The 144,179-nt window shown below is 37.3% G+C and overlaps 1 protein-coding gene across 2 annotated transcripts; it reads left to right on the top strand.

The window, feature by feature from the left end:
• Positions 1-27,984: 27,984 nt before the first annotated feature.
• On the top strand, positions 27,985-104,846 carry SLC13A1 (solute carrier family 13 member 1). 2 transcript variants are annotated; one of them, XM_046670094.1, is made up of 15 exons: positions 27,985-28,099; positions 42,230-42,358; positions 50,598-50,734; positions 52,975-53,162; positions 54,025-54,082; positions 54,164-54,206; positions 75,987-76,144; positions 85,168-85,287; positions 89,580-89,678; positions 90,082-90,183; positions 93,004-93,110; positions 95,723-95,832; positions 100,485-100,646; positions 102,163-102,300; positions 104,198-104,846. In XM_046670094.1, exons 1-15 carry the CDS (start codon positions 28,001-28,003, stop codon positions 104,333-104,335), a joined length of 1,788 nt encoding a protein of 595 aa, XP_046526050.1. In that variant the 5' UTR covers positions 27,985-28,000; the 3' UTR covers positions 104,336-104,846. The 2 variants fall into 2 exon arrangements, with proteins under 2 accessions (XP_046526050.1, XP_046526048.1); XM_046670092.1 differs by having other exon boundaries at positions 54,164-54,212; positions 75,993-76,144.
• The last annotated feature ends 39,333 nt before the right edge of the window (positions 104,847-144,179 follow it).

Genomic DNA, 144,179 nt, shown 5'->3' with positions numbered 1-144,179 from the left:
AGGCTGTCCTTGTTTGGACTCAAAGTCTGTCAGATAGATCTGAATGGATAGTCAGCATAACCTATAGGAGGATTTGAGATTCTCCTCCTCATTCAGGTCTCCCACTAAATGAAGGGGACTATTTTCCTGAGAACCTTGGATTTTCTTCATCAGGCTTTCACCTGGGGAATCATAATGATAACCAACCTTTATTGTGATTATGTGCCAGCGTTGTCTAAAGTGCCCAGCACTCTGGATAGAGTCTTTTTTCATTATGTTCTATACTAGAAGCCTTCTGGATCTAGACTGAAGAGCAGAGCAGATCTGGGACTTAAATGCATCTCTGAGCATGCCTGTAATATAGTAAACAGTTATTCTATTAAATTAATAAAAATTAATAAATTATAGGTGTTTTCATAAGTCATATAACATTCAGCCTAATATATGCTGGGTGCTATGCTAAGTGCTTTAACTCACTTGGTTCTCATAATGAACCTACGAGTTAAGAACTACTATTATCTTCAGTTTTTAGAATGAGAGTAAGTCTCCGTCCTGGTCACAGAAGTCATAAGTGGAGGGACTAGAACGCAAACCCAAGAAACTTAAATTAAGGACCTAAATGTTCTGATCATCCAATTCTAATGTTTGTGGGAGTTTGGAGAGGGTTTCCACCACCACTAAGCACCACACCAAGCTGGGTAATTCACCCTGAGAGAATATCAGATTCTACAGTTTAAGGGCTCAGTCCACAAGACTGCCCTCGACTTTTGATGCCACTCTCAAGCCCAGGTTGTTACCTGTGCTTCTGACTGACTGGCTACTGACTGGAGATTCCCATGATCCCTCCTTAGATTCAATTAATTTGTTAGAGTGGCTCACAGAACTGACAGAAACATGCAACTCACTAGATTGCTTGTTTATTGCAAAGAGATATAACTCAAGAACAGCCAGGTGGAAGTGATACATAAGGCAAGGTATGGGGAAAGGGTATGGAGCTTCCATGCTCTCTCCCCAAATCTCTACATGTTCACCAATCCAGGAGCTCTCTGAACCCCATCCTTTTTAAGGAAGCTTCATTACATAGTCCGGATTGATTAAATCATTGGCCATCAGCAAATGAATTCAACCTTCCCCCCCTCACCCCTCCCCAAAGTTGGGAGGTGGGACTGAAGGTTCTGACCCTCTAACCACATGGTTGGTTCCCCTGGCAACCAGTCCTCATCCTTAGGTATGGCCAAAAGTCCATCATTAACATAACAAAAGATACATTGGGCACTCTCATCACTCAGGAAATTCTAAGAGTTGTAGGAGCTCTGTGTCAGAAACCAAATATATATATTTCTTACCATAAATATGTATGTAAATATATATAAATATATTTCTTACCTAAATCACAATACTGCAGGACCTCTGCTCACCACTACAATACACTGTAGTAATTCTTTGCAAGTGTGATACCCTCGCCTTCTGCACCGTGGGTTATACAGCTGTGAATACTTACTGCATGCAAGAGCCAAAGTTAGAAACAATGGTAATGGAAAACAGAGAAGGAATTCCATGGGGCAAAGTAAGCAGGAAGTGAGACTTGGCTCCAGAGTCTGGCAAGTGAGCAGGCAGAGAGGCAGAGGAGGCATAAGGTGTGAATTCTTTCTCGTCACTGGCAGGTGAGGAGACATGCAAAGGCAAGTAGTGAGAACAAAGACCAGATTGTTGGGGGTTTGGGACAGGTGGGTGGTGGGTGGTTGATAAGTAAGTAGAAATTCAGGAAAAAGAGTAAAAAATGATACTGGCTCAATACAAGGTTGACATCAGGGAAGACATATTGCAGAAAAGAAACCATATTGTAACTTTGAATGACCTCTGATTAAATAACCCAGACATGCTCTGTACATTTTATGGTGCCTCCCAACTGCTATAAGTTGATAACTTTCTTCTTTTGAGTTTCTTAAGTGATGACACCTGGGAAGACAGTCTATGATAGCCATCACCAATGACAACTGAAACATCAGGGTGAAGGGTGTTGATCCAGTCTCTGATGCATATCCAATAAAACAAAAGACTATCAGGAACTAAGACCAGAGGTCTGCCCCTACCTGGAGATCAGATGGAGGCCCCACTGAGATTAGGTCTATTTTTCAGGGACTGTTCAAATTTGGGTTGGCTACACTTCTTATTCTTCTGGTTGGATACTTGATTATAAAACGTACCTTTAGATGTTGTTCCAAAACTGTTGAGCAAAGTACAAAAATTCTAACAATGCAAAATGTCAACCTGAAACTGGGAACAAGAGAATATTTCCAAATGAGTGCCAAACAGTTTCATTCCTTTAACCCAGATCTATGCCCCAATTCAGCAGGAAGTAGCTAGATTTGTCATTGCCCCAAATCCCTCAAGAATGAGGAATGACCAAAGAATAGAGGGGGATTGAAACCAGCAAACAGTTAGCCACTGATGATTAAGTAGCTAGTAACTAAAGTTTTTTTTCCTTTTTGCAATTACTGATTATAGTTGTTAGTTGTTCCCCTGCCTATCGTTAACTATGCTTTTTAGGCAATATGCTATCTGACTCCCAGTAGGTTCCTATGGATAACATCTCCCTGGAGTCTGGGTCACCATGGTAATGGATGTTTGAGCTGTTTTCAGGAATTAAATCCCCTTGTCCACTTCAGGCTGTTTGAGATCACCAGCCCATCAATTGGGCCCACACGGTTATCTGAAAAGTGACCTTTTAACATCAAGAGGCTAAAAACTCCACCCTTAGATCACGCCAACACTGCCATTTTGTGAGCATGCATCCTATGAAGAGCCATGAAGTCTGAATATGCTTGCACAGATCATCAATCACCTCACCTTTCCTCACTTCCAATCATCTATCTCCACATTTCAGACCACCTTGCCCCCCTACCCCAAAAATATCCCTGAGTCCTCATTTTTGGGGAAGCAGATTTGAGACTCATTCTCTCACTTCCTCACCTTCCTGCCTTGTGATTAAATCCTTTCTCCACTACAATCTCATCATCTTGGTGTTTGGCTTTCCAGGCAGTGGGCAGAAATAAATCTGGTTTGGTAACAAAGATACTCTTTTGAAAAGTTTAGAGAGAAAGGATTAAGAACAGTAGATTGTTGATTTTAAAGGTTAGCTTAAGGTTTGGGGGACACAGCAGTGAATAAAATATATATGTATCTAGAGAGAGATTAGAAATGCTGGAAAGAGGGTGTAGGGGAAAAGGGAGAATTCCCCCTCCTTTTCCCCTTCTGGTTCTTTGGCTGGTCGAATAATTAAAATGACATAAGGCAGGTCAGCAGAAGAAAATCAAACAAGGTTTAATACATATACATGGGGAATTCATATAAGCATGAAGAATTCCAAAGACACTCAGGCAAAATGAGGTATATATGTCTTTCTGGACTAAGGAAAAGAAGGTAGAGTTCTGAGACTTCAAAGTGGGAGATGGCAATATACAGGAAGATGAAGAGTTAATATTTGGTAAACAAAAGTTTGCTGGGCCATTTACAGACAGAGAGAGAACTTTGGATAAAATGGCCTTTGCTAGATGACTTCCCGTCTTCCACACCTAGAGTCATCTATGGTGATAGTTCCTTCCTGGGACATGCCCTTCTATCTTAAATTCTTTTAGGCAATTTGGGGGAAGCTCAAATGCTCCTGAGCCTTCTGAGCTCAAAATAATCTGCATGCAAGAGTGGAACATCTTGGGGCACCCTACCCTGAACCCCATCAAAGGCATAAAACCTGTGAGACTAAGACCAGTGGTGCAAGTGTTTGCTTTAGAAAGGACAACATGGGGGCCAGCCCGATGGCACAGCTGTTAAGTGCACACATTCTCCTTCTCAGTGGCCCAGGATTCGCCGGTTGGGATCCCAGGTGCAGACATGGCACAGCTTGGCAAAAGCCATGCTGTGGTAGGCGTCCCACGTATAAAGTAGAGGAAGATGGGCCTGGATGTTAGCTCAGGGCCAGTCTTCCTCAGCAAAAAGAAGAGCATGGGCAGTAGTTAGCTCAGGGCTAATCTTCCTCAAAAAAATAAAAAAGGAGAACATATATGTCTCCCACTAGCATTAAAGGGGAGGAGCGTAGAGGTAAGGATACAGAGATATTTTTGAGGTGAATAATAAGGAATCTTTATTTTCTCAATATAAGCTTAATATTGATTTCCTGGACCTATGCTTTATGGAGACAGCACTTTGTTATATATAACTCTACTAAGATGAATAAACAGCTCATCTTCAAAGAGACTATACAATTAAATACAAACAAAACACCAAAAATAGACTTTTTTCTCATGTTGAGATCAAATTTGTTCCATCAAATATCCTTTCTTGCTTCCAAAATGTTCTTCTTCATTGCATCCTTTCCTTCAGCATATATAGGTCTTTCTGTCCAAATAATAAGTAACCTGAAGCCCTGTGCCTCCCTCTTTCCTTCTTTGCAGAGATTGCCATCTCATTGGCTCCACTGGCTCATTTCACACTCACCCTTCAACCTACTGCAGTCTGACTTGTATCTTCGCAACCCCTGGAAAGTGCTGTCATGTGATGTCAGCCATGACTTCCATCCAAGACCACATCTAAGGACTAAACCTTTTGTAGCTCATGCTGTCTTTGACCCTCTGTTGGTCTCTATGGTTCTTCTCCTATCTCTCTGATGGATCTATCTCCTTTTTCACAAGTTCTTATCCTATCTGCCCATCAAAAACCAGTGTTCCTTGGGGTCTTGTTGTAGGCCACAATCTGAAACATTATGCGTATATGATGAGCATAATCCAAAAGAAGCAAGCTTGAAGAAGAGACTAAATAAGTTGTCAGGAAATAAATGCTGATGAAGATATGAAGACGAAGAGGAGAATGTTGGGATGATGAATATTCTGGGACGTTTAAATTAAATAAAGTAAATTTAAACTGAATGGATACTAAAAACTGTAAAATAAAGACAGGAAAGGATGATAATCCTCAAGGTCACTGTGTGGCTGAACTGGAGAGTGTGGACAAGGTTGTAGAGTTTCAGGTCTGCTTTGGTTGGGTCAGAAGACCTCATCAGGTTTCCTGGCCCACACTGGGCTTTTGCCAAAGTGGTCAGTAGTGGCCCCAAACTCCCTCTGGTGGCGACCTTTTTTGGATGCTGGACTCTTGAGAATTTGAAGAAAGTTATATTCTATTTTCCTAGGAAAAAGTGTACATGCCCATAGATATGCATTCAAGAAGTTCATGGGCTCCTACTCTAAAATATAGAAAGCTCTAAGTCTTGCAGGCAAGTAGAATGCCCCACATATTAACCTATTTATTTGTACTTTGACCAGAAGCCCCCTGATTAAATGAGTGTAGTTCTTGGCAATTGAATTTTGGAAAAACTGAACTTCCTTCCTTTTTTTTCCTCCAAACACTATCCTGTTCAGCTGCTCTAGATTTAGTGCTAAAAAGAAAACACAAGGATTCTTCTACTAGCATGCTTTAGCCTTTTGTGTATACACAGAACTTGAACATGTGTCAGCTTCAATTCACAATAGTTCTCAATCCAGTTTCTCTCTCACAACCAAATACTTTTGGAAAGCTTTCTATATGACTTGAAATACTGTTGTACTGTCCAAGAGTGAAAAAAGCATCTGGAATTTTGTCAACAACAGGTTATGATAGATTTTTCTCACTCAGTAGAGAATACCTTGGTGTAATACTTAGAAATAATTGTCTTAGTTAACATTTTCCCTTTTCAACACATATCTGACGTAAAAGTGTTGACATGTACGTATTTCTCTTTCTATGATATACATTCATCTAACCATTCATTCAAAAACATATTTTGAGTACTCACAGAAATACTCAATTCTATCCTAGATCCAGAGAATAGGCCAATGAACAAGACAAAGTCTTAGTTCAAAGTCTTATTTCAAAGGTCTGAGCCTCCTGGAAGAGATAGACACGTCAACAGATGATAAGGATACAGTATAGTAATTAGTGGCTCACAAAATGGCTTGATGATAGAATGACCGGAGAGACCTTTCAAGAAATTATGATCCTGGACTCTCATTGAGAGATACTATTTTAAATGGTCTGCGGTAATGCCTGGACAACAGTACTTTTTAACAACATCCAGGTAAATCTAGAGTGCTTTCTATATTCCAGGCACTCTCCAAAGACCTAAGAGCTAGTTCTCAGTAACCAGACAGAAATCATCCCTGCTTTTATAGAAATTACAGTGTAGTGGTAAATACTGACATTATCTCATTAATTGCAGAAACAACTGCTAAATTACAGTTCTGAGAAATACTATAAAGCAGAAGCCCAGGAACTATTAGTATCTAGTCAGGATAGACCCAGCTCACTTTGGGGGACCAGGAAGGTTTATAGAAGAACAGATATTTAGGGCTGACACTTGAAAGATGGGCAGGAAGTGGTCAGCAGAAGCAGGAATGGAATGCAGAGAATTGCTGGCTGAGAGAAGCACTGTGAAAAGCCCTGACATGAAATGCATGGTCAGTGGGTGGCTGAAGAACGGTGAGTTAGGGGAGATGATGGAGGGTGAAAGAGGAAAGTGTTTCCTCAGTCTGGCCAGATTATCCAAGACCTTGTATGCTAAACTGGGTCCTGTGTACATCATATCCATTCTGTTCGTGGGCTGCGTCAGCGACATTTCTGTTTGTGCATCTCTCACGGGTTAACAAAATATTATCACATATGTCTCAATGTCCTTGAGACAGTCCTGTCTCTTACATAATGTTCAAAGATGCTAGTTGACTTGCCCAAGTTCACATAGCTTGAACTCAATCTGCAGAACCAAGATTAGAACCTGAAGCTAATGACTCCAACCCTGAGCCTCTTTCCATTACATCACAGCTAATATTTTCTTTATTAGATTATATATATTGTATTCAGCCAAGTAAAGATTATTCTGATAAATCTACAATCACTTGTTTTATGACAGTACAAAGTTTTATGATGGTACAAAGATGTCAGGAGTACTTTGTGATTTGTTGTTTGTTTTTATAAGAACAACGAAATCAAAAGATGAAAGGCAGATTTTTCAGGCCATATTGCAGTAGCTAGGCAGAACTATCTGAATGAAAGGAATGTATGAAGATAGATCTTTGTTCAGAGCTGGAGGGACGCTATTTACTTAGCAACTGCTTCCGAGGGAAATAAATGCTTACATGCCCTAAACCCAAATGTAAAAACAGAGAAGCTTCTCACTGCCTGAATTCCACTGATGAAAAGGAAAGAGCTTTGGTTTGTTGAACAAAGGTCCCAAGGAACCTGTGGGAGCTCTGAGGATGCAGTCAATGTCTAGAAAGGTCTTTGTACTGCTACAGGGCCTCATTCTTTCCATGTATCTGGCCAGGAGGAAAACTGTGCCTGCCAAGGTTGCCTCCATATGGCCCAGGAGCATGTTCACTGGCTGCCATTTTGCTGGTGGGGCCAGATCAGAGCCACTGCCTCCCCACAGTGACGTGTCCAAGAAATTCACAGAGTGCTTACTCAAGTGGAAAAGATTCATGGGAGACGTGGAACAAACAGTAATTCTTCTTTCTTGTCACTTTTCCTCATAGTTCAGATTGGTAAGATTATAGTAGCTATCACCACAAATTGTTTTGGAGAGAAATGTTCTCTATAGATATTAAATTGGGACACAAGCTATGTATTTAAATAGGTAAACCACTAACTAGATAGAACTAAATGCCAGGAAAAGTAACATCTGATGACTTGCCGAAAATGTCAGCTTTTTAATGTTTCTCTCTATCTGTCTCTTAAATTTGCAAAAATATAATACATTTATATTCCAGAGAAGTCAAATAGTTTTGGGTTTGAGTGAGCATCTCAATTCTTTGAACACAATCAAGGGTTTTAAAAATACATGAGCATCTCGTTTGGTCAGTACTGTTCAAAAATGAAATATCCAAAAAGTGAATTTCTAGATCACTAAAAGCAAACTCTTTAAATGTCAAAATATATATTCCCCTATTTTCACATTTACCATCCTTTAACATAATTTAATATAATTGCCCTTCTTTTTTCCCAATGCTGGTTAAAATTAGCATTTTCCCTGTCCCTCAAGGCCGGTTCCCCAAGGCCCTTTATTTCTCAGATCCCTTATCCAATCTGTCTTCTGGTTTAATAGATTCCACCTCCTAAAAGTTCACATATTTAGTTTTGATTTCTCTTTTCCATTCCCACTATTGGCATCAGAGTTCATGGATCACCTGAACTATTACAAAATATTTTGAACTCTTCTCAAGATTGTCTGCTTCCAACTTGTCATTGACTCTACTGCCAAATGAGGTGTCCATCTGCCATGACAACCCAGCACCTTGGGGCCAGGCTTCTTATGCTTGGTGAATTTCCAACAACATGGAATCTGCCTTCTTAAGGTAGAACCCAGAATCTACCTTCTCTGGCTGCTTGGTGGCAAGGCCATAGGCCTGAGGCCTAGGCTCTATAATGAGGCTCTCCCGTGCAATACTTGGATTCTGGAGTGAGTAAATGGAGGAAGGGGGATTCCATTTTGCTGGTAAGATTCCATTTTGCTAGTAAGATTTGTGGCAGTAAGTCTGGTTTTGACAACAGAGTCACTGTAGCATCCAGAGGCAGCAGTGTCTCAGATGGTCATCTCCTATAGAGCCAGCTCTGAACGTGATTTGGGGTGTCATTCTTCAAAGTAACTTTGAACCTGGTTCCTCAGCTCTCCCAGGGACTTCATGAATCACCCAATATCCTTTCAGTAAAGTCAGCTTCTTTTTCTTGGCTCCAATAACCTCAGAGTAATCCTTCCAAAAGATAAACCTGATAATTTCACTCCCCTATTTAAACTTCTTCACATGAACAAAGTCCAGATTCTTTAACCTGGCATTCAAGGTCCATCACCATTTAGGTTCCATCAACTTTTCCAGCCTCTTGCTCTCCCATCCTTCCTGCACAGATATTATGATCCAGCTGCACCAAAGAACATGCAAGACCCTCTATGTGCCATTGTTTTTAGTGCTATATTCCTTGCTTGGAATGCCCCTAATTCCACTTCTGTCTGTCTAGTAAATACCATTCCTCCTTCATGTCTTAACGCACCCTCACCTTTATTCCCCACAACCTCCCTTGGCAGAGTTATGCGTTTTCCTCTCTGTTTCCCCACAATTGTCTTGCATACTATGTTTTAATACTTGTCTTGTTGCAGAAATTACTTATTTAGACATTGGCCTCACCTATCCAGGTTGTATGCTCTGGGATCAAAAATAATTTTCCCAAGATTATGGACCTGGCAGGTCAGACACTGGTTGTAAACTGTTTTCCCAATTTTATAGAAGTCTCTCCATCAATGTTTATTTATGATATGAGTTATCTTAATTGCACCACTGTGGGTGGAGGAATATGGAAACAGAAAACTGTGGTTTGCTAGGGAGCTGGGAAGAACAAAGTGGCCATCTTGGGTTTCCCATACACCCTGTTGTTCATTGAATTTACAGCCATTATTTGCCCATCTTAATTTCTCTGATTCAGGAGCAGACTGTTGCCATGTTGCAAGGATATGAGGTGGCAAAAGTCTGGCAACAAGGAGTCTTTTTTTTGCCAAAGCAGATGGATTTCATTCACATGTGCCACAACCTTTATTGATTCTGTTACTGCTGCCTTTGCTTGAGAATCAACCAGGGTATTTGCCTGATACTCAGATTCAGTCTTTTCAGTGTGGGCCTCAATTTTGATAATGACAATTTCAGAAGGTAACACAATAGTGGTAAGAAGCTTGTTTATTTCTTGTCCATTTTTGATTGGGATTCCAGTGGATTTAAGAAAACCCCTTTGCTTCCATAACACCTCCAAATCAAGGATGATCCCAAAAGCATACTGGCTATCAGTATAAATTTTAACAATTTGTCCTTTTGATAACTGGCATGCTCTGGTAGGGCCTGGAGCTCTGCTTTTGGGGCTGATTTAGCTTATGGGTAGTTTCTCCTCTCAAGTAGTTCATATTGGGCAGTAACATCATAGCCAGCTTGGAAATTTCCTCTTTCATTTTTACAGTATAACCCATCAGCAAACGAAATTAGATTAGGATTAGTCAAAGAGGCGTCTCATAAATCAGGATGCCATGTCACAAAATGGGACCCTATTACTTTGCTGTCATGGGGCTTGCCTATGTCAGGCAGGGGCAGTAAGGTAGCAGGATTAAGAACCTTGCAACATTTAAGATGCGGATTAGGCGGTGAAAGCAGAAGGATCTCACAGGAGGTTAGTCTACTGGCAGAGAAATGTTGAGTCAATTCAGCATTAAGAAGACTTTGCACAGTGTGTGGAGTTTGTAAATAAATGTCATTTGCCAGAATTAAATCCACTGAGGCTTCTACTAACTTTGCAGCTGAAGCTATAAGCTTACAGCAACTGAATCAATTGTATGCTGTAATAGGCAGTAGGCCTATGTTTATTGCCATTTTCTTGAGTGCGCATTCCCAGAGCTCGGTTATCTCTTTCACGCACAAATAAGGTAAAAGATTTTGAATAGTTAGGTAGCCCTAGGGCAGGCAGTTCTTGCAGTGCTTGTTTTTGTCTTATAAAGGATTGCTCATATTTATCTTCCCATGGAAGGAGTTCAGGAACTGAAATTTTACTAAGTTCATAGAGTAAGGAGGCCAATAGAGAAAAATTAGGAATCCATAGTCAGCAATAGCCAGCCAGGCCTAGGAATCCACAAAGCTGTCGCTTAGTTATGGGTTTAAGGAATTCTTGGATTAGCTTAATTTGTGTTGGTGATAGCTGAATTCCTTTAGCACTTAGTTTATGACCTAGATAATGAACAGTGTCTAGAGATCATTGTAATTTTTCCTTAGAGACTTTACGTCCTTTTCCAACCAACTGTTACAGCGAATAAATGGAATCCTTTATGGACACCTGTTTGGTAACTGAACATAGCAAGAGCTCATCTACATACTGTAGAGAGGGCAATTTCCCAGGGAACTGGAGAGTACTTAAATCTTGGTGGGGCACTTGGGAGAAACGAGGAACGACCTCAGTGAACTCTTTAGGCATGACTGTCCCAGTATATTACTGATTGTTCTACAGAATGGCAAAGAGATATTGGCTCTTGGGATCTAAACAGGGATGTTAAAGGCTGAATATAGGTCCACAACAGTGAATTCTTTTGTGTCTGGTGGAATTTGTGATGAAAGAGAGTTCAGGATTGGAACAACGGGGAAATGGGGAATTGCTATCTTGTTAATAACTCTCAAGTCCCGGACAAATCGCTATCCCTGTCTGTTAGGTTTCTGGACTGGCAAGATCAGCAGGTTACGGGGACTGGTACAGGAAATGATTAGCCCCTGGGCGATTAGGTCTTCTACTATTGATGAGAGACCTTGTATGGTTTCAGGCTTTAATCTATACTGAGGCCATTTAAGAAGAGGTTTAGTTATATCTTTCTGAATTTCTACAGGTTCTGTACTTTTTATTTTCTCAATACCAGTGTTAGAAGTAGCCCACAGAGTTTTGGGCACCTTAGTTTAATTAGGGATCTTTTGCTGGAATTCTTCTTTTTGTATATCAAGGACAGATTGTAAGGAACATAAAAGATCAGGTTCAGGACAGTCAGGAAATTGTGACGCGAGGTCTCCATTGGAGGCACAAATAATAGTTCTTTTAATTTAGAAAGGAGATCTCAACTTAATTGATTGACTGGGGATGTGCCACATAGGAAAAAGGATGTTTTTCAGTAAAAGGTCCCATAGTCATTTGCACTGATTGAAATGACTATGGGACCTTTTACTAGATAACCCCACTATGGAAACTTTTTTTTCGCTCTAAGGGATTTATTGTCCTATGAGAGTGGGGTTTAAAGCAGAGAGTGTAGCTCCAGTATCTACCAGAATTTGGCAAGATTTTCCATTGATTTTAATTTTCATTTCCCCTTGACTGTTTAAGGGGGTTACTGGTAGCAGTTTACTGGAAGATCCCTTGGACTACCGTCAGTTCTGGGAGGGACCGATATGGGGGCATTTGAGTTGATGTTGAATGTTTTGTACAAGGCCTTTGAGGACAATCTTTTTACCAGTGCCCCAGTCGATTACAAATAACACATGGACCTTTGGTCCAGTGTTTTGATGAGGGACTCCCAGCTGTAATGTGGGAGGCCGAGGTGTTATTTTAGGTGCCTGGCCTTGGAGCTGTTGTAGCTGTAAGGCTAATAGGTTAAAGGCAGACTTTTGTTTATAGTCTTGTCCCAAAGTCCTTTCAAAGTGCTTAGCTATTGTCACAAGTTCATTCAGACTGGTGGCCTCCCATTCTATGTTCTGTCTTTTTATCAATCCACTAATCTCGAGAGATAATACATTTACAAATAGGACAGTTAGAGTAGATTGGGCGACATCACTTATTGTATGGAACCCAGACTGCTGTAGGAAGAGAGTTTCCAGATGGACTATAAAGTCTGCCACAGAGTAATATTTTTTTGTTTGCCTGTTTGAATAATAGACCAATCAGTATAGGACGGGAAGACTATAGGAATAGCTTTTTAAAAGATCAGTTGCGATTTTGCAAGCTTTTTCTTGTCCATAGCGGCCTGTGTTGAAGATCAAGAATCTCAAATATCATCCTTGGGGTGGCATCATTCTACTTCCTATATCCATTTTGGGGCTTCACCAGGTCCTACCAACATGTGCGCAAGCTGATAGAGATCTGGCACCCCTGGGTCATAGGTCTTGATAAGGACTCTAAATTCTTTAGAAAACCTTTGGGGATCCTCCCTGGGTTTAAGGAATTCTTTAACTAATTTGGTCTTTGACCAAGGAATGAAGGATACCTGAAGAGGATCACCTATGGCCTCAAGTGGTCTTATTTTAAAAGGTAAAGGCTTGACGATCTCTTCAGCATGGAAAGGCAGGGCAATTAGAGAATTAGTAGAATGTGAGAATGTAGGTAAAGGAGGATAGAGGAGAGCAGTAGGAGTCATGTTGGTCTTATTGTCTTTTGTTTTACATATGTCTTGTGTCTTTAATTTTTCACTAGCCTTTTGCAATGAATTTTTCAATGAAGCTATTTTGGAATCTTGAAGGCTTTTGGAAGCTTCTGCATACCAATTAAAGTAGGTGTCCCACTCTGTTTATGTGATTTGGGAACCCTTGCTTTCAAGTGTACTTCCTAAATGAATAATCTTGTCTAATTGGAACATTCTCCATAATGGTCATTGTAATTCTAAGTAGTTTATAGTAATATTTTGCCATTTTTATATATAGCTACAGCTTCTGGGACTATAGTTCTTAGCTATAAGATAAACAGGTGTGCCAGAAGGTGGCACGCTCGACTCTTTGGAATTTAAGAATCTCATGTCTTTTGCTGACTTTGAGTTTTGGGGTCTTTTTGAGTCAAACTGATACCTAAGATGGATATGCCACTGGGTTGGGGATTGTGTGGTGTTTTACAGGGTACCTCACTGCATGGAAATGTTCTTGAGGTTGGCAGGTGACCTAGTGTCAACTAACCTGTTCCATGATCAACTTCTCCTAACGCAGGAGTCTTAGAGTTATGTGGCAAACACTGTAACAGCTTTTAAGTGCTTCACCCATGCCCAGAAATTTTGTGGCCTTTTGGCTTCCAAGATTCTCATTAGCAATACCTTTTACCTACACAAAACCATGTGCACTTTAACTATGTCAGCAGTAACCAAAGAGATGTTACTACAAGTTGGCAAGAAAAAAAAAAGAGGCCTTGGGTGCCCACCACCAATAGAACTACCAACTGAACTGGCAGACCCCACCAGTGGGGACTGCAGACGAACCAAGTTTCCAAGTGAGACCATCTGCCAGCTCAAGGTGAGCTGGTAAACCCTGGACTGGAAAGTCAATTAGATCCAGAGTCTGATGAAAAGAGAGTGGGTCTCATAACAAAGGGGAACTTACCCATGGCCCTCAGAAATGGTGAGAAAGACAGAGAACTCAAAACGTTCACGCGTACCAATGCCTGTGTTTCTTGTTGTTCCTGAAGCTGTCAGAAGTTTCCTTTGGATCCCACTGCTGCCACCAAATATGTAAAAAACAAAATTCAACTGAGTAAATTTTAAAGATCTTATTGGCTTTATTCAATGATTCATGAATCAGGCAGAATTCCATCTAGCAGACAGAAAGGAGCTCCTAAGAGTTGTGTAAAATGAAAGACTTTTGTAGGCAGACAGAGGCAGGGCAAGTAAGTTATTTTAGCAAAGAGCTGATTGTTTCAGGCAAGGTCACCTTCCTTTGGGGGACAGCAGGGATCTATCAGGGGATTACCTCACTAGTGTTAACCAGGTAATTCCAGAATGAGTGGGGTTTTTTTTTTTTTTTAAAGATTGGCACCTGAGCTAAAACTGTTGCCAATCTTTTTTTTTTTTTCTTTTTTTTTTTTTCTTTTCCTCCCCAAATCCCTCCAGTACATAATTGTATATTCTAGTTGTGGGTCCTTCTAGTCGTGGCATGTTGGACGCTGCGTCAGCATGGTCTGACAAGCATTGCCATGTCCCACCCAGGATCCGAACCAGTGAAACCCTGGGCCTGCGAAGCAGAGCACGGGAACTTAACCACTCAGCCATGGGGCCAGCCTCCCAGAATGACTGGTTTAAGTTGAAACTGCAATTAGGTTGGTTATTTAATCTCAGTTTGGTGACATGGGGCTTAGCACAAACGACTCCATTTTGGATCTGTCGTCTCTTTTTTAAACAATTCTCAGTAAAATTCTTAGTTAATCTTCAGATTCTGTGAGCTCTCAGGATTTCTAAAAGTCTTCTATACCATGAACTAATCCACTCAGGTCAGCCTCCATTCTTTTCACCATGTAATTCCCTCCAACCAGAACTCTCTCCCAAGACCTGCCAAGTATCCAAAATCTCTATTTTTAGTCTCAGCTTAACTCAGTTTCTGTCCTGGCTAAGGGGGCCACATGATGCAATTTATTTGGGACAATCCCTGGGTAATTATTAACAACATCTCTTTTATTCTCCAAAGTGTCCAGGTTTGAACAAAAAACATATGGTTATTCTACCCCCCTGGCTACCTCAATCTGTAGTGATATCTGTGATTATCATAACACAGAGCAGTCTGTGTTCTAGAATTTAGCAATTATAATTTTCTTATTTAATAGCAGTCTTTGAGTATGAAGATTTCTTTTTATTAACATCAAATTTAATGGACACTGCTGACTCCCTCATAAGACCTCATAAGAATCCCTATCCTTCCTGATAACATACCGTATCTCATATTTGTTTAGTTCAGTGCATCCCAAAATGTGGTTCGGGGACCTCTATGGGTCCCTAAGACTCTTTCAGAGGGTCTGTAAGGTCAAAAATATTTTCATAATAAGACAAAGACATTATTTGCTTTTTCCTCTCTCATTCTCTTACAAGTATACAGTAGAGTTTTCCAGAAGCAGCATGATATATGTCGTGGTCATAGATTAGATGTAGAATCCAACTGCTTTCAGTCTCTGAAGATATTGGTAAAAAATGTAAAACAATACCATTATTCTCACAAATTTTTTTGAAAAGTGAATTTGTTTCTTAAAATATGCTGTTTATGTTAGCATATAATGGGATTATTATTTTTGGTTAAAACAAATTGGTAAAAATTTCAAATTTTTCTCAGTTTTATTTTCTAATAGGGTAGGAGAAAATAAATTTTGTGTAAGAGTACTGAGACTAAAAGTTTGAAACCTGCTGATAAAGTGTTTTGTACTTTTCGAATAATTTCACATTTATTTTGTAATCTTGAGTAGTTTTACCTTTTCTTAAATTTAGATGATTCATGTGCTATAATGTTCACTCAACGTATACAATACAGTGATTTGTATATTCACAAAGTTGTGCAACGATCGCCACTAATTCCAGAATATTTTCATAACTAAAAAAGAAATCTTATACCCATTAGCAGTAACCCTCCATCCCCCCCTTTCCCCCAACCCCTGGCAACCATTAATCTACTTTCTGTTTCTATGGATTTGCCTATCTTGGGCATTCCACGTATGTGTCGTCATTCAATATGTGGCCTTTTATGTCTGGCTTCTTTTACTTAGCATAATGTTTTCAAGGTTTATCCATGTTGTAGCATGTACCAGAATTTCATTCCTTTTTATGGCTAAATAACATTCCATCACATGGACATACCACACTTTGTTTATCCATTCATCATCTAATGGACATTTGGGCTATTGCCACTTTTTGAACATATTATGAAAAATGTTGCTGTGAACATTCATGTGTAAGTTTTTGCATGCAGACATGTCTTCACTTCTCTTAGGTACATACCTAAATGTAGAATTGCTGGGTCATATAGCTCTGTGTTTAAGTTCTTGAGGACCTTCCAAACTGTTTTCCAAAGCAGCTGCATAATTTTACGTTCCATGTATAGCGTTCGACTTCTCTACACGATTGTCAACATTTGTTATTGTCTGTCTTTTTTTATTACAGCCATCCTAGTAGGTATGAAGTGATATTCTATTATGGTTTTGATTTGCATTTCTTTGGTGGCCCATGATCTTGAGCATCTTTTTGTATGCATATTGGTCATTTTTGTATTTTCTTACAGAAATGTCTCTTCAAATTGTTTGCTCATTTTTTAAAAAATTGCTATTTGTCTTTTTATTGTTGAATTGTAATAGTTTGTATGTATTCTAGAGAGTAGAAACTTATCAGATATGTGATTTACAAACATTTTCTCTCATTCTGTGAGATGTCTTTTCGCTTTCTTGATAGTATTGTTGGAGCACAAAAATTTTTAATTTCGATGAAGTTCAATTTGTCTAGTTTTTCTTTGGTCTCTTGAGTTTTTCGTATCATATCTTAAAAAACCCATGCCAGTGATGTAGGGGGTGGACAAAATGGGTGAAAGTGGTCAAAAAGAACAAACTTCCAGTTATAAGTCATAAGGACATAATGTACAGCATGGTGACTAGAGTTAGTAATATTGTATTGTATATTTGAAAGTTGCTAAGACAGTAATCTTAAAACTTCTCATCACAAGAAAAAAATTTGTAATTATGTGTGATGATGGATGTTAACTAGGTTTATTATGCTGACCGTTTCTCAGTACATAGAAATATTGAACCATTATGTTGCACACCTGAAATTAATATAATGTTATGCCAATTATATCTCAATTAAAAAAACTAGATTAAAACCAACAAACAAACAATTTAAAAAATGGCAAATCCAAGATCACCAAGATTTAAACATATGTTTCCTCTAAGAGTTTTATAGTTTTAGCTTTTACTTTTAGTTCTTTGATTCATTTTGAGTTAATTTTTGTATACGGTGTGAGGTGGGGGTCAAAATTCCTCTTTTTTGCATGTGGATATCCTCTTGACCCAATACTATTTATTGAAAAGACTCTTCTTTCCCCGTTGGATTGTCCTGGCATCCTCATCAGGGCATTTGTACTTTTGCCTCAATTTTCCTTGCTTCCAAGCTAGTCTCGACTAGTGGTGACTTTCACCCAAGTTCAAAGTGCACATTCTCAGAAGTACTGGCCACCAGACAATTAGTGAAAACATGCGGCAATGAAGCCAGTTCTGAGAAACAGTTTATTCAATGTCTATGAAAATATCTTCCAGGAAGAGTGATCACCTCAAGCTCCTGGGTCTGTGAGAAGATGAGTGATTCTGTGTAGAATCATCTTACAGTTTCCTTTATACTATGTAGACTGGATTTCTTGAGGCTCTCCATGGCAGTAGGTTGTGTTAAAAACTGTTTTAGGTAGAAATCTCTAGACTGCTTATTTGGATGACTTAGGACAACTTCTTTTATATTTTTAATAGTATTTTTTTCATTTTTATGATAAACATTGCCTCAAAGGTTAGAAATCTCTAGGTTTTTCTAGAAATTTTTGAGAAGTCCATATCTTTTTAAAGGAACATTTTAATATATGTATTGAAAAGAAGTTCTTTGAATATAAGTCAGTCCTGGAAACATAGAATGTAAGAGCCAAAAGAGATGTGAGATAGTATAATATAAATCCTTGATTTTTAAAGGGAGAATAATGAAGCCTACAAAAGTACATTTATTTACCTGTAGGATGCCCACAGAGAAGTAATCAGGCAATGAGGAAAGATGATAGGAGGTTATAGCTAAGGTCTTGAAAGAGTTGAAGAGTGAAAGGAACTTTCAAACTGGTAGTAACTATCCAGGTACATTACATATTTTGAGAACCTATCTACTTAGTAAACAACTGGAGTGCTTCTCCCAATGTGAAAAAGTTAACCTATTGGCTATCATAATGATACATTAACTAGGCCAACAGGAATTAGCCAGAAAAGTTAAGATGAAAAGAGTTACCATGAGGCTGTCAGACCGAGGGAGTGTCACAATAAAAGATGAAAATCAAGCAATAATCTTTTATGAAAGTGGGGGATGGGGAAATAGCAGAGACCTGCCTTGAATGTTTTAGATATGGAGAGAATCTTGAAGTTGAGAGAGATTAAATTGACCATTGAAAGACAAATTTTGTACATGGTCAAAGCTTAGAATAATGCCCAAGTAGAATGAAAATCAGATGCTGAGTCTTGGAGGTATAAAAGAGTTTTTATCAGGGGGAGACTGTAGATAATTTGTTGGGGAACTGCTTTATAAAAAAGCATCAAATGTGAAGCAAGGAAGTGTAGAAAGATAAGGCTGAAAATATAGATTGGCATTATATTCTGTAGGGCCCTTGAAATTATGTATGGATATTGGACATTCTTTTTTGCAGAGTGGAGAGCCATTGATATGTCTGAACAGAAGCATAGTGTGGTCAGATTCATTTTGGGAGCGCCCTCTGGTGGCATTGTGGAGGACACATCACTGTGGAAGGTGTCAGGAATGGAGACAGAGACCAAATAGGAAGCCAGTAATAAAAAGGTGGTGAGAGTCTGAACAAAGAGCAGTGCTCATGGAGATGAGGGAGACAAGAGAGATTTGAGAGCATTGTGAAAGGTAAAATGAAGAGGCCTCAGTGATGGATGGAATGAGGGGTGGGAATGAGAGGACAGAGTCAATATAGTGTTCAGATCTCTGGGTGAACAGGGACTAGGAGCCTTCTTGATGTCGCAACAGAGTGACCATGCATTCTAGTTTCCCAGGGAGTCTCCTAATTTTAGCACTGAAAGTCCCAAGTCCCTCAATCCTGGGAAAACTGGTACAATTTGTCACCCTAGACATAAGCCTGATATGCTGGCCCTTCAGGTCACCACCAGGCACCTTCATGGACACTAAGCTGCCACTACCCCACCCCCTCCCAAATCTCTGCCAAGTTTTCTAAATTAAAGCATTTACACCCCACTCACTGTTCCTAATTCAAGAACAAATTACCTGGGCCGGACAGCTGCCTTGACCCAAGTGCAATTGGCCAGGGTGTTATGTAGACCCCTTCTCCCAGTGGCTGCACCCTGTCTGCCACATTCTCTCCAGAAATAGCAAACAAGAGAGGCTACTCAGATGTGACTCTAGCCTCTCTGTCTTTAGCTATTGTCACTTTTGGAGAATTGTGCTCTGTGCTTTCCTCACTAGTTGGCACCCAATTACGGTGTCCATATGAAGCTAGAACTAGTAGTGAGCTGGAGGGAGACAGTACCAGCTTTGAAATCAGAGAGATCTGGATCTGGACTGCATTTGAGTGACCTCAAGCAAGCTACTTAACCTCTTAGAGCCTCATCTGGAAAAATGAGATTGTGGTTGGAAATCAGTGATATGACAAATACAAAATACCAGCCATCAGTAATTTGATTCTTTTTTCCTTGGGTCTTTATAATTTCAGGTGATGCCTCCTTTCCCTGAGTGGAAAGTCTGAGGTCCTTTCACTCTCTCAGTCTTGGTATTTCCCAGTCCAGGTTCTCTATTTCCCCAGCAGCCTCTGCCAAGATCCCTGAGTGGCTGATGCTGAGTCTGCCCAATACATAATATCCCTACAGGAGAAAAGAGAGGAAAGAGTGGCCATGAGGAGCTATGCTAGTGATTTTCACTACTACTAGGTTTACATGAATTCCACATGTGGTTTCCAGGGTGTCTGTTTACAGAATTATATGTACGCATTCACACATATACTGATAACATTTCTTTTCTAGAAAATATGAACATTTCTAATTTTTGGATAATTATTGATAGATAATCCTTCTTTCTTTGGAGAAATAAATGATACAATAAGTATAATTACTAACACTTCTTATTCAGGCAAATGCATATTTCACATTACAGAGGAAGAATTGACTAGTGAAGTTGAAAGTAACTTATGCCTTAGAAAAAACTGTTAATGTCCTTTTTGGCATTTACACTAGCCAAGGGGAGTAGAAGGGTAGACATAACCAGATGTGTAATCTAAATTTCTGGGACCGTAGATTTCAAAAATGTTATAGGAGATATGGATTTGTGCTCAAAGACAAGAGACAGGAAAATACCATCCTGATTGTCAAAAAGACAAAAGTCATTGCTATTAACTGTACATCAGTGAGTGAGATGTCAATCCCGATTTTAGAATGACTACTAAAAGGACACGATTCAGTGGACCAGAGTTACTGATAGTATCCAAAAGCTGCTTTCAGTGCAAGAGTGTCAACTTGAAGGAAGGTATCTGGAGAAGGGAACCTGTTGAATGTATTATCAATGGTTTTTGGATAAAAATATGGAGGACACTATCATTAAATATGTGTATAGCATGTATGTGATGAATGAAGAAGTCATGGCAATTTAAAGCATGTGTGAGAATCTAACAAGATGGAAATTAATAGGAAAACTTTGCCATATTTATCAGGACGACAAGATAGAGATTACCTAACTATAGCACATAGAAAAATATTTTCAATGTTTATTGGATAGTAAGCTCAAAATGTTTCAGCCACTTAGTGGGATAATGCAGCCTTCATTACTACAAGAACCACATCAAGAACCAGGCTGGTGATGGTCCCATCCTGTTTCTCTCTGCCAAACAGCATGTGCAATAGAGCTTTGAACTCAGGAACTAGGTTAGGGGTATAGAAAAAATTTATTCATGTTCCTAATATGAGGTGAGTGCCCAGGAGAGTGAAGAGACTTAAAATTTGAGTATGTGAGGAATAGTTGAAGCAAAAGGATAAGAGGAGTCTTCAAATACATAAAGGCTGTCACGTGGAAGAACAGCTTGATTTTTTTCCCCTGAAGATTCCAGAAATCAGAATTAAAACAGTAGATGGAAGCTATAGGAAGACAAATTTTGGCTCAATGTCAGGGGAAAAAAAATCTAACAGAGAGGAGAGGGGATGTTTAAATATGGAATGAGGGATGAGTCATCCATCATTAGAGGCATATAAGAATGGAGTGAGAAAGAATGGGCCTTTGAGCACCAACATTTCATGGGGCCTAGAACAATTTTCCAAATCAGAGATATTGTGATTCTCCAAAAGTAGAGAAAACCACATGAGGTCAAGACTCTTGCCACAAGGATTTATAGTTCGTTATTTTAGGGACTATGAAAATGAAGATTGCTATGAAAAATAACAGAAGAGTCAGAATTAATTGCCCTCCCATAGCACTTGTCTTTTGCCCTACTAAGCCACTAGGAGTTCTTTGCTATGTGCACACTGTCTTCCCCATTCGATGACAATGGCAAACTCCATTGTGAAGGCACAGTATGTTATTCACTCACTAGAAGGATTTTTATTTGGGTCCATTTTATTAGCCTCAGTTCTTTTAAAACCTCCCAGAGTTCAAAGTACTCCTCACCTCTATTTTATATCATGTTTATCCAGGTGAAAGTACAATTAAACCATGTCCTAATGATCTGTCAATTAATACGGTTTAATTATACAGTCATATAAACTGAGAAGAAAATATTGTTCTGAAAATATATTTCTGTGAATCTGTGGTAAAGAACATGGGGGGCCAGCTGGTGGCACCACGGTTAAGTGCCCACGTTCCGCTTCTCGGCGGCCCTGGGTTAGCCGGTTTGGATTCCAGGTGCGGACATGGCACTGCTTGGCACGCCATGCTGTGGTAGGCATCCCACATATAAAGTAGAGGAAGATGGGCGTGGATGTTAGCTCAGGGCCAGTCTTTCTCAGCGAAAAGAGGAGAATGGGCAGCAGTTAGCTCAGGGCTAATCTTCCTCAAAAAAAAAAGAAAAAGAAAAAAGAAAATGGGAAAAAATGTAAGCATAACTAACTTGTCTGAATAAATGTTGGTGTGTTTCTTCATGAGATCATACGTAGTCACAAGGTACACATTTCTTTCTTTAAACAATGCATTCACTCTATAAGCAACCATTTTGAACCAAAAACCGCCAAACTCAAATAATAAAAGAAGCCAAGTGGTTAAAAAGCAGTGAATGCTGTAGCTATGCCAACAGAAAATTACTGCTGGGGGTAGTCTGGCTAACTTCCTGTATTCATGTTAATGACATATTGTGAAATATTCTATACTTAGGTAAAAAATCACTTCCAAAGAAGATGGGTCAGGTTGACAGTAAGCTGGATTGTGTCAATGCCACTTAGTAGACTTAAAATGAAAACACCATTAGGAACTATGTTAGCACTTTATCTTTTTATTGTCATCTAAGACAGGAGATGTTCCAAGCTCAAAGGGACAATATTTTTGCTGGGAAAAATATCATTTGTTTTTTTTCTGAGAGAGGAAAATGGACACATTTGGCTGTGAGCAACAGTGAATTCACAGCAGAACTCAGATTACCAAAGGAAAATTTTCACCTCACTGGGTTTTTTTTAATTTGTCTCTCTAGCTACACGCAAAAGCAGTTTCTGACTGCCTGATTTGAACTAGATGAAATCCTTCTGACTTTATAAGACAAGTGAACCCTTGGACCAGCAGGGATCATATGGTAGTTCTATATGATCTATTTCTGTGGATCCTTGGCTTCCATTTCTAAGAGTCCTGGAGTCATATCCATCCTCTCAGAGTACCTTGAACTCTGGTCTGCTTTCTCATCCAGGAGCTGACAATAAAGGCTACATCCAGGAGTCCCGGATTCACCTCTGAATACCCAGAAACTTCTCACGAGGATTATAATACTGTGTCATGTGTGAAGACTGCTGGAATATGAATATTACATAAAGTGCCTGGGCAGGGGAGTGAGCGACAAGCAGGGAGCAGTAGTAAACAGAGTTCTAGGCGTGTTCGGGTAGCTTTATTCAACGTCCTTTTCTAACGGTATGCTAAGTATTCCAAAATGCTCTTTCTCTCCTTCCTTTCTTCCCAACATCCCTACTTGCTTCTTCTACCCCTGAATTTTCCCCTTTCATCTCCCAGAAAGTCCAAAATGAAGACATGGTCAAGCTCGATCAAGAGAAAAGCTGTCCTCCCGTCCTGGTTGAGGGTGTGGCTGGGTCTTCTGCAGCTGCTGTTTTTGCCAGAAGGAGGTCCTGCTCGTTTGCTTCTCAGTTCTTGCTTTGCTTCTCAGCTCACAGGAGTTTAGGTCCTTACCTTGTGGGGCACAGTTCAATCTTATTCTGTTCAGTCAGTCATTTACTTTACGGCATTGGAGGAATGATTATTGAAGTTGTGGTTAATAAATGATACCAATTTAGGTGTTTAGGGACTTGTGCATGAATCTGGAGTCTCTGGGATAGAGTATCCTACCCTAGCCCGTGACTTTATCCCTTATATTAGGAAATGAAAATAAAAACTGATAGAGGTATTGATGTGGACCCGGAAATTTCACCATATGCATTATTTATATATTTTGCTTTCATCAGGAGTATTCATTATCCTAAAGGAATACAAAAGTGAACATGAAGAAATTGAAAAAAGTGCCAAGGTAAATGACTGTTAGATGCCAGTTAGGAGGGAAAAAGTGATCTTAGTTTTCATAGTATCTAAAAAGCTTTGGCGGCACAGCTTACATGTGGCACTTAGAGAGTAAACCCTTGACAGTGCAGTGTCTGGAAGTTATGGTATTTATGAAGGTAGCCAGAATATATAAATGGGAAGGCACCATGAGTGAGTTTCAGAATTAGGGACTAATCAAGACTTAGAAACAAATGACTGTCAGAAGAAAATCTGACTTGCATTCCTTGAGTCTGATAGTCTCAACAATAGCAATCGACTAAAACTGGCATGCACTTTGAATTCTAAGAATTCAAAGTATGAAAATAGGAACACATAACTGAAGCAAATGCAGTGTCTTTTCTTTTTTTTGAGGAAGAGTAGCCCTGAGTTAACTGCTACGAATCCTGCTCTTTTTGCTGAGGAAGACTGGCCCTGAGCTAACATCCGTGCCCATCTTCCTCTACTTTATATGTGGGACTCCTACCAAAGCAAGGCCTTCGCCAAGCAGGGCCGTGTCCGCACCTGGGATCCGAACCAGCGAACCCGGGGCCGCCGAGAAGCAGAATGTGCGAACTTTACCGCTGCGCCACCAGGCCGGCCCCATGCGGTGTCTTTTTATATACAAATGTGCTTGGCTGCTTTCATCAACAGTAAAAGCATTTTGACTTTTGTTTCCCTAGTTAAAGTATATACTGAGTCTATACACTTTCTCATCTAAGTCTTTATGGGTATATTTGCAATGGAACAGATACCCCCCCATCGAACAAGCCATATCTCTTTGCAAGCCTAAATACTCCATTGAGTAACTGCTCTTGTAAACCATCCTATATAAGCAATGAGGCTAATTGGTTCTCATTTATTTATATTTATAGGTAAATTTAGAGAAACCTCCTGAGTATTCATTTTTGTCTAACGCTTTGCTAGGGACATAAGGGAAGTAAATTAATGTCGCCTGTACTCAAAGAGTTAGCAATCTTATTGAGGATTTAAGATTTACATTCACTATTAAAATAGTGATTAATTTAAGTCAGTTTACTCCGGGCCAAAATGTATCTTACAGATACTAAGTCAAAGATTCGCAAATGTTAGTGCATATAAAAACTTGTAGGGAGACAACTATGCATGATGTCACATTTTGCCCCCACAGGGCAGGGAGTCCGCACTTTTGTCCTGTGCTCCAGATTATTAGGATGCAGTTGAACCAAGGAGCCTCCAGAACTGGGTGCATGGAAAGTCAGGAATTGTCAGGATAGATTTATAGAAAGCAGCGGATTTGAGATGACTCCACAAGGTCAATCTTCAAGGATGGGTGGGATTTAAACACAGAGAAGGGAAGCATCTTCCTGGAAGAGGGAAAGGCTGAAGAAAAGCACACATTAGGGAGTGAATGTGGCATAAGAGCAAGACAGGCAGAAAACAAGCCTGAGAGAAGCAAGTGGGAAGGCCACTTAAAAGCTCGTTGCCATTCCCCTCATGTTGATTTTCTACACAGTTTAAGCATCCTGGACAATCTAGGTTCTTAATGAAGGTAACCAGAATATGCAAAGAAGGAACCTTTTTACCCTTTATGCCTGAACCTGAGTTTCACATAGGTTATGTCCAATCATAAGGCTCAATGGACATAGTCCCTGAGCCAACCAAACCATGTGTCTGTATACAAATGTGAGATTTGATGATTTAGTGCTTAGCGTCAGAGTAATAGTCATTATGGTAGACACATGGCATAGAATAAAAAAAAGCATTGCCTTAGGAGTCAGAAAGAACTGGATTTAAATCGTTGTTATACCACTTAGGACCTGGGACATTTTACTTGGCCTCTTTGAATTTTAGTTTCCAAATCTATAACAGAGCAATAATTATAACAGTGCATACATTACCAATACCTTGTATTGGGTTTTGAAGATTAAATGAGGTGGTGAGTAAATGCTCCCTGGCACTTAGTAGGTAACTGACTGAATGAAGAATATTTGCAATATTTTTATATTTATAAAGAACAAGTTTTAAAGGAACTAATCTGTGATTACACAATGGTGTGATTCATTTTAGGGTGGATAGATAAAACGTAGCACAATCATGATTAAGAGAGATTTCTGTTTTTCCGTACAAAGAAGAGGTGAAATCTGACAATAATGGAATGAGTTAATAATGTGATGTGATTTGAAGGACACCCTAAAATACATTTCCAAGGGGTCCAAAGTCTCTTGTTATGTTTTATTTCCTGGTGACTCTTGCCAAGGTATGCAGCTCATATCAGTCATTCATGTTTAGTGTGAATAATTTTGTCAGACCTTTTCTCTCTCTGACAGTGGAGAGAAAACTGCTGAAGAATAGAAGATTGACTGGACTTACAGAAAAAGTGGAACTGTTTTGTAAAAAGGGGCACCCACAGAAGACGAGCTGGCTAGAGCCCCAGGCCCTAACAGGAGGGCCCTGCAAACCTTCATTGGGCAAGAAGTGGGTACCGGAAGAGAGAAAATAAGGCACAGGAACGAGGCCCTGACAAACGTCAAGTGCTTTTTCCTTTAGCCCGTGTCCAGTTTGAGAGCCATCGTTCCCTGCGTGTCGAGGCCTTCATTTCCATTAAATGTCATACAAATGCCTTTTCATTTTTGGTGTCACCTCACAGAGTAAATCCTCTCAGATGGTGGGAAAGTGAGACTCAAATGGTCTCAGCAGGTGGCGTAGGGAAATCTGAGAACAGAAGTAATTTCTTTAAAAAATAGGAAAAAAAGAAAGCATGCAATGAACTGCTATATAGAAATAAATAAGTATTGAAACTGCTTTAAGTAACTCAGCTCCTTTTATGTGTGATAAAATGACAAAAATCATTATTTATTATTGAGGCCTACTAATTATTGCTCACTATTACTATTACTTATAATTATCTTCTCTTTCTTTCATCTGAGAAATTCAAGATACAATACACCTTTCTGATTTGGAGACTATTCCTTCTGTTTATTATTCTGATTTTCTAGAATCACTATATGTGATATATCTTTAGAAATTTAGATTTTTAGAGGAAAAAAATGATTTCTCATTTACATTAAAAACACAGCGAGTGTTGGATAAAGAATTAATTTCCTTGATGGGTATTAGAAATAAAGTCTAAATGCTAACAATAGATTACATGAAAGTAAAGTTATTTGTGCCCAGAGAAATTGACTATACATTTTACAGGGGAAAGTATTTTCTTTAGAGTTAGGCCTCGGTGCATAGTAGGTGCTTAGTTGAGGTTTTTGGATGATTAATTTACAACACAATGAAAACAAACTAAATAGTCCCCAGCCCTGAGGAGTTAGAACAGTTCCCATCTTCACACATGCATGTGCACACACACACGCGCACACACCCCCCTTGGATGGCCTTAATGACTCATCTTTATGAAGATTCCCTTGTAAATACCTAGTCAGTATCAGAACAATAGTATCAACTCAATCTGAAAAAAGTCTTAAAGGGGAGGGCTTATGTAAGACTTTATGGTAACTTTCAATTTCCTATCAAAAAAGGCAAGAGGGACCAAGAAATACACAGAACTTTGCTTTCAAACAGTGAAGAAATCATTGTGCAATTGAGTGCGGTACTGGAGAGAAAACTGCTACTCAATTCAAAAGCAGTGTTACTTATCTTTTGAATGAGGGCAGAGGATTTCCGAACGGGAGCGGTCAGAGGCTCTTCACTGAGCCAAACTTCACATAGGCAGTCTAGAAGCCTGCCTCAATCTGTTATTTGACAAGCCCCCCAAAAAATCCCTCTGTACCAAAAACCTTCCCTTTCACACTGCCATACACTGAAATTGGAGTTACTAGTTTAATTCCAACGCTGAAAATTTGGCTTCCTTAGAAAAGACACCGGAGGCACCGGATAGAAACTTGCTCAAGCTACCAAGCAAGTGTAGTAACTATTCCAGTTAGGGAGCCTGAAGTCAAAGGACATCAAATGAAGTAGAAAGGCCTCATTGTGGGCAAATTCAACCAACCTCAACATTTTCCCTTCTCTTAAACTTGGGCAGTCTAAATTCCAGTTAATGTGAACTAAGAACATAAGGAAAGAACAGTTTCATCTTTCAAAAGCCGTGCAAGCAAATAGTCTTTGATTTCTGGAAAGCACTCTTGGACTTATCTCTCCATGTTAATTGTGATAGTAAAACAATAAAGATGGAGATTTAATTTTAACTCATGTTGGTCAGTCTAGGGCAGTGAATGAGGATCATGAGCTGGAGAAATATTAATCCAGGTTGGTTATTTAACATCTGCCTTATTTTGAGAAGACTATTGAAGCCACCTGCTCAGGACAATGAAACTCTTCAGCTATATTTTGGTTTATCGCAAGTTTCTCCTCATAGCTTTCACTCTGTTGGTTTTACTGCCCCTGCCTATCATCCTCCGCACCAAGGTGAGTGAGCCTGGAGAACAGGCTGATGGATTTCCTAATGTACTTATCTTTTATTGCTGCTGTGTAATTGTGTGGTTCAGAGCTAAATAGGTGGTGATGCTTTGGGCTTGAAGTCAGGATGGTTAGACATTGTGTTTGGTCCATTTTTCTCCTTTTTAATGGTTAGTGTTGGTTGATTCTCAGTATAATTAACTAAAATAATTAAATAGTATATGCAATCAGAATTGTTCTTTACCCGTCAACTAGATGAGAGGAAGGACAAAAGATGCACAACTGTTGAGATCTTGTCATTCAAGTTATCAATCCCTTCCCCTGAGACTACGTGACACTGGAGGAAAGAGCTAGAAGAACAATGGGGAGTTCCAGGGTTGAGCACAGACTAATTTACTTGTCAGCTATACAACTTGGTATGGGTCACAGAACCTCCTGGAAATTTAGTTTCCTCATGGGATAAGAAGACATTGAAACAATAAAGTAATTTTCCTTGGTTAATCATAAAATCTAATAAGTTATTGTACCATGTTCTGATGATTCCAGATTTTATTTGTTTTTGGTGCACGTGTAAGCATTTTTCCGTTTGCTTTTAAGTGTAGTCAGTCTATTAAGTCAGAATGATAGACTCAATGCGTTTTTAATCCCTTGGTAAATTGTTTAAATCAGCAAACATTTAGTGAGCACCGTCTCTGTGCCAGGCATGGTGAGTGTCACTTGCTGGTAAGAGGACAAGCACCGGAGCCAGGCTCTCTGGTTTAGGTCCCAGACTTACCACTTACAATCTATGGGACCTGGGCAAGTCACTTACCCTTTCTGTACTTCTGTTTTCTGTTGTGTAAGATTGGGATAGTAACGGGCTTGTTGCGAGGATTAAGTGAGTAAGCGCCCCTCAGGCTCTGACTTGGAGCAGTGGCTGGCATATTGTAAGTGAGGCAGTGTGAGTTTCCCCAACTGTGTTGACTCTATAGCTGGTACAATTCTCCCCACCCCATGATACCTTGTCTCTGAATAGAAGAAAACTTTTCTGATTTTCTTCTCTAACAAGTATTAATCAAGGTTACACCATCTGGGTTGAAATAGAACCCCAGTAATTATGAAACGGTGGGTCCTCCAGCCTCCCTCAGAAGTCAGAACCTGATGTGGGAATCTCTGAGGCAAATTCAGGTGAGCTAATTTAAAGGCCTTTTTGACTCTGCTAAGGTCTCCTCTTCCTGCAAAGCTGATGAGGGGACTGGCCTCTGCTGCCCGCAGCTGTGGGTTGTATCCTGCCTGGGGCCACTACCCAGCTACAGCCTCCAGGGCTGTGCCTCTCCTTGCATTGAGGCCTCATTGAACTCCATGGAGGGAGGGAAGGCCTCCCCACCCCTTTTGATCAAACATTGTTCCGAGCCCCCAAAGTCTTGCAGAATTTCTAGTGAAAACAGCAGTCTGTTGTTTTTGGGTTGGTTGGTTTTGTTTTGCAAATTCTGTGTGACTAATCCTCCCCTCTCCTCTCTGCCTTTCCCACTCCAGCTACTTCTGAGCACTCCTTTAGGAGTCTCTGGCAACCACTAGACGACAAATTTGAGCCACAGACACAGGGTTCTAATCTGAATGCCCACCCCCAGCCCCCTTTGAAGACTTGTTGCTCCATCTAGCATGCATGATGACCTTCTCTTTCCAACTCCCCTTGTCCTTCAAGTCCCTTAGACTTAGCTGAATTGTACCATAAGCACTTCCTGGTTCATACCTGCACATCTGCCATGTTTCAATATTTCTGGGTTAGTCTCTGCATAAGTCCTTACTTACGTCAGCGTAAATAAGAAATTAGTCAAGACAAACTTAGGCCATGATTGCATATCCTCTGTGCTGCTTCTTCAACATAAATGCATGGTACTCTGACTATCTTCTGTAATTTTCAGATAAACTGAATATAATAAACCCTTTGAAAGAGGAAACGAGTAAATAAATAAAAAGCAACGGGTTCACTGCATGATTCATTAACCAGAAGCTGTATTCTTGCTAAGAAATACAGTCATTAATTTTTTTCCAAGGTGCCACAACAAGGGTACATTAGGTCTGTGGGGAAACCAGGGACCTGGCATCAGGTTGCATTTGATGGACTGTGTTCCTCTTTCCTTTCCCTGTAATCAATTCATTTGTTAAAACTCAATTAACGGTAATAGGAAGATTTTTTTCCTAGTACAATAACGTGATTTCATTTTTTGGGTTACTTTAAATGCATATTCAATCATTCAATCAACAGCTAATTAAACTCAAAGAATATTATTTTAACTGCTCTTTACAATGACAGCAGAACTTTTTTTCATAGAATATGGGCCTTTGGAGGGCATAAAATTTGAGTAGAGGCTTACTTTGACATGGATGCAAATCAATTTATTGTAAGTTTCAGTTTACCAAACTGGAGAGCCCTATGCTTCTAAACACACAGTAATAGAATAACTAAAGAATTGAAGCAAAAGAAAAAGTCAATTTTGCTTTATAAAAACAGAATAAATCTATGTGATACAGAACCAGCAAACAATGAATTATTGACTGTTTTTTTTTCATTTTTCGACTGGTTTTTGAGTTATTTCTATATACTTAACCCTTATACTTAAGACCTTATACTAAGGCCTTAATCCTTGGCTTAATTCTATCTTGAGTCAAAAATGTGGCATCAAAGATGAGAGACCTTAAGTGATTTTTCAATGTAATATTCAAGGGGAAGGAAAAGAAATTCACCTTGCAGAGCATGCTTCTGTTCCAGACATTCTGCCAGCTTCTTTACCCAAATTATCTTATTTAACCTTCATTACAAACTAATAAGACAATCACATAAGTGCTATCACTCTTGTTTTACATTTGAGGAAACTGATTCTCAGAGTCGTGTGACTCAAGAAAGGACATATAGAAGCTATGGAAGCTAGATTTGAACTTGGGTTCTCTTAACTCAGAATTCATGCTTTAGCAGCAGTTTTGTTATCGTCTTTTCTATATTTTGTATTTTTGAAGATTTATCCTCTATTTTGAAGAGTTACATAAAGTGTGCCTTGGTAATCATTTATCAACATCTCAAGCAGTTTTCTCTGTGATAATGCTTTACATAGGTTAAACTATGGAAGAGGTGTACCTTAGCCCATTGCCTCAATTGACCTCATGCTACTCAATGCCTTTAAAGTAGAAAGTTGCAGTTATTCTAACCACTGGAGATGGGCCTATGAGAACTGAATTAGCAATATTTTTTTATGTGTGTCATTTGCTGAATGTCCTAGAGTCCCAGTTGTACGGGCTGGTCATGTCAGCTTGTCAGGGTATGGTACCCATTCTCTTCATATCTGTACCCAAATGCTCACTAAGTTGTGGTATCATGGTGGCATCTTAATATCTTCTAGTTGAAAGAGACCTTAGGTCTCTGTTTTTCAATGTTTTCATGGAAATTATATTTTATAATAAAGGAGAATATACCTCACCCCAGAAACTCATGAGCATAAGTCAAACAAAAGCTCAAATTTAGTCCTTATGAGTTAGGTATTATTTTTAGTCCAATTTTACTGATTAGAGATAGAGACAGAAACAAGTAGATAGCTTGCCAAAATGTGGCAATACAGATGTTTCCAATCAACATCTGTCTGACTCTAGAGCCAGTGATCTCAACCACAACTGAATATCTGTCTTTATAGCTTCCACAGTGGTAGTAAATATATTCCTAATACATTGACATAAATGCCACTTTGCCAGTGAAATCCTGTTTTCTTATTGACTTATACTGAATCATCAGAAATGTTGCCTTTTTAGTTGTCACATAGACATAAAGATAGTCTTAGTCCTTCCCCAGTTAGTAGTTAGTGATCAGTAAAACAACCCTGTAATGTAATTGCTATTTACATAAATATTTGAATGAAATTAATCATTGCACTGAATTTGTCTCATTTTGGAGAGGAAATGTCTTACATATTCCCAGATAAAAACTTGTTAAAATTGTCCCCGGCTACATGCCATAGTTCCGGGGATATTCTCTGTGCAACATTATTCTTTTATGACTATTTATAGCATCTTGTTAATTTTTTACTCTTCTCAATATGTTCTATTTCCTTTCTTACTTTTCCAGTTCTTGGCTTTTCTTTGTATTTCCATTAATGAAACAAAAAGATAAAAAGAAGGCCAAGTTTGTTTGAGGAGCAGTAAGAGGAGAAAATTGAACAGTAATATTTCCTGTTTATGAGTGCATTTCTTCGAGATATGTCTCCCTCCATCTAGTTTATCCATTAATTAGGACCACTTTTTGAGCAAAAGAGACAGAGAACCAGCCACACAGATATTGAGCAGTAGTTCCTAGTTGATTGATTGTAAAACCAAGACCAGATTTCAATTTTCTCTCAGCTACTTCTGGATTTCTCCGGAAAATATTTTACACCAAGAAAGATTTGAAAAGAGAAGAGACTGGGAATCAACACAGCAGAGCATCAGTGCACGAGAACAGCACGGATTATGGAGGGGGGAAATATGGCTTTCAGCGCCAGCTCTATTTCTGCAGCTGTCATGTGCTGCCTATGTCTCCTTCGCAATATATTCATTTTATACATCATGAATTTCAAAGTCAGGATAGAAATTTTAATAAATAAAAGAAATTATACATAATGAAAGACTTATGGTTCTAAATCTAAATAAACTAAATAGATGGAAGAAATACAATGTTTGAGAAGAAATGTAAACTTTAGACGAATAGAGGATTTACTGGAAGGACGAAAGGGGTAGGTTGGAAAGTCTGGAAAACAAAATTAAAATGAATGGGAGAGAATTTAAGAAGACTACTGTGAAAAAAGAAGAAGGGGAGATATTCCAAGAAAACATAAAGAATTTTCAAATAACTAAACATATTAATAGAAACAATTGACATTGTTTTAAATGCTGGTTTAAAATATTGTAGGGATTTAAGATAAGGGGGAAATGCTATAAACTCCAAGAAAGTGAACATTTTAGACAGAAAAGAGCATCAAAATGATGGAGGGCAAGAAAAAGAAAAGAATAAAGAGAAATCATGCTAACAGTAATGTGGTAGATAAGCAAAACCAGGGAATCCCAATTTGATATATCTTTATTTCATGAAAATGGTATGAGAACTTGGTAAGCCCAAAGTGTTGTGCCAAGTGAACTGTGGGATATCAGGAGAAGTTTAAATTAATGTTTCTGCTTTCAAGTAGCTGCACAATTGCTGAAAAGTCAATACATACTATGGCAAACATTAATCACAAAATAAGGTTGTATATAAATACATGCCAAATGATTTAAACAAATCGTTTGTGTTATAGACATGGAATTAAAAGGTGGATAAACCTCTAGGGATTCATCATCCTCCAGCCCCTCCCTTCCCCCACCACACTGCCCCACTTGTTCAGGACCTGCTGCTCCATCTATTTTATCTCAGAGAATCTGCCACCCTTCACTCTGTTTCCAAGCCTGCAACCTGCATGTCATCTCAGATGCTTGGATATTCCTAAGCTCCCACCATTCAGTCTATGTTGCTTTATCTCCTACATTTGCCTCCCCCCAAACCCCCACCCCGCCATCTGCTTCCCCCTCTCCATTCCTACTGGCACTGCTTTCCTTGAGGCTGTCTTCGTCTCTTTCTTTCATTTTTTTCCCTCACACATTTTTTCTTTTTTCCCCACTCTTTCCCTTAAAGTCTCCTGCCAGAGTACTATTTTAAAAATGCCAACCTGGTCCTATTATACCCCTGGTCAAACTTCTTCAGTGGCTCCCTTTTGCCTACAGGGGAAAAAATATCTAAACCACGCATGTATACACTGCTGGATATTTAAGGTCTTTAAGATTTTGCCATTTATTTGTCCTAACAACCTACCCCAAAGCCACCAATACCTATCTCCCACGTTCACATTTTCCACATCAGCAATATTTCACTATTTGCAGTCCCTAGAATAACGGTGACTATTCTTGCCTCTCTGACTTTGCATATGCTGTCTCCTCTTTCTGGAATGCCCTCTCCCCTTGCCCTGTCCTTCTTGGGAAAGGCAGCTCTGGCTATGATACAAACTGAGAATATCCTCAGTGTTCTTATTGCATCATGGATACATTGGCCCCCATTAGAGTACGTTTTCCATTTCGCTTTTATCTTTGCCTCCCCCTCTAGACTGTAAGTAATTCAAGAACCTGGAACATATTGTTTAATTTCTGTTTCCTCAGCATCAAACACAGTGCCAGTCACGTAGCAGATAGTTGATAACTATGCTGAATGGACGGATTGATGATCTCTCATGGCAGAAGGATGAGAGACAAGCCAGATCTTGTAGAAAGGATAGGATGCAGGAGAAAAACGGTGAGGAAAGGATGGAATTTAAAATAGAGTGAAAAGAGTGACTACAGGACAGAACAAGAATGTTGGTGTAACAGGAGGGTATTTCTTCCACAAAGAAATTCTTTTCCCTCCATGATAGGTTTTTAAACCTTGTTTGATAGCAATAATAAATGCAAATGTCCTCTATAAGCCTCAAAACAATCATTAGAAACAGTCAATACTATGCCCATTTTACAGATGAGCAAACAAGACTCAGAGAGGTTAAGCAATTGACCCAGAGTCACACAGTCTATCAGAGTGTGGGAGGACTCAAATACAAGCCTGTCTAACTCGCAAGCCCGTTGACAACATTGCTTCTTTAACGGTATTTACAGAGCATCTTTGAAAGCTTGTGCACAGTTTGCCTTACTCCACCACTCCTGCATTTGTGATGACAAAAGTGCATGTTGAGATGAGGTCTCACTCTGCCTAGATTGCAGAGTCACCGCAACCCGTGATGGACAAATAGTGTGAGCAAAAATTAAATTTGGGTTGTTTTAAGCTCCTGAGATTTAGGGAGTTCTGCCACTGCATAGCTTTGTCTGTCTTGACTTATCTAGCGTCTTCTGAAAAGCTTCACAAGTAATTTTGTCAATCTCCCCACTGGTCCATTTCCTCATCTGCAAAATGAACAAGACTCTTAAAAGAGTTTTAAATGTTATCTGTGGATCGGCTGCTCCAGATTCATGTGAGGTACTTGCATAAAATCACAACCTCTGGATGTGAAGTCCAGGATGCACGCTTAACAAACTCGTCAGGATCCTAAAGAAGCCAATCCATGGACTGCATTCTGATCACACTCTAACGCATAGTCAAGTTGGAGAGCTAAATGACCTCTGTGGCTATTTCCAGTTCCACTGTGAGCGTGAGGTGTGAACACAGTACATCTCCATTGCTAATTATTTGCAAAGGTTAAATGAAAAGAAGGAGTTAAAAATTCCCCAGTAATTGGCATAGTGGAGCCACCAATTGACTTTCCTTGCTATCCATTTGGCCTAAAAACTAACAACAAATGTTATTTATTTTTCCTTGACTTTATAGTTGAGCTCTTTCTTACTCTCCATGTTCCAAGATGAGGATATTTTGAGTCATTTTAAGCTTTGCAATTAATATGGATTGAGTCTTGAGAAATCACTGCAGCGGGAGGGGAAGGTATATGACGAACCATTCGAAGCCCTTTACAGGCTCTGTCAAGTAATAATAGTGTTTTGCTTGTAGCACACAGATTTAGAATGCATCATTTTTCTCCTTTCTTAATTGCTTTGTGTTCTCTTTAGAAAATCAATTGCAGTGAGTGCAGCCTGTGATTGGTCCCACTTTTCTCAAGCTGAGCTGAGAGATCGTACCCACATATGTACTAATTCATCAGCCAAATTATTCCCTAATATCAGTCAGTGTGTCTTTAAAAAAGGGGGAGAAGGGGTGAAAAAAACTGTATTTTAAAGCCTAATTTATATTTCAATTCCATCTAGAGCTATAATTTAAAAGAGAACAAAGGTGATTTTTAAACATAATCAGCCACATTTTCTGAGATAATTTGACAGTCAGAACTTTGGGCGGGGGGAACCATTATCCAAACTGCTTAGTCATAGCGTCTTTTGCCGTTTCTACCTCTGCAACAAGGGCCCTGGCTGCACTTAGGCAAGGTGGTTAAGACAAGATATGATATGATGACATCGTTAAATGGGGCCTTGGGAAGTGGGAGAATGTCACTATTGGGAAGTAGCCTGTGCAGATAAAACTTTTAGTTCTGATTCTGGCTTGTTAGCAAGAGAGAGAAGAGCTCAGGGGAAAATGTGGAGATGTTCACCCACTGGGGAGAGGGTCCAGAGATCCAGTGCCAGGCAAGTAGGAGGGAAAACAGAAAAGAGAGCTGGGCAAAGAAAAGAGATTCCTATACTAAAGAATTTTATGCCTAGGATAGTGATGGAGTGTTTTATATAGGCATCAAGATACATGAATAAAAATAATTGTAGAAAGAACACAGAAAAGAAAAACTTCGTTCATTCAGCAAATATTACTGAGTGCTTATTTTCTGCAGGTACTGTTTTAAGTGCTGAGGGTAGAGCAGTAAAGGAAATAAGATATGCTCTCATGGAGTTTATACTTGGAATGAATCCCAACTCTACCGCACACTAGCAGTGTCATTATTGATCCTTTGTTCAACATGGAACTGCGAGACGTGCCTCATAGAATTCTGATGGGGACTAAATAAGATAAGTCATGTAGAACACCAAGTATTGTATCTGGCATGTAGTAGGCATTCATAAATGTTATTTTTCTATCCTCTTACTTAGTTATAAGTCAGAAAAACAGATTTGCTTGACTTGGCACATATCTTCACCTTTTAAATAAGTTTTTCTATCCATAACGCCTATGATCAGCAGTTTAAATGAAGTTTATGAAAGTAGGACCACCCACACCTTCACCCTCTTCTCCACTCTACACACAAAGCAAATGATTATTTCTGTAGACCAGATGCGCCAGAGAAGCAAACAAGTGGAGCAATGGTGAGAACTGTGATCTAAAGTGCTCCCACATTGTTCTGGGGTTAGGATCAAGTTCAGTGCCACACTCTATGGGCTGGAGAGTGGTTTTCTTGAAGCTATGAAAAAAGCTAGACTGACCACTGTCTGTGATGGTATTCACAGGAAGCAGACACTGCCCAGCCTTTCAGCCAGGACCTGACCCAAGCTACCTCATCCAGCTAGATGATTAGATTTGCATTGTCCTGCATTTGGTGAATTCTACCAAATATTTAAAGATGAATCAACCCCAGTCCTTTTCAAACTCTTCCAAAAAGCTGAAGATGAGGGAACACTTCCAAACTGGTTTTATGAGGCCAACATTACCCTATAGCAAAGCCAGACCAAGGCACTATTACAAAAAAAATTATAGGCCCATAGCCCTGATGAACATACACATAAAAATCCTCGAGAAAATTCTATTAGACTGAATTCATTTTCACATTAATAAGATCATACGGCATGTTCAAGTGGGATTTGTCCCTGGGATGCAAGGATTATTCAGTTTGCACAAATCAGTTTTAATGTGTGCACCACATTAACAAAACGAAGGATGAAAAAGCCACATTATTATCTCAATAGACGCAGACAAACCATTTGACAAAATTCAACACCGCTTCATGACAAAAGCTCTCAGCCAATTAGGTATAGAAGGAATGAACTGCAATGTAATAAAGGATGTATATGACAAGCCCACAGCTAACATCATACTCAAGGTGAAAAACTGAAAGCTTTTCCTCTAAGACCAAGAATAAGACAAGGATGCCCACTCTCACCACTTCTATTCACCAGAGTATTGGAAGACCTAGCCAGAGAAATTAGTCAGGAAAAAGAAATAAAAAGCATCATATTGGAAAGGAAGGAGTAAAATTATCTCTGTGTGTATATAACATCATCTCATATGTAGAAAATCCTAAATACTACCTTTTAGGATACTACCACATAAAACTGTTAGAACTAATAAATAAATTTAGTAAAGTTGCAGGATACAAAGTCAATGTCAAAAATCAGTTGTTTCTATACGCTAACAACTAATTAGCCAAAAAGAAAATTAAGAAAACAATCCCATTTACAATAGCATCAAAGAGAAGAAAATACTTAGGAACAAACTTAACCATGGAGTTCCCCCTTCTACACTGAAAACTTTAAAATAATAAAACATTGATGAAAGAAATTAAAGAGATACAAATAAATGGAACGATATCCAAAGTTCGTGGATTGGAAGACTTAACATTGCTAAAATGTCCATGCTACCAAAGCGATCTACAGATTCAGTGCTACCACCATCAAAATCTCAATGGCATTTTTTTTTTTTTTTGAGGAAGTTTAGCCCTGAGTTAGCCGCTGCCAATCCTCCTCTTTTTGCTGAGGAAGACTGGCCCTGAGCTAACATCCATGCCCATCTTCCTCTACTTTATATGTGGGATGCCTACCACAGCATGGCTTGCCGAGCAGTGCCATGTCTGCACCCGGGATCCGAGCTGGCACAGCCCCGGCTGCCAAAGCAGAATGTGGGCACTTAACTGCTGCGCCACCGGGCCGGCCCCACCCAATGGCATTTTGTACAGAAATAGATAAAACAATCCTAAAATTCACGTGGAACTACAAAAGACCCTGAATAACCAAAGGAATTTGAGCAAAGAGAACAAAGCTTGAGGCATGACGCTTCCTGATCTCAAAATACATTACAAAGCTACAATAATTAAAACAGTACTGTATTGGCATAAAGACATATAGACCAATGGAACAGAATGGAGAGCTTAGAAATAAACCCATGCATATATGGTCAACTCATCTTCAATAGGGGTGCCAAGAATACTCAATAGGCAAAGGACTTGAATGGACATTTCTCCAAAGATGACATGCAAATGACCAACAGGTATATGAAAAGGTGTTCAACATCACTAATCATCAGGGAAACATAAATCAAAGCCACAAAGTGCTATCACCTCACACCTATTAAGATGGCTTTTATAAAAAAAAAAAAGACAAAAAGTGATGGCAATGATGTGGAGAAATTGGAACCCTTGTATATTGTTAGTGAGAAGGTAAAATGGTACAGTCACTATAGAAAACAGTATGGAGGTTCCTCAAAATACTAAAAATAGAACTTATAAAAATTAAAATAATATATGATCTGGCAATCCCACTTATGCGTATGTCTCCAAAAGAATTGAAATCAGGATCTTGAAGAAGTATTTGTACTCCCATGATCATTGCAGCATTATTCACAATAGTCAAAATATGGAACCAATCTAAATGTCCAATGATGGATGGATGCATAAAGAAAATGTGAGATATATATATATTTATAATATATGTATATATACAAGAGCAACATGAATTAGTAGGAAAAAGATGAACTATCCAATACAAAAAGCTAGGACATTTTGACTATCCATTTAGGAAGAATTAAGTATCTGATTCCTATAAAAATAAATTAAGCCCCTACACTTGAAAATTATTAAACTTTAGAAAAAAATACAGGAATATAAAATATAGGAAGAACTTCTCATACAAGGTAGAAAAAGCACAAAATGTAATAAAGAATTTTAAAATAACTGCATTAAAATTAAAATCCTCTTGTCAACCAAAAATACAATAAAGCATATTTCATAGACGAGGCAGAGATGAAGAAAAATATTTGCAAATATATAACTTATAAAGAAATATTATTAAAAATCAACAAATAACTCCACAAATTCATGAAGAAAAGAAGCAAACAACACAACAGAAAAATGGAAAAAGACTATAAATAAGGTAATTTGCGGGAGAGAAACAATTATGTTCAATAACCATGAAAAAATACTTCAATGGTATTCAACCAAATGCAAATTAAATTAAGAAGAACTTTTCATACCATCAGGTTGTCAAATAAATAAATTAGTCCTATATACAAACTGCTGGTGAAGTGAACTTTCTCACACAGCTGGTGGCAATATAAACTGATACAACTATTTTAAATAGCAATTGGGCAATGCTCAGTCAAGTTCAAATGCATAGTAACTCCAACACTATGGCAGGGGTTATGTGTGGTAAACAGAATTAACTGGCACCATATATTCTTTTTTTTTTTTTTTTTGGTGTTTTAGCAGTCCCTTATAGATTGGTGCTCCATATAATCGTCAGGGTGGCTGGTCCCTTAATCTGACTGTATGCAAAGGAGTGACAAAATCAAAGTGGATTCTTGGAAGACGATCTGTTTTGGTAACAGCCTTGTCTGTACCGCAAGAAGTAGGGTGGAGGCGGAGGGGCAGATTGGAAAGGTAAAGTCACAGGAGGAGAGGGAGGCCCCAGAGAGCATCGGTTGTAGCTAAAGAGCAAGATAGTGAAAGGGTCCATTTTATCTTTGAAATCTAGGTTCTTGCAAGTATGATAGAAAACACAAAGTCATAAGGAGGAGCTTTTGGGCTACCCATGTGTTCTAACTAAGAGAAAATGCAGGCCTGGTCTTTCTCCTGCACTGGCATTTTAAATTAAGCTAGTATTCACAAATTCTCTCCAGACTAAGTGAGGAAGATTCAGTTAAGGCTCAGCTCTGTCTCACTGTTTTACTGTTTGTCAGGATTATTGAGGCAGACTTTCTATAAAACTGTCAACATTAGAATACCTTGATTCTTTCTCCTTTAAAAAGATGACACAATAAAGATATGACATAATCCTAGCTTGTTAAGGATTTCTCAGAAACCCACTGAAAGTTCAAGGATGCTGGGTGAGTGCATCCCACCCTGAGGACTCCCCCTGAGGTGGGTGATTCAGAGGGCAGGAGAGCCAGAAATTTTATTGCCCTGAGAAAACATTAAGTAAAAGACCTCATTAGGGGCCTGCCCACTGGTGTAGTGGTCAAGTTCGTGAGCTCTGCTTTGTTGGCCCAGGATCCCAGGCATAGACCTAGCACTGCTTGTCAAGCCATGCTGTGGCAGCATCCCACATAAAATAGAGGAAGATGGGCACAAATGTTAGCTCAGTGACAATCTCCCTCAGGCAAAAAAGAGGAAGATTGGCAACAGATGTTGGCTCAGGGCCAATCTTCCTCACAAAAAATAAATAAATAAAATAAAAGACTTCATTACACTCAGCAGTTTTGTACATTTCTCAAATGCTGCTTGGAATTTGCAGAAATTAAACAATGTGAGGCCAAAACCAAACCATATAATAGATACTAACCTTTGTTGATAACATAGTACATTCCAAGTGACTTCATATCAAAATTATGTATCTAAGGGGCCTATCTGGTGGCTCAGTGGTTAAGTTCGCAAGTCCCACTTTGGTGGCCCCCGGTTTGCAGGTTTGGATCCCAGGTGTGGACATGGCACCGCTTGTCAAGCCATGCTGTGGTAGGTGTCCCACATATAAAGTAGACGGAGATGGACGTGGATGTTAGCTCAGTGCCAATCTTCCTCAGCGAAAAAAAAGAGGAGGATTGGTGGCAGATGTTCTAGGGCTAAAAAAATTAATTAAAAATTAATTTGAAAAATTATTTATATAAGCCAAATATAATGATAAATTTCAACTCTTTCTTTACAATGCCATAAAACAGAAACCCATAAAACAGAAACCATTTGTACCTAGCAAAGCAACAGATTCTGTTAAGAGTCTCAGTCCTGTTGAGTCTCCCTGTGTCCCCCCAGGAGCTCAGCTGTCTTTCCAAAAAATAAGGCAAAGGCTCTTCATCTCCAGATCCATGTCATTTAGGAGCTACTTCACTCTCCTCCATGCCACATAACTTGGACACTGTCCTTCATTCTCTGAAACAAAGTACAGCAAAAATTTTCTTCTCGGTTGATTTCCCCTTTTTAGTAGAAGGAGAGGAAGGCCGGTGTGCATAGGTCCCACCCAACCAGGCACCAAGGAATACAGTTAAAAACCAGGTGTGGCCTGCCCCAGGGGGAAGGCAGAAATGGCTATTTCTGTATTTCCAGCAGAACTGGGAGTGCATTTTATAAGCCAAAGGAAGGTGAGCACAAATATCCGTATACACCGATATGAGCACAGAAAGTTGACTATCCGCAATTACCTCTTTCACAAGAAATGTAAAGGAAACTTAGTGGATGAAGGTATTTTTATGTCTTCGTTTTTTTCATGTGTATTAAATTTTGGCTCTTAGAATCCCTAACACGTGATTATTTACAGCCCAACTCAAAGGTGCAGAGGCCTTCAGAGTTTCTGCTTGCTTTCCCTGTGACAAAACTCCATGCAGCAAATGTGGTTGTGATTTGAACGATGACTTCCCAGCCTCATTATTTCACGTTGTGCTTTTGCCTTTGTTCTTTCCAGGAAGCAGAATGTGCCTACGTACTCTTTGTTGTTGCCATATTTTGGCTTACAGAAGCTTTGCCTCTCTCCGTCACAGCCTTGCTACCTGGGTTAATGTTCCCATTGTTTGGGATCATCCCTTCTAAGATGGTAAGCTCTCTTGCAAATGTTTGTTGTAATTAGACGACATTTTGTGTTGATATTTTCACTGAGAAAAGTTATATTTAAAGGGGGGCAATAATCTTGTTGATAAGGCTTCTACATAAGTTCCAAACTTCCAGTTGTTTCTCTTCTCTACAATTCTGCATGTGTAACAAAAACAGGACACAGACTGTGGCTTCTTGAGTCATGCGCGTCAGCAGGAGAAATGCGTGTCCAATCTTCCCAGGCTGACGTTTATGCCTGGTGCCTCCCTCTCAGCAAAAAGGCCTACTCTTTCACATCCTTCACAAGCTTTTTCTATTCAGCAGAATTAGGTCTCACACAGTGTTGGGAAAGCAATTTATGTTCTTAATGAAGAAAAGGCTTCCCTGTTTTCTTTTCCAGAAACATGCCATTTCAAAAGATAAAGCCAAATTAACTTCCACATGTATTTCTATTTTGTTCTTGCTGAGAGGAGCTTATTCATGCTGAGAGGTCTTTCTTACCTTCATACAATCTAAAGGTACCCAACTGAAGAAAATGGATTCAATTTCCCATTAAAAGCATGAAATGCATTGAAACCAGAATGTCGATCTCCATGCAGCCTCCAGCCACCCGGCACACAACTGCCTAAACCACAGCTGAAACATTCTCAGGAAAGATGTCAAGTATATGATGCCAGTCCATGCAATTTATCCCCTTTGGACGGCTATCTTCTGCCAAGGTCCAATATTGCTATCATGGGGTTCATCTGTCTTGTAATGTGGGTAGAGATTTTTTTTCTGCGAGAGAAGCTACTCCCTTTCTTATTTTCATGCCATTCTTCCCCATTTTGGAGTTCAAGTCCATCTTTTTGCATTTCAGATCCTCTCTGCTCCTCTTACTACATTTTCCCCTCCGTCATAACCTTGACTCTTTTCTTTCTAAGCACCATTGATTTGGAAAAGAGTGTAGCCAGGGCTGTACTTTAGTTCCTTTCATTCCCAGGCTGAAGATTTGTTGTCCCAGAGAATCTGGAGTCTAAAATTCAAGAACTTTCTCGAATGCTGCAACATGCTAGAAGGCTCTCAATAGAGGAAATATTCAAAGAAGGGGTTGGCAATTTCTCCAAAATAGGATGTCAATGTATTGACTCCTGTCCTGCTGGCTTGGGTGGTCCTACCTCCAGAGATGATTAAGTTTAACACTCACATCTTTGTCTCTTCTGATTTAATAGTAGTCAAACTGCCTGAATTGACTTTTATAGAGGCTGAGCTAGAAACAAGATTAACTGGAGTCATGGGGCATTTCTGTAGCAAAGGGGTTAGAGGGAGACAGGAGGAATATGGTGCCTAGGTAAGCCTGGCTTTGTGGAAGCTGCCAAAGAAACATCTCTGCCTCTTTTCAGGATGCGAAGTCTTGACTAGAGGCAATAAGGTTCTCAGTACCAATGGCAGTCGTCTTACTCAGGCTGCTGATACCTATTCAAGAGTCCTTTATCCTCCAAGGTGTCAGCCTCAGACTAATTTAACAGTCATAAAATGTTAGACTAGGAAGGGAGTTCTTCTGGGTCATTTCATCCTGGGAAGGGATTTCCTTCCACAATGTCTCTTACAGATCAGATCACTCAGGAAGTATCTAAGGCTTCCTGTGTGTGGGCCTAGAATATCCCACAAGGAAATCCATGCCATTTTTGAATAACTTCACCACTTAAGCAATTCAGCTTTATTGAGCCCAAGTCTGAAATTAAGTCACTTTGATTCTTTAAACTTTTCTCTAATATTTAAGATTCCACAAATAAACTTCATTTTTCTTCCCCATTATGGTGTTGCTTGGATTTGAAAATAAACATCATTGCTTCCTTAAGTCTTCCCACCTTCAGTCTCTGTGGTTTCCAGACCTCAGCTCCTTTCTTCAACCCTGTCACCCCTACCTCCTTCACCACCACCACCTTCTTTTCTCTTCCTGGAAATACCTCTAGTTTGTCAATGAGACTTTGGAATTAAATTGTTAATAAATGTAACTAATGTCTGTCCCATAGTAAGCACTCATTCTATGTTCATTAATATGATTATTAGTTGCACATTGACAAAAGAGAATAGATCACTCTAGAAACATTCTGACTGTTGCAAAGCTAAATGAGTCTATGCTCTCCCCTCTGCTATTTCAGCCTAAATTTGTTTTAAACTTGATGTGACTTTCTTCACCTATTAAACTTAATGAGATCTCACAACAAATCAAAGTCCTTAGGACTTTTAGTGGAGAGAACTGTTTTTCAGTCTTGTGATCCTATTTTGAGACAAAGTAACTGACCTTTTACTTGGAAATAGCTGACCAAAGCTGCAGAGAAAGGGCTGGAGAAGCTCAGACGACGTGAGCTTAAACCCTGATATTCACCACTAACTACTTTAATGATCCTGATCATGAACCTTAATAAACCTTTCTTTGTCTTCCTTAGAGAATGATAATGCAACACAATTCAAGGGTTGTCATAACAATCAAATCAAATAATATGTATGAAACAGAGATACATACTAAGTGTCAAATATTCTTATGAGTTTTTATATAATGTTTGTTTGACAGTGTTAAACTATCATTCCAGCCTACCGCAGCATCTTGCAATCTCAGCTCTGTCATTGAGGAGAATATGGTGTCATTAGAATCCTCATCTAAGTTCGTTGCCCTACACATCTTTCTCTTTGGCCATCATAGTTTTAGCTTCACTAATTATTTGTTAAGCCAATGCTCAATACCTACATCTTACTGAGCACATTGTTGTATTGAAGAATATCAACAAATATTGAATTTCTCTCCTATCTTTTGAATAAAATCTGAAATACTAAATAGTGTGCCCAATTGGATATTCCAAAGCAGGTATTATTATTATTATTATTGAAAATATATTTACATGTAAATTTTACATATATAAAGTGAAGATACACATGCACACATATTTATGTTATACTACATATTTACTCAGCCATTCAATAAATATTTATGTGCTAAGACTCTGCCAGGCACTTGGGAATACATCAGTGAATAAAAATGGACAAAATGGGGGCCACCTGATGGCATAGTGGTTAAGTTCACATGCTCCAATTCGATGGCATGGTGTTCACAGGTTCAGGATCCCAGGCACAGATCTAGCACAACTGGTCAAGCCATGCTGTGGTGGCATCCCACATAAAATGGAGGAAGATTGGCAACAGATGTTAGCTCAGGGCCAATCTTGCTCACACACACAAAAAAAAAAACCAGACAAAGTGTCTTCCTAGGAGAAAAGAGACAATAAACAATATACCTCAATGAACAGATAAATTGTATAGTGAGATAGAAGGAGATTAGTGCTATGGAAAAAATGCAACAGGATAATGAGGACCAGGAGAGAGTTGCAGTTTTAACTAAGATGATCCGAATAGACCTCAATGAAGTGTCAATACCTGTAAAAACATTTACAGGAGCTGAGGGAGTTAGTCATTTGGGTATCTGGGGAACAATCATTGCCGAAGGGGAAATACCCAGTGCAAAGACCTTAAAGCAGGTATATGTCTGCAGTGTCACTGGAGCAGAGAAGCCAAGGGGTGAATGATAGAAAATGATGTCAGAGACAATGTGAAGAGAGACTGGACCATCTAGGGCCAAAGTAGGTCATTGTAAGGTTTTAACTCTGAAAGAAGTGAGACCTCCTAGAAAGTTTTGAGTAGAAGAGTGACATGATTGATTTACCTTTTATTTTAAAAGGATAACTTGGGTCATTGGGTTGAGAAACAAGGTAGAAAGGAGGGAATAGATGGTAGGTTATTGCAGTAATTCAGCTGAGAGACCAGGGTAATTCAGACCAGGCATAGTGAATATATTCTTGATATATTGTTAAGGTAAAACCAACAAAATTTCCTGAATAATTTGATATGGCATATGTGATAGAAAGGAGTCAAGGATGCCTCACAGCTTTTTGACCTGCCAACTGGAAAAATGGCACTGCCATCAACTGAAATGGGGACGACTATGGGCAGAGTAGGAGAAAGGCTGAGACCTGGAGTTCAGTATTGAACATTAAGTTTGAAATACCTATTTGATATTTAAGTGAACATGTTAAGTGGGCAGTTAGATACAAATGAATCCAGCATGCATGAGAGAGAGCTGAGCTAGAAATACAGATTTGAGAATCATCAACATATAGATGGTGCTTAAAGCCCTAAGACTTGTTGGGATCATTTAGGGAGTGAGTGAAGATGGAAAAGCCAAAGAGGACAAAGAGCTGAGTTCTGGAGAACTACAACATTAAGAGATTGGCAAGAAGAGAAAGTACTATCAGAGAAGACTGAGAAGAATAGGTTCTTGATGTAGGAGGAAGGCCAGGAGAGTGTGGGGTCTTGGAATCCAAGTGAAGCAAATGTTTTAAAGATGAAGCAATGATTAAATGTGTCAAATTTGTTAATACGTCAACTAATATGAACACTGGAAATTGACCATTGGATTTAGCAATATAACATAAGTAAAGATTTAAAAAAAATAACGAAATATAAGGAAAAAATAAAATCTTTAAAAAAAAAAAAAAAGGGGGCTGGCCCCGTGGCCGAGTGGCTAAGTTCGCGCGCTCCGCTGCAGGCGGCCCAGTGTTTCGTTGGTTCGAATCCTGGGCGCGGACATGGCACTGCTCATCAGACCACGCTGAGGCAGCATCCCACACGCCACAACTAGAAGAACCCACAACGAAGAATACACAACTATGTACCGGGGGGGGGGCTTTGGGGAGAAAAAGGAAAAAATAAAATCTTTAAAAAAAAAAAAAAAAACGAAATATAGGCTTTATAATCATATACATCATAACTGACAAAACGCTTTTTTAAAAATCTCATTTAACTCACAAATTTGATGCGAAGTATTATTTAACTTTTATAGATAAGTATATTGACTTGTAGAAAGGCTGTTGAGCTGGTAAATTACATGGCTAAGAGAGAACTCAGGTGTTCTGATTACAAAAGTTGGAGTTTTTATCATGTTTTTTGATGAAAAGCCATTTTGAGACAGAAATATAACTACCTTGATCTTGACAATAGATTTCAAATTTCATTAGAAATTTTACTTGACATATCAAGTTTGCCTTGAAAATAGTTTTATTTATTAGCATAATTTTACAAACCAATAGCACCTTCTCTTATTACCTCCTATACAAGTAGGCTATAAACAAACACATCTGCTTGCGTTCTTTTACAAATACGTTAACTGATGAAAACCAAAGAATGGGTAATACAATGGAAAACAGGGAATGTGAAAATTCCTCCCTAGGTTTAACAACTAATTTTATTTAGACAATTGGGCTGCAAGCCATAGTTTGTTTGCATAGTCTATTAAGGGATTTGCAAACTGTGAGTCTGAGGGCCAAATCCAGTCTACTATGAAATTTTTCAAATAGAGTTTTATTGGAAACACACACAGTCATGCTCTTTCATTTACATATTGTCTTTGGCTACTTTTGTGCTACAAAGACAAGCTGAGTAGCTGTGATAGAAACCATAAGGCTCACAAAGTCTAAAATATTTGCTGACCCTTTCTGACCCTTTCAAAGTCTGCCAACTGCTGGTATAATCTAGAGAGATTATAACAGGACTATTTTGGGGTCCTGAAGTTCTTTCTGTATTTAATCTTTTACTCATAATGGCTTGCTTCTATGTGTTCCTTTGTATTTTTAAAGTAATTCTGCATTTATTCTCTCATTTAATTCTCAGACTATTGGTGAAATAGGGTCATTGAGGCTTATTTCCATGAACAAAATTGCAAAAGAGATAAGGACAGAGGAAAATTCACATGTCTATTCACCTTTCAATACCAACTCGAGTATTGAGTCCTATAAGCAGACTTTCCCAATTCCTCTAGGAAAAAAGTGGTCACTTAACCCTTTGAACTTCAACTCTACTGAAGAGGTGGCTCTCATGCACCTATGATATGTTATTGCGCTTTTTGTTTACTTGTTTTTCCTCATCTAATAACTTATAAGCTCCTTGAGTCTAGGGATTTATTAATTCAACATATATTGTGTGCCAAAACATGCCAAGTGTGTACTAAGCCTATAAATACAATGATAAATAAGACACATCTGTGGCTTCAAAACGTGTGTAGTCAAATGAAGGGTACAGTTAAGTAAAGAAATAATCACTATATAGGTTAAGAGGTGCTATAACAAAAGAAAGTACCATCCAACCAAGCTTACAGTGGTCAGGGAAGGCATCTTGGAAGAATTGACATTTGAATTCATCTATGAAGGAAGATTAGAGAGTAGCCAAGGTGAGAGAAGAGGATCATTCCAGGTTAAATGACAAGCAGGTGCTAAAGCATTTCTTTGTTTGGGGGACTACACATATAAGGGGAAATTGGTAGAGCACTGAAAGTCTAAGCTGGAGAGGTGAGATGGGACCAAATGATGAAGAGTCTTGTAAGACATGTTGAGAAGACTGGATTTGGTCTCAAAAGACATGGGGTCCATGGAAGGAGGATAGGAGGGACAATGATGTGATCAGATTTACATTTTAGAAAAATAACTATGATAATGGTAAGAGGTGGATTAGAAAAAGACAGATCACACAGTAACCAGGTGAGAAACAATGAGGAGCTTAATAAAGGCACTAATATGTGAAGAGAGAAAAGTAGACACATTTAAAAGATATAAAGGAATAGAAATAATAGGACTTGGCGGCCAATACACATACATTGGAAGTGAAAAACAAATCATGGCTGACCCTCAGGTTTCTGGCATGGGCAATTGAATAGATGGAAGTGTCATTCATCACAAAAGGGGCTACAAGAGGAAGACTATGTTTGAAGGATGCAGAGTGAGTAGATAAATGTTAGTTTGGACATGTTGAGTTTTTAGATATTTGTGGGAAATTCAAATAGAAATGTCCAATTGGATACACCAGTCTGGAACTCAGAAGACCTATCTGTCTAGATGTAAAGATTTTGGTGTCTTCAACATTCATTCAACAAATATATATTGAATACTTACTGTGTGCCAGATATTATTTTAGACACATAGAGGTAGAGATTGAACCCATAAGATTCAACAATCATGTAGACTTTTAAAAGCATAATAAATTAACTTTTCATAAAACATAAAGATGTCCACTCGTTCGCTTTTAATTCCAAAGGTAATTTTCGATTTTTACCTTTTGGAAATGAAGCCAAGCTTAGTTAAGTTATATTAAAAATACATATATAATTAAAAAGAGCAAAATCATCACCAAAATTGATTTTCCTATTCCTTCCTGGTTTCATAACATTAGAATGGTTTTGTTCCAACTCTTCCATTTCTTTTGCTGGACATTATTTGATTTTTTAAAGGAATATTTCCTCTTATAATCCTCTCCTTTCAGCACAGCATTGTGATTTAGTTTAGCCAATCATTTCATAAAGTTATAGCTATTGAATATCAGTCCCATGAGGTACTCCACCTAAAAATTAAATAAGGCTTCTATGATTAAATAAGTTTGAAAAATATGTAGTATATGGAATCCAACTCTTTGAGAGTGGCAGTATATGTTGGTATTTAAAGGTTTTGAGGAGGCTTACAGGAAAGAAAAGTCTAGTATTTCAAAACTCTAGATTTTCTAAATTCATTTGACTACAAAGTCTTTTTTTTTTTTTTTTTTGAGAAAAGGATGATGTAGCTAATATACTTCAGAGCATTCTTTGGTAAATGTTGGTGCAAATGGTTGCCCAAATTTTCTGTACCCTCTATTAATCTCTGAATGGCATTAGCTAAAATTGATTTAAAGTATTGGCCCCTATTCAAGGGTATTTATTTTGTAGTAAGTAAATCTTGAAGGTAAACCATTCAAAATATGAAGGAGTGACTCTGTAGTTATGGCGTAATGGGTGGTAATGAAGATACTGGTAAGTTGGAGGCTTGACTCAGGACTTTCCCAAACCACAGTCATTGCTATTCTACCATAGGAATATAAACCAATTAATCCCATTTTACAGATGGAGAAATTAAGGCATGGAAGGCACTTGGCTGATGTTACTCAGCTATTGAAAAATTCAGTACCCTGGGCCCTTTTTTTTCTGTGTATTTTTCCTTAACACTACTATTTCTGGGTAAGAGTGAAGAACATATTTAAATTTGTATTCAAACACAAGTACATTCCTCTCAACAAAATATAAAGATTATGTAGTTGAAGGTCAAAGTTAAGAGCGGCAAAATAATGTCTTTCTTGTGCAACGTTATTTTTCCCCACCAACATAAAAAACATGGATTTAATTGTAATTTCAGGTGGCATCTTCTTATTTCAAAGATTTTCACCTACTGCTAATTGGAGTCATCTGTTTAGCAACATCAATAGAAAAATGGAATTTGCACAGAAGGATTGCTCTGAGAATGGTGATGATGGTGGGTGTGAACCCAGCATGGTAAGTACCACATTTACTGTTCCAGGTTTACATTCTGAACAGACCATATTTTTGTACAGAGCAAACAACCAAATAAGTAATGCACATCCAGGCAATCATTTGTAGCTCAGTACAATTCATGACTTTTTTTTCTCTGCAAACGTGAAAGCGATATAAAGTGTACTTGAGTTGCAGGAGGAAAAACAACAACTTTCCTTTCACTGTGGGTCTAACTACAGGGAGATTGGAAAAAGTGCACACAACTCTCTCACCTTTATGCACCATAGGAGTCAAAGCTGAGAGAAGCCTTTAACCTCAACAGACAAGATTGATAGACTTCAGAGTAGATTTCAGTTCTATCTTGTTTATTTGGCTGATTACACATTCAAGACTTGTTCGAGAGCATCCTTGATCATCAGGGAGGATGTTAAGAACCAAAGACAAAGACATTACTGACAAAATACAAATGTGTGCAGAAAAATTCCAAGGTGAACATTTTTCTTTTTAAATGAACTGTTACAAAGTGAAAGGATCTATTAAGAAGTTTCATCTATAGAATGTGAAATCACTCATTTGACTGATTTTCCCCCACTGAAATGAATGTTTTTTTCCCATTAAATTAATTGGCTATTTTAGCTTTAATTCCAGCTCTGGTTAAGAACATAGATATGAACTTAAAAATTTCCAGTGTCACAATTATTTGCATAATGGTATTATGTTTTAAAGTCTGAGAAGGTTGAAAATAAGAAAATTTTCTTTGAAAATAAGAAAATTGTACTGAATTCGGTTTCCTAATTCATCCTAGGGTGTAACCACATCTGTGATTATCATTTACAGAGCAAATCATTTTGTTAAATACAAAAGAAATTGTCAGATGAGACAAAATTTTTAAAATTTTTTACTACTTAAAAATTTTATGACATGTATGTATTAAGGGCATTTTGCTCTTAAACTAAAGTGGTGTTCTGTGCCTCTTGGGGTGCTATAGAAATGTGTGTCTTTTCCTTGACCATCTGCTCACTGACCCCAGGAGATGGGGTAGTGCATGGCACAGTGGAACAAGAATCCTGCCCATTATATCGCTAAGTGGATTTTTCAATTTAAGGCATTTTCACCATGCGGAAACTTTACCTGATCCCAAGGGGGTTTTTTACTGGAAGATTTTACATCTTGCCAGTGCTTTAAGTTAAAAGTGTTCCTCGTTTTTTATCATTATTATTTATTATTTATTATTATTAATTGTTTATTATTTATTATTTATTATTATTAATTGTTATTATTTATTATTTATTATTTATTATTATTAATTGTTTCTTAAACAGATTTCTAAAAAGTTTTGTTTTACACATAGAAAACACCCATCTCATCTGAAACTGAAACGTATAGTGTGGAATTTTTCTTGTGATCGATTTTAAAAGGGAGTCAGAGAATTTCATAAATGACTCCATATGGAAAGATATGCTCCTGAATGATTTTGTGGGGCCTCCTACTCAAAATAGATCATGTTGTCTCCCAAGCAATTAGGAAAGTTTATAGACATAGCTTAAAATCCAATAGTCTTAGGTATGTTATTTTTCAGGGAGAAGAACTACTCTATTTATAAGAAAAGACAATGCAATATATCCAGTTCTCGACAACAGCCAGGAATGTCAGATTCAGGAGAGCCTAAATAATAGAATCTACAGAAAATTCTGGAACCTCATGGTAGCTAGCAATTTTAACCATTTCCTCCACCCACGATCTACTGAACCAGAGTAGTGAACAAGTAAAAAGCAGATTTATAAATTTTAATCTCTCTCCTTGCCCTGTGAATTCTTGGCATACATAGTAATAAACAGAGATATGACCAAAAGATTGAAGAAAGAAAAAGGGATCCTAAATTCAAAAGTGGTTTCCACCTCGTCTTTGTAGTATTTTAAGGTAAATGTCATCATAAGGGCATTCAAATATTGCTGTAATATTATAAGCTGTTATACCATCTCCCAACTTGCAGTGTGGTTATGTTTAATCATTTTTCTGTTTGAAGAGACGAGATTCTTGTGGTTTCTGGGAGACAAATCTCATAAGAACTCCACTCTTACATGTGTCACTTTGATTTCTACCTGGCTATGACTATCCTCAGAGCTGGTAATCTAGGAGGAAACTTAACGTTCTATGTTTTGAAAAAATGAGTTCCCACTCCTTTACTCCTTTACAGATAGCTACTAGAGAGCTAGTTAAACTAGAGAGCACAGCTCGTACTAAAGGCCTTCTCATTTCAGGCTGACATTGGGGTTCATGAGCAGTACCGCCTTCCTATCTATGTGGCTTAGCAACACCTCAACTGCTGCCATGGTGATGCCCATCGCAGAGGCTGTGTCACAGCAGATCATGAGTGCTGAAGCAGAGGTCGAGGCCACTCAGATGACTTATTTCAATGGATCAACCAACAATGGCCTGGAAATTGATGGTATCACATGTTGATATGGCTGCAGTGGGGTTTAGTTATGTGGGCAACAGACATAAAATCAAGAATTCTGCATTATACATATTTTTTCTTTTTTTGTGTGAGGAAGATTGGCCTTGAGCTAACATCTGTTGCCAACCTTCCCCTTTTTGCTTGAGGAAGATTGTTGCTGAGCCAGCATCTGTCCCAATCTTCCTCTATTTTATGTGGGATGCCACCACAGCATGGCTTGACAAGCAGTGCTAGGTCCAAACCTGCGAACCCTGGACCTTCAAAGCAGAGTGTGTGAACTTAACCATTTTGCCACCCAGCCAGGCCCAAGAATTCTGGGTTATATTTTGAATTAACTGTCCATATGTGCATGATGTGAGTTAACATTTTTCTTTCTATATTTCCCAACATTTATACAAGGGAATTACATTAATCAAATATTTTACCTTAAATTAATGGTTGAATTTACATTATCTGGCAAAAGGGAAAAAAATGCCCTTTCTATCCTCCAGCCAGTCTGGTGGAACTCTCTATTTGTCTCATGTCTTTATCAGTAGACCCCCAGATTACTCTTTCATGCTGAAATGACTTTCCTGCATAATATTGGGAATCTTTAATTCCTACATTCTATTTAGAAATAGCATCACATTTTACTGTGGTTATTTCTGGCTCTGATACAGTGAAAAAATGTGGGGGAGATGTTTATGTTTATGAAATACTTTATTAAGATGAATGTTATGTCAATACAGGTGAATTTATTTATTTTCAGTTTCTAGTAATGCTTCCTTCCTCACATACAAACACACACACACACATACATACACACTGATAACCTTTTATTTAAGTTATTTTTCTTTTATTTAATGTTTTGCAGAAAGTGTTAATGGAGAGGAAACAAATGAGAGCAAAGAGAAAACAAAACCAGTTCCAGGGTAAAGAATATTGACATTTTGATTAAGATTTTCCAAATTACATTTTAATAAAATTATAAACTGGGTCAATTTATTTTTCAGACACAGTAATGATACAGAAAAAAATTCAAGCAAGATGGAGGTGGAACAGGTACATTAAATTTGATTCTTTCTAAATAATTATACATGAAATTATATTAGATCTGCAGTTAGACACGAATACATTTTAAAATCTGTTACTTGCTTCCTTGTCTATAAATTACTTTGCTTGCCTAAGTCAAAGCGTGGTGTAACGGTTTGATAAGCCTTCATGGATAGACTGAAATCAACATCCCAATAGGAAACATTTCAGGCTTGGAAAATTAGCATCATTTTCTTTTACTAGGTTCATAGTGATGGCAGTTAACATATGTAGTTTAAAGAAATGTAATTCTAGTCTCAGAATACTGTTTCATTTTCTTATTAAAATCCTGCTGCCTTTGCATTAGGGCTTCCTCATTTATTCCAGGTTATGAACTTAAAGCAACTCCTATTCACGCAATTACAGTTATCTTTATTGTCCCCATTGCCACTAAAAAATTCAATGCAGTTCATGAGTTGCTACTGTCAAGTACAAACGGAGGAGTTGTAGCCAATCGAGCTATTAAAGGAAGGAAGGAGACTTTTGTAAACTATCCCATAGAATTCATTTCCACAGAATAAATCAATATAAAAATACTATACTAGATTGTGTTGGGAGCAATAGATCTCAAGACCGCTGGAAAATAATCCTGCATAGAAATAGTTTTACAGTAACCATGGCATTAGGAATAGGAGAGTGGGGCATATGTTCCTTCCTCAGGCTACGCGGCATTAGTATACAACTCAGTAGGGAAAAGAAAACCCTCTTGTTATTTACAGAAGTCTTCAAGGAAAGAGTGATTTCTGTGTAAAGAGAAAATGAATACAAAGATAAGTTTTGAGCCATTAGCTATGGTATATATTAAGAGTTTTAAAGATGACAATCAAATATTTATTTATAACATTATCATCTTTAGAGATAGAAGTAATTCTTTTAAAACCTAGAAAATTAATGGTATGCCAGGTATATTACAGAAGAATACATTAGAAACAGCCTTTAAAAACTGTTATGAAAATTGACAAGCCTAAACAGAATATACTTGTACTCAGTAACTTTCTTGCAATCATCTTTAGAAACCCAGTTTTCTGGCATGTGCCTAAATTTGGGGTCAAGGTCCTTCAAATTAATTTAACATCCAACACTGTCCTAGGTATTATGGGAAAGTCTATTGATGAAAAGACCCGCTCCTTACTGTAAGCAGCTCAGAGTCTAGTGAGGAAATGAACTTTAAAAATGTGTGACGAAACCACAATAAAGGCACACACGGAAGCCCAGTCCTTCAGAAGCGGAGCAACTAGCTCAATCTGGGCATTTTGCCGGGGAGGAGTATGAGGTAAAGGAGAGTTGAGTCTGAAAGGAAGATGGCATGTGCAATCAGAAGAGTGCAGACTCCGTGCAAGCAGGGACCATGTCTCCTTTGTCCTTTGTCCACCATGTAATCCCCCAGCACATTCCATTGCTCTGGCACAGGGTAGATATTCAATAGATATTTACCATATTAATTAATGAGTGAGTGAAAAAGGAAGAGATATTCCAATCAGAGAATGCCGTGAATTCAAAGACCCAAATATATAGAGATCAGTGGTTTTGACAGGAAACATCTCCAGTGCAGGTCCTAAGGCTGAGTCGTGAAAAGTGAAACGTTTGGATAGGTTGCGCCAGGTTAAAAATAGCTGTCCATGACATGCAGAGGAGTTTAGAGCTTTTCTTAGGGGAAATAGAATTTCTAAGTCAGAGGGCAGCATGGTCAATTCAGCTCATTGAGGAGCTTACTGTAGCGACAAAGCAAGGGGTGGAGGGTATGGACCTACCTGGACTTTTTGATTAATCAGACTTTAGGGATGAGAGAGAAGAGTGTAGAAGATGCCTCTGCTACAGTGACCTAGGTAAATGTAGATTGTGATGCCACTGATTGAGATGGGGAACACAGAGACAAGAGTAAGTTTTCACTGGGGAAAAGTAAGATAATTTGGGGACATTTTAGGAAATGAAGATGGAGATCTGAGTTTGGGAGAAGAGAGAAAGTCCTTTGAACAATGAATCTATGGTCTTCCTAGGACTCAAAGCATAAAAATTCAGCTTTATGTAAAAGAAAAATTAATGGATAACTTTTTGCCCTACAAAGGTGTTCTTTATAAGAAGAGACAGCATGACAGTATTTTACACATTGTAGATTCAAGGTCTGTTTTGATTTTTAACATTTATAAATCTCTCCTCAGTAATAAACATATTGTATAGTTTGTGTTATAATAAATTGTACCTGTTCTTTGACAGGTTTAAACTAGATAATTTAACATTAATTGTGTGGAAGAATCTATACCTACTTAATCTAGCAATAAAATGGAAGGACTATTTATATTCCTAAATATAAATTTTTGGTCTTCTGCTTTCTTCTTAAAATAAATCCTGCATGGTTTGACTTTGAATTTGAACTACTAGTCAAAAAAGATCCAAATAGTACTGCCTTCGAGGGCCAATAGTTTAGAATAAATTTCAAAGAAGAGGAAAAAGAAAGGGCTTAGATTTTTTTTGTAATTTGTACCATTTTGCCATGTTCCTACTAAACAAATAAATTTGATTTCTAGTGAAATTACTAAAATTTTATACATTTGAATCACCATTTGTTTAGTAAAAAATTAAGAATTTTTCCTAAATTTAATTAAAATCTCTTTGCTAATACAATTAAATCAGTCCAAAATGATCAATGTTTACTTCATTTTTTAGAATTATGTATTTCTCTCTAAAAGCAATAACGTACATACTGATAAAGTTTAGCATATAGTAAGCAAAAAGTTCCCAATGAGTAGAAGAAAATTACAAATTACCACCAAGTAAATTCTAAATTTAGCAATCACAGTAATATTGATTAAGAAATATACATTTAACATTTACTAAATATTGCTTTCTCCCTGACCACCTTTTTCCACTGCAACTAATATATCCCTCTTCTTAATCTCCCTTGAACGTGCTCTTTTTTTTTCCCAAAGCATGTGTTACCTTCTCACAAACTATATAATTTAATTCATTTTTATTTGTTTTGTTTATTCTCTGTTTTCTCCACTAAAATCTAAAATTCACAGAGGCTGGAATTTTTTGTCCATTTGTTTATCTGTATCTCAAATATCTAGAATAGTGACTGCCATAGAGTAAGCATTTTTGTCAATGTTTGCTGAGTGAATGAATAAATTCAGTAATGTTTTTCTCAAATAATGATAATTAGATTAAGATAACTCATTCTGTACATAAACTATAACAAGAAAAGAAGCAAACTGAAAAGTTTGCAAGATAAAGATATGGATCAGATTAATTTCATTTTTTCAGCTTTATTGAGATATAATTGACACACAGCATATTGATTCAACACAGATATATTGCAAAATGATTACTACCATGTCATTAGCCAACACCTCCATCATGTTACATAATTACCATTTCATTTTGTGGTGAGAACATTTAAAATCCACTCTCTTAGCAACTTTTAAGTATATAGAAGTAGTATTAATTATAATCACCATGCTGTACATTAGATCCCAGAACTTATTCTATAATGGGATGTTTCTAGCCTCTGATCAATAACTTCTCATTTCTCCTGCCCACAGTCCCTAGTAGCCACCACTCTACTCTGTGTCTGTGAGTTTGCCTCCTTTAGATTTCACATATAAATGATACTATTCAGTATTTGTCTTTCTCCGTCTGGCTTGCGTCACTTAGCATAATGCATTTATAATGATAATCATTCTAACAGGTCTGAGGTGATAACTCATTGTGGTTTGATTTGCATTTCCCTCATGATTAGTGATGTTGAACACCCTTTCATGTAACTGTTGACCATTTGTAGGTCTCCTTTGGAAAAATATTTCTTCAATTCCTCTGCCCATTTTTAAATTGGATTATTTTTGCTGTTGAGTTGTATGAGTTCTTTATATATTTTGGATATTAACCCCTTATCAAATAAATGACTTGCAAATATTTTCTCCCATTCCATAGGCTGCCTTGTCATTTTTCTGATTGTTTCTTTTGCTGTGCAGACACTTTTCAGTTTGATGTAATATCACTTATTTAATTTTTTGTTTTGTGTTTTTGGCCTCATATCTAAAATAATTATTGCCAAGATCAATGTCAAGGAGCTTTTTCTGTATGTTTTTTTCTAAGAGTTTTATGGTTTCAGTTCTTATCTTTGCCTGTAATCTACTTCAAGTTAATTTTTGTGAGTGATGTAAGATAGGGGTCCAGCTTTACTCTTCTGCATGTGGTTATCCAGCTTTCCCAACACCATTTATTGAAGAGATTATTTTTCTCCATTGAGTATTCTTGGCTTCTTGTCAAATATTAGTTGACCATATATATGAGAGTTTATTTCTAGGCTCTTGATTCTGTTTCATCGGTCTATGTGTCTGCTTTTATGCCAGTATCATACTGCCATCATAACTTTATAATATAGTTTGAAATCAGGGAAAGTGATACCTCTAGCTGTGTTCTTCTTTCTCGGGATTGTTTTCTCATTTCATTTTTGGTGTAAAATAAGAGTTTGGAACTAAAATTTATCAGCCCTAAAATTCTTATTAGTAGAACTATGAAGTTCTGATATAGATAATAATCAAGATAATTTTGCCATTGCTCCTGCTGCTGATGATAATGGTGATGATTGTATGTTGGTTTTGAAGATGATGGATATTTAGTAGTCATTCAGATTCCAGGAACTAATCAAGGAGTACTCATATCTAAGAGTCATATTCCTATGTTGCATACCTAAAAAAGAGATGTTTTCCGTGACTCACCGAGTTCCCTTCTCACCATAGTCCACAGCCCAGACATTAGCAGAGCTCCCTGCTTGTGCCTAGAATAAAAATGATGGGTAGGTTCTTAGCCCATAAACCCTGCAAAACTCCAAAAGTAGCTGAAATACTTTTAGAGAAGAAAAGGAATAAGAAGAAAGGAAGACCCAAAATGGACACTGACGGGGGTCGGAGGGGGGGATATGTTTGTCAATTCTAGTGGGGCAATTGAGAGACAAATCACCTCTCATATTATTTCCATGAGAGATGAGTTCCAGGTATCCAAAGATCAATTCTTAGATACCAAAAGAAGAATCAAGTTGCTAGATTTTTCCCTTCCTTACAAGCACTAGTATTATTCAAAGAGATACCCCAGATTTTTATCCTAGCTCAATTTCTAATCCTCTAGGCATCTTAAATGAAAGGAATTGGAAAATCAGTAAGCTTTTAATGAAAGATCTGAGATAATTGTTTTCCACTTATTTTACATAATTTGTAGTTCACCAAAGGGAAAAGTTCAAATGAAAACTTCCTTGAACAAATTGAATCTTGCTTTCAATTAGGTGTTGTTTAGTTTGGGGGCAAAAATCCTTATAATTCAAAATCAAATTCTATAAGACAACACTGTTTAATGTTCTCCAAGAATTCAAAGAACCATAAAACAGTAATAAGCAGGGTTCATAATGTCAGGGACTAGGGGCATTAATTATGCCAAGTAAGGAGATACCATTTCTAGACTATCTCATCCCTAGATCGAATACAAAAAAAGATATTTTAGATTAGATCAGATAGATGCTACAAACAAAAGCTCATTCTCCTTGATTACTCTTCTCTTCTCCTAGAAATTGGGTGGGAAAGCCAATTGTTAGTGCTGCTCAGTCCTCACCTGACACAACTAGGTGTCTCCTTTCACTCGTCCAGCTAAACCCTGTCGTTTATAGAAGGGTGATCAGAGAAAGAGAGGTTACCACACACCCTTTAGGACTCACAGCAGCACCAAAAAGACCAGAGATAACAAGTGTTGGTGAGGATGTGGAGAAAAGGGAACCCTCGTACACTGTTGGTGGGAATGTAAACGGTAGAGCCACTATGGAAAACAATATGGAGATTCCTCAAAAAATTAAAAATAGAAGTACCATAGGATCCAGCAATTCCACTTCAGAGTATATATCTGAAGGAAATGAAAATAGGATCTCAAAGAGGTATCTGCACATCATGTTCATTGCAGCATCATTCACAATAGCCAAGATATGGAAACAACTTAAGCGTTCGTCAGTGGATGAACGGATAAAGAAGATGTGTCATACATGTATACAATGGAATAGTATTCAGCTACGAGAAAGAAGGAAATCTTGCCATTTGAGATAATATGAATGAGCATTGTGGGCATTATGCTAAGTGACTTAAGCCAGATAGAGAAAGACAAATATTGCATGGTATCATTTATATATGAAATCTAAGAAAAGGAAAATGGAAAACTCATAGAAACAAAGAATAGAAAAGTGGTTGCCAGAGGCTGAGGGGCGGGGTAAATAGGGAGAGGTTGGTAAAAGAGTACAAGCTTGTGGCTATGACATGAGTAAATCCTGAGGATCGGATGTAAAACTTGGCGACTACAGTTGATAATACTGTTGGATGGTTGAGATCAGTTATGGAAGTGGGACTTGAATGTCTCCCCAAGAAGAAAGAAGTAGATGTGTGAGGTGATGGATGTGTTAACTGGCTGGGTGGGGGTAATCTTTTTGTAATGCATAATTTGTTGGATCACTACAATGTACGCTTTAAATGTCTTACAGTTTTGTCAATTATACCTCCATAAATGTGAGTCCTAGTCTCGGCAAATGTCAGTTACGCGGTGCAGTGTTGTCAGCTGTCATTACCATGTTTGCATTGGATCCTCAGACCTTATTTACTTTATAGCTGAAAATTTGTACCCTTTACTTGGTCCTTTTTCACTTGACTGTTTCCTGGGCCTCTGGGAACACAAGATGAAGTTGAACTTTTAAAAGAAATCATAACTATTCTGCTCACTGTCCTATTTATGAGAACTCATTCCATTCAACTGAGGATTTGCAAGCCTCATTACCAATGGTATCATAGCAGAACGAAAGGTGAAATTTCTGCTATGTAATGAGCACCCAATATTCCCCACAAATAGTCTAGATCAGAGTGAAGGTAAATGCCTGGCAATAGACAAGCAGGTAGAAACCTAATCCGTCTGAAATTCTGCCAGGAATATTTTCTGATAGAAGAAAGAAGTCGATAACAACAGTTGGTGAGGTAAACTCACTTCTGAATAAAGAATTTATTTAACATTTTTTTTAAAAAAAGGAATCACAGCATCAACCTGTGAACATGACCTCACTCCACATTTCAATCTTTTTTTTTTTTCCTGAAAAAGATTCGTGCTGAGCTAACATCTGTGCCAATTTTCCTCTATTTTGTATATGGGTTGCCAGCACAGCACGGCCACTGGCAAGTGGTGTAGGTCCACACCCAGGAACCAAACCTGGGCCACTGAAGCAGAGCGTGCTGAATTTAACCACTAGGCCACAAGGCCAGCCCCTAGATTTCAATCTTTATTGCAGTCAAAGCCCTCGCTCCATTCATGGCTATACTTAGCTGTGTTTCCACAAAATATTTTGTGGTTAAGAAAATGATTGACTGTTGATATCTTTTCTCCCACATATCTTTCATTTTTGAATCACCGAAATGTAATTTTTCATGTTATATTATTGAAATGTTATCTAGCAGATAACATAAGTTCAGCCATGTTAGAAGCATCTGTACTTTCCTCTAACTGTACAGTAAGCCTCCCACGCTATATAATTTATTCTTGTATTTTGTGTCTTCAATTCCTCAGCAGTGTTCTTCTATGCAGCTTCCAATCGTATTTCCTAAAAAAGGGATACATTTCTCCTGTTTCAAATTATTTTTAATATATTTTGGTTATGAAATATTTTATGCATATATATGCATAAAATGTAACTGAAAAGCTTAAAGAGTAATAAAATGAATAATATGGTACATACCACATCCCAGCTTAAGAAATAGAGCATAATTTTTAGAACTCTCTGTGAACTCTTCTGATTCCACCTCCTTTCCTCTTGCAATCACCTCCACCCCCTTATCCAATTAGCTACAGCCCAAAATTTTGCCTTAACCATCTTCTTATTTTCTTTTCAGTGTGACTGCTTATATTCAGTAAGGTATGGGTTTGTTCATAACAACAAAGACCCGAAATAGCAACAATTTCAGCAAAATAGAAATAGGCTGGTATGGTGGCTCCACAACCATGACAACCCTGACTCTTTCTATCTTTGTTCTGCCATCCTCCACACTTGACTGCCGCCTATGGTTCAAGATGGCTGCTTCATCTCTGTCTATACATTCTTAACTCCAGCTAGCAGGAAAAGGAAAGGAGAAAGCCAAAGGCATATATACTTAGAAATTATTCCATTATTTTCCTGGCTTTAAGATTATTCAAAAAAATTTTTTTTCCTGAGGAAGATTAGCCCTGAGCTAACTACTGCCAATCCTCCTCTTTTTGCTGAGGAAGACTGGTCCTGAGCTAACATCCATGCCCATCTTCCTCTACTTTATGTGTGGGATGCCTACCCAAGCATGGCTTTTGCCAAGCGGTGCCGTGTCCGCAACTGGGATCCCAACGGGAAAAACCCAGGCCGCCCAGAAGTAAAACATGAAAAATTAGCTGCTGGGCCACTGGGCCGGCCCCAAGATTATTCAAATTTTTTATTTTTCCTCGAGTTAGTTACATTTTTCTAGGAATTGATGCATTCTATCTAAAATTTACTAGCATGTGGTTGTTTATAATATCCACTTATTACCTATTGAATTTCTACAGTACTTATAATAATATCTCTAGTATCTACAGTTACATCTCTTTTCATTCCTCACTTGTGCTTTTAAACTTTCTTTGAATAATCTTTCCAAAAATATGTTTATTTTGTAAGTCATGTTAAAAAACAACTTTCGGCTCTTTGATTCTCTTTATTTCATGTGTACTCTGCTTTATTAATTTCCTCTCTTTATTGCTTTGTTCCACTTTATCTTTGCATTTATTCTGCTGCTCTTTTGCTAACTTTCTAAATTAGATATATATCTCACTAATTTTGAGCTTTTCTTCTCTTCCAAAGCAAGGATATAAGGAGATGAATTTTCTTCCATTACTATAGCTGTATCCCATATTTTTCAGCTCTCTGTGTTTCCTCATTTCCATTATGTTAGATTCTTTCATCCATGAGCTGCTTAGAAGTATGTTTTAAAATTTGAAATAAATCAGGTTTTTGTAGCTATTTTTTATTTTGTTTTTTATTTCTAACTTAATTTTACCATGGTCAGAATCTGGCCTGTATGACGCCAGTTTTTCAACGATGCTTGAGGCTGATTTATGGGCTAGCACATATAAACATTTCATTGTGCTTAAAAAGGACTGTATATTCTCAGCTTATTGGGTGCAATATTTTCCAAAAGTCTGTTAAATCAAGTTTGCTGCTTGTGCTTTTCAAATCTTCTGTGATCTAACCAAGTTTTTGTCTGCTTAACCTAGCAATTAAGGAAACTTTTGTTAAAATCTCCTTTTATCATATGGATATGTCTATTTCTCCTGATAGTTCTGTCACTTTTGATTTCTATGTATTTTTAGATTATTTAGATTATGTTATTATTTCCCTACCAGTTTAGAATGTTTATATATTCCTGGTTATTTCATGCTTTTACCACTTTGCAGTGCCCCTTTCATCTAGAGAGATGGTTTTTGGTCTTAGTATTTATTTGTCTGATGACACTGCAGCAACACAAGATTCCTTTAGGCTAGCATTTACCTGGCATTTCTTCTATCCTTTCCCTTTCAATACTTCTATGTCCTTATATTTTACATGTGGCTCTTGTAAAAAGCGTATTGCTGGCTTTTGTATTCTTATCCAGGTTGAAAATTTTTGCCTGACAAGTTTGATGTGCTTGAACTTTTTGTGATTTAATAAGTTTAGAATAATTTTTGATGCCAGACTTCTATTTTTCCAAAATATGCCTTCCAACACTGTTTTCTGCATTCTTATGCAGTTACTTTATTTTTTCTTTCTTTTTTATCTTATCCTACACATATACACACAAACACAGACATTCAAACTTGTATTGATGTTTTATGCTGTGTCTATAATTTAAACTGTCTTGACCAAATTACCATGAGTACTAGTCAGCTAGAGCTCCATAACAAAAGACCACAGATGTGTGGTTTAAACAACAGAAATGTATTTTCTCTCAGTTCTGGAGGCTGGAAGTCCAAGATCAAATTGCCATCAGGGTAGATTTCTAGTGAGGCCTTTTTTCCTGGCTTGTAGTCAACTTACCTTCTCACTGTGTCTTCATGTGGCCTTTCCTCTGTGCATGACCACAGAAAAAAGAGATCTCCAGTCTCTCTTCCTCTTCTTATAAGGACACAGGTCCTATCAGATTAGGGCCTCCCCTCCTTGTGACCTCATTTAATCTTAATTGCCTCCTTGAAGTCCCTATCTCCAAATATAGTCACCTTGGGTATTAGAGCTTCAATATATGAATTTGGGGGAGGGGGACACAATTCAGACTATAACACCATGTATGCTTGATTTATAAAAATCTAGAAGATAATCTATTTATTTCCTCCCTCTTGAACAGGACAAAGACCTTAGGACATTTCAACTAGACCATCTCTTCCTATTTACATGCTACTCTTTTGCAATTTCTTAGTTCTAGTCTATTATTTCCCTATAAATTGTATAATTTTCTAAATCAATGTTTTGTAGGATGACGAACATATTTATTAAAATCTTTGCTCATCATTATTTCCTGTCTGTCAGACCTTCCACCTGGGGTCATGCTCCTTCTGTCTGAATATATCTTGAGTGTGCTTCAGAGAATTCCTTTTGGTGGTAAACTCTCAATTTTGTTTGATATGAAAGTCTTTATAATTCCCAAAATGTATTTTTGTGGTTATAGAGTTCTATATTGACCATTATTTTTTCTTTGCTCATTGAGATCTATTTCTATTGTCTTTTGACTTTTTTTGATGTTGAGAAATAAGCTAACAGTCAAATTATCATTACTTTGTGAGGCAATCTTCTGGTTACTTTAAAGATTCCTGTGTGTGCGTGTGTGTGTCTTGAATCTGTTATTGTTTTTTTCCAACAATTCTTGAGAATTCTCAGCCATTATTTCCTCTGGGTCTCCAGTTAAACATTTTAAACTTTCCATACCTTCTACGCTTCTTAACATCTCTTTTCATTTTCCTTCTCTGCCTCCTGCTGAACTACATTACGAATAATAACTTCAGATCTATCTTCCAGTTCATTAATTCTCCCTTCAGCTATGTCTGTTTTGTTGTTTAACCCACCCACTGAGTTTTTCAACTCAGTTATTTAAATTTTGATTCCTATAAATTTTATTTCTCCCTTTTTAAGATTTGTTAATTTTTATAGTTTCTTTCTCCTTACTTATATTTTCAACCTCTTCTCTAATTTTGATAATCATAATAAATTTACTTGTATTCTGTGTTTAAAACTCCAGTGTGTGAGGTTCTTGTGGATCTCTCTGTTTGGCCTATTTTTGTTTTCTGCTGGTTCTCACTTTTGTTGCCTTATTTTCTTGTGTGTTCTGTGCTTTTAAATAGTGAAATATTAATTTTCCTTAAGACTTGTATGAGAATTCCTTAAGTCCTGGATTTTAGCTGCCTGGAAGGGCTTTCAGTTATATTACGGGTTTTCTTTAGACACACAGGTAATACCAATTTAGGCAAAAAAAATTTCTTGTGGTTAGGAGTTTTCAGGGGACATTATGTTTTCTCTTAAGTCAGCATGACATTTCCTTGATGTCTACTTCTGCAAAGGATACAAGTTGTAGGAGTGTTTTCCTATACATTTCCCCACACAGGTGGGCCTTAGGCATTATCTTCCATCCCGAGCTCTCCTTGCAACAGAATAATAATAATAAGTAAATAAATCTTAAAAAATAAATAAATAATAATAAGCCTCCAGCCAAACAGCTGCCTAGTCACTAACTTAAGATTCCCATGTTTACTTTATTTGTCATCAAGCCAGATTCCTTACTTTTACATAGTTGAGTGATACATTTAAAAGGTGATTTTTAATATTTTAAATAGCATTTTGTTTATTAGGGAATCTGATTTGTCATGTGGCTGGCTAGAGAAATCTGCTATATTATTTATAGCAGTCATTTTTACCACTATAAAAACAACAAAATTTTTCCCAATGTCATGTACATTTTTATTTTTCTGGTCTTCACTAAGAAATTACAAAGGAAGCTTCTAAATATTTAACATTTATGATAATAACATTTTGTAAAAAGAATCCTGGATTTAATCCTGATTTTCCACATTGCTGAAAAAATAGAATATTTTATGGAGTTGTCATGTTTTGAGTGCTAAATTTTAAATATCTTTCTATTCATCATACTATTACTCTGTAAATTAATATCCCAGTTCACAATATTCAACATAGCTCTTTATTAACAACAGCAGATATAAATCCCATTTCAAGGAGTGTTGTTGATGACTTCAATTTCATTACCAGCTCCTCTGAGTTGTTCAGGTTCTGACTGATTAGATCTTCATCAGATCTTCATGAAGACCTCACATCAGGAGTAAGATAAGGATCCTTCTTACACTTTCTTGCTGTTTACTTATGTATTATCTTCATCCTGGGGTCTTTTTATACAAATCATCTTCTACAGAAATTATTTAAAGCCATGTGCACGTTATGGGAGGGCTGGCTTAATTAAAACTAGAAAGCATTACCTGTTATCTACTTAACCAATCACATGTAAACTCAATATGCTGAGGAAAAACAGTGGCGAGAGGGCCCCACTGTCAAGCCCTCTGCACACTATGGAGATTTTACTTTCCCTCCCCTTTCACCTACATCATCCATCAGTGTATGTGGCAAGAAAGCACCAACGTCAATCCATGCACTAATTATTAAGATTAATTAATTAATTTTTTTAATTTAGAAAGAGAAATATTGCATCTTCCAATAAGATGGCAGATTGAAGAGGTCCACTTACTTCCACTCTATCCTGAATCTCCATTAAAACAAAAACAAAGGGACTTTTTAAGTCATAAAGTCACAATTATATAGATGTCAAAAGAGGAGATAACAGCAAAATCATTTTGGAAGATGGAACATAAAAGAATGGGTAGGAAGTGACTCAGTCATGCAATGAAAGTAGAATCCTAAGTCAGCAGTGAGGAAAGACAATAAACAATACAATTTACACAGCAGCAGCTCTCAAAGTTTTTAAAATGTTTAAAAATGGGAGTAAATAAAAAATTGCTTAAGAAAGAGTTAAAGTCCCAAATTTCTTCTCCAACTCCACATGGATGCAACTGCTCCCCCTCCACCCAACAGAAGTGTTCTCTTCAGCCACAGTAAAGCTGAGGGGAAGGAGCACCAGACACCATTCAGAGGCAGGGGAGGGTTCACAGTGAAAACAGTGGCAGTGAGTAGCTGTTTATACCCTGAACAGTGAGATCCCTGCTTTCTCCCCTCCTGATCCCTGGAGCCAGGCCTCTACCCTCCAGATGTCAGCAGGCAGGAGAGCAGGAGCTGCTTCTGTGGGGAATGCAATCAGCATGAGAGAAAAGATGAAAATATATAGCATTGGGTTTTCTCCCAATAAAAGCCCAGTCAGATCATACTGCAGTGAAGTCTACCGTCAACAACAAATCCCAAAGCACACACACAGAGTTTCCAACCAGCATTTCACTGCCTTTTCTATGAGCAAACAACCCAAAATTCCTGGATATCTGAAGAAAGCCACAGGCATGAAGAGAGGGTCCCAAACAAATACAAAGAAAACAGAACCTTGCAGGAAACAGAGACTGTGCAAGAAGATGAAAACACAGGAGAAAGAAACTATCATTAGTATATTCAAATATGTAAACAAAGAAATTGCATTTGTGAAATATGAACGGCATTCTATGAAAGAGGAACAAGAAGAGAAAAAATAAAATGTATGAATAAAATATAAAAATAAATATACAAATATAAAACATAGTATAAAGATATAGAAATATACCATAAATGGAAAGTTTAGTAGAAAAAATAGGAAGAAACAAGATAAGGAAATAATAGGAGTTTCAGAAAAAGAATAGTGAAAACTGGAAAAGACTACATCAAAACGTCAAGAAAATTTCCATAACGGAAGAGCATAATTTTTATGAGTGTAAGTCCCACTGGGTGCCAGCACAAGACTTGAAAGAGACCTGCATAGGGAAGGTCTGTGAAATTTCAGAATACTATGGATACCCTAAAAGTTTCCAGAAAGAGGGAAAATCTGATTCATTAAAAAGGATAAAGAATATGAATGGCTGAAGAATTCTCTACAGCAACACTGGAAACTCAGAGACAGTAGGAAAAAAAATGACTTCAAAATTCTGAGTAACATTTATTTCCAACCTAGAAATCCATACCCAGTCAAACTATTGATGAATTGAGAGGGTACACTAACGTCCAAACAGCTCTTTGCCCATCTAGAGAAAAAAATGACTATCTTTAGGACAGGTAGGAAGGCTCTGGAAGAGATGTCTCCAAGACAATGAAATTGGTAGAATATTTGATGTAGATTAGGTATCTATCATTTGATTTTTCGGAGAGAAGATTTAAATAACCATGGAATATTTGGGGCTGATTTACTGTTAAGTATTTGGAAAACTAAGCAAGTAATGAGGGGGGAGGAAAGAGAACAAAACAGGAAAACTAATATAAATCATATTGCTCAACTGTTAGTAGATCTCTAGACAACATTCTGAACATTGGACTCTGCTCTAAGCAAAATTATGATATAGCCCTAATGGAAGAGTGATGGAGACACGAATGTATGAGTGTGTTCAGCAGACGAGTCTGTGAAAGAAAGAAAAATTCTCATACTCTAACATAGAGGAAATTTAATTGTAATGCCTACGCCCAAGAGATCGAGATATGGTATCATATGAATATTATTAAAGTAAGTGCAAATAAATATCCAAAAAGAGCTGGAAGATTTTAAACTGGCTGTCTTCGGCAAACAGAAAATGGTCAGCAGGAACTAATATTTTGTGCAATTAGCCTTGCATAATTGTTTAACTATAAATAGAAACCCTAATGTTTTCATGCCACATTCACCCGAATGAATTATTTGTACAGTGCGGTGGAGACCACTGGTTTAGTCCATGCTGATTCGTGGATGCCTTTTTAGCAAAAGAGCCAGGAAATGTGCAACATGCCCTTGGAATCTGCAGTCACTGCCACCAGGTGGCAATAGTGAGTCATATCTGGACCTGCAGGATTTCTGTTCTGAAATGTCCCCTCAGGATCACCCACATGATGTTGTCATAGGATTCTGAATTTGGTCATGTCCTAGACAAAACTTTTTCAGTCACTTTGGAAGAATTTGTGGAAGGCATACTTACGAGGTCTAGGATGTCATACATTTGTGTGAAATAACACATGCAGGGCGGGCAGAAGCGGGATTGAATAAAAACACGGTAGGTTACTATTGCTATGGTAAAAAGCAATATGAAATGTAATGTAATTAAACGTAAAGTGTTAGATGTAGGTTTAAAAACTCACATAAGTCAAAAGTGTTCTGGAAGGCAAGATGGTACAAGGGAAATCACTCAGAGGGAACCCACATACATAGATTCTGGTTTCAATTCTGCAGTGACCAGCTATGATACATTTGAGACTCATTTTGCTCTTCTGAAAAATGAGGTCTTTGGACAAGATAATCTCTAAATACTTGTCTGCTCTAATAATCTGTGATTATTTTATATATAAAAAAACTTCTTTATGATTGTGGAAGATGCAAAAATATCAAGAAGATAGCAGATACCCCATTATTTCCATTGTTAATATTTTGACACTTTTCATTTTAGTCTGTTTGTAGGCACATATATGTATGGGGATATATTTTTCATTTAAATTTCATCATTCTGTATCTTTAATTTCACATAAGTCTCCTGCCATGAAATATGTAAAACAAACACTTTCCCATTCACCATATATCCATGGCGATGCCCTTTGGTCACCTCAACACAGGAGGTTTCTCTGGCCTCTTCGTCCCTGACTGTCTCCAGCCTCACCTCTCTAGCTGCTTTGCTCCTCTTCCTGTCTTTGCTTTGGAATTATTTTTGTTTTCTCTGCCAAACTCTCAGGAAAAAATGTCCCCTCCACATACACACCAAATTCCTCCTCCACTTTTGGGAAAAGATAGTGATTATTTGGTTGTCTTGATATCTGCAAGCACCTGTCCTCAGGGCCTGGGTCCTGCTTTCTGTCCCAGATGACTTATTCCAATCTCTCTTGCGCTAGGGTCAAACTCTTGTTCTCAGATTGAAACTACTGTCTTGGGCAGAAGACTAATCCGCTAAGGTCTCCTCACCTACTTCCTTTTGTAGTTGTTGTACCACTAGTTGGCTCAATTAGAGGCTCATTTCAAACTTTCTTAAGAGCTCTATTTTTCTGCCCATCGCCCTCTACTACTGTCCCTCTGGTCCTCAATCTTTACCACTTACTACAGCATCATCTTTTCAACGAGTTCAGCCCAACAATTACATGCCTTAAGCAAAAATAACAATAGAGTTGACAGCGTGGGGCTCATATTTACTGGCTAGCTAACACAAGTGGTGCACCCCATCCAACCTCCAAATACTTCCACTTAGTACTATTATGATATATTAGTGTTACCATTTACTGTATAATTTGAATTTACCTTGAATTTTTAATGTGTTTCTACATTGTCCATGATATTTGTACAAACATTACCTTATGTGCAGTAGCACTAATATATATTTTGAAGGTCTTTATATAGGAAAAAGTGTGGGAAACCTGTAAGAGATAAAGTATGGCAAATATATTAACATTTTCCTATTTTGATTTTTTATTTTATATCTGCCAATGTATTTTAATAATTGTTTTATAGATATGCATATAATTGTAGTTAGGCTTTTATATAAAATCCAATTTTTTCTTCGTTTCTATTTTTGGAAGTTTTAATGTGGCATGAAAAATTACATACACATTACAGCTTTCAGTTTCCATTCTTATCATCAGTTTAATAATATCCAAATTATGCATCAGTTTCTGGTTTGTGTTTGAAGTCTTTCCTATACTAAAGTAGTTAATATTTAAACTCTAAATTTCAGTTATCACTCTGCATCACTCCTAAGAATTTTAGAACTTATTTTGCTATTTTATTTATATATCATTTCTTTTTCAAATTTTCAATGGAAACCTTTATCATAAGGAAAATACAAATCATTTCCATGAAGGAAATATAAATCAAAAGGAGACATTTGTAGATTAACTTATTTAGGATGAAGAATAGATACCCCTGGGAGCTAACCTTTAAGTTAATTAGAAAGTAAAACACAAATTACAATCCAGTGCACTTGACCCTGCCAGGCTAAATGCCATTCCTACTTCCATGATGGCTTTTAGTGAGTAGAAATTTTTTCCTATTATAGTTTCTCAAAAAGATCTTTGAGTGCCAATGTGAGACAGCATGCTTATCTGCGTGGAACAGGGTAGTTTTTCTGTTTGTATATTTCTTAAATACATCTAGTTTTTTTTTTTTTTAATGCTGCAGTGAAATAAGCAAGAATTGATTCTAGGAGACCCATAAGAAGGCTATTACAGTAACTCAAACCAGAGATAATGTTGACTTAGACCAAGGCTAGGGAGATGAAGAAAACCAAACAGAGTTCAGCAATATTTAAATAGATAAGGTGAGATGAGGAAGAGATGATTTCAAGGGCAAGCAATATAGTATAGTGGCCAAGGGTATAAGCTCTACATGCTTTCAAGATCCAAGTCTACCATTTCCAGGTTCTGTGACTTTGGGCAAACCACTTAACCTCTCTGTGTCTCAAGACACACAAAGTGGGTAATAACAGTACCAACCTCATTGTGTTGGAAGAATAACATGAACTAAAGCGTTTATTTGATTTTAACCTAAAACAGTGCTTATTACCTAGTAAGCACACAGTAAGTGTTCGTAAGGATGATGATGGTAATGGTGTTATCTTATATAGGTGATCCTGAAGGACTACATTTGAGGAAGGAAGTCACGAGTTTGATTTTGAACTTTGGGGACTGGAGCATCTTTTATTTAAGACATTCAAATTATGTTGAGCAGAAAATTGGAAATATAGGCCTAAAAGGAGAAGTCTGGGCTGAAGACAGGAGTTTGGTGGTCTGGTATATCTATATTCATTAAATCAGTGAAAATATGTGAGATTTCCTAAGGAGAAATATTACTGTGAGAAGAGACAACTGCTTATGACGAAGTTTCAAGAAATTCTAGTTTTAAGGAAGGTTAAAGGAAAACAAACTGGCAAAGGAAATAGAGGAACAGGCAGAGATGTAGAAGAAAAACCAGGAAAGCAAGACATCACAGAAGCCCACAGAAGAATTTTCCAGCAGAAAGGAGTGATTAAGTTTTTTAGGTGCTGCTGAGAGGTCTACAAAATTGATACTGAAAAGTATCTATTGGGTTTAGTGATATGGAGGTTATTGATAATCAGAGCAAGTGCATCTTGAGTGGATTCGGGAGACAGAAGCCGGATTGGAGTGGTTAAGAAAATGGAGTCAGTGAATGTAGACAACTCTTTTGAGTAGTTTGGCTATGAAAATGGAGGTGAGGTTGGGCAGTAGTTTAATTGGAAGGAGGGTTAAGAAATTCCTCTTTTTTGTAAAGATGATTTGCAAATGGTTAAACGTTGTTGGGAAAATTCCAGTAAGGTCTATTCTATAGGGTTTCTGAGAAGTTCTGAGGGTTTGGGGTCCAGAAACAAGAAGTTGGAGGAGAGACATTTAGTCTATTACATACGTCAAGTTGGAGAAGAAGGTAGAACAGAGGCAAGTAGGGTTCTACATTTGACAGTGAGACTTCTGTCTGCCAGCTTCTATTTTACCTGTGGAACAGGAGGCAAAGCTACCTGTGGAGAGCTGGTGGGAGCGTTGGGGGGGGTGTAAAGAGAACAGGGAGGGATTTAAGTTTTCCTGTGGAGACAGGCAGAGCAATTTGGTCAGGGAAACATAGTAGGGTAGAGGGACAGCAAGGACACAGCAGTCGAAGTTTGTGATCATGGACGTAGGGGATCCAATCTCCTCCACTATGTTCATAATTTCACCAACAGTACTTGGCTACTCAGGGGCAGACATGGCACAAAGAAAGTAAATGATTGGGTTCATTCAAAGCTGAAATTTTGCTAAATAACTACCATTCAAAGAGAGACAAGAAACAGAGTTTAGGGTTTTGTTAAGAAAGCTATTGATGGTGGTGATGGTTTCATGGGTGTGTGCTTATCCCCAAACTCACCGAGTGGTATACATTAAATAGGTACAGCTTTGTACATGTCAATCGTACCTCAATAAAGTGGTTTAAAAAGAAAGTTACTGAGTTGGCTTACCATGGAATCTAAACTGGATAAGAAAGGAAGTGAAGAAAGGAGAGGACCAATCTACTGGGAATACCTAGGTGCTTCCATGACCTCGACTTGCCAGTGGAGTTGAAGCGGGGATAGAAGCAATGCAGCAGCAAAGTTGGAAAAAGAAGCTGCGCTGCAGGAGCAGACTTCTTGGTTAATAGGGTGGTAGAATGAGACTGTTTCATCCCTGAAGAACTATGATATCAAGCACATACCATAAGTATTTCCGTATTCCACTTACACAAGATTTGCAAAGGAAATGACAAAAAACAATTTTAGACTCAAACGTAGTGTTGAAAATGAGACGGCTGAGATGTAGCCCACCTTTGGAGAAAGTTGGAATATTTTCCCAACCTCCCTCCAGCCTGCACAACCAAGGAGGAGAGAAGGGAAGACCTCCCATTTGCCTCTTGATGGTGAGATGGATGTGGAGAAACCACTACTTGGGGAACTTGCAAATCTGTCCCCTAGACTTAGAAGAGATCCGTGGACTCGTGTTTGACACACTCTTGAAAAGCTTGAAAGTGAAAGGTCATGGCTGAATCTCCTTACGTCATGGAGTTTCAGCTGCGCTTTCACTCCTAACAGGGCAGAGATACCTGTTTCCATGTAAAGGATGGAGGGAACACATGGAAGGAGTGGTATTTGGGGTCATTTGAAAAGCTACTTTCCCCAAGAGGGCTTCTTGACAGGGCTAGTTGACCTCAGCATAAAGTGACTGGAGGGACCATCATGTGCTGAAACCACCACAAGTGTGTCAGAAGAAGTGGAAGAGATGCATTAACTACTTAGAAGGAGCAGCAATCCAATGTTCCTATTTGGATGATAGGACTCTTAAGAATCCATAAAAGCGCCTTCCAGATGGAGTCATTTTGGACAGCCACGGTGCCTAAAGAGTACTGATGTCATATTTTAATTATGCCAGTCACGTAAGACCTCTGCTAATCCCTACCACTCCTCTCCTGATCCTGTCCATCCTCTGCCACTCCAAATATGGAGGGTTTAGGAGCAGACTAGCAAGTGGTGAAAGGATTTGGAGCTGAAAGAGAGAGAAAAAGCCAAACCCATAAACCCCCTTCCAGCTATGGGCTTTTAAGCAGGCTGATCTAGGCGAGAAGAGAAGGTTTAATTTTAAATAAAGTTGGGACTTTTGCTATTAAATGAAGTACTGTTGCTTTCAATTACTGACGTCTTTGCTTTTTTCCTACTAAAAATGACCAAAAGACTATTTATTAAATGAAGTGACCAGAAAAGCTATAGATTCAGCCCCAGATTTCACCCAAGGGGCAGCAAAAGTCAGATCAACAGAGTGTGTTTTTATGGGTCGTGGGTAAGAGAGAGAATGAAGTTGCTTTTGGCTTGCCCTCTAGCAAGTCCTATTTGTAAACAAAACACATTTGAGATCGTGATTTCCCAGATGGAACCATTTAAGGATGTGCTGCTGTCCAGGGTGTAACTATGGGAGAGAGTGACTGAGGTAGAGCAGATTTGAAAGTCTCTGGAAATAAGAGAAAAATTCTTTGAGGACGGGATATTTGATGGGTCATTCATGAACATGTTATAGTTATCCTGATGCTGACAGAATTTGGAGGATGGAGGAATGTTGCGTGCCAGATGCAAATGTCATCTTAAGTGAAATCAATAGGTAACCAAGAGATCAGAATATCACGTTCAAAAGAGTGGAGAAAGAGATACCCAAATTACAGGAGCCTTTAAAAAATGGATTTGTTTTCATTTGAGTAGAGGATTAACATTCTCTAAGTGGTCGTGAGTTGCAAGGAGGACAATGACTCCATCTCTCAATACTGAAGGATATGGGGTTGAAAATACTCAATTTCAGAAGTAGTATCCTCAGGGGACCATCGGTTAAGGCACCAAGGTAGGGACACACCCCAAAAAAGAAGTTGAAGAACTTACTGACAATGCACTGCCAGTTCAATAGAAAACCAGTTGAAAGATTTGGGAGTGGTGGTGAGAAGGGAAGAAGAGGGGGAAGAGTTGGTTCAGGAATAAGAAAAAAGGTTGAGCAAATGAATGAAATTATGTTGGTAAAATAATTTGGTGGTTTCAGGTTAAATATTTTTATGGTTATATTTCTATTGATGGAAAGATAAATGCTATAAAATTAGGCTGCCATAACAAAATACCGTCAACTGGGTAGCTTAAAAAACAGGAATTCATTTCTCACAGTTCTGGAGACTGGAAATCCAACGTAGAAGTACCAGCAGGATCATTGTCTGGTGAGGACTCTCTCCTTCGGTTTCAGACAGCTGCCTTCTTGCTGTGTTCTCACATGGTGGAGAGAGAAATCAAGCTCTCTGGTGTCTCCTCTTATAAGAGCACTAATCCCATCAGACCAGGACCCCGCCATCATTATCTCATCTAACCCTAATTACCTCCCAAAGGCCCCATCTCCAAATACCGTAACACTGGAGGTTAGAACTTCGACATATGAATTTGAGGGGGACACAAACATTCAGTCTACAGCAAATGCTATTACTGCTTGTTATGAACACAAATAGAGCTGTTCTCATATTACATTTTCTTGTTGAACAGAACGCAGGCACAGGAAACAAATATCGAACAGAGAAGGACCACATGATGTGTAAACTTATGTGCTTGTGCATTGCTTACTCTTCCACCATTGGTGGACTGACAACCATCACTGGTACCTCCACCAACTTGATCTTCGCTGAGCATTTCAATATGTAAGTAACATTACTGGATTGCTAGTTTAATAGATGGACAGCATACAACTTATAAGAATTATTCTCACCTGATTCAGAGAATCCAAGGACAGAGATGCTATATTGAGTTAACTCTCTGTTGTTCTCCATCAGGACATCTTTAGTTATAGAGACCTTCTCTTATACTGGGGCTAAATATGTAGCACAGAGTGAATTAAGAGGTCCCTACAGAGTCCCCAGGTCAGCTCAGAAGAGATAACCCCTGGCTGAAAACTCTAATCAAATAAGGAAAACATTTTTCACTACAAATAAGACTGCAAAATGAAAAGGGATTATTTGCGTGGGATAATTTATGTAGGGTTTGAGGATTGGCGTTTGAACTTGAATGATGAGTGGTGAACAAAGGTGCTAATTACAAAAGGTTTGGCTTTGGAATTTAAACAGATTTGAAGGATTGGGCAGTTATAAGAAATGGCAGTAATAAGTATTGTAAGGACAGATATATGATCCTAAGTGCAAGTTTGAAACGGTGATATCATCCGTTGCAGAAAATGGGGAATCTGTGGACACAGTCAGAGCACTTGGGCTAAAAATTCCACAATTTTCACTTTGTAAATTTGAACAATAAAAACGTACATTACACTCCCAAGACTTAATTTTTCAGATCTAAAATAGTCACAATTCATATGATTATTGTGAGACTCAAATGAAGTAAACGATGTAAAAATACTTAGCACTGTGTAAGAACTATTGAAACAATAGCCTGCAAGTCCAAATTAGAAAAGAATCTTTGAAAGTCCACGACTCATGTGAGAGCTCAAACTGGCTCTACACCCAAGGTATATTTTCAACTAATAGCACAGATAATTGTCAGAGCTCCAGGAAGGTGTGCAGCATTAAGAATGCCCTGGAACAGAATTTCGTTCCTTTTCACAGAAAAATTACAGTTCAGAGGCTGGAAAGCTACTCCCTAGGAAGCAGATTCACAGACTGCAGGAACTTTTTAAAATTATTTGCAAGATTTTGTGCATGCATAGCTTTTCCAAGAAATCCAAGACTCAAAACAAGTCACTCTTCATTCTAGAAAGAACAAGAACCTGTGTACAAAAAAACACTGGTATCACAGTTTAGGGATGATATAAGACAGACCTCTAGGTGTACTTGTTGTTTCTATGAGTACACATCCATTATGCACACTCCAACAACCAACTTACACTGGAAGCTTTGAAAGACATTGGTTTATAAGTGGGAGGCTTCTGAAATTCACAGTGCCAGAGAGTGTTCGTCCAACGTACCCCCTCATATGTATCCGCTAAGACAGGAAATATACTTGATCCCTTTCTGAAAGCTGGACTTCTATCCTTTCTCATGAATTTCCCAAGGAAAGAGATTCCACATCTTTGTCCTTTCTGTAAATCTCTTTTTCTAAAATTTACAGCAAATTTTTATGGTTTTATCCTTGTTGGTGTTAAAGAACTGCTGGTTTCCACCATTCCCATGAAATTACTTGTTGTTGTCAAAGTAATCCATATCGAGTTCACCCTTGATCTTTGTGTTCTTGCACAAAGTATCAACCAAATTTTCTTTCTTTTATTTAACTGTTCCCTTGACTCTTTGAATGCATTAATCCATTTGCGATGACAGATTGAGAGCATTGTAGCTCTTTGAACAAGATGTTTCAGTTACTATTTTCTCTAATTGGCTAATCTTCTAATTTTCCTAATCAGGGGAATTTGGCCAAAATGCTCTTTAAATTTAGGAAATTCTTAAAATGTACTTGAAATTTAGTGGTGTTTTTTCTTCAAAAGATTTTTTTAACATTAGGAATTAAATGCAAACTTGAAAAAAAAAACTCAAAGCATCCCCTCTTAATAGAAAACAGTGGCATAGAAGGGGGAAAACAACTCATGTGAAAAATATAACTGATATTATTAAATAAGCTAGATATTTAATAACATTTTTCTTGAATTATAGCCCTAAAAACTACAACAGCATCTGAAAGCAAGAATGGAACGAAATGCATTCAATTTCATCAGAAAAAGTCCCAGGAACTTAAAACTGCACAAAAAAATTATATTCTTTGTCCAGATGTTTGGAGCTAGAAAGAAATCGTCCTTTATTTTCAAATCCACTACAATAATGTCAATTTTTCCCTCTTGACACTGTTTGCCATCTTTTTGAGCAATACCAATAATCAATTTTTACAATTTCATTTTGGGTCTCACCCAGCAACAAAGAAATGCATGAAACCTGAGAGTCAATGATTTCCCACCACTGATGTTTAGAGAAAGGTGCCATCTTACAAATAATGGGAGGAAGAGATTGGAGTACACAGTTCAAAGCCTTTCCCTATCTATCTATCTATCTCATATATATAAAATGTTTATATATGCATATATATATACATCTTTTGTTCTCTTTTTTTTACACAAAGAAAATAAGGACAATGAATTCTGAGAAAGCTAAATTTTATTCAGTGCAAATCAAAACAGACTTTCATTCATTCACTCAGTCAGTCAACAAACATTTGTTGAGAACTGACAATGTGCAAGGCACTGTTTTGAATTCTTTTGGAGAATGCAAAAAATAAAACCTGCCAGGAAGAAGATTCCATCTGGTTGTCTAGACAAAACGTACATATGTGAAAACCATGAAAATTTTAAAAACATAATAACATTTGTTTTTTGACATTTAGGGAGAAGGTAAAGCGACATGTATTGAGCCCTTGCCAGATAATTTACATACATCATAGTGTACACGTATCTTGTATATCCTTGCTGTGGAGGTGGAATATAATGGCGATTAACAGCATAGCCTCTGGGGTCAAAATGTCTGTGTTCAAATTCCAGCTCTCCTGTTACAAGCTAGGTGAATTTGAGAAATTCTTTCATCTCTTTAAGCTGGTTACCTTGCCGGAAAAATAAGGACAATAATAAGATCCCTCTCTCAGAGAGTTGTTTAGAGTTTTACATAAAATAACTGGCACTTTAAAAAGTGCCTAGCACAGAGCATGTGCTCAGTAAGTGTTGGTTACTATTATTATCAGAGTTGAGAAAGTTGAGGTTCAGCTTAGCAGATTGAGGACCAAACCAAAAGCAGTCAGACCCCAAAGTCCATCTCCATAAAAAATTACCTCCCTAGAAACATAGCTGGACATGCATCTAAAAGGGGACTGTAGGTGTGTGCAGCACCCCTTGGTCACTAGAGAAAATTTGTCCATACAACGTGGTCCAATCTTAAAAGAGAGAAACACCATGCTTATGGAGAAAATGAATGCAAATAATTCATAAAATCAAAACACAAGAAGTCTATGACAGGTTTTCAAGAGCGAGAGTAGAATAGTCTGTGCATGTTTTTGCACAGCTTAGAAAAGCAGTGCGAAGATTGATTGGCATTCTGAGAGTCTGGGGACAGGAGACCAATTAGGAGTCCATTACGAAAGTGCTGACAAATGATGAGGGGCAGAACAAGGCTAGCGGTGAAGCGATTGGAAGATTTAGACTGAAGAGACTGCACAGCCAGCCAGAAGGTGGTGAGTAATTACGCATGAGGGTTTAAGAGTAAGGAGGGGTTAAGGAAACTCTGGGAGTTTTTGCCAATACAGCTGCATAGTGATGCCATGAACTTCTAGAGAAGACATGGCAGATTCATGGAGAAATTAATAAGTTGATTTTGAATATATTTAAATAGCCTGCGAAGAGCCCCTCCACAAGGAGATTTCCAGCAGGCATTTGCAGATGCATTGTTCAAGTTTGTTATAAATTTGGGGCTATATATATGAACACAGAAATTAAAAATCTAGAGTGTAGAAATCACAGAGATATGTGAGGTTTGGGGGAAAAAAGGAGAGAGAACATTGATTGGCTTAGAGTCAAGCGGAAGCAGAATGAAATTAGAAACAAGAGTAGAAATGTTAGTCTTGGAAAAGAAGGACATCCTGAGTGATAATGAGAGGGAAGAATAGAACAAGTGAAGACAGAGAAATGTCAGATTATGTATATGACTCCCTCATTTCACAGATGAGGAACCAAGGCTCAGAGAACTTAAGAGAGGATCACTAGTCAGTGGAAACTTCCAGGTGAAGGCAAGTGGCCTGGTACATTTTCCACTCTGCAGCCTCATTGCCTCACAGACCATATGTGAAGGTGCCATGTTGGCAAAATTCTAAAAAAGCAAGTTTGCTGCCAGTAACAAATAAGGACCACATCGGTATTCACATTCATATGTTGCATTTTCTTTTTATAAAATATAAACATGCATTCATAATAAGTATTATCTGAAATAGTTGCAAAGCTGAATATTTGGCTAGTTAGACTGAACCTTTCTCTTGTTGTCACGAGCTGATGGATAGCTTGGAAGGTGATTTTTAGAATAATACTAACAAGACCAAGCTAATTATTTAACTCAAGTATAAAGAATGAAACTTCTTGCATTCTTAATCTTTGAAGCTAGTACCCGTGCCACCTAAATTCTGACTCCCCTGTGATTAATTCACCATTAGTCTGACTAATGCTTGGAATAGGGCATTCAGGAAGTATCTTATGTTTTACTTACCTCCTGTAACAGTCTTACAGATGCTTTAGATTTTTATTGGCTCTTCATTAGGTAAATCCTGCTTCATCAATGCTCTCTACGTGACCCTTATGCCCTTCTCCTCCACTGATGTATTCCTCCAGTCATCACCAGATCTCCGCCTTTCCTAACGCTATTGTTAATAAATACCACCCTGAATTAACCCATTTCTTCCTACTCTGGTTCATGAAAGACCCACCAATTCTGTCAGCTTCTTTTTCTACTTGTGTAGTTGCTATATCGTTTGAAATTCTGTTCAGTTTCTCCTAAACTGCCATTCCCATCTCCTCTTATCATAAACTATATTCACATTTTATAAACTCATCTTATCCACACACATGCACACCACCACCTCTGATGATTGCAAGCTGTAAAGGCTGAATGAAGCACGATCTTATACTTATTTTAGCCCACAAGAGGCACAAGTAGGCGATCAATAAACATTGGTTGAGATGAACGGTATGAAGACTTTCATAAATGAAGTGCTGATTGTTCTTGGGAATCATCTAAATAACTAAATAATGCTTTGATATTAAAATAAAGTTATTAAGGGCAATATTATGAGGGACAATTACTGCTTTCATAGCAGAGTAGTTTTGATGCATCGGTATCATCTAATGAACACAACAGCTATCAGTTAAATACAAAAAGCAAATCTACCAGAGTAAGAATGGAAGATTATCACAAGTAAAATTTCATAGCTTACTGATTATCAAAGAATATTGTTCAGCTCGTGGGTGTCAGCTGTGAAATCTGTGGGTGTCCAGAGCAGCTTGGAAGGAAGTTGTATTATCAATGACTAGCACAGTCACTGTTACTAATTATGTGTTCAGTAATATCTACAAGAGGTCCACAAAACAAGAAGTGGTAAAAGACATGTGTTTCCAGGTGCCCTAAATTCAAAGACCACCTCTATAATCTCTCTTCCGGGCTAATTCCAGAGGGAGAAGGTGAACCAGTTACCCAGAAAAAGTCACCTTCAAGAGTTACCACAATTGTCCCCTGTGTAGATGAGCAACATGCATTTCTCAGAAATAATTTCTCTGGCAAGCATCAAAGAAGAAATTTGGATATTACAGAGTTTGGACTCAGACCTTGCTTCAGATTTCAATTTTGCTGTATATTAACTTCCGTAAGCATCAATTTCTTTATCTGAAAAATGGGGGCAATACTAGAACTTACAACATTACTGTGAGGATCAAATGGCATAATGCCTTGTGGCTCTTAGCAGACAGCCTGGTACATAGAAAATTGTCAATAAGCTAGTCATTGTTGTTGCTGCTTCTACTTTTGCTGTCGTTGTTGTTCGAAATCTAAGCCTGGCTCATAAATAACAAGTAGTTAATATTTGGAAAGAAACTTCTGGAAATACACAAATACAAAACTGAAAAGTGGCTTTGACTCAGAAATAATCAAAGCAGTCATTAATCAAAAGAACTGTAATCAGTGTGGACACTAACTTACAGTGTTCTTAGTGGCCAAAACGTGTTACAAGGCTGCAAATTTCTACAACTATATCCATTCTTTTGAGACCATTTCTGTGTCTTTCATTACTGTTAAAGTTATTCATCATTTTGTAGTTGGGCATAAGGATTGCAGCATCAGTATCTTCCTAAGTTTCAGCATCAGCACTCTTGTATGCTTTAGGTCAAATCACGTCTCTGTTACCATGCAATCATTCCTGTAGTGTTCTAAAATGTCCTTAAAACAAAAAGTTTGTATCTAGTTTATGGATATTTTGCAATATGTACAGAGTTTTCTATTTTTACCTGGGAGCTGGAGTTGAAGACACTATGCTTTGATGAAAAGAGATTGTGTTTTAAACACTCTTCCTGGGTTAAAAACCCAGCTTGACTGTGCAGTCTGTGACCTTGAGCAATCCACTGAACCTTCTCAGACTCAGTGTCTTCCTGTGTAAAATGGAAATATAGTGCCTTCCTCACAGGATTTTTGTTAGAATTAAATGTACTTAGATCCCTCATTCCTACACCTCTGCTTGACCTCTAAAACTTAGAGTCCAGGGTGAATTCTCTCTTCCTCTTATCTGCATTTCCTCCTGAAATTATCACACTCATTTCCATGGTTTATAATATCACCTATATGTGGATAACTACCAGTTTTACATCTCTAACCTGCCCTCTCCTCTCAATTCCAGACTCATTTATCCAAGTGGCTATCCAACATGGCCACTTGGAAAACTAAGGGACATCTCAAATTAACAGGCCTACAGCAACATTCTTAATCTGCCACTCCATTACCCTCTGCCAACCTGTTCTCCTCTCAGACTTAATTTCAATAAATGGCACCTTTTCCGGGTTTCCCACATTTGTCCCAAATATATTTAAAATCTATTGCCTTCTCTTCATCTTCACTGCCACCAATCTAATTTAAGCTAAAATCTACTCTACTCTCTACTCTATTCCTCTGCAAAACTTCTTTTGTCTTCTAATAGATTCCCCTGTGTATTTGTCTTCTCTTGCTTTGTTATAAATTACCATCAATTTAGTGGCTTAAAATAGCACAAATTTATTATCTCCTAATTTCTGTCTGTCAGGAGTCTAGGCACAGGTTATCTAGGTCCTTTGTGCAGGATCTCACCAGGCTGAAATCAAGGTGACAAGCAGTCCTGAGATCTCCACCGGTGCTCAGCATCCTATTCCAAACTCATTCAAGTTGTTGGCAGAAATTAGTTCCCTGAGGTTGAATTATTGAGGTGCCCATTTTATTGCTGACTATTGGCACGGGATCCCTCTAAGTTCCTAGAGGCTACCTGTAGATCCTTGTCATGTAGTCCCTTCCTTTGACAACATGGAAGCTTACTTCTTTAGGCCAGCAGGAAAGTCTCTCTTTTAAGGACTCACCTGATTAAGTCAGGTCCTCTCAAGATAATCTTCCTTTTGATTAATTCAAAGTCAATTGCTGGGGACTTTGATTACCTCTGCAAAATCCTTTCATTTTTGCCATAAAAGAGCCTAATTGCAGGAGTGAAATCTCATCATATGCACAAGTTCTATGCACACAGAGGAGAGAGGGTTGTACAAGGCATATGTACCTGGGGCAGGAATCTTGGGAGTCATCTTGGAGCTCAGTCTATCACATCCTGGCTTCCACTCTTATTGTCTTCAATCTTGAGAAGCCACCTAGCCAACATGTTTTATGTAAATCACAAATTTACGTGGACTTTAAATTAGATCACATCACTAATTTACAATGTTCCACTTATTCCTAATTGCATTTGTACTAAAATCCAAATTACTTCTGATGGCCCACAAGGTAATATATGATCTGACATCTATTGGGTGCTCCTTGGACTCTATTTCATGTCACTATAACTTTAGGTCACTACCTACAGCCTCACTGGCCTTCTGTATGATCCCCAAACATTCCAAACTCACTCCTACCTCAGGGCCTTTGTACTTGCTATTTCTTCTGTCTGGAATACTGTTTCCCAGTTATTTACATAAACTAGCCCTTCTTGCAATCTAGATCTCACCTCAAATATCACCTTCCTTGGCCACCCTGTGTAAAATTTCTCCCTCCTCCTAATAACTTTTAATTACATTTTTCTGTTTTATTTTCTGATTTGTTATATGCTTACCTATTTATTGCCTGTGTTCCTCACTTAAATGTAAACTTTATAAGAGCCTGGACTACGTCCATCTAATTCACCACTCTACCCCCAAGACACAGTGTTAAGTGAAAGAAAAGGATTCTATTCAGAATTAAATGTAATTAGCATAGTTCACAATATAAGAAATCTTCATTTGCATCAGGCAGACACTTGCAGTCACTTCACTTAGAGGGTATGAGGAAGTAGAAAAAGGAACACCACAATGAAACTAATCCCTTACTTAGAGTATGCCAACCATTTCATTAGCATTCAAAATGTTCGCTCTAGATGTAAGCCTAATGGTGATGATGATGGAGACCATAGTCCTGGTGGTTGTTTATATACTTCTTACTACTGAAGAAAAAAACGAAAACAAAATGGAAAAACAGAGGTTAGCTTTTTCAGGCTTTCATTTTCCTAAATGAACTATACCTCCAGGCAAAAATGCTGAAAAGCCCATCTTTAGCCAAACAAATCTCACAGGATTCTCCATAGTAGGTGGGGAGAACGACGCAGCTTGATTTCAAGATACGAGGCACAGACAGTGAAAAATGAAAGTGGTTTGGGGGGATTATTTTGACCCTAATCCAAGTAGCATTTCCAAATGTCTTTAGGCTGAACAGACTAACTTAGGTCATTGACCTGTAATCCAAGTCTAATAATTTGAGGGGAAACAAGCTTAAGCCTTTCCCCTTATTTTATTTTCAAGGAGAAAAGTAACTACTATGTGTAATGGTGAGTATGTCCCATATCTTCCTTCTTGGCTGGTAGCACAGCAAATATGTGAACTGCTGCTTAGCAATGACCATCAGAGAAGATGCCACTTGTACTCCTGTGAACACTTTTCCATATTTTCACACAGACGCTACCCTGACTGTCGTTGCATCAACTTTGGATCATGGTTTATGCTCACCTTCCCAGCTGCTATTATTATTCTACTCTTGTCCTGGATCTGGCTTCAGTGGCTTTTCCTAGGATTCAAGTAAGTAAATATTCCACGTTAATCAGATAAACAAAGGTGTCTAGGTTCCAAGTTCTTAGTCCTCACCCAACGTTCTTTGACCTATTTCATGCATGTTGCATTCCTGCATTTCTCTTCCCTACAAAACTGACACCTAAGAGCACATATTTTAAGGATAAGCTAGAATAACACCTAAGCAATGTTGCCTGTGGAAGAGAGTTTGTAGAAAGCAAGTCTATCTTGGTCTCCTTTGAATCCTAAGCCAATAAGATATTGATAGATCCGGAGGACATAAGGAGCTCACCATGATGAGGACCCTGTCCAAATTGTTAAAGTGGAATCTTAAGAAATTTTGCCCCTCCTCGTAGTTTAATGTGGGGATTCCCTCAGGTTACCAAGTTACTTTAAACTGTAACATGCAAGATTTCCTGCTTCATCTTAACACGAAAGTTGACACATCCTTGAAAAACTAAAATCAAAGTCTGAGAGTATTCTCTATGGAAAGAATATTGGATCAGGAATGAGGAGACCAGGGATACAGTTGTGGCTTCTCACAAGCCAGGTGAGTGATCTTTGTGAGGCTTGATCCATTCTCAGTCTCAGTGTCTTCAACTGTAAAACGACAGACTTTAACTAGAGGATCAGTCAGCTGGCTTCCAACGCTGTAATTCTAACACGTCTGGGCCCCAGTTGAAAGTGTAGAAGTCAAGGAAAGAAATACTGATCAATAAAGAGCTGCTAAAATGTCAAACATATATATTCTAGGCAAATATGCAGATATTACCTTGGCTAGGACTGAAGCTGGTGGTTCATAAGCACCAGTGAGTTACATGACTTCAATGACGGCCAGCATTTAAAATCAGGCAGGGCTCCACAGCAGAATCTAAACTGCAGCATTACATATTCAACACAAACAACAATACTCCAAAAAGAAAGGCGGAAAGGCTGTCTATTAAACCTTCGGGACTTTTTCCTGAAAAACAACAGTTCAAATAATTTTTATAATGCTTTATTTAAATGGTTTCAAGCCCCTATGAGTAAAACAGCACGTGACCCACCAAGCAGGTGAGGCTGCAGTCAGGTACTTCCTTTGAGAAGCAAAGCAGTGAGATCTGGTGGTTGTCCGTGCCTTGGCCTGAATGTTCCAAGCCTGGTCAGATAAGGACTGGTGTTCTTCCCTCTCCGTTCCTCTTCCTGGTTCTTCTCTAGAACTGCTACAATTTTGTTAGTAGTGGGGAGATGGTACTGAGGATTTTTTAAAAAATCTATTGGTCCAGATTGTGGGAGCAGCGTGTGGCAGTCTTCCTGCCGAAGCAAATGTGTGGAATGTCACTGACTTCAGCAGGTGGGCATCAGTGGGAAGAGGCCAGCTGCGTACTAAATGCCCCTTCCTGGAAATCCAAGCCTTTGGGGGTCTGTTCAATAGTACAGGCAACAATGCAGGATGCAGGTTTCTCCCACACCAGTGGAGAAAGCATCCAGTCACAGACCCACTGTTGTTTTCTCCGTTTTTGCTATATATAATGATTTTATAAAATATATATGCAAGCACTGTCATTATTTTAAGATTGCCCAACACTTAAAAAGGAGAAATTAGGAAGATAAAGGGAAGATGTATTGAAATGTGTTTTCTACAAGGAAAAGAATCCTGTGAAGTGTGTGCATTAGGCAAAGTCCATAAATCATCATCAGTGGCATGTTTCAACAGTCCCCTTGCTGTCCACTCTTGGGTAGACATTGCATAGCTTCATGCTCCAGCTAATTTTTCAGTGTCCTTTAAAGTCTACCAGGGTATTCACCTCCAGAGGTTTGAGATAGACAAACAGAAATTATCAGCCACTCCCCTGGCAGGCTACCATACATTCTGATTAGTGTGTTGGCGTTAACACAGTTAACTCACGCATTATAAATGACCCCTACCTATCTGGAAGAAAAGCTCATCTGTCAGTGCCACCGAACTTAGTTAAATGGCGAGGTTGATGCATTGTCATCTGCTTCATCAGTTCCTTTGTGAAGGCATTAACCTTCATTTGTAGCAAAGCCAATTTGGCTTTGGCTTAACTATTTATTATCCCCCACCAAAGTGACAAAGTACAGATGCAGTCTACTGGGTGGAAAACAGTTTCTAAGGAGACTCATCCTTTTTTTAACTCTACTTTCCTATTCTACAGATGATTCTCAAAGTGTCCCACAGGTTAGTTTCTTATAACAGTAGTGTTTATATTGTGAGAAGGGATAAAATTTCAAGACTGGTGCTAGTCAGTAACTTAACTGAGACTATAAAGATTAAATATTACCTCACTGATTTTAAATGCAACAGCATCCGTCTAATTATGTTCAGTGGTTGGAGTGTGTGCAGGAGAGTGATTATGAATGTGTAGGATGGATGACTTAAGAATTGAGGAAACTCTGCTCCTTCAAAGAGAATAACAGTCCAGACAAATTTGAGTAGCTGAGTTACAGAAAAAATAAATAAAATTTGTCTGTCTGAAAGCTACCCTCACACCACCCCAGTCTTCCTATTTACTCCCTCATAAATATCCATGTTTACCCCAGCAATTTTTCAGAAGGAATGCCCCTGTTTGCTTTCTTTCTTTTTTTTAAAACCACTTTATTGAGGTATGATTGACATACAAAAAGCTGTAGATATTTAGTGTATACAAAACTTGATGCATTTGGGAATAAGTATATACTCGTGAAACCATCATCAATATCAATGCCATAAACTTATCCAAAATCCAGTAGTTTCCTACCATCCTCTTTATTTATTTATGTAATAAGAACTCTTAATATAAGATCTATCCTCTTAGCAAATTTTTAAGTATACAATACAGTATTGTTAATCCTGGGCTCTATTTTGTACAGGAGATCTCCAGAGTTTCTGTTGCATAACTGAAACTTTGTATCCTTTGCCCAACACCTCCCCATTTTCCACTCTCCCAAGTGCCTGGCAACCTTCCTTTTACCTTTTGCTTCTATGTGTTTGACTATTTTAGATTCTACGTGTAAGTGAGATCATGCAGTGTTTGCTTTTCTGTGTCTGGCATATTTCACTTAGCACGACGTCCTCCAGGTCCATTCGTGTTCTCACAAACGGCAGGATTTCCTTCTTGTTGAAGGTTGAATAATACTTCATTGTTTGTGTATACCACTTTTCTTTATCCACTTGTCTGTCAATAGACATTTGAGTTGTTTCCATATCTTGGCTGTTGTGAATAATACAGCAATGAACACGTGAGTGCAGGTATCTCTTCGACATCCAGATTTCATTTCCTTTGGCTCTACACTCAGAAGTGCTTTCTATACCTACAAATAATGTAATCCAACTGAGCCACTCATAGACATTCCAAGAGACAGTCCCTAAGAATCTAGCCATTTTTCCATTTGTTTCTTCTTCTGGAGGGACTTTTTTCCCCATAGATCTCAGTCTAGAGCAGGGCTTCACAAAAGTTCTTCAAGGTTTTGAAGACCCTGGACTTCAAGACAGAAAAATTAGTCATAGGAGAAAAGGGTCACTAAGATCAGCAGCTAAAGGAAATAGAGACAGGCAGTTACTGTTAGAAACAATTTGGAAAATTATCTAGTGGGTGCTATTAGGACATAAGGGGTGGAAAAACTTGAAAAAAATGTAATAGAGTTGATTTAGTTCTGAGAATAGACATAGATTGGACTCTGTCCATGATTAGTGTATGTGACTTCCCTGCCCTAGTGTATAACTCAAGTTTAGCATATTTTGTGCAAAATGATACATCTGACAAATGTCTCCTAAATTTGACAAAGGTACTATTGAGTTAATAGTGCCTTTGAGTCAATAATGAGTCAATAATTACTGTGTATACCAGTGTTTAGAGAGTCCAAGCCAAAGAAAACATCTAGGACACTGCCCCTTCCCTTGAATAACTTGTTGTATAAGTGATGAGATAAAACTTAGACATATGCAACAGTTAACAATCAAGATATGCAATCTACATATTAAAATATATAACAATCAGGTATATAATAAAGTGTTAAATTAGAGATGAGTGGAACATGGCAAAATTCTAATGGTGCAAAAGGACTTGGAAAAGGAAGAGATAAGTAGAAGATGTCGTGGAAAATATGGAAGAGAAATTAAGCATTGAAAAATGTGCAAATCAGTCAAAAACAGAAAAAAGAGGAGAGAACATTCGAAGAAGGAGATGGAGGTAAAGGCGAAAGGCACAGATGTCTGTTATTAGGGAGAGTCATATTTTCATGTTTTATGAAACTTTCACACAAATTATCTTCCGTAAAGGGAGAATCCTTTGCCTAACATGTTTAATTATTCTTTTCAGTGTTAAGGAGATGTTCAAATGTGGCAAGACCAAAACATTCAGACAAAAGGCTTGTGCCGAGGTGATTAAACAAGAATACCAAAAACTTGGGCCAATAAGGTAAGATTCACACACACACACACACACACACACACACACAGAGGTATGCTGCTTATACTTCAAGGGTTTATTTACAGGCAAATAAGCACGTAATCATCTGTCGTGCATTGACAACATTTGGTAAGGGTGCTGAATGTTCTAACCTTTGTGAATATAACTCATCATGACAAAACACATATCTCGTCTAACTCAGATTTACCGGGTAGATTGACAAGAAGCTGAAAGACCCACAGAGGAGTAACGTCCTCCTCTGATCTCGCTGATTCTTTCCAATTACGGTGTTGACACATCCGGGTTTTACAATGTTTACAGTCTTCTAAGATTACCCCTGACAATAGCTCAGCGAGTTTCTACAAATGTCCAGACTGAGAAAATAAATGAAAGGATTGGCATTTTCCCACAGGTCTCAAGAAATTGTGACCTTGGTCCTCTTCTTGGTAATGGCCCTGCTGTGGTTTAGCCGAGATCCCGGCTTCATTTCTGGCTGGTCTGTGCTTTTCTCAGAGTAAGTGTCACGTGTTATGTTCCTCAGCTCTTCCTGTTTTCTCCTTGGCCTTTCTCCTAAGTGGTTCCTATAACTCTGAAAGATTGTGTGAGATTTTTTTCTCCCTTTCCATTGAAAAGATTTTTTAATTCTAATCTTTTCAGGAAAACAATTGATAAGGAATGAAATCTAGGAGAGGGTTGCAGACAAGATAACCAAACTCTCCTGTACCTAAAAATCAGGCTCCTTTAGACGAAGCTATTTCCCTCCTTACAAAATTAGAAATATAGCCTGCAGGAAAGCCAGATTCTCTGGTGGTGGGGAGTATAGACTCTGGGGCCACATGGCTTGGATTCCACTCCTGGCTCTTCCGCTTACTTTGGGCAAGTCATCTACCTCTCAGTTTCTTCATCTGTAAAATGGAACTCATAAGAGTGCTGCATTTCCCCCTATAGGAAGCATGATAATAAATGTTTATTTTGTGAAATAAATGCCACTCAATGCTTTTTCATAACCTGATATGAACTCACGTTCTGTGATTTTTGCCAGCTTAATTTTTTTACATCTATGGAGGATTATTTATTTGGTTCAATAGCCTTTTTCTCTATTTATGTCCATTTTTTATTAGTTCACTGTCAATCCATTCCTGCCCCTATTTTATAGATAAGGAATTCCTGAATAAGTAATAAGACTGACTTTATAAACTAATGTTAGAAGCTGGGTCAGAGTTAATTTTATCTTTCAGTGTCTTATACACCAGCAGTCATTGCTGAGTCATGGGAAGTGAGGGGGAAGATTGTAGCATAATTTTCTAAATTAAGGACCATCCTACATGTCAATATAAATACTTGGGTGTTGAGATTTGTGTTCCCAATCTATCTTTCACTGAACCAGTCTGGTTCCTAAATTCAGCAGATCTCTAATTTGGACTTCCTATCTCACATACCCCAGCAAGAATCCATGTATTTTGGGGCAGAAACCAAAATTGTTTGGGTGAAATATATTCTGCCCACATGGAATAAAGAAATTTCTTTCTTCTCGAATCAGAGCCTTCTGGTTATATAGGCATTGCCAACATATTTTAAAGGTGCAAAGTCTGTGTGCAAATTCCTAGGGAGCGCACAAGCATAGCAGTGTAATGTGGCGGCATGTTTCAAAGGATCAGCTTCAGTTCTATATACTTTTTATTTCTTTTGGGACTAAAACTTTTCATTTTAAGAAGTCTAAACAAAAGGCAACATTCAGTTATTCAAAGTAAGCTATTCGAAACAAACTATTGTTTGTTTGATTAGTACTTTGTAGTTTTGTAATAGGACCTATACCAACAACAACAACAAAATTCTTCCTCCTTTTTATAAATTTATAAATTGCCAAAGAAAATAAAATTTGTATCAGTTTCATATTTTGTAATATTGAGATAACCTAACAGTTCATAATAAACTAAAAATAAAATTAAAATAAACTAATAAAATAATAGTTTTAAAAGCCTTTTGAAAGAAATTATTTCAGTATTTATGGCTTGATTTTACTTAAATTATATATTCTGTAGAATATACTGTAATGTAGAGGTTTTAAGCATTTAGAATTTCCAAAGCTAGAATGATGTATCAAGATTTATATCTACCACCTAATGTTTCCATTCCATCTGTTTGAACTTGGACTGAAGTCAATGTGTCTTTTCATATAAAACAAAATCAGATTACATGATGCCTGACCTAATTTGGCAAAAATCCACCCAAAAATTGCAAGTGAAATAAAAGAAATAGGGAACAATAAAATAATAAATATTGGTTAAGTTTGTTGAATAAATTACACCGAGGTAGCTTTTTACTCAACAAGGAAACAAAGAAAATTCATATTTAGGGAAAACAGACTGCTTAATAAAATTGTCAGATTGAATAAAATAATGCATTTGCTTGATTATTTAGATTGTTCAAGTAAATTACAGGAGGAGAGAGTTTCTATAGTACATGGGCATTGCTGAGTTACATAGAAGCAAAACAACCTTTAGGGTATACATAGTTCTTCTCAGACTACAAAGAGTCACTAGTTAATATGCTGACTTTTAAAAGTGCATTCAAATTGTTTATGCCTGGTTCATTCATAGCTGATCTCCAGGTGCTTCTTAACTGTCGAGGCTTCTGAAAACCTATCTCACTTTCTGGAATGTCCTGGTGATTCTAAGACCCCATCTGTTCCTAAATCACTCTTAATTTTTTACAGTGATCATTTATGAGTATCTCATAATCCATTCTAACAATTAATATTCTTGATTGAGTTTCACAGGGTGGAAAGTATTAAATGGGTTGACTTCATTTGTGTGGTGTGGCTAGGTCCTATAATCACAGAAGCAGATGTTATATCTTAGAAAAACAGATAAATTCCTTTTCACAATTTACAGAAGAGTTTCAGATGACCCTAGAAACATCCATGCCTTGACACGATTCAAAAGTAGGATGTTATAAAACAATTATGAAGGACTTTGCGTAGTCTAGCAATTGTTTCAACCTAAATTCTCTGCCAATATGATTAAAAGAAATAATTCAAAGAAGAAATTATTTACCACATCTGTAAGCTTTACCTAAGAGGGAATTTGCCACGTTGGCCCAGTGTGTCAGCATGTGTATACATGGTTTTGGAAATACGGAGACATCTGAAAACAATGGGAGCATGGTCTGAGATTTTTGGTTCCACTAAGTTACACCATTTAGTTAGAAATCCATAGGTTTTAGAGCAGATTATCCGAAATAAATAACCTATACCTATACCTGAATCAATTGGTGTTTGGTTCACGCAAATTCTTGATGGCATTTTTTAACATACACATTTGTTCTTTTTCAGGTATCTCGGTTTTGTTACAGATTCAACCGTTGCCTTACTTGTAGGACTCCTATTCTTTCTTATCCCAGCTAAGACATTGACTAAGACTACACCTACAGGAGAAATTAGTTGAGTATTATTTATAATTCTGAATGAATTTGATAGAAGAGCAAAAAATACAAAATGCCATTGATTTCGATTAGCACCTAGAACAAAAGGAATGGACATGTTGACACAACCCCTGTTTGTACCCTGCAGCTCCTATTCAGCCAGCACGCACCATCTGCCTACAAGGGGGGTCATCTTACTTTGCAGAAGCAAGAAGTAGATTTCTTTATGCACCATCATTAGGAAGCTGCTCCCAGTGAATCTGTTTGGTCTATGATAAGCCCCATTCCCCTGCCAAAATCAGAATTGAATTTACTCTTGACAAACAGAGGAACAAGAACATGGAAGTCATTACTTCATGATGAGCTCTTGGTAATAAATGGTGAGGTCTAAAGTGGTGAGGAGTTTCAAGGGGAAGAGTATTCACAACCTTACATAGTAGTCCTGGAGAGCATGCAAATCCACCCCACGCTAGTTATAACCCAGTGTCATGATTGAAAGAAAAGGTATTTACTGGGAGCATTCATTGTCTTTATAAGACATAGGCAAAGAAGCATGCCTGGTTACATGAGCATACACTCCCTGTCCCCAACACACACACATATTCTTAAGCATAGGATTCACCCACATCTATGCTTTATGCTAACACAGCATGTTTTGGTAGTTAGATTCTTGTGTTGTGAATGTGAGACAAATGACTTAAAATTGTTTTGAAAGAGCCTAGTAGAGTAGACTTGTGGGGTTTTTTTAAGGCTTTAACTTAGCATGGTTTGTTGGTTTGTTTTTATGGAAGATTTGCCCTAAGCTAACATCTGTTGCCAGTCTTCCTCTTTTTTCTTTCTTTTGCCCCCCAAAGGTCCCAATACATCATTGTGAATTCTTCTGGTTCTTCTATAAAAGCCATCACCACAACATGGCCTCTGACAGATATGTGGTGTGATTCCACACCCAGGAACCAAACCCAGGCTGCCAAAACTGAGCACACAGAACTTTAACCACTAGACCCTCAGGGCTGGCTCAAGTTGTGGGTTTTCTTTTATTTATTTTCGTGTGTGTGTGAGGAAGATTGGCCCTGAGCTAACATCTGTTGCAAATCTTCCTCTTTTTGCTTGAGGAAGATTGTCACTGAGCTACCATCTGTGCCAGTCTTCCTCCACTTTATGTGGGATGCCGCCACAGCGTGGCTTGATGAGCGGTGCTAGGTCCGCACTCAGGATCCGAGCCTGCAAACCCCAGGCCACCGAAGCAGGGCGCAGGGACTTAACCACTATACCACCAGGCCAGCCCCTTGTGGGGTTTTTGTTGTTACTGGTTTTTCTTTTCTTTTCTTTTCTTTTTGCTGGGATTCATGCAATTGGGTGGTCCACCTGACCCCTTGCATCAGAATTGGTAAATAACTAATGGGTCAGATTTCTAGGACATTATTTATGTAATAGCAAAGCATAGACATAAATGCCTTTATTCCTATAAATGCCTCAAATATTCTTCACTTGAGACTAGAACATCTGAAAATATGTTATAAGGAGACAGTGGAAAACAGAGCGTTGATTCCTATGGGACCCTGAAGATTCTGATTATTGCAGTCAAAGCCCAAAAGCCTGACATGGGCAAGTATTGAGGAAGTGATGCTTGGCTTAACTTCCCTGGCTCCCACATCTGAATGCCCCCTCAGAAAAAGCCTTGCCTCTATCCACCAGTCTTTCTCTTCTCATTCTTCAACTCCTATTCTCCCTGATAAATTCATTTATACTAGGCTTAAAAAGGACATATAAAACATAATAGGTTACATTTTAAATGGGAGGTACTTTTCAGAGATGTCTGCATTTTAAGAGCATAGGTGGTCTTAATCCAAGTAAGAAATAGAAAAATTTTAGTCAACAGTGAGGGTAGGTTTGGTTTACTTTTAGGGGAAAGAGATAGGAAGGACGCTTAATAGTAACATTAAAATCTCACCGTGCGGAAGGCTGTCTGTTACACACAAATGTTAAACGGGCAGAATGTGTTCATGGATGACCTTATTTCTCAACAAATCAGTGAAGCCATCAGGACCCAAATATCAAGAGAAATCTTTATGATAACTGCTCAATGAGCATTTCAAGGGTCTCATGAATGATATTTAAATTATTTAATCTGAATTTTGTATTATTTTAAACTGGAATCCTAATGAATCTATTATGACCCCTCTTGTGATTTGAAAAAAAAAATCAAATAAATATTAGTGAATAATAATTATAATGCTACACTGACATAATAGAACCAATGGAATATTACAAACATTTTGCATAGCAAAGAATAGTATTGCCCAATGCACTGTGTTACTCATAGTAGGCAAAGGTGTTAGTGGAATGAAGGAATAGCATTATAAATTACAAGGTTATAACTTATCTAAATTTATTCTATAATATGATCCAAAGGATTTTTCCAAGTTACGGTATTTTTTCCTTTTTTATAATATAATGTTCCTCCTAGGCCAGGTGGAAATTACCCAAATTCCAGATCAAGTCCCCTATCTAAAAATAACATAGGAATATTAAAAACTTCTTGTAAGATGGCTATTTAGGATAATTTTTTTAAAATATGTCATACTGTCATATTTTAAGCAATGTGTAACTGTGGAACTTTTGTTTTCCAGTTGCTTTTGATTACTCTCCACTGATTACTTGGAAAGAATTCCAGTCATTCATGCCCTGGGATATAGCGATTCTTGTTGGTGGAGGGTTTGCCTTGGCAGATGGCTGTGAGGTAATACTGTGTCTAAGATATTTAAAAATTAACTAGACTGTTCCAAAGAAGAACACAGAGACACTCAAGCTTTTGGCATATTCAACTTCATCCCATCATTTTAATGATGCAGAATTCAATAGCCATGCAGTAAGTATACCACACAGAGTGAGTTCAGAGTTCAAGAATTTTTACAGACTGCAAGCATAAAACATCATCTTCTATGATGTCCCAGCATGTCAAAAGGAATAAAGCAAAGAAGATTGGAATTCTTAATCCACAAAATAGTATTAGAAGACTAGCTTAGTAAGAGAAACTTACATAAAAATCATATGCACAGTGAATCCTAGTAAAACATATTCTCTTTGTTTGTTCATACCTTTACCTTATTTCATGATGAATTTGAGTAGCTCTCAGAGTTCTCTTCAATGTATCCTGGTCCTAATGTTGCCAAGGAAGGAGAATGCGAAATAATAGGAGCATTAAAGGTACTTAATACATGTTTCTTGAATGAAGTCCAGATAGAATTTCACATAATCGTGTCTAATATTGTATTATACCTAATTTTAAGGAGAAATAAAACCACCATGAGGAATAAAGTTGGTTATTTCTTTGGCCTATCCATCCAGTTGATATAAAGTAGAAGTCTTAGGAAGCTCTTGTCCCTTGAAATTGCCCTGGTCATTGTAGGGCTGCTGGAAGAAAAGTACCTTCTCCAAAAAGTCCATGAAAATCCTTTACTCTTTGAATAATTAAAAAACTCTTATTTCTGGATTTCATATCCTTCTGTGAAACACTCAAAGTACATGGCTGTTCCATTTCCTTATTCAGTCATCAAATGGAAAAGGATGACAAGGGAGGTGTGTCCAGCCTTTTAGTTTATGGGAAGTTAAGTTTTTATACTTCTCAAGACAAATAACTATCTGCTCTGTTCTCTTCCTTCTTCTGACTTTATTGTCAATTTGTCTGTATGGCATTTGGATACTGAGCTTTCAGCAATAGGATTTAGTAATAGGTGAAAGTTTTAGAAATTGTCTAAATTCTGTGTGCCACTTACAAGTCATTTCAGGTCTAGATTTGGCTCACCTTATAGAGTGCTCAAATATAAATGACAGAAATATAAGACAAATGCACTTTTCTACTAGTTAAGCAGTCATGAGATCTGGTTTCTCAGAATAAATAACTTGCATTCCTATGTCTGCTAATTTGAACTGTGAGTAAATCAGAATTGGTAATTCTGAGCATTGATGTGAACTTTGTTCATCTCTCCTTCCCAGAATATCTGTCTGGATTTGACCCTAGACACTCAAAGTAGTTTTAAAAGCTTTGGCCAGACCCTAGAATAACAAAATCTAAGGAAACAAAAAGGTATGGACTTAGTGTGACGAACTAGGCTCTGTCATTAGAAGAATTAAGGAAGCCGTGGAGGAGGTCTAGTTTGCTGTGAAAATCCTAGTGCACACAATCAGACTTCTATGGGATGCGCGCTGTAACCCTAGCCCTAAGCGGTCAGACTGCAGCCATGAGCTTCAAAACTATGACTGTGGACAAATATGCCCTTAGAAACTGGTTTTACAAAGATTTAGAGACAGTTAACTTTTAAAAATTTTGTTCCAAATTGTAATTAGTTTAGCAAATGTCCAGAAATAGATAACCCTTCTAGTGGGGAATCATGAGAAAGCAACTTCTAAAGCATTCACCTTGTTAGAATTCCCTCTCTCTTGAATGCCCCTATTTTGTTTTAACATGACTAAACTCTCGTGAGCTGGTAGTCACTTTTCAATTCTTGTCAGTCAATAACTCCTCTTCCTTTTTCACACATCCCTCAAAATTTCTCTCCTAGGTTAAACGTGGAGGATTAACACTATTTTTCTCTGATCTCTACTAATGGCAATAATAGAACAAGAGTATCTGTTCACAAAGATAAAGACTATACAGCAGGAATGATGACATACAAGAGATATGATAAAATTTAGAAGATAGAAAGAGGATGTTTGAGGGGTAACTGACTTTGTGTAGTAGAAGAAGTAGAGAAAGATAAAATACATGGGCCTGCAAAAGGAAGAGCCAACTGGAAAGAAACTGATTCATCCACAGGATCCTGGAAGAGTTTAGAAATTGGAAGCAGCAGATTAACCGAAAGCAGGGGAAAAAAAACAAGACTAAAAATGCAGGATGGTTTAAAAAGTGCCAAAGGAGCTGTGAGCTTCCCAGATACTCTCTCTAGTCCTGAATAAACAGGCAACTGCTCTTTCTCCTTCCTGGTAGAAAATTTAGATTTACTCTTTCACAAAATTGAATCGAGATACTAGCTCATAGCTTAGTTTCCTGTAGTAAAGTCTGCCTCTCAGTAATCCTTGCCTAGACACGAAGAGCCTCCAATCATCATTTTATTGCCTCCCTTTTAAACATGAATACGCAGTCCAGGATCACCAGACAATTGGGAAAGTCTCTGCTATGATAATCAGTAAGAAAAAAATGAGAACAAAAACAAAAGGAACACAGAAAAAGGAAGGAAATGCATGAAGCAAAAGAAAACTTTCAAAATTTGTCATCGCTGCCTCAAAGAGATGTTAGAAACATCAAAGACACAAAACTAAAATAAAATCTTACTTTTTTGGAAAAAGGAATAAACAGAAAATAAGAAAGAGTCACTGAAGATAAGAAATATTGTAACAGAAATTTAAAAATTCAGTAGCATGGTTAGAAGATGAAGTTTGAACCTATCTCAGAAAGTAGGACAAAAAGATGAAGAGAAGGTAAATGAAAAAGAGAGAGAGAGAAGAAAATTAGAGTATCAATCCAAAATGTCCAACAGCCAACTAATAAGAGTTTCAGAAAGAGAAAAGAAAAAAGAATAAATATAAGAATATTTCCAAAAAATAATGCAAGAAATTCCTTAGAACCAAAGACTTTGAGATTCTGGACTGAGAAAGCTATTGAGTGCTCAATATCCAAGCAGTTCACGTAGAATTTTGGAAACTTCGGTGTGATGATATGATCCCAGTGGCTTCCAGGGAGGGGGACCGATATGTGGTGTAATCTTTTCCAGCTGCATCTAGTCAGACATAAACAAAATCCATTCTTAGAGTATACGTTGTTATATTCTAGGATGAATTTGTGCTAATGTGACTTAAATAGCAGACAGTCTTTTTCCATCTAAAAGTCAAAACAAAAACAAACAAACAAAATGTAAGTCAAAACCGCAAATAACATACGTAATATCTGGCATCCACATTTGGGGATGTTCTTGCCAACTTTTCATCTGACAGCATACAGCTTGTAATTAGAGCTTTACTGATAACAATCCTAGTTTGTCATGAGCTTGAAGATTCACACATGCACTAGCTCACTGAAATCTTCTCACAAATGGAGGATTTCCCCTTCCATTTGGGGAGAAAAATAGAATAACATATCTACCAATCTGAGTGCAGCCAATCTTTCTGTATGATGATCAATGAATCAAAGATCAGAATGTCATCAGGCTTCTAAAGAACTCAACTGGAAGCCACAGGAAATGGAGCAATGGCTTGGAACTGCTGAGTGATTATTATTTCAAGTCTAGAATTCTGCAAAAGCTAAACTATCAAAACAGTGTGAAAAGAAAATCAAGAGGTTTTCAGACATGCAGACAGTAAAAAAATTTACTTCCCATATATCAGTTCTCAGGAAGCTATGGAAGAATATGTTTCACCAACACAAAGGAGTTAACAAGAAAGGATTCCCATATAAGAGGGTAGGGAAGGAATTCATGGTACCCCAGTGAAGAGAGGTTTCAAAACAACAGCAGAGTAGATCTAAAGATTAGCTAGTCCACATGGAGCCAAAGGAGGGAATATTCCATAATGGACAACTTCATGAGAGAAAATGAGAAAGAACAATTACCTAATATGTTTGTCTACTCATGGGGAATTTTCCAATTTTACTAGAGAGTATGCTGAAGAATTAGTGATAAGTACTTAGAAAATCAAGCAAACAAAAGATTGAGGCAATGATTCCCTGGAAAAGCAGACAGACAAACAAAAAAACAGTAAAACAAAAAGCTAAATGCAGTCACAGTACACTAAGAGACTCAGGTATGAACAATATTAATCATAATGGTAAACTTTAAATATTGATTTAACCAAAAATGTTAATAGATGGGTATAAGGGAATGGAGGCACAGGAAATATGTTTATGGTGGATGGTGTCATATATTAGGAAGTCAGTAGATAATGTATAAATGTGAAAACTAGGAAAAACTATAATTTTGAAAAATTGCTTTGAATACCTAAACATTGCTATAAATAGCTAACAGGGGTTGAAAGCTATTGCCTCTGGGGAACACAACTTAGGAGTGGAGAGAGGTAGACCAGAAGAGCTGCTCTTTTCATAAAGTCCTATAGTACTACATGACTAAAATACCCACATATATTAGAGAAAATTTAATTGAAAATTGGGAGAAGACAATTCAGATTTCCTAAAGCATGTTGGTATGTTTAAATAAAAATAATTGAGTATTTCCCTATGTCAAAGCCACCTAGATCTACCAAACTACAGAAAAATATGAGATTAAAATTATATTTAAGAAGTTGAGTTCTTAGAGCAAATAATGCTTTTTATATATTTAAATTGTGTTTGATTAAAATGAATTATTCATGAATAACAAATATTGCAAATTCTTTTTTTTTTAGATATCGGGACTATCTAAGTGGATAGGAAATAAATTATCTCCTCTAGGGTCATTACCACTATGGCTGATAATTCTGCTGTCTTCCTTGATAGTCACATCGTTAACAGAGGTAGCCAGCAATCCAGCTACCATTACCCTCCTTCTCCCAATATTATCACCATTGGTGAGTATCTCATTTATCTCATTTATAGTCTTCATTTAAAGAATAGGGTTCTACTTTGCTTGTTCTCATATTGTGGTGTGGAGTCATTTTTGGCTTGAATGGTCCCCCAGGAGGTAACTTACAGAGTGGTTTGATTTGTATTGATGCTTTTTTAGGACACCTCAACTCAGAAGAATTATTTTCTTCCATGTTCAAGCAGAACAATCTTAAGTGAACCACTTACCTTCTCTCCACCCAGATTTTTCATGGGCAGATAAATGAGAGTCAGCCTAGAACCTTTGCAGCTGTAAGACTTTGGGATTCAGTGTTTCCTGGCAACTTTAGCGTTTAGATCTCTAACGCTGACATGTCTCCCTCCAGAAGGTTATTCCCGAATTGCTGAGAAGGGTTCATATAAGTGATTTGCAAGTGAATGAAAATCTAGGATTATACTTCAGGCTTCAAGCTTAAATGTCTTAGACACAGTTCTCCACTGCCCAGGGAGGAATTTTAAAATGATAAGTAAGAAGCGGATTTGCAAGAAGAGAGAGGGAAAGACTGCCTTCCTTCTTCTCCCACCTAGCTAGCAATTACAAGAAATAGCTCGAAGTAAAATGTTTTTCTTATTGGGACAGATGGGTTTGGTGAGAGGAAAGTACTTTAAATTAAGAAGAATTGCCCCTCTAGAATTGTTCTGCCGCTCGTTCAGGGGCATATGTTGGCATTCTTGAACTGCTGCTTCAAATTAGAAAAGAAACGTAGGCAGTTCATATTGGTAAAACATTTTGGGTTTTTCTGTTCTTTATTTCTCAACATGGAGCAATTAGAACATTATATGATGAATTAAGAATAGTAGTAACTCTTCTTCTGTGATGATTCCCAAACAAATTCTAAAATGTATGTCACAGAGGCAGTAACGTTAATAGTTTGATGAGAAGCTTTGGAGCCAGAGGGACCTGAGACCCTACTGAAGTTCTACTGCTGGCCAGCTGTGTGTTTGGACAAGTTAGTTTAGCCTCTCTGGGCCTCAGTTTCCTCATCTGGGCCTCAGTTTCCTCATCTGTTATTTGGGGTTATAGTAGCCATCTCATAGGGTCATTGTCTGAAAATTAAGTTATGTATGTAAATATATTAAGTTTATTATATTATATATTATATCATATATAAAATTTTATATATATATTATATATAAACACATATATAAGCATATATATATGTAACTTAGCACAGCACCTAGCACTAGATAAATAATAAGTGGTTGCTGTTTTTATTTACTTTCTGGAATAAATGATATTTTACTTTCTAAAAATAACAGTTATAATACTTAAATGGGCACCAATAACCATATGAAAAGGAATAAGAGGAAGACAAATTTTCTGGAAAATATTCTTCAAGTTATAACTGCATTTCTGTGTATAATTTTATGTCTTTAGGTTTCAATCTGCTTCTAGGAAAGCTTATTGTAATAATTTTGCTCATTCTGATGCTTGGTGCCACCTCAAAATGTTCCTTAGACTTCTTTTATCTTTTCCTACAGGCTGAAGCCATTCACGTGAACCCTCTTTACATTTTGCTACCTTCTACTCTGTGTACTTCATTTGCATTCCTCCTTCCAGTAGCAAATCCACCCAACGCTATTGTTTTTTCATATGGCCATCTAAAAGTTATTGACATGGTAAGTGAGCTGAAAGAATACTGTTGGTCCAACAGACTTTTTTTGGGATGTCTTGGGTTATCTCCTCTTTTGCACACTAACCAACTGCCAAGAAAAGCCAGGCTTGAGTTCTGCTTCTGAAGGTGAGTGCATGACAGGTCATAGAATTGTTTTTGAGTAATAACCAGAAGTGAACATGTCATTAAATTTACAGTCACAGATGCAGAGATATTGAATGCATCAGTAATGCCCTAGAAGAAGGAAAAGAGCATAGAATATGCTTGATTTAGATGTGAAGATCAGGATCCAACTTGACCTAAGCAACAGGAGGTAATAAGGTTAATGAAATTTAGCAATCAAGTACTGTGGTTTGCTATCACAAATATTTACGCAACTGATGTTTGCTCTGAATAAGACATTGCACTCAGTGCCTGATGATCAAAAGTCATCTTTCTTGTTCTGATTCTAATAGTGGCATCTGAAATGAAAGCACAAGCAAGCAATAATAGAAAATTTAGGTGACAAAACGTGCATATTTTTTGTCAAATACAAAAGTAGTGGTAGTCAAGAACTAGTTTGAGAATATTCTAGTCTCCCCACAATCTTGATCATCAACTTCCAAACCAAAGCAAACAAGAATATAATCAAAGTAAACTCAGGGAGTTTGCTACGCAAACGCAGTTTCCAGAAAAGTCCCAGCTCCCTTCCTTCCACATAGATTGCTGTCCTTAAACCCGTGAAATGTAAAAATTGTAGAAATGACTCTATGCAAAAGTTGTGTAATATCCTTTTGGTAAAGAAAATGTCCATAATATAATATAAGCAATGTCCAATATATGTGAGTTTAAAAAAATGAAAACAGGATTCTGGAATAAATGAGTGGCTTGCATGGACAGAAAAGGAGGCTTCTATATTAATTGCTAGGTATTCCCCTTTTGCTTTGGGTCTCTATGTTTTAATACAGAGAATGCAGAGATCAGCAAGTTTTCTCTGTAAAAAACCAGATAGTAAATATTTGAAACTCTGTGAGCCGATGGCCTCTGTCACAACTTCTCAATTCTGCCATTGTGTCTTGAAAGCAGCCAACAATAACGTAAAGAAATGGGCATGGTTGTGGTCCCATAAAACTTTATTTACAAAAACAGTTCATGGGCATTAGTGTGCTGATCTCTGTTTTAATGGATAGAAAGCAACTTTGAGATGTTTCATGGACACCAAAATGCTGATATCAGAGCTAGAAAAATGGGAACTCTAAGAAAGATGAATAGAAGTGGCATTATTAAATCTCAATAAAAGAATACCAAAGGGTAAACTAACAGTAATATGAGTGAATACGAAGGATCCATTTATCACATAGTGACTGAAGTACAAAGCCATGAAACTCAAATCCTGATTTAACATGAATGGCAGATTTTTTTTTTTTTTTAAGATTTTATTTTTTCCTTTTTCTCCCCAAAGCCCCCCGGTACATAGTTGTGTATTCTTCGTTGTGGGTTCTTCTAGTTGTGGCATGTGGGACGCTGCCTCTGCGTGGTCTGATGAGCAGTGCCATGTCCGCGCCCAGGATTCGAACTAACGAAACACTGAGCCGCCTGCAGCGGAGCGCGCGAACTTAACCACTCAGCCACGGGGCCAGCCCCATGAATGGCAGATTTTTAAGAGGATTTTTCTCACATTAGAATGACTTCAGTATATTCCTAAGAGGAACTTCTCTGAGACTTTCCAGCTCAATGGCATTTAGTTGGGGACAAAATTCTCTTTTGACATGAATGGAAGAATTCCTTGTTTTATGAAATCAATGATTTATACTAATCGTTGGGCGCATGTAAATCTAACATATGCCTCCTGAAACAATATTTCAATTCTCTCGTAGATTTTCTTTTTAGGAGACTGACATTTATGCTCTTTCCTGTTGAAGGTTAAAGCTGGACTTGGCATTAATATTGTGGGTGTTGCTGTGGTGATGCTTGGCATATTCACCTGGATCGTGCCCATGTTTGACCTCAACACTTACCCTTCTTGGGCTCCTTCACTTATTAATCAGACCATGCCATGAAAAGCACAAATACTCTGACTATCCTGTGGTGAGTTTTGGGAACCATTAAGAATTCACTGCAAAATTTGGCTCTGGAAAGCTGCTGACATTTAAATGAAACCTGGTGTGGCTGCTGCAGTCCAGTGAACATCTAAAACCTGCCGTCATAACTCAGAGTCTACATTTCTTTTGAGATGCAACCAAAGAACATCTATGTGCTTTCAATGAGAAGCCCATGGTGGAGATCTTGCTCATGGACCATATGCATCTTGCTTCATCATAAGAATCATTTATAACTTGACCTTCAAAGAGAATTGGTTATTTGCTTCATCTTACACTTTGGGTTCTGTGTAACATTTCAAATGTCAATTTATTATTTGAGAAACTTCCCTTGAAGCTAAAAATTAAAAAATACACAAATTAATTAGGTACTTGGATAACTCATTTCTGTAGTATTGTGCAAGGGAATTTTCTGGAAAACCAAATCTGTGGTCATCCGGTGGTGCAAAATAAAAGTTTAATCTAAATAAAATGTGCATTCCCTCATTTAAAAAATCCTAATCAGATTATTCTTGATACATACATGTAGTGTGAAAATTGAAATTGAATTAGTAGCTCCAAAATTATAGCTGAATCCACTAAACAACAGAAAACTCATAGATAAGGATTAATTTCTAGTTGACTCCATGGTTAGAGTAATGTAATTCATACTTCCATGATCTCAGTGCGCTGAGAAATGCATTTTGTAAAGCTATGGATAAAACTTGCTATGATTTGCACTATTAGCGCAGTATAGTTAGGAAAGAAAGCTAAACACTATAAAACTATTAACCCATTTATGTATATGTATAACAATTTTGCTTAAGTGTCATCTTATTTCAGAAATATATAACATCATATGTAGAAAGAAGAGATTCAGAAATTTAAATGAATTGTCACTATGTATACAGACAGAAAAAAGTCACATAACTCCCTTATGTCAACACTGAAATGAAATGCTAGATGGAAAATAAAAAATAACTTAAAACTGTTGATATATTTACAAAAGAGAAAAATAAATTACTTATGGGCAAATCAAAAAGAAAAAAGAACTGAACATTCAAACAAAAGTAGGAAGAGAATAGTCTCCTGGCACTCAGAATGTGAAAGAGTAAGGCCTACTGGCATTCCAAAATTAGGCTAATGGGAAAAAAATAGCAATCAAAAACAACAACAACAACAAAAATGTGCAGTTAGGAAAAGATGGAAAAGTTAAAACACAGCAATTCTCATGTTGAAAATAAAATGCAAGAGGGGCTGGCTCCATGGCTTAGTGGTTAAGTTCATGTGCTCTGCTTCAGCAGCCCAGGTTTGCAGGTTCAGATCTCAGGCAGGGACCTACACCACTCCTCAGCCATGCTGAGGCAGTGACCCACATATAAAGTGAGGAAGATTGGCACAGATGTTAGCTCAGTGCTACTCTTCCTCAGCAAAAAAATAATAATAATAAAATGAAAGACAAGGTTCAAAAAAACCTTTGCTATTTTTAATTTCCATAGAATTCATCAGATCTGGTTTAGTTTTCTTGCAAGTGACATTATTTATAAAGTTATTCTTGCAAATTAAATATACTAAAGAGGCTTTTTTTAAAAAAAGAATACATTTCTTTAAAATTTGTATGATAGATTGTCCGTGCTTACTATTTGTCTATTCATTAATTGGTCAGTGCAAAGTTAATCAGTTTTTTCTTGGAAAAATTTGTCCATTTAAACCATAAAATATAATATTGCTGCTTGTATATATCGTCTGTGTTCACTCTGTTCTCTTATTCCCTTCCCTAGCATATATTACACATTTGTTTACGATCCATAGTATTTATTACATTTCTGCTTTCTTCCTAGTCCTTCAATTTATCACTGCCGAATTATATTATATGATGAATACATTTTCATTATGAAAAAATCAAATGACTTTTCAAACTATAATGAGTAAGTTTTGCCCTCAAGAAAATAATATAAACATTTCAGCTTGAATCATTTTAATGGATTACTTCCAACAGCTGCCAACTGAGTATAGGAAAAATAATAGTTAGTCAAAATTTGTTTAAGTGAGCCACATAGTTCTCTTGCTACATCTTTATGTTTAGCTGAAATATCAAAAATGATTTAACTCATCCATTGCACATTTGTCCCAATTCCATCAAAGTTCTCAGGCTCTTTTAGTTTGAGAGTTGCATACTGCCTTTGAAAGTTTCCAAAAGGCAACCTCAATAGATGATCAAACAAATCTTTGTCCTCCCACTCTGTGGTAGATAGTGTTTTTGTTATTATCTTGATCCTTACTTAAAGGTTAACCAGAAATCTTTGTCACTTTAAATCCCAGTATCTTGCTTAGAATTGGGTCTTGTCTAGATAATAGTAGCAATTTCACTAAGTGCCTATTTACTGTCTGTTCATGCAAGTGCTTGGAGGGCTCCCCTGGCATATGTGTATCCTTCACTCACTCCAGCTGCTACTGTACGTGTCAGCATCTCGGGAATTCAGACTTCCTTCCTTTCAAATGTGAGCACTCTTTTCACCTTCTTGGTATCCAAGGCTTTGTTCTCTCCTTTTCAGCCTGGGAGGTAGGGAGGCACACTTTTAGCCCAATATTATTTATTAAACTCACTAGCAAAAATTGATAAAACAATATCATAGCACATTAATTGCATCTTGACATGTATAGTACATATTATTATATGTAAAAGATCATTATTAAATATACTACTATATGCCTGCAATGGCTCAATATCTGATAAGAATCTTTGTGATGTCACTTTTGTTTCAAAATTTTTTTGTTTAGTTAATGAAGGGCTGTTGTTTTTGCTGGACTGTGTCGATTTTACCAAAATAAATGTTTTTATTTTTAGGAGGGAGAAGGGTTGTACTAACAATGAAAGAGTAAACCCAAACAAACTGGGTTAGTTTTATTACTCTAACTTAATATAAAAGGAAAATAGTTAAAATTGTTACTCCAGGGCAGCATCAGCCATGTTACTCCCAAATGAAGCACTTTAGTCAAAGTGAAAATTTACTGGGTAAGTTTTGGGAATGCAAATATCAAAAATAGAGGTCCCCATTGCAGGGGTGAGATCAGACTAGTACAGGAGTAAACACTAGAAACAGCATATAACTAAAGGAGAAAACAAAAGGTTTTTCCAACCATGGTGATCTTCATTTGTCTAGGAAGAAAAAGACATGGGGTTTGAAACAAGAAATAAAGGGGCTTTTCATAATGATAGCATAGTGGTACAGATCTAGGGGTGGGAGAGGGGAGATCTTCTTGAGGCCAAATAATTAAAAATATTATATAACATATGTTACTGTAGTCGGCAGGAAAATGATGGAAGTCCTCAAAAGAGAAAGATGGTGAAGCACCAGCAATAATCCAGAGACTAAGCAAAGATAGAAAGTGACAACTGCTAAGCCCTAGGGATCTTGAAATTTTCCTTTAATAGGTATACAGAGTACAAGGGATGGGAAACAAAGGTGGGACCCAGGCAGGTTAGGGGTTCAATGGAAAACTATGTAGCATTAGGATCTCAAAGGACTATACTCTCAATGAAATGTGAGCTAGGACAAAAACCTGCCTAGAGAGGGAAACATCAAGGGAATTTTAACATTTTGACCTACGCACTGAGTGGAGCAGTAGAATCTCCCTTGAAAATTCATAACCACGCAAGTTAGGTGTCTAAAGTCTCAATACCAGCGTGTGTGTGGTTGGGGGTGCTTAAACTGAAACTTTATTTTAAAACAATCCTGGGTCGTAGTATTCCCGAGTACCTGGAAAAATGAAGGAACATCTTCTTCAACCTGGAGTTCAAAGAATTGCTAAGGTTATAATCAAAACTCGAAAATTCTGCCAAGACATGAAGCATATTGTGCAAGAGCCAACATAATCAAAAGAAACAGAATCAAACTATGAAGACAGCAGATATTCTAATTATCAAATACAGAATATAATGAGGAAGCATAATGTTTGAAAATATAAAAGATGGTGTTGGAAATATAATAAGTATGATAGGCAGAATTCTAAAAATGTCCCCCCCTAAGATTTCTGCCTTCTGATTATTCAATCAAACACTAATCTAGGTACTGTTGTGAAGGGATTTTGCAGATATAATTAAGTATATTAATCAGCAGACCTTAAAACAGGGAGATTATCCTGGGTTATCCAGGTGAGCCCATGTGATCATATGAGTCCTTAAAAGCAGCAGAGGAAGGCAGAAGAGTCAGCTGGGTGAGATGAGACAGAATGGGACGTCAGAGGGATTTGAAGCCTGGGAAGGATTGGACCCACTCTTGCTGGCTTTGAAGATGAAAGAGGTCACAAGCCAGGAAACGCAGGTAGCCTCTAGAAGCTGAGAATGACCCTTGGTTGAAACCCAGCAAAGAAACAGAGGCCTCAGTCCTACAGTTGCAAGGAACTGAATTCTGCCAGCAGTGTGATAAACCTAGAAGGAGATTCTCCTTAAGAGTTTCCAGTAAGGAATGCAGCCCTGGAGACACCTTGATTTTAGTCCTGTGAGACTTGTTTTGGACAAATCTGTTAATCTACAAAACTTTAAGATAAAAATGAGTATTGTCTTAAGCCACTAAATTTTTGGTAGTTTGTTATGGCAACATATAAAGCAAATACATTAAGGAACAAGAGACCTTGAAAAGTGATCAGATTGATATGAAAAGGTATCCAATACAAATTTTAGATGTGAAAAGTATAATTTAAATTAAAAGCTTAATGAATAGGTTAAATAGCATCCATACAAACCAGAAAAGAAAGTGTGTGAACTTTATGATATATTCCAAAACATTGCTTAGAACATGGCACAGAGATAGACATAAAAATGAAACTCTACAAGGAAGGTTAAGAAAAATACAAGCTAGAATAAAAAAAATGTAACGTATGTTTAATCAGCATTCCAAGAGTAGATAACGAAAAGAATGAGGAAGACACAAACATTGAAGATACAATGGGTGACAATTTTCCAACACTAATAAAAGAAATCAAGATTTTCGGGAAGCATAAGGAATCTAAAGCAGGATTTAAAAAAAAAGAAAGAAATCTATACTCACCTATGTGATAGTGAGATAGTAGAACACAGAAGAGAGAGAGTACACATAAGGAACCACAATCAGACCAAGACTACCTTCTCAAGAACAATTGGAAACAGTTAAGTACATACAAGTGCTAAAACAAGGACCTGTCAAGCCACAATTGTATATCTAGAAAATGTATGTTTCAAGAATGAAAGGAAATTAAGGAATTTTCAAACCAAATAAAACTAAGAGAGCTTACCACTAACCAAAGCTTGCGAAGGTAGGTTAATCAAAGGAAGAAGGAAAATAATTCAAGAAAGATGTGTGACACAATAAGAAATGCTGAGTAGCCAAATTAGTAAACATGGGTTGAAAAAAAAACAACTAGAATTAAAATCCAGGAAAAGCATGAGGTCCAAGTTGAAAGAAGTTTTAATTTAGCTCTCAAGCCCCCATTTTTTTTGGCAGCAGAACCCTTAACTTAACTAAATCAAAGTCAATTTAGTTATTTCAGTGTTTTAACTGATTTCAGAGTTGAACTCAGTTAACTCAGGTTTTCATTTTTTAGATCCCCTCTCTTATTCCCTTCTTGCAGTATTTATCTAAGTTCTGTGAATCTTACAGATGAAACTCACTGGATAAGTGAGATGCATCTGGTCTTCGTGATTAGCAATTGTCCATGTTGGCTTCCACGGAGATGTACGCTCTTCTGAAACGTACAATTCCCATTGGTTTTATGATCCATTTCTGATTCCAAGACCTACTCATGCTCCCTGGCTCACACATCTCACGTCCCTGAAATTAGCATACCTTCAACACAGCCACAAGCCCTACTGAGCCACCACTTCAAGGCTTAGGGGACTTTGGATGCCCTCTGCTCCTCTCTGGGGTCCTAGGAGTCTTGGGAGGAAAGTACCTCAGACCCACCTGTGCTTAAACATTCCTTGCCATCAGTCTAGTCTATGGCAGAGTTCCTTGTTAAGTGCAAGGGAGAGGCAGCATGAAGCTCCCATCTTATATCCAAAAGAGTCAGTATATTAATTAATTCATGGCAAACATAGTGATGTAACCTATAGCCAGAGAATAGAGCAAATTGAGCAAATTGAGCCTGGTTCAAATGGAGACCCAAACCATTGTCTGTCTTGAGCAGTCCTTGTGAACATAGATCTGGAGGCTGACTCCCCAGACGGAATCCCTGCTCCACCACTGACTATCCTATCCTCAGATGTGTTCGACCTGTGTATGCTGCAGTTTCCTCATCTGAAAATGGGCCACTGATGGCAGCAGAATATCTTCTAGGGTTATGAGGATTCAATGAGTTAATATGCATAAAACACTGGCCATAGTAAAAGCTCAATATTAGACAGCATTCTTATTACCGTTGTATTATTATTATTCTTTAGCACATCACACAGAAGCAATTGCCCACACACAGTCACCAGCTTTGGTCAAACTCCTCCTTCAGAAGACTCAGCCAGAATCTCATTGAAACCTTAGATTTAGGTTAGAAAGCTTACTCCTAGTTTATAACACCTAAGCAGAGATTTCCAGAGGATCATTTAATTTTTACCCATTTACTCCTTTGTTGTGAGAGAACACTGGAGGTGAAACTGTGAACAACGTGTGCATTTAAAGTAATAGATCTCCATTTACAGAATTCAGCACACAAAGAAAACATGGGAAAATTTAGACACTGTATGCAATACTAAAAACAAGTTCAATTATCTTATTGAAATAATGTGGCACGCAGGTATCGAATGAGTCTTTCACTCTATTAAATGATTCTCATCATTAGTTTTCACTTCAGGGATTTTTAGAGAGTTCGAACCACCCCGCCCTGCCGTGTTGACAGGGGTCCCTGGAGCATTGTGTACAGGGTTGTTGATGAATTTCGACAGCTGTGGCTCCCTATGCCTGCTGAGCTGAGCTTACCCTCTGACCTCCCCTCAGCAGTAAGTCTATGGCTGGGCCACTGAGTCAGACTCTGTCTTTGTGGTTATTGTTCTTTAGAAAGTACATACTGAAGATTACCAAAAAATCAGGAATGTCACGTAGCCTCTCCTTCCTTCAAAGAAAATTGATGTGTTCTTGCATCCACATAATAGCCAGCATTGCCATTATTTTTCTTATTTATTCTAATTGCTTCATTCTATCCTTTTTTACTTAGCACACTTTTTTTCTCTTGATACATTGTCTTCTTTTTTTAAGAGCTGCAAACACCCTTGGACTCTTCAGGAGGGTCAGATACTGTGTTTATTAGAGTTTCTAAGGATAGTGGCGGCTTAAGGTGCTCCTACATAAAGAAACTACAAATAGAAGAGATTCTACGTCTACTCCGTATTCTAAGGCCTAGGAAGAAATTTTCTAATAAAGTTTAAAAATGACGTACCTTATATTTCATGCAATGGCTTTCAAACTCCAAGTCATCCTGAGAGTGGGAGAGAATTTTTGTGAAAAGCTTGGGACAGAAGGAGAGAGATGTTTTAAAGACAGTATGTTTGATCCATCTAAATATGACTGCCAGGAAATCTGTTTCTAGTTTGAAGAATCCAATTCCTCAAACAATTTTGTATATTTTAGATATTGGGCTTCCAGACTAGCTTCCAGGATCCTTCCTTCCCTCACACTTCTTGAGGGAGTTCATGGACTTTTACCACCTTCAACAATTTCAATTAGATTGTGTACCAGAAGGGAAAAATTTTGAGACCAGAACAGGAACCCAGTGAATTCTAATCATACTTGATAAAACAACTTGGGAAGAATTAGCATCTTAAAAATTTTGAGTCTCCTGACCCATGAACACACTATGTCTCTCTATTTTAGCATTCTTTAATTTTTCTGAGTAACCTTATACGGTTTTCAGCGTACAGTCCTGTTCATCTTTAAATATATTTATCCCTAAGTTTTCCATTTTTTTGATGCTATGATATTTCATTTTTTGATGCTATTTTAAGTGTTATTGTTTTTTAGCTTCAATTTCTGATTGATAGTTGCCAGGATTTAGAAATACAATATCTTTTTATTTTGTATTCAGCACCTTTGCTAAGCTGACTTATTAGTTTTAGCTGCTTTTTTGTAGATTTCATGAGATTTTCTACATAAACAATTATATCTTCTTGTGAATAAAGTCAGTGATATTTCTTCATTTCCATTTTTATTTCTTGTTCTGCCTTAAGATATCCTTGTCTTTCTTCTTCTCTTAGTGGCAAAGCATTTTTTCAACCATTAATTATGAATGTTAGCTGTGCAATTTCAGAGCCTCTTATCAGATTGAGGAAACTCTTCTGTAGCTAATTTGCTGAGAATGAGAATCTTTATCAGGAGTGGATGTTGGCATTTGTCCAGTGCTTTTGCTCCGTCTTTTGAGATGATCTTATGGTTTTGTTTTTTAGTTTGTTAATATGTTAAATTACACTGAATTAAACAAACTTTGAGCATGATATATTATACTTCTTATATATTGTTAGATTTTATTTATTAAAATTTTGTTGAGAATTTTTGCATCTATGTTAAGGAGGGACATTGGTCTGTAGCTTTCTTTTTTTATGTTCTTTTTGGTCAGGTTTTGGTATTAGAGTAATGTTGGCTTCAGAGAATGAGTTAGGACGTATTTTCTTGTCTTCAATTGTTTGGAAGAGTCTATAGAATTTGAATTCTTCTAAATTTATTGAGATTTGTTTAGGAAAGACTATAGTTTATCTTGGTAAATATTCTGTGTGCCTGTGAAAAGAATATGTATTCTGCTGTTTTTGGGTGGACCGTTCTAAAGCGTCAGTTGGGTTAAGTTAGTTGATAGCGTTTTTCAATTATTCTATATCCTTCCTGGTTTTCTGTATACTTTTTCTATCAATTATTGAAAGTGGAACATTGAAATCTTTACCTATAATTGTGGATTTGTCAACTCTCTTTGCATTTTTATCAGGTTTTGCTTTATGTTTTTTGAAGCTCTGTTATTTGGTTGGTGTGTAAACATTTAAGGTTGCTATGCGCTCTTTATAAGAAGGTATGCCTTTATCACTTTGTAATGCTCTATCAAGGTTAATATTCTTCATTCTGAAATATACTGATATTAATGTAACTATTACAACTTTTTAAAATCAGTTTTAGCATGGGGTATTTGTTTCCATCCTTTCCTTTTTAACCTCTTGTGTTTTTATATTTAAAGTGGGTTTCTTGTAGGCAAAATATAATTAGATCTTGCTTTCTTCTGTTTTAATCAAATATGACAGATTCTACCTTTTAATTTAGATGTTTAGGCCATTTATATTTAATGCAATTATTGGTATTGTTGCATTTAAATCTACCATCTTACTATTTGTTTTATATTTATTTTGTTCTATGTTTTGTTTTCCTCTTGTACTGCCTTCTTTTGGATTACTTCACTATATTTTATGACTTCGTTTTATTTCATTTGTTCACATTTACTGTAATTTTTGTGGTTGCTTGAGGGTTTATAGTATATATCCTTAAATTATCACAATTTACTTCAAGTAATATTATATCACTTCATGGATAAGACTCTTACAAATGTTCTCACCTATAACCCTCCTCATAACTTTGTGCTATTGTGGTCATACATTTTATTTCTATATATATCATAAACCTCAAAATGTATTGATATTATTTTTTAATTAAACAGTAAATTATCTTTTAAAGAAATTTGAAAATACAAAAAAATCAAAAAGTCTTTTATATTTCCCCACATTGTTCATTCCTTTTGTATTTCAATTTCTGTTTGATATAATTTTCACTCTTTCAGCTTATGTAAGTCCAAAAAGAAAATCTTTCTTTTGCCTTCATTTTTGAGAGATATTTTCACTGGAAATAAAATTCTAGATTAGAATTCTAGAAAAACAGTGTTTGTCTCTTAGGAGTTTAAAGATTTTCCATGGTCTTCTGGTTTATATTCTTTTCTTCTTTTTTTTTTTTTTTGAGGAAGATTAGCCCTGAGCTAACATCCACCACCAATCCTCTTCTTTTTGATGAGGAAGATTGGCCCTGAGCTAAAATCCTTGCCCATCTTCCTCTATTTTATATGTGGGACACTTGTCACAGCATGGCTTGATAAGTAGTGCAACAGTCTGTGGCCAGGATCCAAACAAGCAAACCCCAGGACACTGAAGAGGAGCACGTGAACTTAATTGTCATGCTGCCAGGCCAGCCCTTGGCTTACATTCTTTTTGATAAGAAATGTGCTTTCATTACTAACTTTATTGTTCTGTGTGTAATGTGTATTTTTTTTTTTTTGGCTACTCTTATGATTTTCGTTTATTACTGGTTTTATGTAACTTAATTGTGAGGTAATGATGTAGTTTTCTTTATGTTTTATGTGTTTAGGGTTTATTAAGCATTAATGCATTTGCAGCATTTTTTAAATTAAATTTGGAAAACTTTCTTCCATTATTCCTTGAAATGTTTTCTCTCTGCTTCCTTTTTCTTCAGGAACTATAATTATACACATATTTGATCACTTTAAATTGTACATTGAATCTCTGAAAATTTTTTTCCAGTCAATTTTTTCTCTGTGTTTAATTTTAGAAAGTTTCTATTGCTACATCTTTAGGTTCACTAATCCTTTCTTCTGCAGTGTTTAATCTTCTGTTAATTCCATAAAGCATATTTTCATCTCTTTGATTTGGGTCTTTTATATTTTTCCTGTCACTACTTAGCATACTCATTTTTTTATCTACCTTCTTAAACATATGTAATATAGTTTTAATAAGTTTTGATATTCTTGTATACTAATTCTATCATCTATGTCATTTTTGTCTCTATGCCTATTGTTTGATTTTTCTCTTCTAAGAGTCGTATTTTCCGTCTTATTTTCATACCTGTTTTTTTTTTTTCAATTGAGGGGCTGACATTGCTGATTTTACTTTATTTAATGCTAAATAAATTTTTATTCCCAAAAAGATGCTGGAGTGTTATTCTGGCGCACAGTTAAGTTATTTGGAAACAGTTTGATCCTTTCAAGACTTGCTCTTAAGATTTATTGGGGGAAACCAAAATGACCTTTAGTCTAGGGCTACATTTGTCCTACCACTGATGTAAAATCCTTCTGAGTATTGTACTTCATGCTCCATTAATTCTGAAGTTTTCCACTCTGGCTGGTGGGAACATGAATGATTCCTAGCCTTATGTGAGCCCTTGGAACTTCCCCATCTAGTAGTTTTGAGTGGTTCTTTTCCTACCCTCAGGTAGTTTCCTGACAGACATATATTAACGAGTATTCAGCATAACAGTGGACAAGATTTCTAGAGATCTCTCTATCTGTGCATTTCTGTCCTCTCCAGACCTCCGCCCTGCAAACTATAGCCACTTGTCCTCCTCTCTCTGCTCCATCTATTCAACTCAGGTGAACACCAGGATCTGCTTGGAAATGCTCCCTATGCTGTAAGTTGGAGCAATCGTAGGACTCAATTATCTCCTCTCTTTCAGAGATCACTGTCCTGTGTTGCCTGATGTCCAATGTCCAAAAACTGTTGTTTCATATAATTTTTCATGTTTTTTAGTTGTTTTAGGGAGAAGGGTAAATTCTGTTCCTAATGTTGCATCTTGGCAAAAGTGGAAGTCTCCACAAGAGTCAAATTTAATTATAATTCTTTTTTTCCCCTAGTAAGTTTGGAATCAAGACAAGTTAAGTTAATTAGATGGTTCTTCAATCTCTAATTTTAATCACTGGTGTAAAATGCAGCTCTTAAGTAAGAGAGTAAATATTGGATGAGGAGCCTCTATGGTGGTATTGGGAAGTAGAGAGGCCTACTTCATGAATGCAATTTTGAATTTGTTGAGTTTGACATTTATTCAGCACTTATGAATCAAGAAGTAACTAATGGGCACTTGAACCATCCAAATGTGAAGCTGAGGACAGCGGTCATACTTGCATTTCTAGCTTAAAATATAATGCCTCTATAAGATGAAGTGATTCCGGAACATACAAATATGTGTAAGAATATCCTTTCTGTTTTTCCTTCAATTTCAATGCTATGATAGCTACTTAATAGTCATGTCCTAAATTGTTTGGCATGTTATTAAGTTATTATTTTAATTCAACAGTCAAGATTTTATGGCCATATTTGAAAGTAAGTTGGGACAAATATAACTCTTTTTTTGTTTCTTTGTTTATATGTAAAAAGAATTAGCATATGTGGAGATTTAAAATCTCGGAAAAATAGTTCAGAGAATAATTCAACCCAAAAGTAAGTTCACCCTGAGAAGGCAGGTCTGACAGAAGCTGTAGTCTGGCAGGAATATTTTTTCTTCACAGCCACAGGGATTTTTGGGTGGTTCATCTAACAAACGTTAAATGAATAATGAATAATGACAGGTTATTCCTCAGAGTCTGGGAAGTCATTTCTGACTACAGTCTTTGACATTCCTTTCCATAAACTTTTAATCTCTATCTCAGCTGAGAGAGTAATTGCTCCTGGTCAGAGCTGGGAGTCCACTGGGAGTGAGGAGTTCTGTCCTTTGGGAATCTGGTAAGTTGCTCTGGAATGCCCTCATCCTCCTCCACACAGAAACTACCCATGGGTCCTCCTTAGAATTTGAACAGAGCCAGAATCCATCATCAGAACTGAAACTTGACATCCTCTTATTATTGCAAATGTATTCGAGACTATATGTGAGATTTAATGTGCTAGATAATTTATATTTTGAGTTAAAGCCAGCTTTGTAGTTAATGTATTTCTGAAGGCTAGTGCTAATTATATTTACTTCCCTGTTTTTCTTAAAGCCAGAACTGTGAAGGTTATAAAGAACCTCAGTCTTCTCATGGAGAGAGAAATCTCACTGGCTACTATTTACATTCCATTTCCTGCATCTATTTTCTTTAACTTCGTATATTCATTTGACTGAAGAATATAAACAAAGAAACGAAACTATATACAATTCCTTAAGGTGTTTTTGAGCATTTCTAGTAACTTGCCTTTTAAAATCTGACATTAGCCAAATGCTTTACAAAATATGAAGCAAGTTTGCAAGAAAGAGTATTTTTTTTTAGGTTTTTTTTTTTGGCAAGGAAGATTGGCCCTGAGCTAATATCTGTTGCCAATCTTCTTTTTTCTTTCTCCCCAAAGCCCTAGTACATAGTTTATATCCTAGTTGTAAGTCATTCTAGTTCTTCTACATGGCATGCCACCACAGCATGGCTTGATGAGTGGTGCATAGGTCTGTGCCCAGGATCCGAACCAGCAAACCCTGTGCTGCCAAAGTGGAGCATGCAAACTTAACCACTCAGCTATGGGGCTTGCCCTCAGAAAGAGATATTCTTACCTAGTATTCCTTGGTCTGTCTCCCAGAAAAACTTATATAGAAATCAGGGATGATAACTAAACACTCAAGTACTAGTTGCAATATTATGCTATGGTATCTTATTCAACTTCCTCTGAATCTATTCTCCAAACATTATGGATATTGAAGCAGTACTTAGGTGGTTCTATATATCCAATAAGAGCATTCAAGGAAGTTTAAAGTAGGCTTTAAACAGATTTTTGAGTGTCAAAACAGAGCCAGACTAAATAGTCTACCCAATTTTAAGACTTATTATATATATACAGTAATCAAGACTGCATGGTATTGGCAAAGACATAGACATATATAATTGACACAGAATAGAAAACCCTGAAATGGTCCTACATAAAGATGCCTAACTGATTTTTAACAAAATCAATTCAATGGAGGAAAGAGCCTTTTCAGCAAATGGTGCTGGAGAGGTGGACATTCACAGACAAAAGCAAAAACTAAAAAAAAACTTTGTCTCATACCTTATACAAAAATTAACTCAAAATGAATCATAACATAAAATGTAAAACATAAAATCATAAAACTTTTAGGAGAAAAAAAGAAAATCTTCAGGATCTAGGGCTTGGCAAAGAGTTCTCAGACTTGACATTGAAAGGATAGTCCATTACAGCAAAGTTAATAAATTGGACATCAAAATTTAAAACTTTTGTTCAGCAAAGGATCCCATTAAGAGGATGAAAAAACCAGCTACAGAATGAGAGAAAATATTTGCAAACCTCAGGGACTAATATTGATAATACGTAAAGAACTCTTAAAACTCAGGAAACAAACAATCCAATTGGAAAATAGACAAAAGATATGAAGATACATTTCACAGAAGAGCATATACAGATGTTAACTAAACACATGAAAAGATATTCAACATCATTATCCATTAGGTAAAGGCAAATTAAAACTACTACACACCTGTCAGAATGGCTAAAATAAAGAATAGCGATAACACCAAATGCTGGTGAAGACGTGGAGAAACTGAATCATTCAGATAGTGCTGGCGGGAATATAAATGGTACAACTAGACTGGAAAACAGATTGACAGTTTCTTGAAGAAAAACTGAACATGAAACTTCCATGTGACCCAGCAATTGCAATCCTGGACATTTATCCCTGAGAAATGAAAATGTATGTTCATACAAAAACCTATATACAAAAGTTTATAGCAGCTTATGAGTAACAGTCAAAAATTGGAGACAACTCAAACGTCCTTCAAAGTGTGAGTGGTTGAACAAACTGATACATTTATACTATGGGATATTACTCAGCATTAAAAAAGAACAAACTTTGCTTTGTATGGAGTTGGGTCCTTTTAAAATCTCAGATCCAGTGGAATTCCTAAAGTGTCCCTGGCCACACAAGTTGGCCAGGCATGCCCTCAACACCTCTTCAGTGTTGGTGATATTTTGCATTATTGAGGTGGTAAGAGTTTTGTGGGAGTAGTTGTAAATATTTATTCCTTACATCATTCTAAGGCTTCTCACTACAAGCAGTAAATTATGGTAAAAAAAAAAAAAAAATCTGGAGATGGAGGTAGGGATGGAAGATGCTGTTGACAGATTGGCTCTTAGAGGCACAGATATCACTTTCCAGCTACACCTGAACTTTGGTGAACTGAAGAGACGGATGTGATACTCTAAACATGCACACAGAAGTGATATTGATCCTCATTTGTCTCTTTCTATTTTTATTCTTCAGAATCCACCTGTTTTTCATTCCTACTATCTGAATGGCTGATGGAGTACCTTTTTAAAGCACTCAGAATGTCAGCGTGTGAATTGAAAGATGCATCACACCATAACTGCATGTTCTCAAGGGATTTTCACATTGTTTCTTATTATTATTAGAGTCTGATTAAGTGCCTCCTAAGAGGCGAAGCAAAAATATCTGAATTATCAACGCAATCATCGCCAGCCTAGCTTCCAAAGCTTCTCCATGGAAAAATGTCAGCTTGTGAATTAGCAGATTTTCCAAAAACTTCCTGTTGATGTTTTCTAATTCCTCCTTTTATTTCCTTAGAAAAACATAACAAATGACGATTTAATTGTGCCCTCTGTCTCTCAAGTATCGTTCTGAATTCCTATAAGAATATGCACACGAATTCTCTGAAGAGTTGGAAAATCAGTTATTCCCTTTCATTCAGAGGTGAGCATTAGCTGTGGGCTGATTCAACCCAACGTACAAAGAATTATTTTAAAGCAAGATCTTGCGATGGGTTCCACAAGTTCTTCATGAAAATGCATCATTGTAATAAATATTCCTGTCACTCTTAGAGAAAAAAAAATCAAAATCAACAAAGACCATTTAGTCCACATTTTCACTTTTTGGATAAATATGAGTGCACAAAGATCTTTGATATGAAAAGATCATTGATCAGTTGATTTTAAAGAAGGTATGACCAAATTGTTGTTTTGAATGTTTGAGTGGAGTTGTAAAAGCCTGGGGAAGGGGAAATAAGGTGAAGAGAGACTAAAAAGCATGCAACAGGAAGATTTTTGTACAATATTATCAAAAAATCTTTGCATTTAGGTTATTTGCCAGAGTACCATTTTCTAACTTAATATTAGACAAGTAAAAAATAGGAGTTAAGAGCCTGATTTTGGAGTAAGAAATACCCGGGCTTGACTATTACTATTTTCTAGTTGCATTTACTTTGACTGACTGTTTAACTTTTTAATCCCCAGTTTCACTGTCTATAAAATATCACAATAATAGTGCTTAACTATTAGGATTGCAAGATATAATACAGGCATTTAGTTTTTAAGAAGCACCTTAAAATAGTCCTTACTATTTTATCATTGTTTATAAAATATGGTTTTGCCCATATGGATCGCAGCTTTTATGCAAGAGGATTGGGGACTCAACTCCTTTTTGGAATCCTCTTGATAATTTCTTTCAATCTGTTTCTTTTTGAACTTTTACCCTGGACTTCCTTCCAAGAAAGGTTTCAATTGGATTATACATATTATAATCGAAGAGAATTATTTTTAAAAAATAGAGGAAGAAAGAGTGTGGGGAAAATCAGCTGAAGCTAAATATATTACAGTACCTTTAAGATCCTATCCATGGAGTCCTGCGTCTTCTTACCTTGGTGATAGAGAAGATCCCATCCTTAATGACATTAATATAAGAGTTCACCTCCTGAGCTGTTTCTGAGAATACTCTATAATAAAAGCCCACAGAAGAACAACAAAACATCACTCAGGAAAAGAAAGTCTTGAAATGAGCTGGGGTGGAAGTGGGGCCAGGGGAGGTGAGGTGGAGTGGCGTGAGGGCAGAGCAAAAGGCCACAACTGTAGTGCAGGTGTCTGATATCTGACTGGCTTGACTCTGAATATTTTATCTAGAGAATGAACATCACAGTCTTTAGAATATATAGAATAGATATCAATTGTTTTTATCTCTTTTTAATATTTAATTATGAAATACTTCAAACATATAGAAAGGTATAGAAAATAATAGTAACAAAACACTATATCCACCATCCCATGGACCCACCATGCAAATTTTAAAAATTAACAACCATTTGTAATATTTGTTCCATATATTTTTCCCCGAAGAAATAAATATTCCAGATAACAACTAAAGCCCCCCTAACTCAATATTGCCACCAGAAGTAAGAACTAGCCTCTATTTGGTATGTATCATTCCCATCTATCCATGACTTCACTTTTTCTACATTTGTATGTATGTATAAACAATTTATAGTACTGCGTTTAGAGTGTTTTAAAAGTTTTATATAACTCATTATTCTATAGGTATATTTTTACAATATATTTTTCTTAGTAATATGTGTAGATCTAGTTTATTCATTTTAATTTCTCTATAGCATTGTTTTATTTTAAAAGACAATTTTATGGATTCCCCTAATAATGGACAATATATTTTCTTCCTAGTAATATCCTTGTACATGACTCACTGTGCACACGTACGAGTTTCTCTAGAGAACGTCAGTGTAATTGAAATTGCTCAGTTCTACAGTATGGACATCTCCAATGTTCCGAGGATTGCCTGGTTGCTTTCTGTAGTGGTTGCATTAATTTATACTCCCAACGGCAATATATAAAAGTTCCCATTTGCTCACATCTTTCAATATTTATTGTTAGATATTTCAATTCTTGCCATTCTCACAGAAATTTTATCTTAACACTACTTTAACACTTCCCTAATTTGTTGTGAGGTTGAGCATTTTTTCACATATTTATTAGTCCTTGCAATTTCATATTCTTTGAATTGACTGTAAACATATTTTCCCTAATTTTCCAGTAGTTCTTTTTCTTGATTTATAGTAATTCTTGAGTTTAAATAATAGTCCTTCTTATGGTTGGCAGATTTTTTGTTTTTTGTTTTTATTTTTTCGTGGTAGATTATCTTTAAACCGAATTGTTAACTTTAATATAGTAAAATGTATGTGTTTCTTCCTTTAGCGTTTGTGTTTTTCACCCTTTTTGCCCTTTATGGCTATATTCTATGCAATTTATTTAAGAAGCATTCCCCTGCCCCCAGTGTCAGAAAGCTCTTGTTTTGCAGCAATGTTCATATACAACATTGGTCTATAATTTTTTTCTTTTTTTGACTTTGTTTAATTTTATTATCAAAGTTATGCTACTCTTATTATGTGAGTTGAGTATCTTTCCCATTCTTCCTATTCTCTGGAATTATTTATATTAGATATGGATTGTCTTTCTTCCAAGACTTGAGAGAAATTAACTACATCAATATATAGAAATTTCCTCAACATTTCATTATTAAAATTCTCAAATAAACAGCAAAGTTGAAAGAATTTTAATGACACCACTTTACCTACCACCTAGATTCTATCGTTAACATTTTATTCTACTTGCTTTATCACATATCTGTTCATCTGTCCCGGCTCCATCCATCTAGATTTTTGTTTAGGAGGTAGATTTTAAATGTTAATAATGCTTTGATATTATGAATCAATTCAAATTTTCAAAAATTTTATTATGAGTGACTTTCAACTTAGTTTTCAAAATTATTGGAATAAAGTTTTTAACATGGTCCTTGTTATTTTGTCTACTGTATTTGTAACCATATCCCATCTCTCCCCTTCTTTTTCAAATTAATTGGTCATGAACTAGTTCACAAAACAATCTCGATAAATTACAACAATCAATTTTAGACAATGTTTTCTGACCACAATGCAAAAAGAATTAGTAAATTAGTAGCTAATAGCAGAAAGATAGTTCAAAATAACCTCATATGTTTCAAAATTCTAAAAACGTCTCAGCGCTGATGCTGTGGCCAAGTGGTTAAGTTCACACACCCTACTTCAGCGGCCCAGGGTTTTGCCAGTTCGGATCCTGGGCGTGGACACGGTACCGCTGCTCAAGCCGTGCTGAGGCAGCGTCCCTCATGGCACAATTAGAGGCACACACAACTAGAATATACAACTATGTACTGGGGGGCTTTGGGGAGAAGAAAAAAAAAGAGGAAGATTGGCAACAGATGTTAGCTCAGTGCCAATCTTTAAAATAAAAAAAAATTTCTAACAAATTTTAATACAATGTGAATTACATTGTCATGCATGTTACATGTGTTCTAGATGCTACTTACCTGTAACATCTTTATGCTCTCAGCATTTATTGCTACCAACTGATTTGTGATTATATTCAATACGCATTTTTTTGTACCACATTTGTTCAGATCTCATTTTATGAGCTTTAATAAGATTCTACGGTTTTATTCTTATAGGTCCCAGGCTGGTTTTATGTTATTGATGTTATCATCAGCAGAACAAATACTTTCCAACTGAGCTACTCTTTCTGTGGAATTCCATACGATGTTCAACTGATTCGCATCAACAGTCCATGCCTCCCTTCACTTGTCTCAACATGGCTAAAAACTGTCATCCCATCTGTTCTTTCTGGAAGGTGGCAAGTCCCACTGATTTTTCTCACCCAGATTTCTGTTCCTCTTCAGATTGCTTATTCTTTTTCCAACTCTGAAGAGGGGTTGCTTGAAGAACATCAGCTGAACACAAAGAACGATAACTGTGCATTGCTGTTACTGGTCTGATATCTCAGGAGAATATATTCCTCTTAGAAGTAGATGGGTTTTCCCCTAGATATTTTTCCCTAATGTTCAGAATCAGCAACATGAGGACTTCTGGTCTGAGAACACTGCACTTATGCTTCCTTCATTTGGTTAGTCACAAAATACTTATTAGAGTCAAAGTTGTGTTGGGACCTCGCGTTAATAAAAATAGTAGCTCACACCTACTGTTTATTGTGCAACAGGCATGGTTCTAGGGGACGTGCATGGACTTACGTATTGTGGATGTGGATATTTTATTTCACAGTCATAATAATGCTTTTAACCTTCCTCCTACAGAAGACATATTTGATGTTTGTCTCACCAATTTCTTAAAGGTGGAAAAATTAATTTAATTCAGAATCAATGTCAGCTGGGGTTAGTGATAAACAAGTTTTCAGCATTTTCCTCTTGCCCTTATGGTTAAGATTAAGTTAAGAGTGCCACGACATATTAAATTAGCATAATTTCAATTATTATTTGCATAGGCTATGGAAAAATATGCAAAGTCAGCCAAACATAATTTATTATTTGGCCTTTAATACACTTAAAGTCTTGCCATTGGTCTTCACAATTTGTTTAAATTATTTTCCTTCTCCGTTCATTTGGTGCTATTTACTAAAGCTATTTTCACTGCCTTCGCATGCTTATTTAATGGGTTTTGTTCATGTTCAAATAGATGAGGGAAAAGTACATGTACAGTCCTCACACACTCTGTGGAAGCAGGATCTGGTCTTGTTGTGTTTTCCTGCAAGCTGAGATCTCCACTGGCGGATTATTTCCTAATGTTGGTAGCTATGTACTTGCACCTCCTTTATTTAACTGTGTGATGTATCTATAGGTTATAGAGCCAAGAGATGAAGAGTTTTAACTCTCTTTTGAGTCAAATTCTTTAAGCTTCCCCTTCAAATTCTCTATTCTGGGCAAAAGCTCCTTCTTTCTAATTACTGCAGAGATAAGGGCTTGCCCTCAGCCAGGATCTGCCCCACTTCCAGTCCCTCAAAGCATAGTGAAGAGGACAGTGGCACCTCCACCAGCCATCACTGAGGGAAAGAAGCAAAACGAACAAAGCATGCCAGCCTTTAACATGCATTGGAATCTCTCATTCTAGGAGATTCTTATTCCGTTACACTTTTGCTCACTTTGAAGAACTAGCTTACCGGTTCATCTTTGAATGTCTTTCCTCCTTCATTCAATATAAATCAGGGTTCTGAAAAAACAGCACTATTGACATTTTAGTCCAGATAAGTCTCTTTTGTGAGGAGCTGTCCTGTGCATCATAGGATGTTTAGCAGCATCGCTGACCTCTACCCTCTAGATGCCAATAGCAAGCGTCCTCCATTTGTGACAACCAAGGATATATCTGGACTTTGTCAAATGTTCTCTGGAGTGCAAAGTTACCCCCAGTTAAGAACTACTGATATATATTATATTTAATGGTATATACTTATTTGTGATTATAGATAATATTAGTCTAATTTACAGAAGATAAATAGTAACAGAAAACAGCATGGGTATTATAAAAAATATGGTTTGAAATTTTATATTGAACTATAAGTAGAATATTTCTTAATGTTAAATAATTCAGTGCATGGCAATAATGTTAATATGACCAAGAACCTTGCATTATAGCCTCCAGGGCATAACACTTGGCTGTTAGGTATTTGTGTTACGGTAACTGACACGTACCACTCGCTCTCTTCTTCAACAATTCTGGAATGATTACTTGTGCTCTAGAAACTGTGCACAGGGCAGAGATTTCAGAAATCAAATCAAAACAAAACAGAACAGTCCTTTTCTTCATGTAAAATGTTGTTTGACAAATGTAGTTTTTCTGAAGATATACACTTCATAAACTTAAGAATATAGGCATCATATGAAGTAGACGTTGAACAAAAGTTTAATTCTAAATTTTCTCATTTTCTCAATTTTTGCCAAATGACAGTGTATTTTTGCAAGTATCGATACAAAGTAAAATTCTACTAATTTTAGTCAGTAAATGTAAATTATCAAAAATTACTTAGTAAACCTTTTTGAGTTTTCTGTTGTTATTCAAACTAAATTAATAAAAACTTGCCAGTGAAAAATTTTAGGGATCTGTCTTCATGACTAGATAAATATGATTTAAAATTGGTTTGTTATTTGCTCATGTTCATACATGTTTCTGCAATTTTATTTCCCTTAACAATATATGTTCAAAATATAACATACTAATACACATATTTCATTCATTTATAATGAATGCAAAAAATTTCCTCGTAAGACTGTACCGTAAAGGATTTGCATTTCCTCTGCTGATGTACATTGAGAACCTTTGTGATGTTTCCTTATTACAAATGATACTGCAATGAAAAGGCTTATTCCTGACTCCTTGTGCACTTAGGTGAGAATTTGGGTACAGCAGATACCTAGTGCTATGTGCATATCTTCATCTTCACTACACATTGCCAAGTGACACTTGAAAGTAGTCACACCAATTTCCATTCCGACCAGAATTATTGGTAATTTCCATTTATCCTCATTCTTTGCACCAGTTGATATTTGAAATTTCCTTGCAATCCTAGGCAATCTGCTGGATGGGTAATTAACACTTCATGATTTAAGTTTGCATTTCCTTGATTATTAATGACAATGATTATTTTTAATTTCTTCTACAAATTGCCTGTTTATATCTTTTTCCCATTTATTTTCCTATTGAGTTATTGGACTTCTGCTTATTAATCTGTAGAATTTCTTTACCTATTCTTACTTGTAATCCTTTGACACTTGTTTTAATTGTATATATCTTGTCCTGGTGAATGACTGTCTTTTCCTTTGGTTTATTTTATTTTTTATGAAATTGAAGTTTTTAGATTTAAACCCTCATTAAATTAGCTTTAAATCCTCATTAATTTTCATCAATCTGTTCCCTTTATGTATTATTCTACATGTATACAGAAAATAAGAATTTATTTTTAAGTTTTCAGTATGTATAAACCTATTGCCCCAGTAATATTACTTGAGAGGTCATATTTCCCCCACTGATTTTTGAAACCACCTTTTTCGCATGTCAAGTTTCCTTATAAGAATAATCCCTATGTGGGGACTGTATTTTCTTTTATTGACCCATTGGTTCCAGTTTTCTAAAATAAAGCTTTAATAAAGTTTTTTTAACAACTTTACTTTTAGAATAGTTTTAAATTTACAGAAAATTGTGAAGATAGAATAAAATATAGAAAATTCCCGTATGTTTTCCAACCACTTCCTCCTATTGTTAACACCTTAATTAGTATGACGGTATATTTGTTACAATTACTAAACCAATATTGGAACAGTATTATTAGCTAAAGTCCATTCTTTAGTCAGATTTCCTTAGTTTTCACCTAATGTCCTTCTTCTGTTCCAGGATCCCATCCAGGTACCACATTACATTAAGTTGTCGTATTTCCTTAGGCTCCCCTAGCCTCCTAGTTTCTCAGACGTTCTTTGTTTTGATGATCTTGACAGTTTTGAGGAGTGTTGGTCAGATATATTACAGAAGGTCACTCTATTAGGATTTGTCTGATGTTTTTCTCATGATTAGACTGAGCTTTTGGGTTAATCTGCTTTGGCACTGTCCTGCTATCCCCAGAAAGCTTCATTATATGAGTAGCACAATTTTTCATAGCCTCTTGGAGCTTGCGTGGCTTGTCAGCCTGACATCTAAACCAAATTTTTGCAGGGAGGGGAGACACTCAATCTCACCTGAGCAGGGTGGCCACGACAGTTACATTGTTCATTAAAACAAATTAAGAGTTCTTTGAATTGAGGCTCTGAACCTAATTCTAGTGAATGTTTGCAAAATAACTGAACATTTCCTTAAATTACTCAACAGGATATCAATTACGAACCCATGGTGATAATTTTCTTCTTGTATCGGTCTGACTTTTCTCTGTGGTTTAACATGTTACCCTTCCTGCAATCATAGTTATTCTCTTATACCCAAAAAAAGAAAGATTTAAGGCTTTGCTTTCAATATTTTGGCATTCAATAGAGCTTGAATGTATTTTGTGCTGCTATAGAGAAAAGCTATAATTTTATTTTTTCTATGTGGATAACCGATTATCCCAATCCTGTTTATTGTATGCTCCTGTCTTTCCCCACTGGTTTGTAAGACTCTGTCGTATAAAAACATTTCCATACATGTTCATGCAAAACCACACATAGACTCCAAGAAGAGAAGTCTCTGGCTTAGGATCCATTCTTCAAAGTGTCTGCTCTGGTTCTCTTCCAGCCATATCCCTTCCCACCGTGAGAGGAAGTGGCCAGGCAGAGAACATGCCCACCCAGAGCCCATGTCCCAGTTTTAAACCTACCTAGTGATAGGAATCCTGAATCCCAGAATTTCCTGCCCAAACAACTCTGTGCCTACTTACAGGGGCTGCACAATCTGCTTCCTCCTTGGGGGGACCATACCACCAATTAGGATGAGGGCTGGCCATGTAGAGGCTGTTTTGGGGGGTTTGTGGAAAGAGCTTGGATGTATAGGCTAGGGCTCTAGTGTCAACACATATGTCTGCCTGAGACCTTCGAGAATGGGAGGAGGATGGGATGAGACTAAAGGTCAGGAGCTGGAGTCAGAGACCTGCTTTTCCTTTACTGTCACATTCTGGCATAGGACTCCAGGAATCCAAGAATTATACATTTAAACCTTGCCTTCCAGGTCATTGTAAATGTGTATATGTCTAGGTAAAAAGATAAAACATATTTCATTTAATTGTTTGCTAGCTTGATTAAATATTTAAACATATGGTATATGGGCCACCATGTGCACTTTTGCCCCAGATCCCACAAATGTTAGGGGTGTCTTATGTTTGTTTCTAGGCTCTCTGTCAGGTTTCATTGGTCTATTTGTCTATTCCTGTTTGAATAGCACAATGCCTTAATTAATACAGCAACTAATCAAAAGGGCAATTCCCTGACCAATTTCATTCAATATTATCTTAATTATTCTTGTCCTTTTTGTCTCCTATATAAATTTCTGGGTCAGCTTATCAAGTTCAAAAAAAAAGTCTCCTTTAAACTATCACCTTAAAAAAAGTTTTTTATTCTCTTCTTAATTTGAAAGCCTTCTTTTAGCCTAATTTATGAATTTTCTCATATTCGAACTCCCTCACATTGGTTCTCTCTCAGCCTCTAAATAGTAGTTCTAGAGCATAGGTGATTTTGCCCTCCAGGGGACATTTAACAATGTTTGGAGACACTTTCATTGTCACAACTGGAGTGAGGGATGCCACTGGCCTCTAGTGGATAGACCAGGGATGTTGCTAAACATCCTACAAGGCACAGGATGGCCCCCACAACAAATTATCTGCCCCAAAATGTCAATAGAGCCAAGGTTGAGAAACTCTGCTCTAGATAACACATGGACAGGTGGAACCCATTACAATACATGCGTACGTGTCAGAATATGTTAGAAGTGCGTGTATATGTTTGCATGTGTGGGTGTATTGTAATCAGTACTTAGCTAACTACTTTGTTACTCAGTGACCTTCATCTGAGATTCTCAAAGCAATTTACACATTATCTTGTTAATCCTGATCCAACGTTCTAGAAATAGGTGACAACATGATTACGCTTGTTTCATTAATTCAGAGACACAGATAGATTAAGTGCTTTACCAGTGTTCTTTACAAAGGAAAAACTATTGAAAAACATATCTCATGAAGTCCTCTGTTTTAGTTATTATGTGATAATTCATAGTTTCTTCCTTTCTTCTGCTTCTAAATGTTAGATGACTTTTTTTTCTGGCAACAATACACTTCTTACTTTTCAACACGCTGCTGAATTCTAAGTTCCTAACTCTTAGCATAGAAAGGAATCTAATTTTAAAACACACTTTAAAATTTTATTTGGGTGGGGAGAAATATTTTCATACTTGAAGGAAAATCTAAGGAAAACTTTTGTAAAAGATTATAATGGTTTAATGATTTAGAATCCTCCCAAAAAACCAATGTTGTAAAGAAATTTGCTAAACTAATCAGGATGAAACAATGCCATTAGATTTTAGACTTCATTTGTAAGCTTAATATTTGAAAGCAAACTATTTTTCAGTAATTCTGAAGGGATTATTACTAAAAACATTGATTCTTTTTATACACGAGATTCTAAATACAAACTTCAGGGTAGCCACTAAACTAAAAAACAGAACAGAGCCACAAAACATAAATAAGGAAAAATCTAAGAAACCCAGAATAAGAAATTGCAGTATTAAATGGGTAGGATAAAGCACACAGGAAGAGAAAAGCAGGAAAGCCAGATAATGAGCGACAGATTGACAGCTTTAAGTCCACATGCATCAATAATCACTCTCAATGTAAACGGATTGAACTCTCCAATAAAAAGGCACAGAGTGGCAAAATGGATTAAAGAACAAGATCCAACAATTTGTTGCCTCCAGGAAACACACCTCAGCCCCAAGGACAAACACAGGCTCAGAGTGAAGGCGTGGAGGACAATACTTCAAGCTAATAGCAAGGGAAAAAAAGCAGGTGTTGCAATTCTTATATCAGACAAAGTGGATTTCAATATAAGACAGGTAAAGAGAGACACAGAGGGACAATATATAATGATCAAAGGGACACTTCATCAAGAAGAAATAACGCTTGTAAATATCTATGCACCCAACATAGGAGCACCAAGGTTCATAAAGCAACTATTAACAGACCTAAAGGAAGATGTTAAAAACAACACAATAATAGCAGGGGACCTCAACACTCCACTCACAGCAATGGACAGATCATCCAGACAGAAAATCAACAAGGAAATAGTGGAGCTAAACGAAAAACTAAAACAACTGGACTTAATAGACATATATAAATCACTTCATCCTAAAAAAGCAGAATACACATTCTTCTCAAGTGCACATGGAGCATTCTCAAGGATAGACCATATGTTGGGAAAAAGGCAAGCCTCTACAAATTTAAAAAAAATTGAAATAATAACAAGCATCTTCTCTGATCATAATGCTATAAGGCTCGAAATTAATTACAAGAAAAAAGCTGAGAAAGGCACAAAGATGTGGAGACTAAACAATACACTACTGAACAAGCAATGGATCTTTGATGAAATTAAAGAAGAAATCAAAAAATACCTGGAAACAAATGAAAATGATAACATACCATACCAACTCATATGGGTTACAGCAAAAGCTGTATTAAGAGGAAAATTCATCGCAATACAGGCACATCTTAGCAAACAAGAAAAATCCCAAATAAGCAATCTTAAATTACACCTAACCGAACTAGAGAAAGAAGAACAAACAAAGCCCAAAGTCAGCAGAAGGAGAGAAATAATAAAAATCAGAGCAGAAATAAATACTATTGAAACGAAAAAGGTGGTAGAAAGGATCAATGAAACAAAGAGCTGGTTCTTTGAGAAGATAAATAAAATTGACAAGCCCCTAGCCAGACTTACAAAGAAAAAAAGGGAGAAAGCTCAAATAAACAAAATCAGAAATGAAAGAGGAGAAATAACAACAGACTCTGCAGAAATACAATGGATTATAAGAGAATACTACGAAAAACTCTATGCTAACAGAATGGATAACCTAGAGGAAATGGGTAAATTCTTGGACTCCTACAATCTCCCAAAGCTCACTCAAAAATAAGCAGACAATTTGAGCAGACCAATCACAAGGAAAGAGATTGAAACAGCAATCAAAAACATCCCAAAGAATAAAACCCTGGGACCAGATGGCTTCCCTGGGGAATTCTACCAAACTTTCAGAGAGGATTTAATACCTATCCTTTTCGAGCTATTCCAAAAAATTAGGGAGGATGGAACACTTCCTAACACATTCTATGAGGCCAACATCACACTGATACCAAAGCCTGACAAGGACACCACAAAAAAAAAGAGAACTACAGGCCACTATCACCGATGAACATAGATGCAAAAATCCCAAACAAAATTTTGGCAACCAGAATTCAGCAATTCATCAAAAGGATCATACATCATGATCAAGTGGGATTCATACCAGGGACACAGGGATGGTTCAACATCCGCAAATCAATCAACGTGATACACCACATCAACAAACTGAGGAATAAAAACCACATGATCATCTCAATAGACGCAGAGAAGGCATTTGACAAGATCCAACAGCCATTTATGATAAGATATACGGATGGCCAATAGGCACATGAAAAGATGCTCATCATCGCTGATCATCAAGGAAATGCAAACCAAAACTACACTAAGATATCACCTTACACCCATTAGAATGACAAAAATATCTAAATCTAATAGTAACAAATGTTGGAGAGGTTGCAGAGAGAATGGAAACCTCATACACTGCTGGTGGGAATGCAAACTGGTGCAGCCACTATGGAAAACAGTATGGAGATTCCTCAAAAAATTAAAAATAGAACTACCATACGATCCAGCCATTCCACTACTAGGTATCTATCCAAAGAGCTTGAAGTCAGCAATTCCAAAAGTCCTATGCACCCCAATGTTCACTGCAGCATTATTTACAATAGCCAAGACATGGAAGCAACCTAAGTGCCCATCAACAGATGAATGGATAAAGAAGTTGTGGTATGTATATGCAATGGAATACTACTCAGCAGCAAAACAGAACAAAATCATCCCATTTGCAACAACATGGATGGACATTGAGGGAATTATGTTAAGTGAAATAAGCCAGTTAGAGAAGGATAATCTCTGTATGACTCTACTCATATGAGGAATTTAAAAATTTGGACAAAGACAACAGATTAGTGGCTACCAGGGGAAAGGTGGGGTGGGGGGTGGGCACAAAGGGTGAAGTGGTGCACCTACAACACGAATGACAAACGTTAATGTACAACAAAAATCACACAAGATTGTAACCTATCATTAACTCAATAAAAATAAATAAATAAATAAATAAATAAACAAAAGATTAGTCACCTGAGCTAACAACTGATGCCAATCTTCTTTTTTTTTCTGCTTTTTCTCCCCAAATCCCCCCAGTACGTAGTTGTATATTTTAGTTGTGGGTCCTTCCAGTTGTGGCATGTGGGATGCCGCCTCAGCATGGCCTGATGAGCGGTGCCATGTCCATGCCCAGGATCTGAACCAGCGAAACCCTGGGCCGCTGAAGCTGAGCACACAAACTTTACCACTCTGTCATGCGACTGGCCCCTAAAAGCATTGATTCTTAAGGAATCATAAATCTGGATGTGGCTTTAAAAGACTATTTCATGCTGAGGGCATTGGTCATAAGGGCAAGTCCATCTTCCTTCCTCTCATAGCTGGTGGAGTTACACTTGAGTATGTATGATGGTTAATTTTATGTGTCAACTTGGCTGGGCCACAGTGTCCAGATGTGTGGTCAAACGTTAATTTAGATAATTCTGTGAGGATGCGTTTGGATGAGATTAACATTTATTTAGGTACTGAATACCATTCACAATCGCAACATAATATGGGCAGGCCTCATCAATCAGATGAGGTCCCAAATAGAACAAAAGGCTGACCTCCTCCAAGCAAGAGGGAATTCTGCAGCAGATGACCTATGCACGTAATGGTAGCATTGTCTTTTTCTGGATCTCCAGGCTGCCAGCCCACCCTGCAGATTTTGGATTTGCCAGCCGCAATAACCACATGAGCCAATTCCTTAAAATAAATCTCTTTCTATATATATACATCCTATTGGTTCTGTTTCTCTGGAGAACCATGACTAACACAGTATGTAAAGAAACTATTTATTATGTATCAACAATATGTAGAAAGATGGATTGGTAAACATATACTTTGAAAAGCAGAATTACACACATTGTTGAATAGCCAGTTGTGTTTTCTTTTATTCAGACTATTGGTTTACACACTTTTTCATCTTCTCTACTCTCAGATCCCATCTGTGTGCTGCAAGTATCACAAACATGCTAAGATAAATCCTACATATCCAGTTCTCCTTTCCTTCCTGGACATATGGAAAAGTAAACTTCTCGGGAGTTCTTGCAGTTCGGCAGGACAATGTGACTAGTCTTGGCCAAAGAAATGTGAGTGGAATTGATCTGTGTCACTTCCAGGTTAAGGCAATAAAAACTTCCTGTGCAATTCTCCAGTCTCTTTCTTCCCCTACTGTGGCAAATCCTGAAATCTCACATTGAAATGTTGCTGCATCCCTGAACTAGAATCCTTGAGTGACTCTGTGGAGCAGAGTTGGCCTCTGCCCGGCTTTGAGCATGTAACATGATACAGAAATAAACCTTTATTGTATTAAACACTAGAATTCATGGAGAATATTTTACCATATCATAACCTCATTTGTCCTGACTGATATGTATGGCAATGCTTCTTTGCTGGCATTACATAAATATTGGAAGAAAAGTTGATTGCAACTATATCCTTATGAAACTCGATTGTATTCTCTAAAAGAATAAATTAAATCCAGAATTAGTATCCTATCACAAAATTCTAACATTAACACTGTCACTGTTATCTGATACTTTGACTGAACTCAAATCAATTTATGTGTATAGACACAACTCATCCCTCTCACACTTTTTCTGACATTGCCCAAAACATTTCAATTCCCTGTGCCACTGTTTCCTTACCACAATGTTATAAAAATTAGGAAGATGACTAGTTTTGGAACATTGTGAGCTTCCCAGAGAAATGCACTTAACAAATAACAGCACAAGTTTTATTTGAGGCTGATATTGCGGGACACATACACATAAAAGCATCATGGTTACATAATTCTAGACCCATAAAAATGTGATAAGGTGATATAAATTGACATCATGTACCTGATTTAATTCTGTCTTTACTTCCTCGCCTCTGGAAATAATGAAACACAGATTATCACAATATTTCTGTGGTTTCTGAGCTAGTCTGCCCACCTACTTGGAAGAAAGATTCCAAAGACACTTTAAAGCTCAAACGTAACCTGACAGCAGCAGGCACTGGATCTTAGCCATTTGCATTTCCAGAGTAAACCCCGCTTCCAAATCTAAAAGTAATGAGAAGGGCACTGGATTTGTCTTACTTTCTGGGGGCAAGCCCTGGATCTAAAAATTGCTCTCTCTGTGAGGCTGAACTAGTCATTTAATCTCCCTTACTCTCAATTTCCTCAATCCAAAAATGAATTTATAAATATGTAGTTCATATGGCTGTGTCTGACACTTAATAATCATTCAAAATTATTTGTTGATTGAATAAATACAAGAATGGATGTGTGAGCAGTAGCTATGAACTTAGATTGAAATAATGTTTGTGAAAATATTTTCTAAATGGTTAAGTGCTAGAAGGATATAACATATTATCAATAGTGTTTCAAAGACAATATTGTTCATGTTTGTTGGATATGAGTCTAAAAACTGATGGGTTAACAATATGAATGAATTTTTGCGGATCCTCTAAGCACTTAGTGGCTACTCAGAAGTTGGGCAATTCCTTTTCGTAGCAACCTGAGTAGGAGGGAGCTCCCATGGCCCGGCCATCCTTGGAGATGTGTGTTCATATGTTTGATCTTCACAAAGGAGTTAGAGTTTCTGCACTAAGAAGATAAAGATTGGCCTTTTATTTATTTTTGAATTTTTTTGATGATTGGCACCTGAGCTAACATCTGTTGCCAATCTTTTTTTTTTTTCCTTCTTCTCCCCAAAGCCCCCCAGCACATAGGTGTATATTCCAGTTGTGGGTCCTGTTGGTTGTCCTATGTGGGACGCCGCCTCAGCATGGCCTGATAAGCGGTGCCCTGTCCGCACCCAGGATCCCAATAGGCGAAACCCTGGGCCACCGAAGCAGAGCGCACAAACTTAACCACTCGGCCACCGCCAGCCGAAAGGCTGGCCTTTGAAAAAACAGTGAATCAGAAGTAGTTTTCAAGGGACCAGACGAAGGATGCCTTTAAACTCAAGCTTCTATAATCGCCCATCAGAGAATATAGGAAAATACCCGTTCCCATGGGGGTCCTAGAGAAGATCTTTCTCCAAGACAAGGTACACTTGTGAAAGACTTTTGACTTTAAAGTGGTGCGGGATTAGATTTAATCTGCAATATGGTTTAGGGTCTCGAAATCATAGGAACTTCCGAAAGGTAAAGCAACTGCCTCAAACCGGATCTTCAAAGACAACCCCTCACTGAGCTTAAACTGACGTCCTTCAAATCAGTTACAGACTCTGACATCAGTGAGTTCTGCAAAACATCAGCTTGCATGTGATTCTGCTTTGCTTTTGATTTGGAGAAAACTATTTGGGGAGGAGGCGTCAAAGTCTGTTTTTGTCGTAAACAGGAGTATTTCGTCTCACTCCCCCCAGATCCACCTTATAGCCTCTCTTTGTTCTTCCCAGAATCTGAAAGTACTTCATCACCAAGAAAGACTGACTTTAACTCAGGAACTTTACTTCCAACTGTAGAGATACTAGGCAATTTACTGTGAAATGGATCTTCAACTTAGAAATAAAGCTATTAAATTGTGCTATTCTAAGAGAGTGGGACAGCCTAATCAGATAACAACTGGCGATTACAATTGTATCGCCTTTTTTTCTTTATATTATTATAAACTCTACTCCACTCTTCTCCCCGCACTACTACCGTAAACGCCATTACAACCAAACTCCTTTTTCTGTAGTTTAATCACGTTCTACTGGGGATGCTTTGTAAGACAAACAGTAGTAAAAAGTCTCAAGAAAAGGAAAGTTTAATTCACGACATGTTTAACATTTTCACAACTCTTCAGTTTAGTTTTTAATAAATTTCAAGGAGCTCGGTTCATAATGAACAGATACCTACAAACGGGTATAATCTCTAAATTCAAAGACATTTTCTAAAAACAACACTCCTTGGGGTCACTGTCTTAAATCAGAAGCATTAACATGAGAATAGGAAGTTCCCCCTGGTTTGTGGCTTTCTTTGCTAAGGTCCTTGATTTTCGCTTTCAGGGGTCCCAATGAGTCTGGCCTGATTTCTCCTAAGTATGTGAGACTGAGTTTGTCCCTATGGAGTACACCCTCTCTTCCCCACTCCAGCCAATACTGTTCCTGAAAGAAAACACCCGAAACTGTCAAAATAATTATGATAAAATAGCTACATAAATTATGAAATGTAATTCCTTGTTTAATTCTGTTATTTTCATTAAGACTGAACAGACAAAGAAGATGCTAGAGACATATCACTACATGCAAATGAATTTTTCCCTCATCCCAGCCTGTACCCATCTTGCACCAAAAAAACTTCTTGTCAGACTAATTCTCTGAGGCAGCTTATAGAAACATTACAGGCTTTCATGCCCACCAGTCACATTCACATTTGGTTGTCAAAGCAAAAATTCCACCCATCAAAGTGAAACAAGTAAGCAAGATTTTATTCAATGCTGTTGCAGCAGAGAAGCAGGCCAGAACTGAGTTTGAACTCATCTCTATCGAAACAAAAGGCAGTAGAGTCTTTAAGCTCTGGGGTGAGTTTGTAGAAGAGTGCTGGAGGATGACAGGGGGAAGGTTGGTTAATGAGACATGTGGAGCCATTGAGTTATTCCTGAGTTTGCAAATATTTTTCTCTGTAAGGATGCCATCTGTGTTTGCTAATAGGTGCCCATAGACGTCAGAAGTTAGGCTCCTACTTCTACAGAAACTAGGAGATAGGGTCCTATCCTCTTGCTGATTACTTTTCAAAGGGATGACTCCCAGGTCCTGGAGGAAGACATTCCTGGATTGTAAAACTGGCAAGAGGCTTCTAAAAGGTTTATATCTCAAAGGCTCAGAGAAGGAATTTACGTGTTTTCTAAAGCAAATGCTCAGAGGAAAGGGAGGTCAGGAGTCTGGAGTCAGGAAGAAGCCTGTCTAAAGTGAGGCCAGCTGAGGAGAATGCCAATGCTGTCTTATTCACGGGTCCGTCTTAGTTACTACTGAACAGACTCGACAGTATGATTTCCTACAAAACAAAATTTGATAAAAAATGGACTTATGTTAACTCCATACAAGATGATTTAGCCACAGAATGACCTCCCTGGGGGAAGTTTCTCCTCTAAGTCATATCTCCACCAAATATGTGTTGAAAACAACATGATGTCAATGTAGTTTCCCAGAGTCTTACTGACTGCTCTGATGAAAGCACAAAACTCATTTTCAAATGCAATCAAGTCACCACACAGTCAAGTGACCTGAATAAAGGGTTATTTTCTGGGCATTTGATACACTCAGACATAGAGGTCAAATCCTTAGAACATTTTCTGCTTTTTAATGATAGGCAATGGTGGAATCGCTAGTTTGCGTCCCTTTTCCATACATTACAGAATGAACTTTCTTATCAAAAATCAACATCTTTGGTGGCCAGCCTGGGGCCATAGCAGTTAAGTTCGCACACTCTGCTTCAGCCTCCCGGGGTTTGGATCCTGGGTGCGGACCTATGCACCCCTTGTGAAGCCATGCTGTGGCAGGTGTCCCACATATACAGTAGAGGAAGGTGGGTACAGATGTTAGCTCAGGGCCAGTCTTCCTCAGCAAAAAGAGGAGGATTGGTGGCAGATGTTAGCTCAGGGCTAATCTTCCTCCAAAAAAAAATCAACAACTTTGGTTTTCATTGCCAATTCAAACCCTCCCCCTCTCCCACCCCTGGCACTTTTGTCTTTTGGAAGTTGAGAAGCTTATTTAACATCTTGATCTTAAAACATGATTTGAGTTATGTTTCTTTAGGTACCCAGAAGCTAGAAGGCATCACATAAATAAAATTAACTACATTTTGAACCAGGCTCTAAGCTGCTTTATGGAAACTGAGATGGATTGCTTCTGAATGGAAATCAACTCTCATCCTTACAATTGGAATACCTGTCCTAACAAATAAAAGAACTGTTGCTTAAAGAACAATTTTCTGTGTATAAATCACTCTGTGTTTTCTTAATCATACTTATTGTCATATAAGCAAAGTATAAGTTAGAAAGAAGCTCGCTTCCCAATAGCTGGATCTTCATTTCTAACACACATTCACAAGGCCTCGGCTGAGATTAGTCACTCAAACCTGCACAAATTGTTCCCTACAGCGTTTTTGCTTCCACCAGCAGTCATCAAAAATTACCCAACCTCTGGGCTACACTATTGCCCTAATTGCAACTTCTCTCTGAGCTGCTCAGAGCTAACCACTCACAGAGCTGCTTTCTTCTAAGGAATATGGTTTCTTAGTGTTCATATGGGTTTTCTTTTTTCTTTTCCCAGATTTATTGAGATACAGTGGACACCCAACGTTGTTTAAGTGTATGTTTATCATATTTTTGTCAGCATCTCTTACGCTCCATCATCCACCTAAAGGCTATTAATTTAGACCCGGTTGATATTCATTTGAATTTTTTAACTTTATGTCTTATTAAGAATTGTTTTTGACATTTGTGTTCTGTTTTTAGTTAACTTTAGCTTTAACCAAACTTTAGCTTTATTGAGATATGTTTATATAGACCATAAAGTTGACCTGTTTTAAGGGTACAGTTAAATGATTTTTAGTTAATTTTAGCTTTATATAACCATAATCAAAATCCAGTTTTAAAGTATTTCTATCATCCCAAAAAGATTACTTTTGTGGGTCTCTAGTCAATCTTCATTCCAAGTGCCATTCCCAGACAACCACTAATCTGCCTTCTGTCACTGTGGATGTGCCTTTTCCGACACTTCGTTTAAGTGGAATCATGCACTATGTATTATTGTGCATCTGGCGTCTTTTACTTTATGTGAGGTTTTTGCTTTTCATCCATATTGTATCGTGTATCAGTAGTTCATATCTTTTTACTGCTGAATGATATTCCAATGTATGGATACACGGCAGGCTTTTTCTTCAGTTATTTATCCATTCCTTAGCCCAGGCTAACTTTCCGTTTGGTATGACCAATACTCAAACTTCCTTCTTGGTCTAATTAAATGTGGGCCTTTGCTGTTTTTATTATCAAATATTAGTGTTGAATACTGGCTAATGAGGGTCCAAATAGTGTTTACTCCTCAGGAAGTGTGGGTGTGTTCTTAAAGAGTCTCCTTTATTTTTTTCCCATCAATGATGCTGTTTTTTGGAATAAGCAAGCAAATTTAACACTTATATCCAGCACAATTTCTTTGATGTTTCTGCCACACGGATGATACCTCCCCCTAGTTTCTAACACAGTTGTAGGTTTTAATTATATTTTATATTTCTTTGGTTTTTTTGGATGGAAATCTAGGAACATAAGAGAAAGACGCCTTTGCTTACTTCTCCCACCCAACTTTACATGGAAGTCTTGTATATAATACTTCGATTCTTAGAGCAAGTCAGATTCTAATCATATTTAGGTAATTTCATTAGAGATTTTTCCCACCTTTGTACACCTGTTGGAACATCCTTTACAGTTCTAGGTGCTGCAGCAACAGGTTTGCAATGTCCTTTATGAATATATGTATTGCTGAAAACAGACACTGCTCAGGCCAAGGCTGCTGTGGAGATGGAAAAAGAAAATCTGTTTGAACAAAATAGTCCCAGCAAAATTATTCATATAAAGTTTACTTGGTGAAAGTATGACCTTGTTATCTTGCCAGGGACAGCAAGACCTACAGCGGTGATCTCCTGAATATTTCACTGTTTGACAAACTATGAACGAACTCCAGGAGATCGTAGTCATTATGCAAACTATCAGCATGAACCTTTTAGCCACCATCATTTCTAATAGATTTTAGGAACCCTATTTCTCTGAGCCATCTCACCACCCACTAGCTTCTCAAGCCCCATGGCCCTTTGGGCACCCTAACGTGCAACCCCACAGCTGCATCTGAGGATGGAGAATCATATCTGATAGTAGCAGAAGAGGAAAGTTCTAAAGAGAGAACTTAATGCTATTCACTTCCTAAAAGTTGAAATCTGTAAGATCAAAGACCAAAATTAAGCAGAGCATTTGAGGGGGAAAAAATCTAACTCTGCAAAGGAAATAACCATGCACAGAACTACTAGTTCCTTGAGGGCAAGAGTCGCATAAATCACGTAAGTGGTTGCGTTCTAGTGTCTATTGTAGTCTTGGTATGTAGCATGTGCTCAAATGAATGAGTAAATCGCTTAGACATTTTCTCTTTAATAGGTCAATAATTAATACCTATGAAATTTAACTCAATAAAAAAAGTCTATTGAACAGAGTTTTTAATGATTATAGCTAAAACTTTTCCCCTAATTTAATGTCTACCAAATAAAACGTTAAAAAGATGTTCAAAGAGCAAAACATAAAAATTAAAAAATTCTACTCTATTTCAAATGGAATGTGAGGTAGTTTCCACTGTACACAATTAAAGCATTTTAATGTTCCTCGTTATATACTCAAAAGAACAATGTAAAATAAGCAGACCAAGTCATACCTCCCTTCACTGTTGTGGATCTTGAGTGTCTTATACTGAGTCCAGAACAGGCTGTTCCTCACTGTTAATGACAGATATTTTCTGATACCCACTATGTTTCTGATTCCTCTCCAGAAACACAAATTAAAACAAGCTCAAAAGAAACAAACAAAACTGTACTAAATGAAAGGGGTACTAATAAAATAAAAAATACTAATAAACAGTGTCTAAGTCCCACTGGGTCTGATTTGAGACTTAGCTACTACATTATGTTTATGTAGGGACCCTATTTTAACAACTATCACCTCCTAAATCAGTGCTAATACAAATATAATGCAAGCTACATGTGTGATTTTGAATTTTCTACTAACACAGTTTAAAGAGGTAAAAAGAAAAGGTGAAATAAATTTCCAAAATATATTTTATTTAATCCAAAATATTATCATTTTACTATGTTATACTATCCACATTTCAAGTGCTCAGTAGCCAGATGTGGCTAGTGGTTAGCATATTGGATATTACGGATGAAGGTTGTTAAATATGGCAGAGACCATGCCGTATTCAAATGTATATTCCCTCTTGCCCAGCTCAGCAAGCACTCAATAAATATTGAATGCATTTCTGAATCAATAGCTGGAAGAATATCCTGCTTGAGGTCACTGGGCTTCTTGGCTCTTTATGTTTTCAAGTGTGAGGACTTTTGGTCATTGTCTTCAAATATTTTCTTCTACCTGTTCTCATTCTTTTCTTATCCTCGGACTTCAGTAACATATATGTTAGACTATTTAATATTGTCCCACATATTGCTAAAGGACAGTTCGTTTTCTCCAATCTTTTCTCTGTATTCTCCTGACTGGAAAATGCATAATGATATATCTTCAAGATCACTGACTTGTTCTTCCACTCTTCAAATCTTCTGTTAAGCCTAATCAGTGAATTTTTCATTTCAGTTACCATACTTTCCAGTTCTAGCATTTGCAATTTTTTATAGATTCCGCTTCCCTGCTGAGATTTCTTATTTTACTCTTAAGAATATATTTTTCTTTAGTTATTTGAATACATTTTCCATAAATTTTTTGTAATCTTACTTTAAAATATTTTTCTGTTAAATCGAACCTGTGGACAGTTTTGGAGGGGGAAAGGTTGTGCTGATGACTTTTTCTCTTGACTGTGAGTCAAGTTTTCCTGTTTCTTTGCATACCTGATGATTTTTTATCCTATGCTGGGCTTTGAGGATGATATATCGTGGAGACTCCGGATTATGTTGGCTGCCTGTGAATCCACAGATCAACTGTAGGATGATCACCTTGAACTTAGGAAGGCTTGCTTTTACATTTTCTTTGGCTTATGTACAGAATGCCCAGAGTGTTTCCCAAGGCCCTCTCATTTTCTGGGTCTGAAATTGCAAGGGCTGTCTCCCTGATTCCACTCTTTCTACCTTGTGGAACATTTCTCTGTAACAACTATAGGGACTTACGTGTTAAAACGTAAAAGCAAACGTATCGTCTCCTGCTTAAAGTGCTCCAGTAGTTTCTAATGGCGGTGAGAACAGAATGTTTCCTTCTCATAATGATCTACAAAAATTTGAGTGATTTGACTTTTCCTACCTCTTCAACCTCAATTCCTCGACTTTCTTGCTCATTTCCCTCTCTCCAGGGACTTCTCTCAGTTTCTCAAAATGACCACCCTCGTTTCTGCCTCAGATTTTCTGTGCATCTGTCTCCTCCAAATACATATATGGTTGGACTCAGATTATTCTGATTTCAAGTAAAATTGTACTCTGCAAGGTCTTGCCTAACCTGCCCAGCTCACTCCAGGCATTCTCAATTGTATTGCTCTGTTTTAATTTCTTCGTAACAATTATTATCACCTGGAATTAATTTGTTTTATTACTTGTTTGTTTATTTTGTGTCTTCCCAAACTTGAATATAGATTCCATGAGAGGAAGGACCTTGTCTGACTTATACTCCTGGCATGCAAAACAGGATCTGAATCTTTATGAGTGAGCAGTGAGAATTTGTTGGAAAAAATAAACAAATTTTCTTCTAGCCCTTTGAAAATGACCCATACTTAGATATATATTATATAATATTATATTATATATAGCAAAGTATACAAACCTTTATTACAGTGTGGCTGCACAACACACATAGGTACAAATATATGTGTATATAGTTTACATTTGAGTGTGCGTGTATGTGTGTGTTTAGAACTGGCATAAAAATGAGTCTACATTAAGACTGGAAAACTGACAGCTATCCAAAAAACCAACCCAGCAACATCAGAATTAAATTCTCTCTTCCTCCTGCCCTGTGGGTCTTGCTTCCTTCCAAGGGAGAACGATGGGATATATTTTTTTTATCCTCATTATTGCTCTCTGCCTTCAGTTATCCTTCCTCACTGTAGCTCAAACAAATTAGGGGTGAGGTGAAGCGGTATTTCTCTCTGGAATCCAGGGGTTTCTGGGTTTACTTCTGCACATCTCAATCATGAAGAGGTCTGCAAAATGCCAAGGAACTCTTGTTGAAGTGCTGTCAACAGCCCCATCTGGGAAACATCTTGCTATTGGGAAAGCAAATTTGGGAGGGTGTGGTATGACCCATATGCCTGGATAGTTAGGGGGTTCTGACGCAGGGTGAGGGTCTGCCTCTTTGCTCACCCAGAACTTGCTGGCTGGGAATCTGTCTTCAGCAGCCTGGCTTGTGCCTGCATCACCACTGGGCCCTCAAGTTCACAATGAAGCTCTGGTCATAATGTCTCTGTTTAGTCTGAGGCATTGCTGTTTTACACTCCATTAGTATCTTCCCTAATAGCGAGAATTCAAGGGTTCTGAGGAATGCCTCAGTTTGGTAGGAACTCTGGCCATCTTTGAGACCTGCATTGGCTTAACGCAGATATTTCAGTCTCACTAAACTGCACTTCACAACACCTGGCTAGGTAGACCTCTGTCCGTTGCCTCTAAGTCTGAACACATAGGTAGGGTACCTACTGACCTTTCTGTCTACGTGCAGGTATGATTTCAACACATAAACTCAGTAAGTACATTCCTTGTGTTATCCTCTTTCTGTGATTGATGAGCATTCTGCTACCAAAACCAAACTGCATTTTCTAATATTCCTAATATTTCCTAATACTGGATCCTGCTGACTATCCTGTTAACATAAGCCTCTGCTTAGCCCC

Source organism: Equus quagga, chromosome 8 (assembly GCF_021613505.1).
Source record: "Equus quagga isolate Etosha38 chromosome 8, UCLA_HA_Equagga_1.0, whole genome shotgun sequence".
In the NCBI taxonomy this organism is placed as follows: Eukaryota; Metazoa; Chordata; class Mammalia; order Perissodactyla; family Equidae; genus Equus; species Equus quagga.
This window is presented reverse-complemented; position numbering and strand designations above follow the sequence as displayed.

What these genes read in the sequence shown, in the direction of transcription:
- SLC13A1 (XM_046670094.1), top strand. Translation starts at nt 28,001, where the DNA reads ATGAAACTCTTCAGCTATATTTTGGTTTATCGCAAGTTTCTCCTCATA. An exon ending in ATTCAAGCAAGATGGAGGTG is followed by an intron (nt 54,207 to 75,986) that starts GAACAGGTACAT and finishes CATTTTCTTGTT; the next exon opens with GAACAGAACGCAGGCACAGG. An exon ending in TTCGCTGAGCATTTCAATAT is followed by an intron (nt 76,145 to 85,167) that starts GTAAGTAACATT and finishes ATTTTCACACAG; the next exon opens with ACGCTACCCTGACTGTCGTT.